The sequence below is a fragment of the Periophthalmus magnuspinnatus genome, chromosome 24, assembly GCF_009829125.3.
Source record: "Periophthalmus magnuspinnatus isolate fPerMag1 chromosome 24, fPerMag1.2.pri, whole genome shotgun sequence".
Classification (NCBI taxonomy): Eukaryota; Metazoa; Chordata; class Actinopteri; order Gobiiformes; family Gobiidae; genus Periophthalmus; species Periophthalmus magnuspinnatus.
The window spans coordinates 27,075,941-27,197,836 of record NC_047149.1 but is presented as its reverse complement, the minus strand read 5'-3'; the positions used below and the strand labels follow the sequence as shown (position 1 = coordinate 27,197,836).

At 42.9% G+C, this 121,896-nt stretch overlaps 4 protein-coding genes across 4 annotated transcripts; 1 reads left to right on the top strand and 3 right to left on the bottom strand.

Moving 5' to 3' along the window:
• Positions 1 to 16,572: 16,572 nt before the first annotated feature.
• vrtn (vertebrae development associated) lies at positions 16,573 to 19,306 on the bottom strand. The gene is made up of 2 exons (XM_033990677.2): positions 18,995 to 19,306; positions 16,573 to 18,336 (listed from the first exon to the last, which is right to left on the bottom strand). The coding sequence occupies exons 1-2, from the start codon at positions 19,304 to 19,306 to the stop codon at positions 16,573 to 16,575; spliced, it is 2,076 nt and encodes a 691-aa protein (XP_033846568.2).
• A 6,278-nt stretch (positions 19,307 to 25,584) lies between these two features.
• LOC129457393 (uncharacterized) lies at positions 25,585 to 35,344 on the bottom strand. The gene is made up of 6 exons (XM_055232072.1): positions 35,268 to 35,344; positions 32,781 to 33,320; positions 31,867 to 31,917; positions 30,288 to 30,392; positions 29,082 to 29,122; positions 25,585 to 26,821 (listed from the first exon to the last, which is right to left on the bottom strand). The coding sequence occupies exons 1-6, from the start codon at positions 35,323 to 35,325 to the stop codon at positions 26,687 to 26,689; spliced, it is 930 nt and encodes a 309-aa protein (XP_055088047.1). The 5' UTR covers positions 35,326 to 35,344; the 3' UTR covers positions 25,585 to 26,686.
• A 5,057-nt stretch (positions 35,345 to 40,401) lies between these two features.
• On the bottom strand, positions 40,402 to 49,176 carry LOC117393115 (mitochondrial basic amino acids transporter-like). The gene is made up of 4 exons (XM_033991300.2): positions 48,814 to 49,176; positions 43,854 to 43,897; positions 43,047 to 43,130; positions 40,402 to 42,212 (listed from the first exon to the last, which is right to left on the bottom strand). The coding sequence occupies exons 1-4, from the start codon at positions 48,839 to 48,841 to the stop codon at positions 41,421 to 41,423; spliced, it is 948 nt and encodes a 315-aa protein (XP_033847191.1). The 5' UTR covers positions 48,842 to 49,176; the 3' UTR covers positions 40,402 to 41,420.
• Positions 49,177 to 54,639: 5,463 nt separating this feature from the next.
• Positions 54,640 to 63,395, top strand: slc25a47a (solute carrier family 25 member 47a). Its single transcript, XM_033991037.2, has 6 exons — positions 54,640 to 54,696; positions 56,569 to 56,612; positions 58,488 to 58,559; positions 60,113 to 60,286; positions 60,847 to 61,105; positions 62,980 to 63,395. The coding sequence occupies exons 1-6, from the start codon at positions 54,660 to 54,662 to the stop codon at positions 63,291 to 63,293; spliced, it is 900 nt and encodes a 299-aa protein (XP_033846928.1). The 5' UTR covers positions 54,640 to 54,659; the 3' UTR covers positions 63,294 to 63,395.
• The last annotated feature ends 58,501 nt before the right edge of the window (positions 63,396 to 121,896 follow it).

The window sequence follows — 121,896 nt, the reverse complement described above, 5'->3', positions numbered from 1 at the left end:
TGTTGTTACTTCTTCAAAAACAGACCTGGAGTTGTGTTTTGTTTCATTCACATGTTTGAGTCACTTTATTATTCGTCTGTAACATCTACAAAGATCAAAACGCGACGTTCCACCTTGTGATGTCATCAAGTGGTAGTTTTCAGCTCCTTTTACCTTTCGTTCAGTCGAGATAAGTGACATCTCCAGAGTTTAAATGATCCAAATGATTCTATAAATGAAGGTGTGTGGAGTTTAAAAACACAGTGGAGCACTTCCTGTATCACCACATGATGACATCACAAGGTGGAACAGAGTGTTTTCAGTCTAAATCTGCAGGTTTGTGTGTTAAACATGTGAGAATGAAACAAAACACAACTCCAGGTCTGTGTGTGACGAGGAAACATCAGAACAGGTCAGAGAACAGAGTCATATGTTCCCTTTAAAGCTGGAATGTTCCACAGTATGGCATTAAACACACTGTATCTTTAGCATTCATACACATAACCACACCTTTGGCAGAAACAGATAAGCCACGTCTCGTTTACGTCGAGCGTTTGAGTTTCAGACAAAAACAGCCTACGTGACCACACGAGGGCGCCGAACGTCCAACTTATTGTGACGTGGATCAGCAGCAAATTAAAACGACAAAGACACAAAACAAAAGCACGTGTGAACAGGCGCAGGTCGGCGTGGAACATGTGCAAAGAAAAGTGTATTTTTAAACCCTCGTCCGTCAGCACAGCTCAGGTTCAAGGCGTCTGCAAACAGTTTGAGCCGATTCTGACAGAGGAAGAAACGCGAGGCTCACGGCGAGGCTCACGGCGAGGCTCATGGCGAGGCTCACGGCGAGGCTCACGGCGAGGCTCACGGCGAGGCTCACGGCGAGGCTCACGGCGAGGCTCACGGCGAGGCTCACGGCGAGAGTCAAAATACAGCACATGTACAAATAACAGATGGAAACACAAATGAGAAAGTAACAGTCGGACCTCGGTGCTGTTTCCAACGAACGACCGGGGACGGACCTCACACTAAACAACAAAATTTAAAATAATTAAAATAATTTTAAATACATTTATTTAGAATTTTTATTTTTTATTTTGATGTGGTTTATTAGTTTATTTTCTTTCTTTTTTTGTTATTTTGAGGTTTATTTGTTTGTTTGTTTGTTATTTTGAGTAGGTTTTTTTTATATTTATATATTTTTTATTTTGGGTTTATTGTTTTTTTTGGGGTTTTTTTAACTGTCTCCTCTCTCTGTCTCTGCTGCTTCAGACTCATTCTGGTCTTAAATGTTCGTATTAACCCTCTACATGATCCTGGGGTTTTTATTTCACTATTGTGTCTGTAAATCAAGATCTGAACATTAATAACAGACAAATCAGGCGTGTTCTTTCCCCGAGGTCGCTCCTGTTAGCGTTAGCAACAGGTTTGATTGACAGCGTTGCTAAGCGTCCGCTCTCTGCTAAACCAGCAGTGTGGACGGGAAGGGGCGTTACCTTCAACAGCCTCGCTCTGGATTGGCTCTTTCGTTGCTATGATACTCGTGGTCAGAATCCTAAACATGAAACTCGTCTCCAGATTCGCCGCTGTTTCTGCTTTAGCCTCGATGAGCTTCATTTGGAGCTGAAGCTGTGGTGACGTTTCACTTTAACAAATCAAATGGTTTCGTGTTTGTTTTTAGCCCGTGCAGTTGAACGCCTCTCCAGTCTGCATTTATTCAGAACAAATAGTTTAAATTGGACTAGATAAGTTCTTTGTTCCTCCTGCAGCGTCTACGGCTCCACACAAACCACTGCATCATCACCGGGGAGAGTGTTTTTCATTTTGTGGTGTTTTATTTCAACAGAATGGACAGAAATCTCCACAGGACAATAAGAGAAAGAGAAAGAGACAGAGAGACAGAGAGAGGGGGAATGAGGATGTATATATGCACGGGCTGACACTGTCCCCTCGGCTGTGCCCTCGCTCCTCTGGGACGCTCTATCTGCAGTCGGCCCGTACAGCCTGAAAACAACACTGGAGAGACGGGCACAGACACGGGACGCTTTAAAATGGGGGGGAGGACAAAACAGGAAATACAGCTCTGAAAAACTACACGGGAGAAGAAAGATGCTTAAAGTGACAGGAGTGAGAGTCCAGCTCATGAGCACAAAGGCAGAGGGAAAGAGACTGACCTTGTGGCGAGACGTTCTATAGGGGAGTGGCTTTTCTCCAAGGGGAGTGGCTTCTGTCCGAGGGGAGTGGCTTTTCTTCACACTCTTCCTCAGACTCTTCTTCTCTTCCTCAGACTCTTCTTCTCTTCCTCAGACTCTTCTTCTCTTCCTCAGACTCCTCTTCCTCAGACTCTTCTTCTCTTCCTCAGACTCTTCTTCTCTTCCTCAGACTCTTCTTCTCTTCCTCAGACTCTTCTTCTCTTCCTCAGACTCTTCTTCTCTTCCTCAGACTCTTCCTCAGACTCTTCTTCTCTTCCTCAGACTCTTCTTCTCTTCCTCAGACTCTTCCTCAGACTCCTCTTCTCTTCCTCAGACTCTTCTTCTCTTCCTCAGACTCTTCTTCTCTTCCTCAGACTCTTCTTCTCTTCCTCAGACTCTTCCTCAGACTCTTCTTCTCTTCCTCAGACTCTTCTTCTCTTCCTCAGACTCCTCTTCCTCAGACGCTTCTTCTCTTCCTCAGACTCTTCTTCTCTTCCTCAGACTCTTCTTCTCTTCCTCAGACTCTTCTTCTCTTCCTCAGACTCTTCTTCTCTTCCTCAGACTCTTCTTCTCTTCCTCAGACTCTTCTTCTCTTCCTCAGACTCTTCTTCTCTTCCTCAGACTCTTCTTCTCTTCCTCAGACTCTTCTTCTCTTCCTCAGACTCTTCTTCTCTTCCTCAGACTCCTCTTCCTCAGACTCCTCTTCCTCTCACTTTCACTTCAGTTTCCTTGGATCCTTTTCTCTAAAACTCTGTGACTCTGAGACTGTGCGTTTGAAGTTATTTGGGGTAAAAACAGTCGACGTTTGGACTGACAGGGGGTAATTACTGCTTTCTATTCGTGTTTGTGTCATGAACAGTTGCATTCTGGGGGATGACAGGTTGCTGCGGGTAACTGAGCAAATAAATAAAAACAAAGGTACAGACGGAGGTGGAAACAGGCGCCGGGTTTGATGATGAGGAAAGTTCCTGGGAGCAAAGCGCGACCTGAATATTAAAAACCCATAATACTTTTGTTAAAGTGGCACTGTGGAACATTTCAGGGGCTTGTCTTTATGTTCAAGTTATTACTTTGCTTAGAATGTTCCACAGTATGACATTAAACAAATCCATCTGCTCTTTAATTCATCCTAGTTTTTTATTGTTCAAAAAATATCTTGAAAAACACGCGGCTCTCCACAGATCTGACCTGTAACTTGGGCTTTTTCAGGTGGAGGCTGCACAGGCTGCTCGTCTTCACCTAGATGTTATTACTTTGCTTAAAATGTTCCACAGTATGGCATTAAACTTATTTATCTTGCTTTAATTCAGTAGTTTTTTGGTAAAAACATGGATTGCAGAGTGGGCTCGCCCCTCCACAGATCTGACCTGTGGTGGTGTCACTTCAATACCATATAGTGGAACATACCAGGGACAGTGTGACATCTCCATGGAGACAAGCAAGTTCCATAGTGTTCTGCAGTGTTGAGCGACGAGTCAAACACAGAGGAAGAAAATCAAAATATAAACATGAAAAAAAAAAAAGCAGATTATTCTAAATTCAACACATATTTATATTTTGCTGTTTTGAAGTGTTTCAAAAGGGCTTTTCCCAGTTTGTAAAGTTTGTTAAGACCACAGACAGTTTATATACATGGACAGAGCTAACCTGTTAGCCACCGCATTCCAAACAGGAAGTGACCCTGGGCATCACTTCCTGCTCCATCGACTCTGGCTCCAGTTCATTTTGTGTAAAAACTGGTCATTCTGGTCTTAAATGTTTGTATTAACCCTCTACATGATCCTGGGGTTTTTATTTCACTATTGTGTCTGTAAATCAAGATCTGAACATTAATAACAGACAAATCAGGTCCTTCTTTCCCCGAGGTCGCTCCTGTTAGCGTTAGCATTAGCGTTAGCACCAGGTTTGATTGATCGTCCCGTTAAAGCCTCGACACTCGCTCCAGCTCTTTTCACAGAGCAGCACAGATTTATTGTAAAAGCAGCACCAAAAACACTCACACTCTCACACAGCAGAGCGGGTGCAGTGTCTTGCTTAAAGACACAACCACAGGACTTCAGAGAGCATCGATCCTCTGACGTTTGAGCGGTGAGAGCGCCGCCGCTGTGACCGCAGCCCCTCCCCTCCAGCGTCCTCCGCACTGACACGATGAGCTCTTTGTTTTCATTAAGTCCAAATGAAATGTTTCCCCGGAGACGCCGTGGACTTCATTCCGTCCTGAGGTATTATGTTTGGAGACCGGCGCGGCGTCTCCCCGGGGCCCTTCTTCACCGAGAGGAGAGAGTCGGCCATCTTGGTCTGTCAGCGCAATATTGACTCCAGCGCGACTCATTACTGAACAGAAGAGTAACCCCACACTGCGGAACGTTTACCTGGATTTAACGGTGCACTAAGGAACTTTTGTGGTTTTAGCACAGACTGTTTATATAAATGGACGTAGCTAACCTGCTAGCCACCGCGGCGTTCCAAACAGGAAGTGATCACGTGCTTCTGGCTCCATCGACTCAACAAGTATCGACAGGTTTGACTGACAGCATTGCTAAGTGCCAGCCTCCAGCCTCCGTTTTCAGCAGCCTCGCTCCTGATTGGCTCTTTGGTTGCTATGATACTCATGGTTGGAATTCCAAATAAAGAACTTGTGCTCCAGATTCTCCTCTCCACCTGCTCCGGCCTCGAGGAGCTTCATTTGAGCTGAAGTCACTTCTTTATTCAGTTTATTCATTTCAAATAATAAATAAATAAATACATGGACAATTTTGCTTCAAACAGCAGATGTGATAAAACAGGACAATAACTTTGACACAAATGTAAAAGTCAAAGACAAAACTGATCCTAACAAAAACTAAATGAATGTGCAGAGTGTTAGTGATGTTCATGTTAGTTCATGTTAGCTCATGTTAGTTCATGTTAGTTCATGTTAGCTCATGTTAGTTCATGTTAGCTCATGTTAGTTCATGTTAGTTCATGTTAGCTCATGTTAGTTCATGTTAGTTCATGTTAGCTCATGTTAGTTCATGTTAGCTCATGTTAGTTCATGTTAGTTCATGTTAGCTCATGTTAGTTCATGTTAGCTCATATTAGCTCATGTTAGTTCATGTTAGCTCATGTTAGCTCATGTTAGTTCATGTTAGCTCATGTTAGTTAATTTTAGTTTATCTTAGTTCATGTTAGCTCATGTTAGTTCATGTTAGCTCATATTAGCTCATGTTAGCTCATGTTAGTTCATGTTAGCTCATGTTAGTTCATGTTAGTTCATGTTAGCTCATGTTAGTTCATGTTAGCTCATGTTAGTTCATGTTAGTTCATGTTAGTTCATGTTAGCTCATGTTAGTTCATGTTAGTTCATGTTAGTTCATGTTAGCTCATGTTAGCTCATGTTAGCTCATGTTAGCTCATGTTAGTTCATGTTAGTTCATGTTAGCTCATGTTAGTTCATGTTAGTTCATGTTAGCTCATGTTAGTTCATGTTAGCTCATGTTAGCTCATGTTAGTTCATGTTAGTTCATGTTGCTGATGTGGGAGCTCATGTTTTTGCAGAACGTGGCGCTGTGTGTCGTCCGTCTTGATCCGTCCGTGTGATATTGACTCTTGTGCTCATTACAAACACCATCGTCACCGCTCACTCAATAAAAGTGTCCCATCACGTCCCCAGGTCCCTGCGCTCGTCCTCCTCTTCAGAAATAAGACTTTCTGTGAGGCGGAGGCAACGAGGAGGAATTAAAGACCTGTACTGGAATCTTCTCCATGTATCTGAGCAAAATGAGAATCAAGAAGTGCGTGGTTAGCATGCTAGTCACAGATGAAGGAACAACAGTAGAACATGTCAATTTGATCAAGTTTTGTATAAAAGATTAAACTAAAATGGAACTTAAAGGAGTATTTACATCTGTGGAGTATTAAACAGCATTAGAGCATTTAAGTGTGAGTGTAATCAGCGGGGGCGGGGCTGGGGGCGGGGCTGGGGCTGGGGCTGTGTGATAAAAAGAAGGTTCATTTTGATGTTTTTATTTTTAGAACATGGCCAAACACGAGTTGGCGGCTGCTGTTCTTAATGACTGTAATCACAGAAGTGAAATCAGTCGAGTGTTTGTGGCTAATTACACAGCGTCGCACGAGGCTAAGGCTATAATCATGCTAACGGCTAACGGCTAACGTGTTTATGTTACACTGTGTGGGAATATTCCAGAGACGTCACAGTTATAATGTTATAGTATTATTTTTAAATCACTGTGGGATGTGTGTTGAGGCTGATCACTGTTAAAGACGCACTGTGGAACTTTTCTAGTGGAGGTATATGTATATGTATATGTATATTTGTTTCCATGGAGATGCTAAGATGCTAATGTGTCTGTATGTTATATTGTGTGGAAATGTACGTTGTGGTATTATATTTAAATCACGTTGTGGGTTGTTGATCCTAAGCTGTTAAAGACGCACTGTGGAACTTTTCTAGCGGAGGTTTTACTCACATTTGTCGCCATGGAGACGCTACGACTCATTTGAATTCAAAGTTCCAGTGTTTTTGTTTATCTTTAGGACACTGTGGGCTGTTGATGCTAGTGACCTGTAAAGCCGCACTGTGGAACTTCTCGAGTGTCGTTGAATGTTCCTGAGTACAGCATTAAACTCGTCTAAGTGCGATTATGAGGAGGGTCGCCTTTCCACAGCCCTGACCTGTAACTAGGCTTTAGCGTCACCTGTTTGTCCGGTTAATGTCGTTTTGCAGAAAAATCCAGGCGAAGCGCTAACGTCTCCATGGCAACAAGCTGATGGCGGATCGTACAGCAGAAAAGTTACGTAGTGCTGCTTTAAAAACATGAAAAACAGAATTAATTTAAAAGTGTCCAGTCTGGTCCAAAGCTCCTCCCCACTGACCTGAGCTTTATAATGATTCACCATGATGAGTCTATAAGCACCGGAATGTATGTCTGCTTACAACTAGCATGCTAACCGCGCACTTTACAGACACAATAGTGAGATAAAAAAAAAACAGGATCGTGTAGAGCGGGTTAATACAAACATATAAGCCCAAAATGAGAGAGAGGGGACTCAGTTTTTCAATAGAAACTGAATTGGAGCCAGAGTCGATGGAGCAGGAAGTGCACACATGATCACTTCCTGTTTGTAACGCGGCGCTAGCAGGTTAGCCATGTCCATTTATATAAACAGTCTATCGGTGAGACACATTTTGCTCCAATACTTAGAAAAACTCGGGTACCGTCGCTTTAATGGCGCTAACTGCTAGCGTAACATTTGAAACTGGGACTAATTTGGTCTAAAATGGCGGCGCGCTGAAAGGTCACGTTTGTTAGAATAAATGAGAGGAAAAACGTTTCTGTCGGAGACTAAAACGAGCCACAAACTCATCGCATGATTTATGGAGTTTCATTTCGCACTTTTGGTTTAAAACGTCTGGGTGACCTTTGACCTTTGGCTGCGCTGGGCTGCACGGCGATCTACGGGTCGGTTAAATCGTGTGAGTTTTATGGAAGAGAATTAGTTTCATCAGATTTAGAATTTTAAATGTGGAAAAAAACAGTTTGAATAATGTTTTTAATTATTTTTATGCTGAGTTTCAGTTGATGGAATTTTAAATGTACGTTTTTAAAGCGTCCGTACGACTCTGTTCTCTGTTCTAATGTTGTTTCCTCGTCACAAACAGACCTGGAGTTGTGTTTTGTTTTCCACCTTGTGATGTCATCAGGTGGTGATACAGGAAGTGCTCCGCTGTGTTTTTAAACTCCACACACCTTCATTTATAGAATCATTTGGATCATTTCAGTCCTGGAGTTGTCTCTTATCTCGACTGAACTAAAGGTAAAAGGAGGAGGAGTTAACTTGAAAACTCCCACTTGATGACATCACAAGGTGGAACGTCGCGTTTTGAGCTTTGTAGATGTTACAGACTAATAATAAAGTGCGACTCAAACATGTGAATGAAACAAAACACAACTCACACATCTTTTTTAGGAAAGAAGGAGCAGGAAGTGCGCCCATGATCACTTCCTGTTTGGAACGCGCGGCGGCGGCTAGCAGGTTAGCTACGTCCATCTCTATAAACAGTCTGTGGTTAATATTGAAACTCAAACCATTGAAATGTTGATATTTTGTGTCGTGTTCTGTATCTGTCCAGGGGCCTCTTTAGGAGCTGATTAGCATTAGCTAGTGGCACATTTAGATTAGCTAGCGGCGCGTTTAGATTAGCTAGCGGCGCGTTTTCATTTCTCCCAAAGCGCAAATGTGTGAAGCTCCAGATCTGCTGATGGCTCTAATTAAACAGCTCAGAAAAAGACTTTAGTGAGACACAAAACGCATTTAAATCCACTGTAACGATTTATTAAAAGACCATGGCTTTCGTCCACATGGGGGCGCTCCTCTGTCAGATCACTTTCATTTTAGGACGGCAGCAGAACAAAACGTCACACTCTGTCATCTGTTTTATGCTCCACTAAAAGGAAACTGCTCTCATTAAAATCACAAACCGTTCATATAAATACACTCTCTTTCCACTAGTAATGCCAGCAGGCCATGTTACAGGTCAGGTCTGTGGAGAGGCGACTCCGTTAACAGTAAGAATGCAGGTTTTTCAAGGTGTTTTTTAGTGAATGAAATACCTGTATGTAATAAAAACAAGATAGAACCTTTCGGGCAGTTAAATAGCATCTCCATGGAGACGAGCAGGTGGAGGATCCCCCGCGGAAAAGTTACATGGTACAACTTTAAATCAGACCTTTTTAAACTGTATTTGGACTGATTCATGTTTGAGTTTAATCTTTAATCCACTATTTTCAAGACGCCATTTTGCCGATCTGCCCCCGTTTAACCTCCACCTGTGACACGCCCACTGTGACACGCCCCCTGTGACACGCCCACTGTGACACGCCCCCTGTGACACGCCCACTGTGACGTCCGCTCTTCCTTCTCCAGTTTTATTTTCTTAATCGTTGATACTCGTAGGATTCTGCAGCGTCGCGTCGTCATTTTGGTCCAAATGTATAAAAATGTGCTGCTCTAGTGTGATGTGCATCTGTCCATAGGGGGCGCTACAGCATGAGGCGCTTTAGTGTGATGTGCATCTGTCCATAGGGGGCGCTACAGCATGAGGCGCTTTAGTGTGATGTGCATCTGTCCATAGGGGGCGCTACAGCATGAGGCGCTTTAGTGTGATGTGCATCTGTCCATAGGGGGCGCTACAGCATGAGGCGCTTTAGTGTGATGTGCATCTGTCCATAGGGGGCGCTACAGCATCTCTTTATTGTCATGATGTTTATGGCGGCGTCAGCTCCAATTGGACTTGTTTCTTTTATGAACTGGTTTTAGATGAATTTTGTGATTTAAAATGTGTCTTTGTTTTATCGGACTTTAATATTATTCTCATTTTTATCTCACGTTGTCATAAATCTCTTTGTGTAATGAGCCAAACTCTCATTTCCTGCAGCTCCGGAGTCGTCCTTCTCTCTTCCACATGTGTGATCCTGTTCTTCTGCGCAGAAACAACACCCGGCAATTAGCCCTTATCACTGCGGACAGCTCCAGACAATACCCCGCTCCCTAAATGAGTTCACGCATGGTCACGGCCCTGTTAGCTTTAGCCGCTAACGCCCACCCCATTAATACAGCGGGAGAGATTAGCGCGAGGTCTCGTATTAGCATAATGGGTCCGGGAGGCTGCTGGCGGGATTAGGACGCCGCCGTGTTCTCGAGGTTTGAACACGGCGTCTTATTGCTGTTATTAAAGATGAGCCGTTTAATAGGTACAGCGGCGTCGCCATGGAGACGGAAGTGCACCGTCAGGAATGTTCCATAGTGTGGCAGTAACTATCATCTCTTTTTTAAATGAATGAATGGATTTTATTTTAGTTGTTTACATTTTTCTTTTTTTGTTGAAAAAGACAAAACATTTTCTTCAATACTGTATTTTGCGGAGTATAAGTCGCACAGGAGTGTAAGTCGCTCTGGAGTATAAGTCGCACCAGAGTATAAGTCGCACAGGAGTATAAGTCGCTCCGGAGTATAAGTCGCACAGGAGTATAAGTCGCACAGGAGTATAAGTCGCACAGGAGTATAAGTCGCTCTGGAGTATAAGTCGCACCAGAGTATAAGTCGCACCGGAGTATAAGTCGCCAAAACCATTGATGTTTATATTCAGAACAGGATTGAAACCACCAACCTCCCGACCAGTGGACAAACGCTCTACCAACTGAGCCACTATCTCCATGGAGATAAATATGTTTCATGTCATTTTGGGGAACATTCCAGGCAAAGCAATAACATCACCATGGAGACAAGCGCACACTGTGGCTTTAAGAGTATTTTTGGATCAGTGAAGTCTTTAAATAGTACAATCGTGTGTCGTACCTGTGGTGAAGGGCAGGGTCCAGATGGTGGCGCTGTGGCAGACGGAGGAGACGCGTCTGATCTGAAACTCGGCAGGATCCGGGTTTGGGTTCGTCGCATTTTCACTCAGTCGTTTGGACTTTGAGCCGGAGCCTGAGCGAGTTTATCAAAGTGAACACAACATGGACGCAGCCAGAGGGGGCGTGGTCACTCGCTCTGACCTCACAGGTGTCCGTCGTCTTGACCTCGATGAAAAGAAATGAAAATCTAAGTTTGTGTAAATAAAAGGAGGATGTTAAAGGGTCTGTACCTGATTTTTGAGCAAAATGTGTCCCACCCCCGTCCAGATAAATGGTATAAACACATCTGGACATCAAAATAAGTAACTGTAATTATAAAGTGTTTTACTGTGAGATAATCAGGAAGTGTGTGGTTAGCATGCTAGTTGTTGTTAGCATCACTCTGCTCTTATAAACGCGTCATGGTGAATGTTTATGAGGCTCTGAAAGCAGAAGGTCAGTGAACAGAAGCTTTTTTTTCCTTCATATTTGCCATTATTTTTCTAAAGCTTCACTGTGTCACTTTTCTAGTAGAGGATCCGTCGCCTGCTTGTCTCCACGGAGATGTTACCAGCTGGATTGTTCCACAGTGTGGCATTAAACTCATTTTCCTGTTTTTGTTTTGTTTTGTCAGTTGCAGATGTTCATTTTTTTTTCACGTTAAAAAAACCTGGGCTCGCCTCTCCTCAGATCTGACATGTAACTCGTCCTGGAGGAGTCACCGGGCTCGTCCACGTGAGATACTGTTGTTTAAAAGCGTACTGTTTCCATGGAGACAAGCCCACCACAAAAGTTCCACGATGTAGCTTTAGCGTCTTTAATATCGGCTGTGCACAATTCCCAAAATGCAATTCTTTAAGAGAGAAAAATATGGCGGACACATCGACCGGCGGCGAACACAGACAAACTGTAGATCTGCAGCACGCCACAGACCGCCACGGACCGCCACGGACCGCCACGGACCGCCACGGACCGCCACGGACCGCCACGGACCGCCACGGACCGCCACGGACCGCCACGGACCGCCACGGACCGCCACGGACCGCCACGGACCGCCACGGACGCCATGGACCACCGAGCATCGATTTCATGTCAGAGAATATGATGAGCTCAAGGCGACAGAAGGAAAGAGACGAGGAAACAAGATTTGTGACATTAACTGTGGGAGCTGCTCTGTATGAGGAAGAGGAGGAGAGAAGATGAGGAGGAGAGCTGGAGGAGGAGGAGAGAAGATGAGGAGGAGAGCTGGAGGAGGAGGAGAGAAGATGAGGAGGAGGAGGAGGAGGAGGAGGAGGTGAGTGCCAGGTGTGATGCTAACTGTAGGCACTGCTTTGTCTGAGGCTGAGGAGGAGAAGAGGAGAGGGGGAGGACAGCTGGATTCACACATGTTTAACACTTTATTATTAGTCCGTCTACATCTCCAAAGCTCCAAACGCTCTGTTCCACCTTGTGATGTCATCAAGTGGTAGTTTTCACATTTTCCTTTTACCTTTAGTTCAGTCGAGATAAGAGACAACTCCAGGACTGAAATGATCCAGATGATTCTAGTGAAGGTGGAGTTTAAAAACACAGTGGAGCACTTCCTGTATCACCACATGATGACATCACAAGGTGGAACAGAGTGTTTTCAGTCTGAGAGATGCAGGTTTAACCCAGAGACACTGAGGAACGTGTTGAATTTTTGCTACAAATGTTTAATATTTGTAAAAACTTCACGTCTGTTTTCTCTCTAAACATATTTTTCTTTTAATATTTTTAATCTGTTTGAATTATTTGACTCAAATCTGATCTAATCTGAACATGAAGGACACGGTGTTTAATGTGTAATGTGCATTAAACCTGCGTTTGACCCGTCCTCCAGTGTCTCCGGGTTAAGTGCAGGTAGAATTTGGTTTTTTATTCAAATAGTTTTTAATTTGATGTGTCAAATTAAACTGAATGGTCGGGGCACGTGTTGCATTATGGGAGTGTTTTTCTCATTTTCAGAATCCCACGTGTCAGGTCTGGAAAAAGAGAAAAGCTACAAAATCTGACACTGCTCTACTGCCATCTAGTGGAGATAAAGAGTATCTGCAACAAAGGATCTGACACAGGGAGGGCATCTGACACACAGGTACGGGAGGATGGGAGGGCATCTGACACACAGGTACAGGAGGATGGGAGGGCATCTGACACACAGAGACTTAAGACAAATGGAGCCTGGACTGTGATGAGCTGTAAAGTTCATTGAAACAGCAGAACCTCGTTCACACATTCACACTGTAGTGTAAACACACAGGGGCCACAGGGGCCACAGGGGCCACAGGGGGGCACAGGGGCCACAGGGGGGCGCAGGGGCCGTGGGGGTCACTGTCTTGTCCAAGGACAGCTCCGGGGGTTTGAACTACCAACCCCCAAAACAACTGAAACAAAGGCTCAGACACACAACACCTCAGAATGAGAAGAATCTGGGACCAAACCAGGACCAAACCAGGATTAAACCAGGACTGAACCAGGACTAGACCAGGACTAAACCAGGACTAAACCAGGACTAGACCAGGACTAAACCAGGTCTGAAACAGCAGAGCCTCATTCACATATTCACACTGTAGTGTAAACACACAGGGGCCACAGGGGCCGTGGGGGTCACTGTCTTGTCCAAGGACAGCTCCGGGGGTTGAACTACCAACCCCCAAAATAACTGAAACAAAGGCTCAGTCACACAACACCTCAGAATGAGAAGAAACTGGGACTGAACCAGGACTAAAACAGGACTAAAACAGGACTAAACCAGGGCTATATCATAACCAGGGCTGGTCCAGTCTATAATCAGACTGAGCAGCTGCTGAGGGCCTTGAGGCCACCAGGGGGCCCCAAGAGCACCTACATTTATATTGAAAATTAGTCGGGCAGAGGTGAGGACAGATCTGTGTTTACAGCAAGGACCCGACATCATGGAAATGTAAGAAACACACAACTGAACACACACCTGGACACACAACTGGACACACACCTGGACACACAACTGGACACACACCTGGACACACACCTGGACACACAACTGGACACAGTAAAATACAACAGAAACAAACAAAAAGTATCTAGAAAAAGAATCTTGACCTTCATCTCTTTCCCTCATATGTTTCTGGAGGGGGCCCCAGAGACACATTCAGCTTAGGGGCCCCTGAGAGCTGGAGCCGTCCTCGATCAGGACTGAACCAGGTCCAAACCAGGTCTACATCAGGTCCAAACCAGGTCTACATCAGGACTGAACCAGGTCCAAACCAGGTCTACATCAGGTCCAAACCAGGTCCAAACCAGGTCTACATCAGGACTGAACCAGGTCCAAACCAGGTCTACATCAGGTCCAAACCAGGTCCAAACCAGGTCTACATCAGGACTGAACCAGGTCCAAACCAGGTCTACATCAGGACTGAACCAGGTCCAAACCAGGTCTACATCAGGTCCAAACCAGGTCCAAACCAGGTCTACATCAGGACTGAACCAGGTCCAAACCAGGTCTACATCAGGTCCAAACCAGGTCCAAACCAGGTCTACATCAGGACTGAACCAGGTCCAAACCAGGTCTACATCAGGACCATTTGAGTCATAAATCACAGAGTCGTTCACACTGTCCAGACTCGTGTGGAGCAGGTGAGTAAATCAAACGCACCTCTGTGTTTGACTTTGTTTCAGGACTTTAAAGTTTCGGGGGTTCGTTTTATCCAGATCTGCCCTGCCCCCCGACCACTATTCAGGTTTAGCTTATCTCTGACACGTAGCCTCATGCATACAGAGCGCCCCCTCCTGCCCCCGCACCCCCTCCTCCACACCCCCACCCCCTCCTCCACCTCCACACCTCTCCACTCGGGCGTTTGCATAATCACAATGACCAACACTGAGGAAAAACCCCAGGTCACTTCATTAAAGTCTGATACATTTAAAGCCGAGGGCCCAAACTTTATTTATCAGGGGCCACGTCTCAAACATATTCAAACCTGAGACACACTGATCCGTGCGGAGCTTCAGTTTGGACAGAGCCGCTGTGTGAAAAAGGCTGAAACACATTTATCTGAGTCTGAGTCACTGTGATGTTTGAGGATTTAGTGGGAGAAATAATTTAATTTGCTGTTAAATGTTCTGTTTATGATCAGTTGGGCCGGTTCAGCCTGAGGGCCGATAAAAAACTGATCTGAGGGCCGCATTTGGCCCACAGGCCATAGTTTGGACACCCCTGATTTAAAGCTACAGTCTGGAACTAAATGCAGGATGTGACCTGCAGGAAACTTTAAATTACAGGTGAAATAAGAGTCAGGTCTGTGGAGATGCGAGGACACATTAAGGACAGTTTTGTTTAGTTTTTTTCTAATTCTGTCAAACCAATAAAAACATTATTTTGTTTTGGTCCATTTTTTAGATACAATTTTGTTTGTGGCAGAGAAAGTGACTCAAACAAACAAAATAAAGCAACTGATGTCACGCTAACAGAGAACAGCTAATAGTGCTAATAATGCTAATAATGCTAATAATGCTAATAATGCTAATCATGCTAACAGGAGGCTGAGGTGACTCATTTTTAACATTATTTATATGAATATTCCAGGTTCACACAGGTCAAAGTTCAGTTTTAAATCAGTCCTGTTGAGCTTGTGTCTCTATGGTTCTCATCTCTGTGCATCATTCTGTTATAATTTACACATTTTACACATTTTAAATCACAATATTCATCTAGAAACACTTAAGTACAAACTGGTGTTTTTTCGTCGTGTGGTAAATGATCTAAATCACCACGGCCACAATTACAGCTGGAAAATACAAATAAAAAACTAAATTAACCTGATTAAAAATATAAATAAATAATAAATATAAAGGGAAATAAACCTTGAGGTAGTTTTAAAGACAATTAAAAACATCCTGAATGATCTTAAGTGTTAAAATTCTCCAAAATAAAGTTTATGTTCACGTCCTGTAGTTGTTGTTTTTTTATTGTAACTAAAAGTAAATATATAAACTTCCCACAGCTGAAAAATATATCTAAAAAACAATTAAAATTATCTGATTAATATAAAGGTAAAATCTGATATTAAAAACATTCTGAATTATTTTTATTTTATTTATAAAAGCATCACATCTGAATTGTCTTGTTAAAAATGTTAAAAATAAAGTTTATATTCAGTTTATGTAAAGCAGATTTCCCTATAAACACGAATCAAACACAAACTGTGACTTTCATTGTAAATAATCTAAAGTTCATATAAAGAGTCGAGACGGCGTTTTGTGTCAGCCAATAGTTTATTTAACACCAGCCCCTCGTGAACTGTTCAACAATAACAAAAATAAATACCAAAATCCCACAGCGTTTGGTAAATCTGCACAAAACAGAATCGAAGTTTCAAATGTATTCACAAAAATAGAGTTTTTCAAGTAACAAATCATACGAAAAACTAAAAGGGAAGAGTGCGAAAACCAGGGAACGTTTGGAGCGAAGGAACGATCAGTGCAAACGACGACGAAGCTAAAAACATTCAGCAAAACAAACTTTGGTGAAACAGTGAAACTCAAAATACTGTGAACTCATCCTGAAAAAAATCACATAAAACAGGAGATACAAGCATTAGCATTAGCATTAGCATTAGCATGACACTAAAAAAACACATGAAATTAAAATGACTTCAGTACAAAATATTAAAAACTCCGGCTGAACCTTTGACCTTTTCAGATGCGTTTACTCGACATGGGAATCGTTTTATTTAAGTTAATGATTCAACTGATGAACCAAAAACTGCAAACGACAATGAAACAAACAAACACCCTGAAACACGACGATTAGCAAAACGATGCTAACAAAAGGTCAGAGTTCAAAGTTCGTCTTAACCAATTTGGACTTTTCCTGCAGTGTCCCAAAGAAGGAACATCTGGGAAACGTAACGCGGTGATTTTGAGCGTGGGAAAAAAAACAACGGCGTTCGTAGGTCAAAGTTCATTATGTACACAGTGTCTTTCAGCTCGGACCGACGCTCGTCACCTCATCCGTGGATCAGCGAAACGCCGTGGTACAGAGCCCGCTTCCACATGTAGTAGGTGGACCGCGGCGTGAACGGGAAGAAGGAACGAAACTCCTTGAACGACGGGAACGATTTTTCTTCAAAACGTTGCTGCAGGAACAGTTTAGCTTTAGCCTTGAAGTTAGCCATAGCGACCACATCCAGGCCAAACATCTGCTCGTCGGCGGGCATCTGGGAGAGAACGGCGGGCGGAGGAAGTGCCGCGGCGAGCAGAGCCATGGGTGCCTTCTGGGGGTAAGGAGGGCTTTCCAAGTACGGCCCCACGGTTTGGTTGATGGGAGCGGTTTCCACTGGCGGCGTAGCGAGGTTTACCGTAGAGTTGGCCATTTCTTCTGCGCTGGGGGCGGACATGTTGGGCGCCATGGAGCTCGCTTTCCCGGCGTTTTTCCAGAGCCAGTAGAAGCAAAGAGACAATTTTGGGAATTTAAGTTTGAATTTGGCAGGAGAACACTTCGATCCCAGGATGTACCGTTTAGCGGTGTTCCGGATTTCTTTCTTGCTGATGTACGCCATTCGCAAACTCTTGTTCTTCCTCCTGCAAATTCTGCGCAGGGGCTGGATCGGATTGGCGTTGAAGATGGGAATAATGCGGGAAAATCGCTTCGGACTTTGGCTCTTATCGCCGTCGGAGCCGTCGTCGCTGCTCCCAACGCTGCCTTTGTAACCGCGGCCACACATCATGGCTTCTCTTCTCCAGTTGTAGTAGGTGGATCTTGAGATTCCCGGAAAATTCCTCTTGAAAATGCGGAACGGGAAGGACGTATTCATCGCGATGCAGTTCTGGAGGCATCGCTTAGCTTCCTGCATGTTAGCCACGTTCTGCGCCCGTTCCGAGTCCGGTTTGCCCATGCTAAGTCCGAACATGCTAGCTACGCTGTCGTGTTGCTCGATGTCGTCGTCTTTGGGATCGGGAGAGGACCACGCTTCCTGCTCTGTGCTTTCTCCAGGACTTATCTCACCAGACGAGGACGACACTGAAAAATGGCCCCCGGATTTGAGCAGCTCTTGCTTCCAGTTGTAGTAGGAGGATCTGGAAATTTCTGGGAAAAACTGCTTGAACTGGTGCAGCGGGATTAGCTTGCCTTCGTTGTAGCAGGCCTGGAGAAAATATTTGGCCTCGTATCGAGCCGTGGATTTCTTGCAGTGTTCCTGCGTCTGCCGCTTCCATCTGTAGAAGGTTCTTTTGGTGATGTTGTATTTATCTTTCATATTTGGGTAGGTCATTCGCGGTTCGTCGCGCATCTCGTCGCTTTTGGCCGGAGACGCGCTCGGATCGCTAATGGGGCTTCCGCACGCCATGCTGCTAGCTTGAACCAACGCCACAAAATGATCCGGTCTAAAGATGGACTCCGACTGCAGCTCGCCGGACCACATCACGTGCAGCGTTTGGATTTTGTGATCCTGAGGCCACGTTCTGGGACGAATGATGCGATGGAAGTACGGCCTGATTTTGTGGTTGAACATGGGGTAGATGGAGAATATGTTGTATTGTAGCACGGAAGCTAACGCGTACACGTGCCACATGTTAGCGTAGGAGCCGGGGAAGCAGGACGCCTTCACGTCGGCGTCGAAAATGGCCTCCAGGACGTTAGCGGGCAGGTTTAGCATGTCCTCGGACTCATCTGCGCAGAGGCTGAAGCGCACGGCCTGAAGCATCATTTTGGAGTCGATCATTCCGGAGAGGTAGTAGCGCTTCCATATGGCCATCTCCACGACGGTGCGGACCTGGGAACAACGACAGGAACGTTAAGAAGGAACGTTAAGGCCACAGTTTATGGTCACTATGTTTGTCTTCTATTAAATAAATAAATACACAAACAAAAAAACAAAGGTGAATTAAATGATATTGTTATTTAAAACTAGAGATCGGCCGATCGTTTTTTAGTGGCCGATGTTTAAAATCCAGAGGAACCGATGACCGATCTGATCTGATCCGATCTGTTCGGTCAAACGATAAACTCCATCTCTAATTAAAACCACAACAAAACAGACTCGAGTCACATCGTCTCTGAAGCAGAAACTTTAAACCTGCCAACGCCACTTTTTGATTGGCCGCTGAGACCGTGTGACCACAGCAGGTGCATTACTTTTTAAAGCTGTATTATGTCACTTTTCAGGTGGAGCGTTGGCTTCATGCTCGTCTCCATGGAATATTCTGCAGTGTGGCATTAAACTTATCCACCTCCAAAAACCAGGAGTCTTCCAAACATGGGCGGATACATTTAATGCCACAGTGTGGAACATTCCAGGCAGAGCTACAGTATCTCCATGGAGACAAGAATAAGCCAGACCTTTAACATTCTTTTTACTGTAAAACCCGTCGCACGTTAAACGTGTCAAACCTGTTTGCACAGTGTTTGAACATAACGCTCTTGTGGCTGACCTGCAGCTCCAGGCTGAGCGCGGTGCTCCCCGTCAGGAGGAGGCTCACGGCGTCGAACAGGAGGTTTCCTTCTCCTCTGCAGCTCAGGGGCAGGAGGCCCCCGGGGGCGTCGGACGGGTACAGCCCGTGGGCCAGCGCGTCCACCCCGGCCCACTCTGGGGACGGGCCGGACGGCCCGCGGGGCAGAGGGAACGAGCCCAGCACCGGCGCCACCTTCAGGGCGACCGAGGTCAGAGCGCCCAAACCCGTGAGCTCCGTCGCCTCCTGCAGCTCCCCCAGAACAGACACCACCACCTCCCTGCGCTCCAGCATCTCCACCCGACGGGACGGACTGTGGACCACGAGACGAGACGAGACTGAAACAAACACAGAGTCAAAGAGAAGAAACGACAATTTACACAGAATAAAAATAAAATAAGAAGAAACATGAACTTTGATTAAAACTGTTTATACAGAAAATAAAACGATGTTTTTATGAGATTTACTTTTTAGCCTCAGTGTTTTTTTAATCAAGTTCATAAAAACTGACACAGATTATTTTATATAAATAAACTCATTCACATTTTTACTGAATCGTTAAAAACATGAAAAAAACATGAATCTAATCACAGGAAAGTCCAGGCACTAAAGTACTCTAAAGTACTCTGAAGTACTGTACTTAAGTAAAGGACAGGTACTTAAAACTCTACTTAAGTAAAGTGCAGATACCTAAAATGTATATTAAAGTACTTTTACTTAAGTACATTTTACAGTAGTACTTTTTACTTTTACTTGAGTACATTTGAGAGCAGTATCTGTACTTTCTACTCCACTACATTTTTGAACAGGAAAAGTAAAAGTATTTGTATGATTGTGTTCTGCTCTGAGGTTTAATTTAACACATTTAAACTAAAATATACAAATAAAAAGAGAAAAAAAAAGATTCAGTTTTTCTGTTTCAGCTCAAATCTCAAATCAAATTCACATTTGAAACTTTATAAGACGAAACATCTGAGAAATACTTTTACTTTTTAGTCTTTAAGTACATTTTAAAACAAGTACTTTATACTTTTACTTGAGTAACTAAACTAAACTTCTTCTTCCTCAGGTGTTTTATGTTTTTGTCTTAAAATCAAACTGGTCCCAATCTGAGTCAAACACGTTCATTTCGTTCATTTCGTTCATTTCGTTCCTTTTGTCTTTGGTTCAATAAAAACTTTAAAAACCTGTGAGTCTCGTGATGAAGATGATGAAGATGATGATGTAATTAACTTAAATGATCAGGGCTCGTGCGGCTCGAGGCTTCAGGTCAATCACGTGACCTGCTCTATTTTATTTTAATTTAAATCTAAAGTGACACTGGGAGGATTAAACTTTAACATCCAGGGACATTATGTGTAAAACAAATAAACAATAAACAATAAATAAACAATAAATAAACACAATAAATAAACACAATGTCACATTTTACATTTTAAATCCTGCGCAGATCTGTCCGCACAAAACTCCCGCAGGACGCGCGGGTTTTACGCACAAACACCGAGTCTGACCCCTGACCCCAAACACAGACCCACAGACCCACAGGACTCACCTGACGCACCTGACGCACCTGACGCACCTGACGCACCGCGCGCGTCGAAACACGTTAAATCCCAAAAAGAGAAAGTTTAAAATGAGGTTTAAAATCCAGAGACGTTCAGTCCATGATGCTGTCCGCTCCTCGACTGTCTCTGCGGGGACTGTCTCTGCGGGGACTGTCTCTGCGGGACTGACTCCTCCGCGGGGAGGTCCTGAGGTCCCTGAGGCCGCGCCTCCAGGAATCAGACAAATCAAACACGTCAAACAGGTCAGAGACTCCACCAACCTCCACCCTCAGGTCTGCTTTTGTTTTACCATCAGAACAGAGGCCCCGCCCCCTGACCCCTCCTCACCCCTCCTCACCCCTCCTCACCCCTCCTCACCCCTCCTCACCCCTCCTCACCCCTCCTCACCCCTCCTCACCCCTCCTCACCCCTCCTCACCCCTCCTCACCCCACACCCCTCCTCACCCCACACCCCTCCTCCTCCTCCTCCTCCTCCTCCTCCTCAGGTCCAGGGTCAATTTCAATGTGAAATCAGCAGGTCACAAAAGACTCTGGTTCTAACAGGAACCAGAGAAGAGCCAGAGGAGGAGCTCTGTGCAGGGTCAGGGGTCAGGCTCTGTGCAGGGTCAGGGGTCAGGCTCTGTGCAGGGTCAGGGGTCAGGCTCTGTGCAGGGTCAGAGGTCAGGCTCTGTGCAGGGTCAGGCTCTGTGCAGGGTCAGAGGTCAGGCTCTGTGCAGGGTCAGAGGTCAGGCTCTGTGCAGAGGTCAGGCTCTGTGCAGAGGTCAGGGGTCAGGCTCAGTTTCAAGTTCATGGTCATCAGTATAAAGCTCCTTCATTAAACTCTGGACTCGTCAGACCGACCTCTGTCCAGACACAGACATGCCTCAGGTTTGACGATGAGACGACTCATGACGTGATAGTACTCTATTACATGTACTCGAGTAACTTTTCATACTGCAGTACTTCTTGGAGTAGTTCTCAGACAGAGTTTTACTCCTATATGAGTAATATTGAGTTTGAAGTAACAGTACTTTTACTTAGTAATACAGTAATACAGTGTAACAGTAACAGTACTCTTACCTCAGTACTCTTACCTCAGTACTCTTACCTCAGTACTCTTACCTCAGTACTCTTACCTCAGTACTCTTACCTCAGTACTCTTACCTCAGTACTCTTACCTCAGTACTCTCACCTCAGTACTCTTACCTCAGTACTCTTACCTCAGTACTCTTACCTCAGTACTCTCACCTCAGTACTCTTACCCTGACTTTGTACTTCTACTTGAGTAACATTATGTACTCGAGTAAGTATTTAAGTGTTTGGTCCAGATGAAAGCCCCAGTGCGGGACTTTTCAGCCAAATAATAAACTCAAATAAAAACTTCTGGATGTTTTTCCAGCTCTGAGTCTGAGCTCGCCTCTCCACAAACCTTCCTTCGTTCCTTTGGCTGTAATGTCCCACAGTTTGGCTTTACACTCGTCTGTCTCTATGGAGAATGTTTCTCAGTCTGAGTTTTACTCTTTATTTCCATAGAATCCTGCAGAAAGTCCCACACTGAGGCTTTAAACAAACTAAAGTCGCCCTCGTCTCTGCAGCACGAGCCGCGTCTGTGGAGCAAAGGAGCCGACGGAGGTGAAGTCCTCTGCTCCCTCTCTCCTTGTCTCTCTCTCTCTCTCCCCCTCCCTCTCTCCCTCCCTCTCTCTCTCCCCCTCCCTCTCTCCTTGTCTCTCTCTCTCCCCCTCCCTCTCTCTCTCAGTTCTTTTGCAGGGTCAGACTCGGGGCCTGTTGACCCCTGACCCCTGACCCCCGGCCCCCTGTGCTGCTGTACCTGAGGGTCACACATGACACTGACCCCTCTCTCCAGGGGCCCCCGGCATTTGGCCCCCGCTCCCCCAAACCAGACACGACGGTGCCTCGGGTTAGAATCTCCCCCGACGTCAAACCAAAAACAAAACAAATAAATGATGAACCAGTGTGACGTCATTAAAGCTGCACTCTGGAACTTTACTGGGACGAGGCACAAAGTCAAGCTGCAGGTCAGATCTGTGGAGAGGGGAGCCACTCACTGTAAAAAAACATGGTTCAAAAACAAAAACACCTGTCGATAAAAACATGTGTAAAGCCACAGTGTGGAACATGTGAAGTAATGAACTAGACCAGGACTAGACCAGGACTGGACCAGGACTAGACCAGGACTGGACCAGGACTAGACCAGGACTAGACCAGGACTAGACCAGGACTAGACCAGGACTAGACCAGGACTAGACCAGGTCTAAACCAGGACTAGACCAGGACTAGACCAGGACTAGACCAGGACTAAACCAGGACTAAACCAGGACTAATCCAGGACTAATCCAGGACTAGACCAGGACTAGACCAGGACTGGACCAGGACTAGACCAGGACTGGACCAGGACTAGACCAGGACTGGACCAGGACTGGACCAGGACTGGACCAGGACTGGACCAGGACTAGACCAGGACTGGACCAGGACTAGACCAGGACTGGACCAGGACTAGACCAGGACTAGACCAGGACTGGACCAGGACTAGACCAGGACTGGACCAGGACTAGACCAGGACTAGACCAGGACTAAACCAGGACTAGACCAGGACTAGACCAGGACTAAACCAGGACTAGACCAGGACTAGACCAGGACTAAACCAGGACTAGACCAGGACTAGACCAGGACTAGACCAGGACTAAACCAGGACTAGACCAGGACTAGACCAGGACTAGACCAGGACTAGACCAGGACTAGACCAGGACTAGACCAGGACTAAACCAGGACTAGACCAGGACTAAACCAGGACCCGTGTGAGCTCAGTCTGATTAAATTTTCCTGATGCTTTAAACACAGTTTTGTGTATTTTGTTACAGATACTAAATACTCACATGTAAATGTATTTTGTTAAGTATGTAAAGTATCCTGGTACACGTCCAGAGTACTGTGCTCTGAATACACAATACCTCAGACTTTGACTTAAGTACTTAACTCTGTTCCACACTGTAGTATCTGAACACTTTTAAACTCTTCATTGTTTTAACATTAGACTTTATGCTATGACGTAACAATCCTGAGCTCAATAAACACAGCAGAAGATTCATTTTGTGAATATTTCTCACAATAATCACAAAAGTGAAGTCAGACGTGAGAACTGAGAACATTTTACACCTGAAACAGACGCGAGAACGACTCACTGCAGAAGTACTGAAGTATCTGTACTGTAGAAAGTACACTTTACACTGTGTACTTTTACTTTAGTACTTTTCCCCTTTACTTGAGTGCATTTTACTCTAGTATCTGTACTTTTACTTGAGTGTGTTTTACTTCAGTATCTGTACTTTTCCTTTTTTATTTTTCACTCGTACTTTTACTGAAGTAACAGAATGTGTTTTTTCTTCTGAGACACTTCGTCTCTTTCCCCTGAAGTTGATTTCTTTGTCTTTAATGTTTAAACTGGTCAGAGACAAACCCGTCGTTCTTTTCACTCTGTCACATTTTAAATACAGAGCCTGTTTGTTTACACCTGAGACTTGTCTAAACAGTTAGCGGAGTTAGCGATAGCAACACCCCGCGGCTTTGCTCTTTGAACAGCCCGTCCTCAGATCTATACAAGTGTCTGTCAGTCCTCCTCCTCCTCCTCCTCTCCTCCTCCTCCTCCCCCTCTCCACCTCACACCAGCTTTAGGTGTGCAGATTAGCTTAGCCGCTACACTGTGTTTAAGATGCTAATGCGGTGCTCAGGGCTCGGAGACGCCGGTCTGGGGTGTGGCGTGCGTTTCAGACGTGTACTCAGAGTCTCAGGGGAAAGACAGAAGCTCCAACTGTGTTTCATTCTCACACGTTTAACACACAAACCTGCAGATTTAGACTGAAAACACTCTGTTCCACCTTGTGATGTCATCATGTGGTGATACAGGAAGTGCTCCACTGTGTTTTTAAACTCCACACACCTTCATTTATAGAATCATTTGGATCATTTCAGCTTCTGGAGTTGTCAATTTACTACTGAACTAAACGTAAAAGGTAGATGCTAACTTTGAAAAACTACCACTTGATGACATCACAAGGTGGAACAGAGCGTTTTGACACATTTATGAATTTGTCCTTAAATAAAACAAAATACTCAAACTGCAGAGGGCTCAGAGTACTACACTTTTACCACAGCTCTGTAGATATTTACTGCACAAATCTGTTTAAGTTCTAGTGGTATATTTTTATTTTATTTTACGTGTTTATAATTTGAGGTAAGGAGCGCCTGTCTGGAGGTTTTAGTGAAGAGTACCAAGATGGAGGCCAATGATTATTTACAGTTATTTACATTTTACAACGGCTGGAATTAGTTTTGAACCATTTTTTATAACATCAATGTCAAATAAAGATGCTAAAAGTGACAAAAATACAGTATATGAGTATTTGACATTTACTCAAAATAAAAAACAAAACAAAAAATACAAGTAAAAAAAAAAACAACTCAAAATGACAAAAAATAAATAAATTTAAAAAAACCCTCAAAATAACTAAAATAAAAAACAAAAAAGGCAAAAATCACCCGAAAAAAAACCCTCAAAATGACAAAAAAAGTTAAAAAATAAACAAAAAAAAACCCTAAAAAAAAAACTCAAAATGACAAAAAATAAATAAAAATTTAAAAAAATTACTCAAAATAACTAAAATACAAAAACAAAAAAGGCAAAAAAACACCCAAACAACCCTCAAAATGACAAAAAAAAGTTAAAAAATAAACTCAAAAAAAAAAAAAAAGAAAAGTCCTCCCCCAGATTTTTTCCTGTTTTCTGAATCGTTTTAGTTTAAGTGCAGCACAACACATTTAATTATTTGCTGTACATTTTTAGGGGCTGATGGGCGCCCTCTGGTGGCTGTGAGACCTTAAGCAGCTACTTAATCCACTCATTGACCTCCATGCGCCCCTCCCCTCACACTTGTGCCTCTGAATGCAAACGACCGGCGCTCTCTTTGTGGTGGCGTTTCCGGTTTAGCGAGAGTCACATTCACGCTGTAAAGTAGAAGATTTAAAGTGTTTATTTGTGTAAAATGTTCAAAGTTCATGTGATGAACGAGTCAACACCCGAGGATTTAAAAATACAACCTGAACGACGAAGGTGGAAAGAAGCGACGTCCAGGAAAGAAAACGCCTGATTTGTCTGTTATTAATGTTCATATCTTGATTTACAGACACAATAGTGAAATAAAAACCCCAGGATCATGTAGAGGGTTAATACGAACATTTAAGACCAGAATGAGTCTGAAGGACAGAGACAGAGAGAGGAGACAGAAAACAAAAAATAAACTCAGAATAAATAAAAAATATATATAATTAAATTACAAAAAAGTAAAAAACAAACAAACCCAAAATAACAAAAAATAAATAAAAACAAAAAAAATACTCAAAATAACTAAAAAAAACTAAAAAGCAAAAAAAACCTCAAAATTATAAAAAAAGTTAAAAAATAAACAAAACATAAAAAATTTACTCAAAATAACGAAAAATAAAATAAAAAATACAAAAAAAGAAAAGAAACAAACAAACCCAAAATAACAAAAAATAAATAAATAAATAAAAAAATTACTCAAAATTACAAAAAAAAGTAAAAAAAAAATAAACAAAACAAAAAAAAATTACTCAAAATAACTTAAAAAAAATCCCAAAAAGTTAAAAAACAAACCCAAAATAACATAAAAATAAATAAATAAAAACAAAAAAACTAAAAATAACTAAAAAACAAAAAAGCAAAAAAAAAACTCTCAAAATTACAAAAAAGTTAAAAAATAAACAAAACATTAAAAAAATGTTTTACTCAAAATAACTAAATAACAAAAACAAAAAAAAAAGCACAAAAAACCCTCAAAATGACAAAAAAAGAAGAAAAAAGAACTGAAAATAACTAAAAAAAAAAAAAAAGGAAAAAAAAACCCAACTCAAAATAGAAACCCCAGGATCATGTAGAGGGTTAATACGAACATTTAAGACCAGAATGACGAGTTTTTCAATGTAAAGTGAGTTGATGGAGCAGGAAGTGCGCCCGTGATCACTTCCTGTTTGGGACGCGGCGGCGCTAGCAGGTTAGCTCTGTCCGTTTACATAAACAGTCTGTGGTTGGGAGGGGCTAAGAGCAGCGCACACTGGCGTAGACCGTGGGCTCGTACACAGACGCTGACGCTCTGTGGGAGGAGTCTGGGAGGATCACGTCAGCGTAGACCACCTCCTCTGAATCACAGCCCGCCGCCTCGGACGCCAACGCCTGAAAACGCCACGAAACACAAACACACAGAGTCATTAAACGCACAGCTGCACCAGGCCCATATTAGGATCAGATATCGGCTTCTAAATATCGGTTCCGTCGATATCCTGGTTGGACACTCGTTTATCTCGGGGACGCGGTCTAAAAATAACCCGTAATCTGTGAAGTATCAGCGTCATTTTGTACAATTATTCTGTTTTTGTCTGTAAAACCCCTCACCACACACTTTATACACTTTTCTCACACAGGTGTTAACATTTTCTCTCTTTTCTCTTGTTTTATTCATTAACAGAGACTCAGGCCGATGTCACAGCTCCAGGTTTAGTATCAGAATCGGTATCGGATCTGAAAGAGCCGGATCGGCTAATGCTGTTAAAGTCCTGTACATGAGTGTTTCCTTCTCTCCTTTCCCTCCGTCATGTCTCTTCTACCTCCCTCCTTCCCTCTCCTCCTCACTCCTCTCTCCTCTCCCTCCTCTTGTCTTTCTCTCCTCCCTCTCTCTCTCCTCCCTCACTCCTCTGTCCTCCCTCCCTCCTCTCCTCCCTCTCTCCCTCCACTCCTTCCTCCCTCCTTCGCTCCTCTCCTTCCCTCTCTCCTCTCTCCTCTCCCTCCTCTTGTCTTTCTCTCCTCCCTCTCTCTCTCCTCCCTCACTCCTCTGTCCTCCCTCCCTCCTCTCCTCCCTCTCTCCCTCCACTCCTTCCTCCCTCCTTCGCTCCTCTCCTTCCCTCTCTCCTCTCTCCTCTCCCTCCTCTTGTCTTTCTCTCCTCCCTCTCTCTCTCCTCCCTCACTCCTCTGTCCTCCCTCCCTCCTCTCCTCCCTCTCTCCCTCCACTCCTTCCTCCCTCCTTCGCTCCTCTCCTTCCCTCTCTCCTCTCTTCTCTCCCTCCTCTTGTCTTCCTCTCCTCCCTTTCTCCTCCCTTCTCCCCTCTGTCCTTCCCTCCCTCTCCTCCTCTCTCTTCCCTCTTCTCTCTCCTCTCGTTCCCTCTCCTCCTCCTCCCTCTCGTTCTCTCTCCTCTCCTCCTCCTCCTCCCTCTCCTCCTACTCCCTCCCTCTCCTCCCTCCCTCTCCTCCTCCCTCCCTCTCCTCCTCCCTCTCCTCCTCCCTCCCCTCCTCCTCCTCTCTCTCCTCTCGTTCCTCTCGTTCTCTCTCCTCTCTCTCCTCCCTCTCCTCCTCCTCCCTCTCCTCCTCCTCCTCCTCCTCCTCTCTTCATTTTACTCGTGTCTAATTCTAAAGTTCTTTATTGATTTGCAGATGATGTCGTCCATGTTTTCTGTGATGCTAACTCGAGGCCCTGCTGTGTCTGAGATAATCAACAGCTCCTCGACATGTTTGGACCAGTTTGGTTTTATTTTAAAGTAAATAAAATATATAAAGCTTCAGTATCAGGATCGGTATCAGAAAGAGCCGGATCGGTTGATGCTCTGTTAATTAAAGATCCAGTACGTGACTTTTCCCCCCATGTTTTTGAGCTAAATGTGTCTCAGCCCAGACCAGACGTGTAATAATAAACCCGGCGTGTGCTGCCCGTGTCCGATAATCAGGAAGTGCGTGTTAGCATGCTAGTCGTTGTTGCTTTAGTGTGACAGCAGAAATCTTTAACTCCATAACGTAACTGAGGAGTAACTTTGGACACTGCAAACTGTTTAAAATGAACTTTAAGATTATTAAAAATCACCCACTGTGTTCCACCTTGTGATGTCATCATGTGGTGATACAGGAAGTGCTCCACTGTGTTTTTAAACTCCACCTTCACTAGAATCATCTGGATCATTTCAGTCCTGGAGTTGTCTCTTATCTACGACTGAACTAAAGGTAAAAGGAGCAGTTAACATGAAAACTACCACTTGATGACATCACAAGGTGGAACAGAGCATTTTGATCTTTGTAGATGTTACAGACTCATAATAAAGTGTGACTCAAACACAACTCCAGGTCTGTTTTTCAGGATTATAACATGGATTAAAGATACAGGAGTCAGTTTGTGTGATATAGTCAGTTATAATTTAAGTACTTCAATACTTTTACTTAAGTAGATTTTCCATGTGATTTTTGTGATTTTTTTAACTGGAGTATTTTTTGCTCTGGTATCTGTGACAATACTGAGTACTTCTTCCACCTGTTTGGCTGTAAAATGGTATATTTCAGATGTATTTTAGTATCACACAGACACAGGTACAGTCGTAGTAGTTTGTAGTAAAAATAGTAGTGTAGTAGTATAGTAGTATAGTAGTGTAGTAGTGTAGTAGTGTAGTAGTACTCACACAGTTGGCGGTTGTGGCCGACTCGTTTGGTGTTTGTGTATCTGAACATAAACACAATATGAGTTAGATTCAACGACACAAAGCTTCAGTGAAACGGATGAGCCAGAGTCGGTGGAACAGGAAGTGCGCCCATGATCACTTCCTGTTTGGAACACGGCGCTAACATGTTAGCTACATCCATTTATATCAGGGGCGTCAAACATTTTCACCGAGGGCCACATCAGCAAAATGGCTGCCATCAAAGAGCCAGATGAAAAATAAATAACTACTTTTTTACTTGTTAATTAACTGTTTCTTTATTTATGACTTATTCACGTTACAAATATTGTAAACACATGTGCCCTGATGTAAAAATATGTGTGTAACTGTATCTTGATAAAATGACATCAGACTCTTTAATTCACCCTGTCCAGGGCCACTTAAAATGAAGTGGAGGGCCACATTTGGCCCGGGGGCCTTGAGTCTTGTTTGTTTAAATTAACATCATAAATCACTGGAATAGTTTTTATATGAAAATACAAAAGTCTGAAGTGTCTTGCTCAAAACCACAGTTGGTGGTTAGTGGAGATTGAACCAGTGTTTCCTCCTCGTACATAACAGTCATAAAGAGCAGGTTTGGTCATGATGTGGTCATGATGTGGTCATGATGTGGTCATGATGTGGTCGTCTGTTTCTTCAGAGTTTTACAAAAGCTCTGACACAAGTTTCATATGTGCACAGTCCACAGACACGTCTCTGCTTCTGTCACAGGCGCCATTTTGAGGACTGCACGACTGGTCACTGTGACGGAAACAGGTTGTAATTTTGAATCAGTCTGATTCTGAGTCAGGGAGGCTCCTCCCTTCTCTCCTCTCCTCCCTCCTTCCTTCTCTTCTCCCTCCTCTCCTCTCTCCTCCTTCCTCCCCTCTCTCCTTCCTCCTCCCCCCTCTCCTCCCACCTCCCCTCTCTCCTCCCTCCTCCCCTCTCTCCTCCTTCTCTCTTTCGTCCTTTTCTGTGATTGAAAAAAATAAAAGATGCAAATTCAAAACGTTCCAGAAAAATCTTTTCATGTGCTTCAGTTTCCTGTTTTTTTACGGCGCCATTTTGAGGACTGTTCAAAGACATAATATTTGGTTTTACATTGTTAGTTGCCGTGGAAACAGGCCTAAGGTTCCATCATTCAGAAACTCAAAGAAAACACAAACATCATGAGAAAAACAAACTCACGTCCGGCTCGTCTCCTGTTCAGGACAAACGCTGCAGCCGCCACAATGACCACGCCCCCGAGCGCCCCGACCGCCGGACCCACCGCCGAGGGCCTCACAGCCCCGTCTGAGAGGAGGAGACGAGAGGAGACCAGAGGAAACGAGAGGAGACGAGAGGAGGAGACAAGAGAAGGAGATGAGACTTGAGTGAGGAGGAGTTCAGTCCTGGTCTAGTCCTGGTTCAGTCCTGGTTCAGTCCTGGTTCAGTCCTGGTTTAGTCCTGGTTTAGTCCTGGTTCAGTCCTGGTTCAGTCCTGGTTCAGTCCTGGTTTAGTCCTGGTTCAGTCCTGGTTCAGTCCTGGTTCAGTCCTGGTTCAGTCCTGGTTCAGTCCTGGTTCAGTCCTGGTTTAGTCCTGGTTCAGTCCTGGTTCAGTCCTGGTTCAGTCCTGGTTTAGTCCTGGTTTAGTCCTGGTTCAGTCCTGGTTCAGTCCTGGTTCAGTCCTGGTTCAGTCCTGGTTCAGTCCTGGTCTAGTCCTGGTCTAGTCCTGGTTCAGTCCTGGTTTAGTCCTGGTTCAGTCCTGGTTTAGTCCTGGTTTAGTCCTGGTTCAGTCCTGGTTCAGTCCTGGTTCAGTCCTGGTTCAGTCCTGGTTCAGTCCTGGTTCAGTCCTGGTTCAGTCCTGGTTCAGTCCTGGTTTAGTCCTGGTTCAGTCCTGGTCTAGTCCTGGTCTAGTCCTGGTTTAGTCCTGGTTTAGTCCTGGTTCAGTCCTGGTTCAGTCCTGGTTCAGTCCTGGTTCAGTCCTGGTTCAGTCCTGGTTTAGTCCTGGTTTAGTCCTGGTCTAGTCCTGGTCTAGTCCTGGTCTAGTCCTGGTCCAGTCCTGGTTCAGTCCTGGTTCAGTCCTGGTCTAGTCCTGGTCTAGTCCTGGTCTAGTCCTGGTCTAGTCCTGGTCTAGTCCTGGTCTAGTCCTGGTTTAGTCCTGGTTTAGTCCTGGTTTAGTCCTGGTTTAGTCCTGGTTTAGTCCTGGTTCAGTCCTGGTTTAGTCCTGGTCTAGTCCTGGTCTAGTCCTGGTCTAGTCCTGGTCTAGTCCTGGTTTAGTCCTGGTTTAGTCCTGTTCTAGTCCTGGTCTAGTCCTGGTCTAGTCCTGGTTTAGTCCTGGTTTAGTCCTGGTCTAGTCCTGGTCTAGTCCTGGTTTAGTCCTGGTTTAGTCCTGGTTTAGTCCTGGTCTAGTCCTGGTCTAGTCCTGGTTTAGTCCTGGTTTAGTCCTGGTCTAGTCCTGGTTTAGTCCTGGTTTAGTCCTGTTCTAGTCCTGGTCTAGTCCTGGTCTAGTCCTGGTTTAGTCCTGGTTTAGTCCTGGTCTAGTCCTGGTCTAGTCCTGGTTTAGTCCTGTTCTAGTCCTGGTCTAGTCCTGGTCTAGTCCTGGTCTAGTCCTGGTTTAGTCCTGGTTTAGTCCTGGTCTAGTCCTGGTCTAGTCCTGGTCTAGTCCTGGTTTAGTCCTGGTTTAGTCCTGGTTTAGTCCTGGTTCAGTCCTGGTTCAGTCCTGGTTCAGTCCTGGTTTAGTCCTGGTTCAGTCCTGGTTTAGTCCTGGTTCAGTCCTGGTCTAGTACCTCCTGGTTCTGGTTGCTGGATGACGGTTCCTCGTCCTTTTCCTCTTGGAGCTGCAGGAAACACAAACATTTGTGTCACTGGTGATTCTACGTGTTACACTTCACTTTTTTCACCACTAGGCGTCACTGTTGTGTTTGTAATACCTGTGAGAAAATGTACTCGACTCATTTTCTTTTACACATTTCATATTTAATTTCCTCTTATTTATTTCCCGTTCATTTTTAAAACCACAAAGGTGATTATTTTTCATTTGGAACAATAGTGTAAATGTTTAGTTTATCATAAGTTTCGTTTAAAATGTCGTGAAAACTACTTCCTGTTTTCCGGTTCAGCCTTTTACGCTAATGCTAAGTCTGACCCGACAGAGACTATTTAAGAAACAAATGAGACGTAGAACATAAAGTTTTGTCTTCAGTGGTTTGTTTACTCGCAGGACAAAGTGTTGTGTGTATTTTCCGTGCGTTGATGTGCAGTTTTGTGCGTTTATATTTTGTGCGTTTATGTTTTGTGCGTTTATGTTTTGTGCGTTTATGTGAGCTCATGTTATATTTGACGTGTTTGTTCTACGCTCTGAACTGTGAAGAAGTAAGACCACAGTAAACATCTCGTGTCTCTGTGTTTGCGGATAAACTGCACATGTTACGTTAGCGTAGCGTATCTGACTGACTTCATATCTTACGCTAAGTTCGTTGTTTATGTGTTACGTTAGCGTGTTGTTAGCGTGTCGTTGTCCATTTTGTTTTTATAACTTGTCTTTGAAGATAAAATGTTTGTTCTTGGTCTTGGATTTTGTAAAATAAATGTCCCCAAAAAGCAACTTATACATGTTTTTTTCTTCATTATTGTGCGTTTTTTTGCAGGTGCGACTTATACTCCAGAGCGACAGTTTGGACGATGTGGTCGTTTTACTCACGTGACAGTCTGACTTGGATCTTCTGGGACGTCCATCTTCGATCTCTGGCTTTAGCTAAACAATGAAACGTTACATTTTTGGGGCTTTGGAGCGAAACGGTCAAGCTAACGTCACACGGCGAGGTTTGCGTTAGCCGATATTCAGATCCTCCTTCGACTGGGTTCACGTTCTCGTCGACCCACGTCAGAGTGAAGAGGCGGTTCCAGTTTGTGACGCAGTTGGAGCGAAACAAAGAACTCATCAGGACGCACTGGAAAGACACGCTCTGTCCCGGATACGTCTCAATAACTCGAATCTGTGTGAAATGAACGCAGTTTAGTCCAGATTCACACGGGCTCCGCCTACAGAAGTTCGAGACGGTGAAGGGTGTGATTGGCAGGCTGCACTCTGGCTCCTCCCCCTCCGTGTCACGTGCCTCCATCTGTCCGTTTGTGATGAGCGCGAAGTCGACGCCGCTCTCAGGACGCCACAGGTGAAAGCAGAAGATGGTTTGACAGCGATGGACGATACGGGATCTGTCCGAGTCGACTGCTGCAGAGGCTGAGAAGAACAAGATGACACGTTAATAATAATAAAGAGATAAATAAATAAATAAATAGATAAAAAATAGATAAAAAATAAATAGATAAATAAATAGATTGAAAAAAGATTAAAAATAAATATAAATAAATAGATAAATAAATAAATAGATAAAAAATAGATAAAAAAATAAACAAATAAATAGATAAATAAATAAATAGATAAAAAAGATTTTTAAAAATAAATAAATATAAATAAATAGGTAAATAAATAAATAAATAAATAGATAAAAAATAGATAAATAAATAAATAGATAAATAAATAAATATAAATAAATAAATAGATAAATAAATAAATATAAATAAATAAATAGATAAATAAATAAATAGATAAAAATAAATAAATAGATAAATAAATAAATAGATAAAAATAAATAAATAGATAAATAAATAAATATATGATTTATGAGCGACTTTCAAAACATCCAACGAAACAAAACAGGTGAAAAACAGAAAAACAAGTGAAAAACACACGATACAAAAGGTCAGTGACAGTCGTGATTTGAAGAGGAGAAGACAGAGAGAGAAAGGAGGAGAAGGAGAGACAGACGGAGGAGGAGAGAGGAGCAGAGAGCTGGAGAGAGGAGAAGGAGAGGGAGGAAGGGAGGAGGAGAAGAGAGGGGACAGACAGTTGGAGAGAGGAGGTGAAGGAAAGAGAGGAAGAGAGAGGAAAAGAGAGGAGCGGGGGAGAGTGGTTAGAGAGAGTGGAGCAGAGAGCTGGAGAGAGGACGAGAAGGAGAGAGAGGAAGAGGAGAGAAAGGGGAGGAGGAAGAGAGAGGAGAACGAGAGACAGAGGGAGAAGGAACAGAAAGCGAGAGAAGTAGAGAGGAGGAGAGAGAGAAAAGAGCAGAGAGGAGGAGAGGGGACAGACAGCTGGAGAGAGGAGGTGAATGAGAGAGAGAGCGGAAAAGGGAGGAGGTGGAGAAAGAGAAAAGAGCAGAGAGGAGGAGAGGTGATGGACAGTTGGAGAGAGGAGGAGGAAGAGAGAGAGAGGAGGAGAGGGGGCAGAGAGCTAGAGAGAGGAGGAGGAGAAGGAGAGAGAAAGGGAGGAGGAGCAGAGAGTGAGAGAAGTAGAGAGGAGGAGAGGGGACAGAGAGCTGAAAAAGAAGGAGAGAGAGGAGGAAGATGAGGAGAGAGAGGAGGAGAGGAGGCAGACAGCTGGAGAGAAGAGGAGGAGCAGGGAGAGAGAGAGAGGAGCAGAGAAGAGAGAGGTGGAGGAGGTGGGAGATGCTGTGGAGGAGGTTCTGAGGAGTTTGATTTGTTTTATACAGACATCAGTTTGTTTCCTTAAAGCCACAGTTTGTAACTTTTCTGCCAAAAAGTAGAAAATAAAAATAAAAGCATGTTTTTTTTTTTATGGCACGGAAAAAAACTGAAGCGGCTTGTGGCTCTCCTCTCCACAGACCTGACCTCCTCCTCCTGCTTGTTTCCATGGAATATCCCACAGTATGACATTAAAATAATCTCCATGGAGAATGTTCCACCTTCCACATGGAGCCGTGAGCGCCCCCTCTGGATCTGGAGGCCTTTTTCCCACAGACTTTGAATATTAAAAAAATGATATTAAACCTTTGAAATCTCAGGACGGATCAGCTCTGTGGAGCGACTCACCACCGGAATTTTTTTTTTTAAATCTTAAAATCTGTTTCTGAAACTTGAAAAAGCTGCCCGGTTATTAAAAGATTTCAGTTTTAAATGTGCTTTTCGGATTTAAAACAGCCGTGTCATGGATATAAGTTAGCATGTAGCTGTTAGCATGTAGCTGTTAGCATGTAGCTGTTAGCATGTAGCCGGTTAGCCTTTAAACTCATAATATTTAAACTTTTTGGAAAACTCTACGAGGAAATGACCCAGTGAGTTTCTGTTGAGCTGGTGCGTTTTAAAATCAAACATTTAAAGTGTTACTCACAGACACTGATGCTGAGGAGGCGCAGGAGGAGCAGGAGGAGGCGCAGAGGAGCCGTCATGTTCAGGACTGAGACTCTTGGCTCTAGATTCTCGTCAAACTGTTGATCAACTTCCTGCGTCTCGTAACATCCTCTGAGTTTGTAAGTTTGTTCTAACGCGACATAAACGTTTCCCAACAGAGACACACGACCGTCCCCGTTTGGAAACATGTCCTCTGCGTTTGACCCGTCCATGTCTGACTCCAGTGAAGGACGGGTCAAATGTTAAGTGTGCAGAGGACATGTTTAACCCGTGTCCTTTGCATTTGACCCGTCCTTCACTGCTGTCCTCTGCATTTGACCCGTACTTCACTGAGGTTAAACGTGTCCTCTGTATTTGACCCATCCTACACTGGGGTTAAATGTGTCCTCTGTATTTGACCCGTCCTACACTGGGGTTAAATGTGTCCTCTGTATTTGACCCGTCCTACACTGGGGTTAAATGTGTCCTCTGCGTTTGACCCATCCTTCACTGGGGTTAAATGTGTCCTCTGTATTTGACCCCTCCTACACTGAGGTCAAACATGTCCTCTGCGTTTGACCCGTCCTTCACGTTGGACCCCAGTGAAGAACGGGTCAAAAGTTAAGTGTGCAGAGGACATGTTTAACCTGTGTCCTTTGCATTTGACCCGTCCTTCACTGGGGTCAAACGTGTCTTTCTGCATTTGACCTATCATTCACTGGGGTCAAACGTGAAGGACGGGTCAAATGTACAGAGGCCATGCTTAACCTGTGCTTCACTGGAGACAAACGTGTCCTCTGCATTTGACCCGTACTTCACTGCTGTCCTCTGCATTTGACCCGTCCATGGACACACAGGGAGGGCATCTGACACATATTTTGCAGAATAAAACAGGAGATTTTGTTGTTTTGGGAGAAAATTATGGAACTTAACACTGAACCCAACTCAGGATCTTTAGTCTGAACTGAGCTAGCATTAGCATTAGCGTTAGCATTAGCGTTAGCATTTTGTGCACGTTTTAAATCATAATTATGAATTTCGGTCACATGTTTTGTTACTGTTGTTAATCGCTATAGAAACGGACCTTATTTTGGTCATGAACGGCCAAAAAATGAATCTGAAAAATATGAACAGTTCAGGAGAAACTGGACCAGATCCAACCCGGACTAAACCAGGACCAACGGTGTAAATATAAATAAAAGTTTTACATTTGTCTTACAGTCTGTGTGAAACCTGCCATTACACACACACAGCAGCAGGGGGCGCCATTGTTACATTTACCCTCGGTCTCATTATTTAAACGGCTGATGGTTCTTTTGTCTCGTTTGAGCTGGAAAATTCCACAGTAGAAATAAAAACTCAAAACATCTGGTCCATCTGATTCATCCTGATCCCACAGTGATAAAAACACTTTACACACACACTGTGATGTTCCACGTTAAATGTTTTACTTTGTGTTGTATTTGTGTGTTTTATGTGTGTGACCCTCAGTGTCAGGAGGGTCATGATGTGTGTGTGTGTATGCTAGTCTATGAGTCTTATACTTGCGAAACATAGAGACACATCAGTATAAACATATCGATTAGTATCTGGTCTAGTCCCGGTCTAGTCCCGGTTCTAGGTCTAGTCCCGGTCTTGGTCCCGGTCTTGGTCCCGGTCTTGGTCCCGGTCTTGGTCCCGGTCTTGGTCCCGGTCTTGGTCCCGGTCTTGGTCCCGGTCTTGGTCCCGGTCTTGGTCCCGGTCTTGGTCCCGGTCTTGGTCCCGGTCTTGGTCCCGGTCTTGGTCCCGGTCTTGGTCCCGGTCTTGGTCCCCGTCTTGGTCCCCGTCTTGGTCCCCGTCTTGGTCCCCGTCTTGGTCCCCGTCTTGGTCCCCGTCTTGGTCCCCGGTCTTGGTCCCGGTCTAATCCTGGTTTAGTCTCTTAACATAATTCTAAATATTCAGGACAGGTTTATTTCTGTCAGTGTGACTTTTTCAGTATCGATTCCTGAGTATCTAGCACCGATAATAATTTTAGGATCGATTAGTATCTGATTTTCGATACTTTTCCCAGCCCTAATCTGCCCAGACAAACATGATGAAGTTATAACCAAAACAAACACAGAGAAAAGTTAGATAGAATATTTTATTTTTGACCCAGAAATCTAAAAAAAACTAAACATACAGGCCTTATTTTGGATCCAGGTCTATGTTACAAAAATATCTTGTTTCACAGTTTAAACGAGTCCAGTGTGACGCAGACGTTAGCACAGCAGCAGCTAGCAGCTAGCAGCTAGCACAGACTTCAAAATAGAGCCATGTGTTTGTATTTACATTATAAACACTATTGCACCTCAGCGTCATCGTTAAACGTCCCTTTAACCAAGACCCACGAGCAAAACATCAACACGAGGTCAAAGTACTGAATTCAGATCACAAATATTCAGATTGGAGCTTTAAATTGTCGTTTAAAGGCGCTGTACTAAAGTCTGTATAAAAAAGTGGAGTTTTACGTCACTAGGGATGTGCAAAAATATCAAAATATCAATATACTGCATCGTTTAATTTAATGATACAGTATCGATATCGTGGCCCGCTGTGTCGATATATATTTTTTTCTATATTTTACTAAATTGTTTTATCACAGCACTACAGTCGTTTATGCACTAAAGCTTTTATTTTCCACTGAATCGTACAAATCGATTTGGATTATACAGTATCGTATTGAATCGAAAGTGCACTGTATCGAGCAAAATCCTAATGACGTCACCCACGGCGTTCGGCTCCAAACGAAGCTCGTCGAGGCTAGCAGTTATAGCGGCTAATTCGGAGCAGAGTTACATATTTGGAATTTTGACCGCAAGTATCATAGCAACCAAAGAGCCAATCAGGAGCGAGGCTGTTGAAGGTAACGCCCCGTCCCGCCCACACCGCTGGTTTAACAGGGAGCGAGCCCTTAGCAACGCTGTCAATCAAACCTGTTGCTAACGCTAACAGGAGCGACCTCGGGGACAGAAGGACCTGATTTGTCTGTTTTTAATGTTCATATCTTGATTTACAGACACAATAGTGAAATAAAAACCCCAGGATCACTTGTATAAAGCGTTTTAGATAAACAGGAAGTGAAAGTTGTGAAAAGTGCTTATAAACTCATCGCGGTGAGTCATTAGGACGTTCTGAATGAGGATTAACTTTGAACCAAACTGCAAACTGCTCTGTTGTTTTGTTTTTTTTTCACGCTTTTTTCTGGGCCCCAAAATGAATGTTCTGAATTCAAATACTTTTACCTCAGTTTGATAAATACTTTTGCGGCGTGACCGTTCTCTTTCAGGTCCTCTGCTCGTGCCTTACATTCAGTGCTTCTTCCTTCTTAAACGTCCTCAAACCTGACAGCGGGACAGGACTTAAACATCTGCGTTTAAAACAAAAGAAAAAAAAACAGGATTGAGCTGTTCAAATACACAGATCTCACACACACACACACACACACACACACACACACGCAGCAGCAGCACATACACACACGCTCTCTGCTCGATACAACCATAAAACAACAGTAAAATATAATCAAAACCAAAGCAAACATCCAGTGAAAAACAGTTCTGATAAGCCATTGTGGTCTATGTAGGTCAGAACCAACCAGGGAGTGTATTTTTAGAGCGTTAGGTCGACGTGCTCTGGTGATTTTGGGAAGAACTATTTCTGGAGCGACGGGCAGATTATCAAGAACAGGACCCACAAACAAACTCACAATCAAATCAAATGTATTAAAAAATAAATACATTCAGGTAATGATCCGAGACTCTAACATTCAAAGCCCCATGTTAAAACAAAAGCAGAACAGTCACATGATCGAGCTGCGTGTGGTTGGATGCTCGTGTTCGTTCTGTTCTGTGGGGGGCGCTCACAAACAGAACCGGTGCTTTTGGGGTTAAACTCGGGTTGTTCCGATACGAGGCTCGTTTCGGGTTTGACGAGGCGCCGCTCCATGTTACCGCGGTGTAAATATATTCACCGACGAGACTTTAATGAGTTTGAGTCCATGTTATGACGGTGTCCATGCTCATGTGCATCATCAAAACAGGATTATTATCTCGATTCTGGACTTTTACGATTATTTCTATCCACAGACTGAGTGAGTGTGACGTCACCACAGCTTCAGCTTCAGCTCCACGTGAAGCTCATCGAGGCCGGAGCAGGTACCATAGCAACCAAAGAGCCAATCTGGAGCGAGGCTGTTGAAGCTACACACACCACTGGTTTATCAGGGAGTGGGCGCTTAGCAACGCTGTCAATCAAACCTGTCGCTAAGGCTAACAGGAGCGACATCAGGGAAAGAAGGACCTGATTTGTCTGTTATTAATGTTCATATCTTGATTTACAGACACAATAGTGAAATAAAAACCCCAGGATCATGTAGAGGGTTAATACGAACATTTAAGAGCAAAATAACAAAAAAAAACCAAACCTTTAAATAACAAAAAAAAAAAAATCTAAATAAACTCAAAATAATAATAAAAATAAATAAATAAATAAAATAAAAATAACCAAAAAAATGAACCCGAGGATAAAAAAAAATAAACTCAAAATAACAAAAAAACAAAACAAAAACAAAACTTAAAATAATAATAATAAAAATTAATAAATAAAAAAAAAAAAAACCCAAATAAATAAATTTAAAAAAACTCAAAATAACTAAAAAAACAAACAAACCCCAGGATCATGTAGAGGGTTAATACGAACATTTTCTGGTCTCGGTTCTGGTTCTGTTGGACCTCTGTGCGGCGTTTAAATCCTACTCATCTGATTGGTACCAGTTTGTTCATGTAAATCGGAGCTCCTCGCCGTGTTCGAGGGGAGTTTACGGTGTGCCACAGGGTTCAGTACTTGGTCCGACCCTGTTCACAGTTTACAGTATACGTCTCTGTTGGGTAATATCACAAAACATGGCATTAATCTGCACCGCTCTGACACACGGCCGTTTCAAATCAACGAAACCAGATCAGACAGATGGAGTAAACAGATTCAACTGCTCCGAGTAGAACATAAGGACCAGCTTCAGTTAAAACACTTAAATATCTGAAACATTTACAGCCCGTGAACGAGCTTTTCCACGTTCTGAGGTGAGACGCTGTTACCGCGGCCGGGCGTTAAACCTGCGGCTCCTCGTTATTTAATACTTATGTAAATGAAACGCAAACTGCAAAATCTGAAGTGAGTGATCAGAAGGAGCGTGATCACAAACACACGGGAGGATTTGGCGTTTTATTTTATTTTATTGGCGGTGCTCTGATGCTTGAAAACGCGACGCAGAAACGCAGGGCGGCGTAAACTCCACTCTACAGTCTGATAATAAGCGTGCACATGTGACCACCGCCACCGCTCCCTCCACATGAACTCACTCAAACACGTGCAAAGTTGTGTTTCTACCGATTCACGCGTCTCCGAGTAAAACCGTATCGTCCTGTTGAGTTTAAAGTCTCACATTTTTCAGTAATAAATATCTGAAAATCCATGTCACTGTGAAGGTGGCGTTTGTCGTACCGGGGACGGGCGAGCCTCTGTAAGGAAATATATATTTAACAACACGGAGTCGGAACAACCCGGTTTCCTTTGGGGAGGTCTGAGATGCTACATTTAGTCCTGGCTCATTCATTGGTTCATAAGTTTTAAATCAAACTCGTTCATCTCATAAGGCAGAAAACGTCTCCACATCTGTACAAGATAAAATGAACTGTCATATTTACACACACAGTTAAAATACTGATGTTTACAGTACAGGGCATCCCGTCCAGTCCAGGTGTGTTTGAAATGAATGGAACAAATATCTGAGGTTGAAACTATATCAATGGAGGTCAACAGGGGGCAGCACCTGTGATTCTGGAAGAAAAATCCTCTTCACGTTTCAGTTTATAAACCAGAGACCACAACACAATTATTAAAATAGATGCATTTATAACACAAGTTTCAGATGAGTATTAAAAATAAAAGTTTGTGTTTCATTGTCTGGAGTTACAGCCGTTACTTTAAACTCCCCTAGAAGAGCCCGCCCCCTGTTGGTCTCCATGAGGTACTGCAGAGACATGAAAACACTGCTGAATAAATAGTTTTGTTGGAGTAAAAACGCTGGGAATGCCTCAGGTCTCAGTAAAGTGCAGAGTGGAAGGGGGCGTGTCCATCACAGGCTGCTGGGCTGGATCTGAGAGGACGGGGCTTGTTGCACGGGAGGGGGCGCGGCCTGCGCGAGGGGGGCGGGCTCACAGTCTTTGGGACACTCCTCCCCTCCGCGCGCGTACATCAGCACCAGCGTTACGGTGGCGAAGGTGGCGGCGTTGACAGGAAATGCTCTGAGCAGCGTGGAGGTGAGTCCTCGCGTGAACACCATGTAGCCCTCCCTCTGCACGCTCTGCCGTACGCAGTCCGCGATACCGCTGTACCGCCTGTCCCCGCCCACGCCGTCTGCCTGCAGACGCGACTTTATCACATCCACCGGGTACGTGGAGAGCCACGAGGCGATGCCCGCCATGCCCCCCGCCAACAGCAGCTTGGGGATCATGTAGGGGTCCTCGGGCTCGCAGCCGAGCCCCCGCGTCAGCACGTCGTAGGCCCAGAAGTACACGCCGAACCCGGGCGTCTCCCGGAGCAGCGTGGTGACCATGCCGCGGTTCACGCCCCTCAGGCCCTCGCGCTGGTAGATCCGGCTCAGACAGTCCAGAGAGTTCTTGTACAGCTTCTTGGTGGACGACTTCTTCATCCCGGTGCCCTGCATCTGCATGCGCGTCTTGGCCAGCTCCATGGGGCAGCAGATCACGCACTGAATGGCGCCCGCCGCGGCTCCGGCCAGGAACTGGTTAGTGGGCGTGTCCTGACCCAGGTGCCGCATGGCGTTACCCTGGACGCCGAACACGATGGCGTTGATGAACGTGAGGCCCATCATGGGCGAGCCGATGCCTTTGTACAAGCCAAAGACCTGCAGGAGGGGCAGACGGGTGTGTCAGACGGGTGTGTCATGTTTAGAGTCAGTTCAAACACTCTGCTGCTTTAAACGTCCAGACTGAAGCCTCACACACACACACACACACAGGGAGAGTGCAGTGTTAGTGCTGGACCCTAGTGACCTCTGACCTCACTGACACAGGAGAGAATTTAGTCGCCTCGCCCCGGGTCGCCCCGCGTCGTCTCTGTGTCAGGTCCATTTCTCTGTGGATCAGTCACACGTGGCTCAGTGTAGCTCCTCCACACACAGTCACACACACCCCCACACACACACACAGTCACACACACACCGTCACACACACACACAGTCACACACACACCGTCACACACACACACACACAGTCACACACACACACACACAGTCACACACACGACAAAGTCCTGACCTTAATCTGCAGGTATTTTTTGCAGCAGCCGCCACAGAGACACAGAGAGACACACAGACACACACACACAGAGAGACACACACAGAGACACACACAGAGACACACACACACAGAGAGACACACACAGAGACACACACAGAGACACACAGACACACACACACAGAGACACACACACAGAGACACACACACACAGAGAGACACACACACAGAGTCCCAGACTACAGAACAGCGCCCTCTGTATTAAATACCAGGGAGGTCGTTTTCAGTGTCGGCTTAAACTGTTAAAGACTCGACAGGAGACACAGGAGTTTTTCTGTGGGTCGTGTTATTTGTTTTTTGTTGACATTGATCAGCTGAAGTCGTTTTAAATGTGCTACAGAAATAAAGTTGAATGGAGTGAAGACATTTAGACGTGTACATACTGACTCCTGACGGACGATGGACTGGAAGCAGTGGAAGGTTCCTCGATACAAAGGTCTGTCCACACTCTGGACCTGGAGACGGACCTGGAACAAACACGACCAGCGAGGTCCAACGTCACACAAATATGACTCTTGTGAGGTTTAAATCGAGTTATAACGACGTCACCTCCTCGAAAACAGACCTGGAGTCGTGTCTTTGTCTTTTTACACCAGTTTATGGATCAAAATGAGAGATCGACTGAACCGATATCTGATCCATATATTTGATACCAGTATTGAGACTCCATCGACCGATTAATCGACTCGGCAACTATATTTTCTTTCCTTTATTCTTTATTTATCAGGGACTGTGTACAAATTCATTAATCTAACAAAAGAAAATGTGCAGACACTGGACAGGTGAATGCACAGAAAAAAAAACACATTTCAACACGATTACATAAAAAAACTAACAGTTCATCATTGACATTAGCAGGAAAATACAATAAACGTCCCCCATGTCCGATACAGTACGTTTCCTACAGCCCAAACTAATTTAAAAAAACAATTATGTGCAGGTTTTTACAGAGAAACAGAACAAATTAACTAGACTGATGTGATTATCTAAAATGTACTTAAGATTATTCAAATGTACAGACAGTTTCAGAGTCAGGAGCCGATTCTCTGATGGTCTGAAAAGAAAAGGCCGAGTGGATAAGGAGTTTGAAGAAAGTTTAATAAATGTTTTTAACGTAGGTGGAGCTGCTTCATTAAGAAATAATAAAATCAAAAGACCCACGGCTCAAATACAGATTTAAAAACATTTACCTTCACTGTGTCGAACGGATGCCCGACCAGGACTCCAGCAGCTCCTGAAAACACGACACACACGAACAGATTATTACATGTACAAGTTTATAAATGAACTTTTATGTAACAAAACTATGACTTAATAATGACCAAATGTTTTTCAACACTGGACATTTTGTAATCACGATGTTGAACACACAATGAAACTTCCCCATTGTGGGACATTTCATTCATTCATTTTTTTCATTCATTCATTCTTTTTTTTATTTTTTTTTATTAGTTTTTATATTTATTTATTTTATTTTTTTGTATTTATTTTATTTATATTTATTTTATTTATTATATTTTTTATTTGTTTTATATTTATTTATTTTATTTTTATATTTTTATTTTTGTTTTTATATTTATTTTATTTTGTATTTATTTATTTATTTTATTTTATATTTATTTTATTTTTATATTTTTATATTTTTGTTTTTATTTATTTATTTTATTTTGTATTTATTTATTTATTTTATTTTTATTTTGTATTTATTTTATTTTTTTATTTTTGTTTTTATATTTTATTTTTATTTATTTATTTTATTTTTATATATATATATTTTTGTTTTTATATTTATTTATTTATTTTATTTTTATTTTATTTTTATTTTTTGTATCCATTTCGAGCTCATGTATCAGGTACACTTTAAGCACATTTCATAAACTTGCACAAACATATAAAGTGTCTTATCTTCTGTATGTCACTGATTCATCCCTAGTTTTAAAAATATATATATATATTAAAATGTTTCTTAGTTCATTCATCTGCACAATAGTTATAACAGATTTATAAAGTGTTAAGACGCATTACTGAAGTGTGGGGAGCGTAAACAAAACACTAATCCCTCTATAATCTGTCATGTGACCTGTTTGTAAGACACGAGCCAATCAGGACGCAGCCCCAGGTGTAAACCAGGAAGTGAATGGACACAAGTGTTGACTGACCTCACTGACCTCACTGACCTCACGACCCCAGAGCCACAGGCCGAGCGAAAATCAAAGAAGAGAAAACTGAACTTTACAGACACAACAGTGAAATAAAAACCCCAGGATCATGTAGAGCGAGTCAAAACGAACATTAAACACCAAAATCAACAGTTTTTCAATGTAAAGTGAACTGGAGCCAGAGTCGATGGAGCAGGAAGTGCGCACATGATCACTTCCTGTTTGTAACGCGGCGGTTAGCAGGTTAGCTACGTCCATTTATGTTTACGGTCGAGACATAAAGTTCTAGCACTGAGAAATAACAAAGACCAAACAAAACGAGGTCAAACCGGAATTTCACCTTCTAAAAACAAGCGCCGCCAGAAAAGTTACGTAGTGAGGCTTTAACGTGAAGTTTGTAGGAGTTTTTGAATCCCGAGGTAAAGTCCACTCACAGGAAAAATGCAGGTTTTTCTCTGGACCGATACGATACTTGATCCAGCTAATGTTTCAGTATCATATAATCGGATGTAATGAGTCCATTTACAAACGGATTTTGATCTAGAAATGTTTCATGTTGTAACTTTTATTCGTACACAGCGGTTCTGTAGTTTTGCGAATAAATAAATAACAGTTACACAATTGAATCTCTTGCGTAATAAGTTCACTGTAAGAAAAAAAGGAGTGATTTTTATCCCTGCACTGAGGTCAGTTCATGTTGTAGATTCTTAAAGTCAAAGTATCGGTATCAAAACAGAAAAAGCCAGATCCCTGAAGGTGAAGGTAGAAATGATTAATGCCGTACTGTGGGACAAACAAAGCAAGAACATCTCCACGACGACGATCAGGTGACGGAGCCTTTACCAGAAACGTTACACAACTTTAACACAAGCCAAAAAAAACAATAAAACAATCACACTCAGATTTCAGATTTAAACTCGTATGAATCATCTTCCTGTTTCTTCATCATCTGCTTGTCACCACGGAGATGGATAAGATTAATGCCATACTGCGGAACATTCTAGGAAAAACAATAACATCTACATATGACAGAAAAGTTACGTAATAGGCCTTTAACTTAAGCACCAACATCAAACTCAGGGAGAGGATTCATACGAGTTCAATCAAAAATCTGTTTCTTCATCTTCCGCTCATCTCCATGGAGACAAGTTCAATGCCACACTGTGGAACATTCCAGGCAAAGTACTGACATCTCCATAGATAAACAGGTGACACAGAAGTTACGTAATAGACCTTTAACTCAAGCAGTAAGGTCCCAGACGTATTTTGAACATAAACCGGGGCATGTGTTCCCTCTGAGCTCTCGAAGGCTCGTCTCCGCTGTCAGACGCTCCGAGGCCTGTGATTGGTCGAGCTCGGGGTGTGTACGGATCAGGTGCTAAAGCTAAAGCTACAGAACATGTCCCAATGGAAACAGCTCCGGTTTCACTGTGTTTATAAAGGGCGTTAGCGTTAGCATTAGCAGTGTTTACAAGTTTGATATAAGAAGAGTCGCCGCGTGTTAAGTGAAATATTACAAAAAAAACTGTTTCAGGTTTTTAAATTTTCTTTAACTTTATGTTGACAATAAAACAATACCTTAACCTTAAAGTTATAGTGCGGAACTTTACAAAAACATGTTTAACTGAGCCTTGTCCTGCTCGTTTCTATGGAAATGTTGTATAATATTCCACAGTATAACATTAAACTTATCTGTCTGCATGGAGATGTTCCACAGTATTGTTTTAACTTTTTGTTTCCATGGAGTCAAGCAGGTCATGTGCCACCAGAAAGTTACACACTGTAGCTTTAATTTAGAGTAAAGTCACGTGTTGATTTTACAACAGAGAGAAAAAGGAAAAAAATAAAATAAAAATACAAAAACTAAAAGGAAAATCTGAATCAGACACATTTTATTATTTTTACAAAAGTTCACTTTGTAAACTTTACGATAACTTTACGTAAATTTGGTCTGTTCCACATTCTGTTTATTTAAATGGACAGAGCTAAATTATATTGTATTTATTTTAATGTAATATACAACACAACATAATTTAAAAGGAGATTTGACATAAGTGACGACCACAGATTTAAGTCGTTTAGAGAAAAACTTCAGGACTTAAACATTAGATGAGACAGAATTTAGCACAAACTTAATATTTCATCAATTTGAGTCAATTCTGTTTGTCAGGAAAATATGGTACAAATCGATACTAAAACTAATATCAAAAGTGCTCATTTTTCACAGATAGATGATAAAAAAGTCCTTGAATCTGAACAAGTATAAAACACAAACACACACACCGACACCTACACACACACACACACACACACACACACACACACACACACACACACACGGGCCGCCGCTTTAACCCCGTCACTGCTGCTCCAGAACACCACCCTCCGCCTCTACAGTGTGTTTTTATTCTCCTCGTGGGATCAGAATCTTAACGTGTTTTAATTTTGTGACACATGTTTCGTCGTCACGGTGCAGCTGGTGTGTGTTAAAAAAAGGACGTTTCTCTGAAGTGATTCGTTCTTCTACAGAAACGGTTGCATCAGTTTCACCAGGAAATTATGTTTTTATTTAGATTCACCAGACTCAGCACAACCACAAAACTGAGTCTGCGGCCCGTTTCAGGAGCGTGCGGCCCGTTTCAGGAGCGTGCGGCCCGTTTCAGGAGCGTGCGGCCCGTTTCAGGAGCGTGCGGCCCGTTTCAGGAGCGTGCGGCCCGTTTCAGGAGTGTGCGTCTAGACTGCTAGTTTAGGTCACAACAAATGGGACAGATATAAGACTCAGGCCTCAGACTGACGGAGCTGAAACGGGCGTAGGCGTGAGTTTCATTTTGAGTTGTTCAGAGACTTGGAGGGGGGGCTGGGCAGGGCGGAGAGCAGGAGGAGAAGCACTCAGATATTTGGTTTATATTTTGTATTGTTGATCAGTGGTGGAAAGTAACAAAATAAAAGTAAAGTACTGTACTTAAGGAAATATTTTAAGTATCTGTACTTACTCAAGTACATTTTACAGTGTGTACTTTTTACTTTTACTTGAGTACATTTGAGAGCAGTATCTGTACTTTCTACTCCACTACATTTTTGAACTGGACTGAAAAGTAAAAGTATTTTTCATGATTGTGTTGGACCTGCTGAAAAGTCTGAGGGTTTATTTTTAAACCTAAAATATACAAATAAAAACAAAAAAAAACAAACAATCGATTCAGTTTTTTCTGTGACAAAATTCAGCTCAAATCTTTATCAAAATCCCCAAATTTGAATCTTTAAAGACTCAAAATCTGCACCAACTTTTGACTCTTTAAGTACATTTTTACACAGGTACTTTAATACTTTTACTTAAGTCGATTTTTTCATGTGATACTTTTACTTGAGTATTTTTTTGCTGTGGTATTTGTACTTTTACTTGAGTACTTCTTCCATTCTTGTTGCTGTTGGACTTTTTTTTTACTCTTTGTCCCGTTTTGACCCGGGTCACTCTGTGTTTAGTCCTGACCTCATTACAGCTCACACTTGTTTTGTATTTTCCAGGTCAGGGGCTAGTCCTGAATTACAAAAAAAAAAAAAAAACAACACACAAAACTTTAATCCTGGTTCAGGGCTGGTCCAAAATTTCACTTTTACTTTTGATTTCCCCAAAGCGTCTCATCTTTGCATCACTATCCCAAATTTAACTCAACTGAACAACAACTAAACAAAAATACCTGTCTGTATATAAGTCTCTGTGTTTAATATATTGCACTAAAGTTGTTTTTGTGTTAATTTGTGTTTGGTTTGTCTGTGGCGCGTGGTCAGGATTAAACAAAGCAGCACTGGGTTAATCATGAGCCAGAATTGCATCACTTTTTAACGCTCTAGTCTTCAGTGTTTTGGTTTCAGTTTTGCACAATCAAAAGGGCAAATCATGAGACGTTACTAAAACAAAAACCATAAAGATCTGAGCATGCGCACAAAAACTTTCATTCAAATTACAGACAGATTTATGGATCAAACTCACCTCCAATGCAGCCAGCGAGAAAATCCATCCTCCTCTTCCTCACAGCGCGGTGTCAATGAAAAACAGAGATAAACTGTCCCTGTAAAATCTTATAAACTTATTTGAGAGCCGTAAACCCCCGGGCACGCGCACAAACCCGTCTGTTGAATGATCTCGTGAACTTAATGACACCGTAACCTAGCAACAATTACACTACAGCAGCTAGCACCGGCTAAAGCCACGAGAACGAGCTAAAAGCGCGGAAAAACTCCACAAAACCCGTCCTCCCGCCGGACTGTGGCGTCGTTCTGTTAAAATTAAACTGATAAAACTTCAGGATCAGGTCCACGCGGCCGGACAAACCCGCTGTTTGCTGAATGTCGAGACCCGTCCCGCTGTCAGCGCCAAGGAGCTTTATTTCTGTAGCAGACAAGCTAACGTGCGCGAGGAGGAGCGCGAGGAGGAGCGTGAGGAGGAGCGTAAGGACGAGCGTAAAGAGGAGCGTAAGGACGCTAGAGGAACACGTGACACGGGGACGCGCGCAGCCAGGCCGCCATCTTAGGACTGTACAACTTAGACTGTTTTTGTTTGTTTTTTTAGAGATATAGAAGGTTTTTGTTTGTTTTGCTGTTAGGGATATAGAAGGAGGTTTTGGGGGATATGGAAGTTTTTTAAGCGACATAGAAGTTTTCTTTGGTTTGTTTTTAGAGATATAGAAGTTTGTTTTTTTAGGAATATACAAATTTTTTGTTTTATTGTTTGAGTTTTTTTTTTTTTTATAGAGATAGAGGTTTTTTTTTAGGGATATAGAAAGGTGTTTTTGTTTTGTTTTTTAGGGATGTAGAAGGTTTTTTTTAGGGATATAGATGTTTGTTTTTTTTAGAGATATAGAGGTTTTTTTTAGGTATATATAATTTTTTGTTTTGCTTTGTTTTTAGGGATATAGAAGGTTTTTTTTTAGGAATATACAAGTTTTTTTGTTTTGTTATTTGGGATATAGGTTTTTTATGGATATAGAAAGGTGTTTTTGTTTTGTTTTTATGGATATAGAAATTTGTTTTTTTTAGGGATATAGAAGTTTTTGGGGGATATAGAAGTTAGTTTTTTGGGGTTTTTTTTGGAGATATAGATGTTTTTATGGTTATAGAAGGTTTTCTTTTAGGGATATAGAAGTTTTGGGTTTTTTTAAGCGATATAGAAGTTTTTTTAGGTATATATAATTTTTTGTTTTGTTTTGTTTTTAGGGATATAGAAGGGTTTCGTTTTGGGGTTTTTTTTTGTTTTTTTTATAATAATAAAGGTTTACAACATTTGTGGAAAGTACAAAAGTTCCACAATTATTAGTCAGAACAGACAAAGTATTACATATGAATGCAGGCGAGGAAAAGATTAAATTAAATTAAATGAATAAGTACATAATAATTCCAAATGGTAAGAAAGGATAATAATAAATTATATAATCACATATATACATCTGTGCACAATACTAGAGTTTGTTCATAAGATTTAGATCATCTGTTACATTTTTAAGTTTTATAGCATCTTTCTTTTCCATAAAACTCACAGGTACTAAAGTAAAAGTACTTATACAGAGCCCTGGCCAATCAGAGCAGATGATACTGAGACGTGTGAGTTTGTGGTTTTATAAAGGAGCAGAGACGTGTGCTGATCTCAGTATTTATATGATTTAATTCACATGATTTAGATGGATTTTATTACACTTACACGGCTATAACTTCAGTTACGTACAAATGTAAGAACTGCTTTGGAAATCTACTCAAAAATTTGAAATATCCAGAAAAATGTGTCGGTTACAGTAAAGTGAGTGTTTGTAATGACGTTCCACCTGTTGTTCCACGTGTAGGTGGAGTAAAGACAAACAGGACAAAGATAAGGTCTGTTACATAACGGCGAGGTGGAGGCTCCTGTTCTGTTTGGGTCAAGCTCCAAAGAACGGCAGACGTCAGAAAATGTTTATAGTTTTGAAGAAAGATAAGAGATAGGATGGAGAATGGCGTAATATGGACTCTGTGAAATCTATGGGGAAAATGAATGGAAAATGTACTTCCGGGGTCGAAAACTAAATACACTTCCATCGAGTGGCATTATTTTAGGTGCCATTTTGAACAGAGGTTGTAACTCAGATTTTCTCTTCCTGCAGACCCAGGCACACAGTCCTCTGCACACAGCCTAAACATGGCCCCTGGGACGTGTGCACTCTAGTGTTTTAACCCTCTGGTCCCAGGGCTTACCGGCGCCAGGGGCGGAGTTCTAAACCAATCAGAGCCCGGGATTCACACCGACACCCCCCACGCACCCCAGCGCCGCTCCTGATTGGCCGCAGAAGGACGGGCTCCCCACAGAACAGAGCGTCACCGCAGCCTCGTGATGTTTTGCTTTGGGTTCCTGTCACTGAGGTTAAATAATCCAGATCAGATGTCACTTACTCTGAGGCTCAAGGCCGAAAGATGGAAGTGAAAGAGACAAGAGACGGAGTGTGGATCCAGTTATGAGCAGGATTAAGTCATGGATCGTGCTTTTACTGCTGTGGGTCTGGTCTACCACCTGTTTATCTGCACCAAGTTAGGCCTGTTTTTAACTACAATGTCCCACAGTGTGGCATTAACACTGTCTCCCTGGGAAAAAGCAGATGTGTCCACCAGGACAAGAAAACCTGTCTAGTCTAGTAGTAGTAGTGTCTGTAGGAGCAGGACTTTTGCTTTAGCGTAAATGGCCTGACCACATCAGGCCTGAGGACGAGGCTCCGTCTGTGTCAGAGCGACAGCCTCAGGGACATGAGAAAGGACGAGTCCATCAGCCCGTCCACAGGAGACACCTGTGTGTCCTCTCTGCTCGTCCACAGGAGACACCTGTGTGCGGCTCTACCTCTGCTCCAGGTTCACAGCCGTGGACACGTGGACAAGCCCAGGACACTTCAGTGACCCTCAGGGGCCCAACTTATTATTAGTGATGTGGCCTTGACATTTACACACAAGCAGTAGTCTCACTCCTACTACTACTACTACTACTACTACTACTACTACTACTACTACTACTGCTCTACTACTACTACTATTACTATCAATTCATTTTATTTTTGTAACGCCCAAAATCACAACAACAGTTGTCTCGAAGGGCGTTCATGTTTTGGTTGATGGGGGAAACCGGAGTACCCAGAGGAAACCCATCCAGACACGAGGAGAAACATGAAAAACTCCACACAGAAAGGCCTGGGCGACCCGGGGATCAACCAAACACACAAAAACACAACAACACACAAAAACACAACAACACACAAAAACACAACAACACACAAAAACAAAACAACACACAAAAACACAACAACACACAAAAACACACAACACACAAAAACACAACAACACACAAAAACACAACAACACACAAAAACACAACAACACACAAAAACACAACAACACACAAAAACAAAACAACACACAAAAACACAACAACACACAAAAACACAACAACACACAAAAACACAACAACACACAAAAACAAAACAACACACAAAAACACAACAACACACAAAAACACAACAACACACAAAAACACAACAACACACAAAAACACAACAACACACAAAAACACAACAACACACAAAAACACAACAACACACAAAAACACAACAACACACAAAAACACAACAACACACAAAAACACAACAACACAACAACAACACACACAACAACACACACAACCACAACAACACAACCACAACACCATAACACAACACACACAAAAACACAACAACACACAAAAACAAACAACACATAAAAACAAAACAACACACAAAAACACAACAACACACAAAAACACAACAACACACAAAAACAAAACAACACACAAAAACACAACAACACACAAAAACACACAACACACAAAAACACACAACACACAAAAACACAACAACACACAAAAACACAACAACACACAAAAACACACAACACACAAAAACACAACAACACACAAAAACACAACAACACACAAAAACACACAACACACAAAAACACAACAACACACAAAAACACAACAACACACAAAAACAAAACAACACACAAAAACAAAACAACACACAAAAACACAACAACACACAAAAACACACAACACACAAAAACACAACAACACACAAAAACACAACAACACACAAAAACACACAACACACAAAAACACAACAACACACAAAAACACAACAACACACAAAAACACACAACACACAAAAACACAACAACACACAAAAACACAACAACACACAAAAACAAAACAACACACAAAAACACAACACACAAAAACACACAACACACAAAAACACAACAACACACAAAAACACACAACACACAAAAACACAACAACACACAAAAACACAACAACACACAAAAACACACAACACACAAAAACACAACAACACACAAAAACACAACAACACACAAAAACACACAACACACAAAAACACAACAACACACAAAAACACAACAACACACAAAAACAAAACAACACACAAAAACAAAACAACACACAAAAACACAACAACACACAAAAACACACAACACACAAAAACACAACAACACACAAAAACACAACAACACACAAAAACACACAACACACAAAAACACAACAACACACAAAAACACAACAACACACAAAAACACACAACACACAAAAACACAACAACACACAAAAACACACAACACACAAAAACACAACAACACACAAAAACACACAACACACAAAAACACAACACACAAAAAAAAACAAAAAACAAAAAAAAAAAAACAAAACAAAAAACAAAAACACACAAAAAAACAAACACACAAAAAAAAACAGGAAAAGCAAACAACAAGAAAATCAGACACTACTACTACTACTGCTACTACTACTACTACTACTACTACTACTACTATTACGAGTGGGAAAAGCTGACATCAGTATCATGGCTCATATTTCTCACACAATCAAAGTGGATTGACCCTCTGTTGATGCCGTAGTTCATTGTTTTACGTCACATCATTTCATAATTTTGTATCATGTTTTACAAGAAACTTTTCATGTGTTTATTCAAATATCTTTTGGGATATTTTCTCCTCTTTGGAGCATAGAAACAATCTCAGTATTCACTCTTTTAATTATAATGATGTAAAAACTGGAGAAATACTAGAGGACAAATCAAAGACTTTACATTGAACAATATCATCTGTATAATTCCTCAGTCGTCCAGGTCTGATCATCACAAAAGAGAAATAAAATCTATTTTATCAACTGTTTTTGACCCTGTGGCACAGTATTTATATAGACTAACTGCTCAAATGTGACGTCTTGAATGTTTTATAAGTTTGTATGGTTTGATTACTTATTAAATAAATAAATAAACAAACAAACAAACAAATAAATAAATAAATAAAAAGAAAGACAGAAACGCACGTTATTTCGTGGAACCCGCACGTGATTTCAGGATAGTGTCACGTGACACTGCCGTATATAGGTTATAGATTATGTATATTATGAACATGTTTATTTGACAAAAGACGCAAAGGATGGAACGTAAATAAATAAATAAATAAATAAATAAATAAATAAATAAATAAATAAATAAATAAATAAATAAATAAATAAATAAATAAATAAATAAATAAAATGAAACTAGTTTAAAAATAGTTTACCAATTATCAATAAGGCATCTTTTTTATTATTTTTTTTTATTTACATTGATCACGTGTGACGGTAGGACGCACCTGACGTCACTCCGTTACGCACACGACGTCACGCTCCTGACGCTCCTGACGCAGCTCGTCTCTGGAGCAGGAGGTTCACTCCCTCAGACCGTCCCTCCTCACAGACCTGCTCCAAACAACATGCATCTGGTGGACTTTGTGTCCGGCTCTTTCGCAGGTAAATCTACACAACACAACTCACCTTTTTCACCTTTAATAACACTTTAATAACAGAGTAATAACAGTTTAATAACAGCGTTTACAGCGCGGTGAGATTTAAGTCTATGACAGTGACAGCAGGGGGAGGTTGTGTAACAGCGTCAGATGCTTTTAACACTAATATTTAGGATTAAAAACGTTTAAATGTGCCTTTTTAACATTAACACGATCATCGCTTGTTGTTGGTTGTTGTAGTTTAGGTTTTTATCACTAAACAGGAGACAGAGTGGGACAGTGAATTATATCAGCAAAAACACGACCTGGAATCAGATCAACACAAAACATGATCTGAACAGACAAAAATCAACACAAAAACATGTTTATACTGATAAAAATGCAGTTTAGTGACACGAGGTTTGAAGCTGGACTAAAGGGAAAAGGGGATGTGTGAGGTAATAGAGTCTCAGGTATGTGGAGGAGGAGCAGGAGCAGGAGGAGGCACAGAGGGAGCAGGAGGAGGAGAGCAGAAGGGACAGAGTCACAGGAAAGACAACACAAAAACTCTAAATATATTATAATAAACTTAGACTCTCAGTTATGTGGAGGAGGAGGAGACCAGGAGGCACAGAGGGAGGAGGAGAGAAAAGACCATGAGCAGGAGGAGGAGGAGGAGCAGGAGGAGAGCAGAAGGCAGAGAGTCACAGGAAATATAACACAAAACACTAACTGTATGATAATAAAGTTAGACTCTTAGGTATGTGGTGTTCAGCTGGAGGAGGAGGAGCAGACCAGGAGGAGGAGGAGGAGGAGGAGGAGGAGGAGACCTGGAGGAGGAGGAGGAGGAGGAGGATTATTCAAGTAAAGTTACTATAAAAGTTTGAAAAAGATATAATTTGACTTGAAAAAGAGGCGTGTGGTGAATGTGTTTGTCGTTTAAAACATTTATATAAACCTGTAAAAAAGTAAATAAATATTCATCATGAAACTAAAACTACAAAAGTCTCTGGTGTTTCACATTAAGTTTAAACATTTGACTTGACTCTGATCTGTTCTGATGTTTCCTCGTCACACACAGACCTGGAGCTGTGTTTTGTTTCATTCTCACATGTTTAACACACAAACCTGCAGATTTAGACTGAAAACACTCTGTTCCACCTTGTGATGTCATCATGTGGTGATACAGGAAGTGCTCCACTGTGTTTTTAAACTCCACACACCTTCATTTATAGAATCATTTGGATCATTTCAGTCCTGGAGTTGTCTCTTATCTCGACTGAACTAAAGGTAAAAGGAGCTGTTCACTTGAAAAACTACCACTTGATGACATCACAAGGTGGAACAGAGTGTTTTGATCTTTGTAGATGTAACAGACTAATAATAAAGTGACTCAAACATGTGTGAATGAAACAAAACACAACTCTAGGTCTGTTTTTGAGGAGGAACAGCGTTAGAACATGGATTAAAGATACAAGAGTCAGTTTTGTGTGATATCGAGCTGTGTTTTTATCGTCATCGTGGTATCGGGATCGGTATCGAGTATTGAAATTTGACTCTCGTGGCTCATTCCCATCGTCCTTACACACATGCACATGCACATCTTTCACTCTATACTCTACAGATCAAACCAGTGCATGTTCCACAGTGGGAGGAATTCCAGCCAGTTGTAGCGGGAATGAGGGAATATATTCTGGAATAATGGTGATTTATCCCCAGAGTTCCCAGAATCCATGCCAAGCCGCATGGGAGTGTGGACAAAAACAGGTGACCCTGTGTTCGTCCACTCTCTGCGCGTGTCTCTGGGGTAAGTGGGTGAATGTTTTTTTAGCTCATGTAGACGCAGACGCAGAGCCGGCCGTGGCGTGAGCTGACGTCTCGTTTTGTTTCTTCTCAGGAGCCTGTGGGATGGCGGTCGGATACCCGCTCGACACCGTGAAGGTACCGGAATGGAAAACTGTGGTTACTATGGTTACTAACAAAGAAATGTGCAGTTTTACACACGTGAGCTGTTTGGCTTTTGGAGAAACTATTTTAATGAATGTCACGATTAAAGCTGCACCATTTAACTTAATAATAATAATAACAACAATAACAATAATAATAATAACAATGATAATAATAATAACAATGATAATAATAATAATAATAACAACAATAATAATAATAATAATAATAATAATAATAATAATAATAATAATAATAATAACAATAACAATAATAATAATAATAATAATAATAACAATAATAATAACAATAATAACAATAATAATAATAACAATAATAATAATAATAATAATAATACATTTTATTTATAAGTCATTCTGGTGAAGGGTCCGTCACCTGCTTGTCTAATAAAAATGTTCTTGTTTTACCCATAATGTTCCATAGTGCAGTAAAGCTCATTCATTAAATTACACCTTCACCAGAGGACACTTAATGCTAATGCTAATGCTAATGCTAACTTCTATTAAAACGTTAAACGTAACAACAAAATTAAACAACCCAACTATTTCAGTCAGTGGTGTTTTATTTATTTATCTCTAAACCATGGACTGTTTATATAAATGGACATAGCTAACCTGCTAGCCGCCACGCTAAATCAGTGGTGTGGGCGGAAAGCGGCGTTACCTTCAACAGCCTGGCTCCTGATTGGCTCTTTGGTTGCTAATGCTAACTTCTATTAAAACGTTAAATGTAAAATAACAGCAAGATTGAACGATCCAATTATTGATCATTCATGCACATTATTTCCGTCAGTGGCGTTTTTTAAATATTCATTAGGCTCAGACGTTAGCATTAGCATTAGCATTAGCATTGACTCATAAAAACACAACAATCCTCCAGTGAAGTTTTCCTCACATTTATAAAGTGTTTAACATGTGGTCAGTGACATCGACCTGCAGCTCTCTGTCCACTGTCTGACCTTAACCCCCTGACCTCTGACCTCTGACCCCTGACCCATGCGCAGCTTCCTGTCCACTGCCTGATCCGTCTATATTTACAGATTTTAATGCAAACTTGTAGACATTAGAATAGAGATCATTTTTGTTTGATATATGCGTTGATAACCAGAAGAAAAAAGCTAAAATTATAAAAAATTTAAATTAAATAATCACAAAAAAAGAGTTAAATCTGCGATACCTGAAGGAGGAAGCAGAGATTTAAACATGTCCCAGTGTTTCCCTTTAACACGGGAGACTACGCCACACGGTCTCACTTTATTCTGCAGTGACATCAGGCTGGGGGGATACTGCGTGTGTGTCTGTGGAGGAATGTTCAGCAGTTGCCACGGTGACGCGACGCACACGCCGGCAAACGCAAACCTGACGTTTTTAGATTGTTTGAAAACTCGAGACAAAATCCCAAAAGCTGCTGAGTGAATGTGTTTCCAAACTGAAACTGAAACGTGAGGCTTTGGCGAGTCTGAAACGTGGATCTGTGTTTCAGTTTCTTCCTGTGTTCATGTTTCAGTGGATCTGTGTTTTTAAGTTTCTTCCTGTGTTCATGTTTCAGTGGATCTGTGTTTTTAAGTTTCTTCCTGTGTTCATGTTTCAGTGGATCTGTGTTTTTAAGTTTCTTCCTGTGTTCATGTTTCAGTGGATCTGTGTTTTTAAGTTTCTTCCTGTGTTCATGTTTCAGTGGATCTGTGTTTTTAAGTTTCTTCCTGAGTTCATGTTTCAGTGGATCTGTGTTTTTAAGTTTCTTCCTGTGTTCATGTTTCAGTGGATCTGTGTTTTTAAGTTTCTTCCTGTGTTCATGTTTCAGTGGATCTGTGTTTTTCAGCTTCAGTTCATGTTTCTGTGTGTTTTTCAGGTGCGGCTTCAGACACAGAAACAGTTCACTGGGATCTGGCAGTGTGCGACCACAACCTTTTTAAAGGAGGGGGTGAGTCAGAGGAGGGGTCAGGGGGAGGGGTCAGGGGAGAGGGGAGGGGGGAGGGGTCAAGGGAGGGGTCAGGGGAGGGGTCAAATAACTGTTTAAAGCTCCACTATGGAACTTTTGGTGGAGGTTCCGCACCCTTTGCTTGTCTCCTTGGAGATGTTCAAGACGAGACAAGAACTAGACCGGGACTGGATCAGGACTAAACCTGGACTAAACCAGGACTAAACTAGGATGAAACCAGGACTAAACCAGGACTAAACTAGGACTAAACCAGGACTAAACCAGGACCAAACCAGGACTAAACCAGGACTAAACCAGGACTAAACCAGGACCAAACCAGGACTAAACCAGGACTAAACCAGGACTAAACCAGGACCAAACCAGGACTAAACCAGGACCAAACCAGGACTAAACCAGGACCAAACCAGGACTAAACCAGGACTAAACCAGGACCAAACCAGGACTAAACCAGGACCAAACCAGGACTAAACCAGGACTAAACCAGGACCAAACCAGGACTAAACCAGGACCAAACCAGGACCAAACCAGGACTAAACCAGGACCAAACCAGGACTAAACCAGGACTAAACCAGGACTAAACCAGGACTAAACCAGGTCTAAACTAGGACTAAACCAGGACTAAACCAGGTCTAAACTAGGACCAAACCAGGACTAAACCAGGACTAGACCAGGGGTGAGTCTCGGGGGGAGGTTCCAGGATGTTCTGTGTCTAAACTTGTCACACTTGTTTAGAGTTTCACTGTAAAAACATCCAGAGTGACACGTCTGTGGATCATTTCTGTGTCAGAGATGAGAACTATAAAGACACAAGCACAGGAGTTAGAACAACTGTCCATGTGTAATTAAGTATGAATTAAGTATGAAAATGTCACTATAAACCATAATATTGAAACTATTTTATGTCACAGACACAATAAACATAGACTTTTGTGTCATTAAAAACATGTCTGAAGAGGTTTTGAGTCATCTAGAGATCTCTCCTAGGCCCTATTCAAACCCTCCTTACAGTCAGCAGTACGAGTTTGTACGAGGCTCCGCCCACAAGTCGACATCACCCACGCTCCACACGACAATCCTCCATAAAAACACAAAAACATGACACAAACTGTGCACTATGACGCGACAAACCTGGTGTGATGTGCAGGAGTTTCATTCGTGCGATGCAGCTGATTGTGATCGTGCTCTGAAGGGGGAGGGGCTTAGCACAGAGAGCAAAGAGAGGAGGAGACTCAGAGCAAAACTGAAACTTATAAAACATGTTAATATGTTGTTTTTGGGTGAATTTAACATTTTAAAAACAATAAAAGGAAACAGAGATTTGAATATGTTACAGACTAAACCAGGACTAGACCAGGACTAGACCAGGACTAGACCAGGACTAGACCAGGACTAAACCAGTACTAGACCAGGACTAAACCAGGACTAGACCAGGACTAAACCAAATCTACATATAAACTCAAACTGGGTCCATTCTAATATTTAAAGTTGTGATTCGTCAGTGTAGGCTCCATTTTGAGGACTTCCTCTCGTTGCAGGTGTCTGGGTTTTTTAAAGGGATGGCTCTGCCCGTCACCACCATCGCTATGACGTCATCCGTGACATTCGGCGTCTACAGGAACTTTCTGCACTGCCTGAGCCAACTGAGAGGGGGCGGAGCCAACACCAGGCTGGACGTGGCGCTGGCGGGGATGGCAGGAGGCATCGCACAGGTAAACACACAAACACACAAACACACAGACAGACAAACACACAAACACACAGACAGACAAACAAACAAACAGACACACAAACAAACAGACACACACACAGTGACAGTGGGTGAGTCGTGTTGTGGAACAGTTCGTGTAAATATAAATGTTTGTATGTATAAATTCAGTGATTATTTTCACAGTTGTTTAGTGAAATGATCTGAGCTTCTTCAGCTCATTCACACGTGTGTTTGTTTTTACTGGTGTTTATTAAAGTGCATCGTCCCTTTTCAATAAATAAATAAATAAATAAATAAATAAACTGTCGTCCTAAATGACTCAGACTCCCATCTCTTTCCCTCCCTCCCTCTTTCTCTCTCTCTCTCGCCTTCTCTTTCCTTCCTCCTCTCTCTCCCTCCCTCCCTCCCTCCTCCTCTCCCTCCCTCCTCCTCTCCCTCCCTCTGTCTCCCTCCCTCTCTCCGTCCCTCCTCCTTCTCCCTCCTTCCATCCTCATCTCTTTCCTTCCCTCCTCTCCCTCCTTCCTCCTTTCTCTCTCTCTCTGTCCTCCCCCCCTCCCTCAGACGTCCGTCATGGCGCCGGGTGACCTGGTGAAGGTTCGTCTTCAGTGTCAGACTGAGTCCAAACGTGGGGGTCCGGTCCGTCCCAGATACCGGGGTCCTGTCCACTGTCTGGTCAGTATCATGAGGGAGGAGGGGGTCAGGGGCCTGTACAGGGGGGCCCTGCCCTTAATGCTCCGGGACGGACCCTCCTACGCCACGTACTTCACCGTTTACTCGTCCATCTGCGACGCCATGACCCACACGGACAAGACCAGACCAGGTATGACACCGACTGACCTCTGACCTCTGACCTCTGACCTCGGACCTCTGCTGTGTCCTGCAGGTTGAGCTTTAATCCATGTTCTACTCCTCAAAATCAGACCTGGAGTTGTGTTTTGTTTCATTCTCACATGTTTGACTCACACTTTTTTTATTAGTCTGTCACATCTACAAAGATCAAAACGCGACGTTCCACCTTGTGATGTCATCAAGTGGTAGTTTCCACGTTAACTCCTCCTTTTACCTTTAGTTCAGTCGAGATAAGAGACAACTCCAGGACTGAAATGATCCAAATGATTCTATAAATGAAGGTGTGTGGAGTTTAAAAACACAGAGGAGCACTTCCTGTATCACCACATGATGACATCACAAGGTGGAACGGGACTAGACCGGGACTGAGCTAGAGATTTTTTATCATGTTATAGTTATTTTCTTGTCTTTCACCATCTCGAAGTTGTTTTTGGAGTGATTCCAGCATCTTTAATTGCTTATTTTCAATTTGCAAACACTCTGTTCCACCTTGTGATGTCATCATGTGGTGATACAGGAAGTGCTCCACTGTGTTTTTAAACTCCACACATCTTCATTTATAGAATCATTTGGAACATTTCAGTCCTGGAGTTGCCACTTATCTCGACTGAACTAAAGGTAAAAGGAGCTGAAAACTACCACTTGATGACATCACAAGGTGGAACGTCGCATTTTGATCTTTGTAGATGTTACAGACGAATAATAAAGTGTTAAACATGTGTGAATGAAACAAAAACACAACTCCAGGTCTGATTTTGACATGGATTAAAGTTCACAGTCCATTTTGTGTCATGTAGAAGCTTTAATCACAAAAACATTCGACTGAAACTAGAATGAAATAAAAGTCGTGTTTTGTTTCTCAAGACGATTTATCTCATCGGAAATCAGTCTGAGATTTCACTGTGTGTGGCCAGATTGGAATGAACCCAAACTGGCTCTGGGGGCGTGTCCTCGTGTGTGTGGGCGTGTCCTCGTGTAGGGGGCGTGTCCTCGTGTGGGGGGCGTGTCCTCGTGTGTGTGGGCGTGTCCTCGTGTGTGTGGGCGTGTCCTCGTGGGACAGTGTTATCTGTGAACGAGGCGAATCAAACCTGGACAAGATCTGAAATGAAACCAGTGAAAATCAAGAATCAAAACTGACCTGATGAAGATTTATATTGTCGCTTAAGTCGTTTTAAGAAACAGATATAAAAGTTTACACTGTGACGATTCCTGCTCTGTCTCAGATGACATCACAACATTATCGACCAATGAAATTCAAAGACGATGTCACACAAAAACTGAACTTTACTCCACAGCAAAAGCAAAAGTTAAATCAGTGAACTGGAGAAATGTGTAAAAATAAACCCTCAGACTTTTCAGCAGGTCTCACACTAGAAGAAAAATATTTGTACTTTTCAGTTCTGTTCAAAAACGTAGTGGAGAAAGTACAGATACTGCTCTCAAAAGTAAAAAGTATCCACAAAAGTATGGATAATAGTTAGCATGTAGCTGGTTAGTATGTAGTAATTCACACATAGCTGTTAGCACTATGGTTAGCACATAGCTATTGTCACGTAGCTGGTTAGCATGTAGCTGGTTAGCACATAGCTGTTGGTGCATAGCTGTTAGCACGCAGTTTGTTAGCATGTAGCTGTTAGCACAAAGCTGAATATGGTGCGATTCCAACTCCCACAGATGAACACGGCTGTTGTGTCCTTGAGCAAGACACTTACCCCCCTCCCCCCCAGTGTGTGTGCGTGCATGTGTCTGTGTTTGTGTGTGTGTGTTTGTGTGTGGTTCCTTGACGTAAAGTGCTGTATAAAACCGTGACCTTTCACCTTTCTGATGTGACCTGCGTTCTTTCAGGCTGGGGCGTGGTCATGCTGGCGGGGGGCGTGGCCGGCGCCGCGGCCTGGGCGGTCGGGACCCCCATGGACGTGATCAAAGCTCGGATCCAGATGGACGGAGCCAGAGACGTGAAGCAGTACCGCGGCCTGCTCCACTGCATCACCCAGACCGTCCACACAGAGGGCGCTAGAGTGTTCTACCGCAGCCTGTGGATCAACTGTCTGCGAGCGTTTCCCTCCAACATGGTGGTGTTCATGACCTATGAACTCCTGACCGACTTCCTGCGGGTGAGGACGGAGACGGAGGACATGCCGTACGTGGTGATGGACTAAACCGACACGCGCACAGTTAAGTTTTCTGATTTACATGAAAACAAACTAAACATTTTATCTTATCAATGGTGAAAGTCCTCAAAATGGCGGCTATAAACAGGAAGCTGAAACAGTGGCGTCGTCATGGTGACATATCTAACTGAACTTTATTTACATGCGAGCTAAGGTCATGTTTTTGGCTCATAACAGGGAAATTTCAGTGTTGCAGCAGTAAAGTTGAGTTCTAAATAATTAATAATGTAAAAAGTCTAATTTAAACCAAAACTAAACAAGTTTTACTGAAATACTTTTAGATTTTAAAGTATAAACTACTCGGGTGAGGTTTCTCCCAAATGTTTTCTGACAATTTATCCAAGCGTGTGGAAGGAAACACGGAAAGAGTTATTCAAAATGAAATTCTATCTTATGAACGGTGAAAGTCCTCAAAATGGCGGCTATAAACAGGAAGCTGAAACAGTTGCGTCGTCATGGTGACATATCAAACTGAATTTTATTTACGTGCTAAAGTCATGTATTTTAGCTCATAAGGAAATTTCAGCGTGTTTTTAATCATTTATAATTTAAAAACTCAGATTTGAACCAAAACTAAATGTGTTTTACTTAAAAACTTTTAGATTTTAAAGTATAAACGACCGGGGTGACGTTTCTCCCAAATGTTTTCTGACAATTTATCCAAAAGAAACACTTGAAGAGTTATTCAAAACAAAATAATCTCTTATGAACGGTGAAAGTCCTCAAAATGGCGGCTACAGGGGCTGAAACGGCTGCGTCGTCATGGTGACATCTCTAACCGAACTTTATTTACATGTACATTTTCTTATTTATCCACACTTGTTGCCAGGACAATAAACAAAACAAAAATATTCCCTAATATAAATGGTACAGATGAGTGAGATTCAGTTTCCACATTTTAACTTATTATCTTATTTTATTTTATATTTTTATTGCCATTTTACTGCTGTTTTTTTGGCTCTTTTTGTCCAGTTCAAATTTAAAAACATGGGGGAAAAGTCCTCAAAATGGCGGCTGTAAACAGAAGCGGAAACCCATGAATAGATCGAATAATGTTTTGTTTTTTGTTTTGTTTTTTTTAAATTTTAGGATGGGATAAGAGATTCCAGTAATGTTTAGATAAAATTCCTTCAAAAATTCTTGATGATTAAAAAAAAATAGGCCTAAAACCAAAAATAAATGTATTTCGCTAAAAAAATCTAAAATTATGTCTTGGCCTTATGAGTAAAAAATGAACTCCCTCGTGTTGATTTATCCCAGTTTTGATTTGATTTTAACTTCTCAAATATGTTTCTATATCAAAACCATCAAAACACAAGACGATGCTTTTAATAATTCACATTTTACTGAAGAAATAGTGAATATCTCAGTTCGTGTCGTGCTCCGTGTTTGAAAGTTTCTGGTCGTAAAGGGACAAATGTGACTCTTGTGTTTGAGAATAATCCTGCAGCTGCCGCGATGTCTTCCATTCACCACACGGGGGCGTCAGAGGACTGTTCACACCGCTGAGGTTTTGTGTGGGACTTTATTCAGACGCACTAAAACTGTCCGTGTGCTGCCGTAGACGATATTCCACAAAAACGACTTGAATTTTGTGATTTTAAACGGGGACGTGTCGATATCGATGTGTTTATGTTTAAATCTGCTCTGCCAATCATCGTTTACTCACTGTCGGAGTCAGTCGAGTCAAAAAAAAAGATTGTATTGTCCTGCATTAGAGGCTTGAGCGCTCAGGAAATTGCCGTTTTCACCTACCCCCTATCCCCGCCCACAAATGTCAACGAGCCAAATCAGACACGTTTGTTCTTCTGTTTGTTCCCTTCATAATTTAAAGTGGATTTTTGTGAAGAAGTAATGGATCGTAGTCATTTTAGGTTTAAAATGATGGATTTCAGCGTTGAACCTGGAATGAGTCATGTGATGCTCATTCTGCTTTCTGATTGGATAATAATCATCTTGAACCAAAACAACAAATTTTAGCAAACACTGTCCAGCGTGTCCAGTGTTTTTGTAGTTAAGAATAAACTCAGCATTACTAGGGATGCACTGATACTGGAAAATGAGCTGGATCGGTATCGGTTCAGTCGATATCGGATCTGTCGATATCCTGGTTTGGTCTTTATCCGGATGTAAAAACTTTATTTACAGTCTGATTTTCCACCAAAACGTCTCAAAAGGTTGAAACTAGTGCTGTCCTTTCACTGTTATCAGTTAGTATCGGTATGGGCAGTTTCCTAAAGTATCAATATCGGTATCAGCAGATTCTTAAAGTATCGATATCGGTATCAGAACTGAAAAAGCTGGATCGGTGCTTCCTTTTTCATTATTATCTGTAAAAGTTGTATCTGATGTGAACATGTTTATCTTGTATTTATTACTAGGGATGCACTGATACTGGATAATGAGCCCGATCGGTATCGGTTCAGTCGATATCGGATGAGTCGATATCCAGGCTGGGCTGTAATCGGACGTAATGACTTTATTTACAGGCTCATTTTGCACCAAGACGCTTCATAAAGTTGAAACTAGCGCCGTCCCTTCACTAGTATTGGTCAGTTTCGTATCGACAGCTTCCTAAAATATCGATATCGGTATTAACAGATTCTTAAAGTATCGATATCAGTATCAGAGCTGAAAAAGCTGGATCGGTGCTTCCTTTTTCATTATTATCTGACGTGAACATGTTTATCTTGTATTTTCTTTGTATCTTGGACACAGTGACGTCACTTTATGAAATATAAAATCTAAAAAATGTTCCATACTGGGGCTTTAACCCAAAGGGCAGTTAAACAGGAGGAGGTGTGGTCAGCAGCAGGTCATTTAAACTGAATATAGATGAATGTAAATGTGTTTATCTGTTTATGTCAAATATTAAATCTTCCTCGAGTGTTTGGTTCGGGCCTTTTCTGTAAACGCTGCACTGAAACAAATCTACTTCACCATAATATCTTTGCGTTTAGTTTAATGTTTGTTTCTCTTGCATTTATAAAAAACATAAATATATTTAAAAGTGCAATTTTCTGCCGTTGAAAGAGAGAAATGTGTCATATGTTACGTCGTTTTACTGAAGCGCACAAATGGTCAAAGCCACTCAAACGTACTGTCGCTTTGTTAAAGGAGCACTGCGTAACTTTTCTGCTCGTCTCCGTTTAGATGTTGCCGCGTAGCTCTGGAATATTCCACCGTACGGCTTTACGCACATCATCACTAGCATTTATTTGACTACAAACCCGAAATTACCTTCAAAAACCTTCGTTCTGACTGTAAGCCGGCTCGCCTTTCCACAGATCTGACCTGTATCTTGACCCGGTGGTGTCACTTGCTTGTCTCCGTGGCTACAGAAAAGTTACATGATGCTCCTTTTGCTATGTGCCTTGTCGTTCCTGCTGCGTGTACAGTTTTATGTGGTAATTACATGTATTTAAATGTGAACTACTGAGACCTGGGACTGGATCTAATCTGTAATAAACATGATTATATTTATTTAACAGATTTAACTCATTTATTCATGTGTTTTATCAGATTTTAAGTTTATATATTTATGTACTGTCACTTTAAAAGGTCTTTGCTGTGTTTGTGTCAAATGTGTAAAGTGGTGCTCCCTCTGGAAAAACAAACTGAGAATTTAAACTTTTTTTGTCCTAAAATGGGAAAATTGTGAGGGTTTATTTTTTATTTTATTTTATTATTATTATTATTTTTCTGTGAGAATTATTGTACTGGGAGAAAGTATAAAAATATGAATTACAAAATTTAAAAATATATTATTATTATTGTTGTTGTCAGTGTAAACAAATAAAACTGATTATTTCTTTAATTATTTACACACAGGGTTCAATGCATAATTCAATATCATTATTCAGACTTTTTTTTGTATTAATTATAATTCTTTTTTTTTAACATGAACTTATCATATTTGTTTATTTTTAATTTATTTATTCGTTTTTTGGGTGACTTTTATTCTTTATTTTTATTTTACTATTCTATTTTTTTTTTTTTTTTTTTTTACATTTGTTTATTTGAAATTTTAGTTTTTTGGGGTTTTTTGTGATTTATTTTTATTTATTTTATTTTTTTACATTTGTTTATTTGAAATTTTAGTTTATTTGTTTTTTTTGTGTGATTTTTTTATTTATTTTTTAACAATTTTTAAATATTGTAAATTATTATTATTTTACACGTTATCTGCCGTCTCCATGGTGACATAAACGCCCAAATCCCTGGCGTCCTTCCATTTTGTTTTTGATCATGTGATATTTCCTCATGTTTGTCTCTTCTGCTCGTGTTTTTTGTGCATGATTCTTACATGTCAAAGTTCCGCACACGAGCTTTAATGAGCTCTGTACATTCACACGCTGAGGTAAAGTTTAAATTCTGCCTTAAACTCTTTAAATCTCTGACGGTTCAAATCTGTAAAAGTTTAAATGAGATTTTTGTTTCTCTGGACGTGGAAAAACACAAGGAATAAATATTTTTGGTATCGATTCTGTTTCTTTAAATCATTTTTATGTTTTTGTATCGTTGGGTTTTCGATTATACCCCGTAGAAGTAAATACCTCCTCTTTAACACGAGAAAAGTGACATAGTGCAGCTTTTTTTAACCAGGACAGAGGTAAAGATCCAAATATGTGAGAAAGTACAGAAGATACTTCAACATAAGTAAGTATTTGGGAAAAGTACTATACAAGTAACTGTAACTTATAGAGTAACTGTAACTTAGAGTAATTGTAGAGTAACTGTAATTTATAAAGTAACTGTAACTTATAGAGTAACTTATAGAATAACTAGTACTAGAGGAAGTAGTGGTAGTAGTAGTTCTAGTAGTAGTTTTAGCAGTAGTAGTAGCAGTATTAGTAAGAGTACTGTTACTCTGTACAGTATGTTACTCGAGTAAAAGTACTGTTACTTATATACAAATCAGAATACTTTTATTGCCATCGTTTGTGAACTTATTTTGGTGATAAAGTGAAACATAAAACATAAAACACTGAATAAACACAAATACAAATAAAGGCACGAAGTTAAAAATGATATGATTAAAAAATCAAATCAAATACTTAGAAAATATAAACAACAGCATCATCAGAACAACAGACATGACTTATTAAAGTGACCGGTGTTATAAAGTGTCCATAAGTCCAAAGTGTCATCCGCAAACTTAACCAGTTTGACGGAGTCGTGGCTGGAGGTGCAGCAGGTGGTGTACAGGGAGAAGAGCAGGGGAGAAAGTACACAGCCCTGTGGAGCTCCTGTGCTGATAGTCCGAGTGTCCGAGACATTCTTCCCCAGCCGCACGCGCTGTCTCCTGTCCGTTAGGAAGTCAGTGATCCACCTGCAGGTGGAGTCAGGCACGTTGAGCTGAGCTTGTCCTGGAGCAGAGCAGGGAGGATGAGCAGAGCTGAAGTCCACAAACAGGATCCTGGCGTAGGTTCCCGGGGAGTCCAGATGCTGGAGGATGAAGTGAAGGGCCAGGTTAATGGCGTCGTCCACAGACCGATTGGCTCTGTAGGCAAACTGCAGAGGGTCCAGGAGGGGGGAGGTGGAGGACTTGAGGTGGTGCAGGACCAGGCGCTCAAATGACTTCATGACTACAGACGTCAGCGCCACAGGTCTGTAGTCATTAAGTCCAGTGATCCTGGGCTTCTTGGGGACGGGGACGGGGACGATGGTGGACAGTTTGAACCAGGCTGGGACGTGACTCCAGGGACGTGTTAAAAATGTCCGTGAAGACAGGAGCCAGTTCCTCAGCACAGTGTCTCAGGAGAGACGCCGTCTGGACCCGCGGCCTCACGGAGAGTCTGCTTCATGAAAAGTTTAGTCAGTATATGAGTAAATATTACTCAAGTAGAAGTAACAGTCTGAAAGTAACTCGGATAAGTACAGTTTTCAGTTCCTGCAGAGGCTGTACTCGAGTACATGAGTACACAGTACTCTCTCTCTGTACAACACAGATTTTCCAGGACTCAAAACGTGAACCCTCTGGCTGAAGGGCGGAGCGTGTTTCACATTAAAAACGTGTGAAGATTTACACTCGGCATAAAGTGAAATGGAACCTACAGACTCAGCTCATTAAACCTCATGAAAGCCCCAGAGGGAGGCTTTAATGCCTTTGGAACACGGGGGTCACATGGGGTCATACAGGGTCACACAGGGGTCACACACATTATACACACCTGTAGTACTTGTGGTAATAATGGGAGTTGTATTAGTAGCAGTAGCAGTAGTACAAATACAGTTTTAGTAGTAGACACAGTAGTATTGTTGTAGTACACGTGGGAGCCAGGGCAGTGAAAATCTGAGGGTCGATGGTTGAATCTCAGCTCTGACCAGTGCACAGTGCCATTGTGTCCTTGGGCAAGACACTTTCCTTTGTGCGACTGTGGAGCATGAGGCAACTCCAAATGAAGCTCATCTGGAGACGAGGTACATATTTGGAATTTTGACCACGAGTGTCATAGCAACCAAACCAGGAGCTTAGCAACGCTGTCAATCAAACCTGTTGCTAACGCTAACAGGACGCGCCTGATTTGTCTGTTATTAATGTGAAATAAAACCCCAGGATCATGTAGAGGGTTAATACGAACATTTAAGACCAAAATGAGTCTGAAGCAGCAGAGACAGAGAGAGGACAGAGAAAACAAAAAAATAAACTAAAAATAAAAAATAAATAAATCTAAATAAACTAAAAAAATAAGCTCAAAATAATAATAAAAAAATTAAATAACAAAAAAAATCTAAATAAACTCAAAATAATAATAATAAAAATAAATAAAAATAACAAAAAAAAAGAACCCCAGGATAAAAAAACAAACTCAAAATAACAAAAAAAATAAGCTCAAAATAACAAAAAAAACAACCAAAAAGTTAAAATAATAATAATAAAAAATAAAATAAAAAAGCAAATAAATAAAAAAATAAACTAAAAATAACCAAAAAAAAAACTTAAAATAATAATAAAAAATAAAAATAAAAAATAAACTCAAAATAACTAAAAAAAAAACCAAACCCCAGGATCATGTAGAGGGTTAATACGAACATTTAAGACCAGAATGAGTCTGAAGCAGCAGAGACAGAGAGAGGAGAGAGAGGTGCGGCAATGTTTCAATAGAAAGTGAATTGGAGCCAGAACGTGACAACTAGCATGTTAGCTATGTCCATATATATAAACATCTATGGTTTTGTAAAGTCTTAGGGTTTTACTTAAGCCGTTACTGAGCCAATCTTAATCTTAGTTAATTCAGTTAAAGATGTACTGTGTAACTTTCCTGGTATAAAGGGTCACCTGATGACCTCATGACCTCCACAGCGCTGCCCTGAGCTGCTCCTCCTTTTTGCTCTGTGTTTCATCTGAGGTAAATCTGCTGCTCGTGTCGCGCCTTTTAACCAGAACAAACAAACCAGAACAAACCCCAAAAACGCCATCGCTCCGGCGCTAACGCTCACGCTCAGATTAGCATCGCGGCGCTAATGACCGCACAGTGTTTTTGATGTGGAGGCCCGGGTTCGGCGCGTGACTGGACTTACTCTTAATAACCTCGTTTCTTTCGTCGAGTTCTAGGAATATGTTACAAACCTCCTTTTGTTGCTGCTTTTAATTAAATCCCCGCATTTTATGCAACGACGCCGCGTGATTATGAAAGAGACGGACAGAGAGAGAGCGGCCCAGAGCGAGGGACGACACACACATATATACACACACACACACACAGAGACACACACACCCACACACACCCACACACCCACTCACACGCACACACACTCTCACACACACACCTATACACTCACACACACACACATATACAGACACACACACCCCCTCACACACACTCACACCCCCCACACACACACGTCCTCACACACACCCACACCCTCACACACATGTCCTCACATACACACACACACACGTCCTCACACACACACATGTACACACACATCCTCACATACACACACACACGTCCTCACATACACACACACACGTCCTCACACACATGTCCTCACATACACACACACACACGTCCTCACACACACACATATACACACGTCCTCACATACACACACACACGTCCTCACATACACACATACACGTCCTCACATACACACACACTCACACACCCCCACACACTCACCCCCTCACACACTCGCCCCCTCACACACTCACCCCCTCACCCCCTCACACACTCACACACTCGCCCCCTCACGCACTCACACACTCACACACTCACCCCCTCACACACTCACACACTCACCCCCTCACACACTCACACACTCACCCCCTCACACACTCACCCCCTCACACACTCACACACTCACCCCCTCACACACTCACCCCCTCACACACTCACCCCCTCACACACTCACACACTCACCCCCTCACACACTCACCCCCTCACACACTCACCCCCTCACACACTCACCCCCTCACACACTCACCCCCTCACGCACTCACCCCCTCACCCCCTCGCCCCCTCACACACTCACTCCCTCACACACTCACCCCCTCACACACTCACCCCCTCACACACTCGCCCCCTCACACACTTACACACTCACCCCCTCACACACTCACCCCCTCACACCCACACACACACACGTCCTCACACACACACACACATGTACACCCCCCCCCCCCACACACACACACACACTCAGGGTCTGACTCGTGTCGAGATGTTGGAAGTTGTGCTTCGTGGGATCAGTCCGGAATGTTCTGAGATGGAAACAGGAATCATTTATTTGTACAGAGAAAAATCAAAGAGACGAGTTTCTGAACATTTCACTTTGTTCTGGGGTTAAAGTTCACGGGACTCGGGTGTCAGAGGGTCTTTGGGGGTCAAAGGTCAGAGAGCTGCAGTTTGTGAAAGTTTTAACTCTTTTAATCTCTTTGATGGAGTTTGGGTTTAACTGTTAATCGCTACGGCAACAGAGCTGATCTGTCTCCTGAACCTGAGCGAGGTCATCACACACTGAGGAGGCACCTCCTCCAGGAGGAACTGTAGGACTGTAGCACCTCCTCTGAGAGAGAGAGAGGAGAGGAGAGGGGGGAGAGAGAGGAGAGAGAGGGGAGAGGAGAGAGAGAGAGGAGAGGGGGAGAGAGAGGAGAGGGAGAGAGAGGGGAGAGGAGAGGGGGGAGTGAGGAGAGAGAGGGGAGAGGAGAGGGGGAGAGAGAGGGGGAGAGAACACCTCCTCCTCCAATCTGACAGAGAGAGAGACAGAGGGGAGAGGAGAGAGAAAAGAAAGAGAACGCCTCCTGCTGCTGGGTAATTCTGACAGAGGACAGGAGGAGGAGGAGATGAGGGGAGAGAATGAGATGCATCCAGAAAAGAAAAGAGACTGAGAGGAGGAGAGAAAGAGGGGGGGTGAAAGGAGCAGAGGGAGAGGAGAGAGTGAGGAGAGGGCAAGAGAGGACAGAGGACAAACTGTACCAGAAGAGAAGAAACAGAGGAGAGAGGGAGAGAAAGAAGAGAGGAGAAACAGAGAGAGGAAAGAGGGAGGGAGAGAAGAGAGGAGAAAAGCAAATGCTCCAGGAATAGGGACAAAAGGAGGACGGACAAAACAGAAGAGAGGGAGAGAGAGAGAAGAGAGGGAGAGGAGAGGATGAGGAAAAGGAATGGGAGGACTGGGAGAGGGAGGGATGAAGGAAAGAAGAAGAGGAGAGAGAGGAAGGGGCAGGTGGTTCAGGGAGAGAGGAAGAAGAGATGGAGAGAAAGAGAATAGAGAGATGAATCCAGGAAAGAAGAGAGGAGAATGAGAGAGTGAGGGAGAGAGGGGGAGAGGAGAAGAGAGAAGAAAGGGGTAGAAAAGAAAACAGAGGAGGAGAGAGAGGAGAGGGAGGAAGGGAGCAGATAAAAAGGGAGAAAACGAGAGGAGGAGAGAGGACGTGACAGGTGTTAGGCCAAGTTACAGGTCAGATCTGCGGAGAGGCGACACCTTTCATAGTCATTTTCACTTTAGTCTCAGATTGTGTTACACGGAGCTTCAGACAGAGCAGTGCCTACAGTTAGCATCAGGCCCCCAGGGAACAGTGATGACATCAGCAAAGCGTCAGTATCACTCACCAGAAAAGTTCCAGAGTGCATCTTTAAGGATACAGGCCGTGTGTGTGAGGCGCCCCCTGGTGTCGAGGAGGTTTGATTATAAACGTTTAGATAAAGACGCACTATGGACGTTTTTTCTGGTGACTGATCTGCCTCTGTTTAGTGTCATGGAGATGTCAGTGCTCTGCCTGAAATGTTCCACACTATGGCATTAAGCATAACTCTGTCTATGGAGATAAACAGGCGACATCAGCAGTCCAAGTTAGAGTCATATCTGTGGAGAGGTGGGTTAGGGGTTAGGGAGTAGGAGTTAGGGTTACGGTTAGGAGGATAGGCGGTCAGTGGTTAGGAGTCAGGGGTCAGGGGTCAGGGGTCAGGGGTCACTGGCTTTGCTGCTGCTTAATTTTTCTAAATATTAATCTATGAAATGATTTTTTCTGATTGTGACCCCTGTTTTCCAAGAGACGTCTGTTCATCTGCAAAAGAACCACAGATGAAAACTAAATAAATAAATAAATAAATAAATAAATAAATAAATAAATAAATAAATACATAAATACATTCACAGAGTTTAGACCTGAACCATAAAGGAGTAAACCAGGACTTAAATTAGTATAAACTATATTTAAAGATGACCATAAAACAAACAGAGATTTATGTAACTCTCTGATTATTATTATTATTATTATTATTATTATTATTATTATTATTATTATTATTATTATTATTATTATTATTATTGCAGTTACACACAGTACCACATGTGGCCACTAGAGGACGTCAGAGAGCTTCAAACTGCAACTTTAAAAACTCATCTTCACCTGAAGTGTCCTGTCCTCCCCGTCCCCACAGGACAACGGGACAACAGGACAATAATACAACAGGACAACAGTACTCACAGTACTCTGACAGTACTCTAAACATGTACTGTATTCTGAACATGTACTGTACTATGTGTGTTCTGGATACTCTGAATACTTTTACACAGTCTTGTTATATTAAAGTGTAAAATCATGATGTATAAAGACAAACACATTTATTTTTGTTTCTTCAGTTTTTTGTTTTTTTGTCAGAAACAGAAAAATCTCCTGCCTCTCCACAGAGAGTTTAATATTAAATATTTAATATTTAATATTTAATTTTTCTCTCACTGATTCTGTCGTTCCGTTTGTTTGATTTGATAAAAGTAACTGTAATCTGATTCCTCCTAATGACAGAGATTACAGTTACTCTAAATGAGTACATCTCTATGGAGACGAGCAGCGTGACGACCCTCCTGAATGTTACATACTGTACCTTTAAATCTGTGTTTTGTTCTTATTTATTGTTTATCTATTTGTTTATTTATTTAAAAAGTGAAGTCTCTAAACCAAAAGTGAAATATTGTAAAATGTAAAAATACTGGATTCATTCAAACTGAAACACTGAAACAACTGGGACTATTATTTGGACACATATTAAACACTATGGACAACTTCAGCGTCTGGGTCAAACCGGGTCAAACCGGGTCAAACCGGGTCAAACCGGGTCAAACCGGGTCAAAAAAACCGGGCTAAACCAGGTCTTGAGTTTGTATCTGAGCAGTAAATCCACAAAACTCTGTGTAAACACAGACACGACACATGTCCAACACATTAAACAAGAAACCAACGAGACATGAGGACGTGAGGACATGAGGACAAGAGGATGAGGACATGAGGCCATGAGGACACGAGGACACAAGGACATAAGGGTGAGGACATGAGGACATGTCAACGTGAGGACTTGAGGACAGAACAGACAGACTCACTCACCTGAACCTGCATGGACTGAACCAGGTCAAGGCTGTGGTCAGGACTGGGAGTACCTCACTGGGAGTACTTCACTGGGAGTACCTCAGTGGGAGTACCTCAGTGGGAGTACCTCACTGGGAGTACTTCACTGGGAGTACCTCAGTGGGAGTACCTCACTGGGAGTACCTCACTGGGAGTACTTCACTGGGAGTACTTCACTGGGAGTACTTCACTGGGAGTACCTCAGTGGGAGTACCTCACTGGGAGTACTTCACTGGGAGTACCTCACTGGGAGTACTTCACTGGGAGTACCTCACTGGGAGTACTTCACTGGGAGTACCTCAGTGGGAGTACCTCACTGGGAGTACTTCACTGGGAGTACTTCACTGGGAGTACCTCAGTGGGAGTACCTCACTGGGAGTACTTCACTGGGAGTACCTCACTGGGAGTACCTCACTGGGAGTACCTCACTGGGAGTACCTCACTGGGAGGACCAGCCAACCTGAAACATCCATTTTATCCAAAGAACTCCAGAGCGAGCACAAACTCTACAAAGGTCGGCACAGTCTGGGGACTTGAACCCGTGACCTCCTGGCTGTGAGGTGAGCTGGTTTGTTGTTGTCCTCGTTTCAACGCTGACCTCACTCGTGTTTGACCTTTGACCCTTGTGAAACGCTGTGGTCAGGAGCGTTTTCCTGTTAAAAACGTGAGTCTGGTCCAGTTTGTATTTAGGTCATTACCTCAGGTCACTGTTTAACCCAGTTTACAGGTCAGATCTGTGGAGGGGCGAGGCCGAGGTGGATGAAGTACTCCAGTTTGGTACTTAAGTAAAAGTAAAAGTAAAACGTAAAAGGACAGATGCAGAGGAAAAAAGTTACTCAAGTAAAAGTATCACAAAATCACAAAAATCTACCTAAGTGAAAGTTTTTAAGCATCTTCACACAAACCTGCAACTGAAAACACTCTGTTCCACCTTGTGATGTCATCATGTGGTGATACAGGAAGTGCTCCACTGTGTTTTTAAACTCCACACACCTTCATTTATAGAATCATTTGGATCATTTCAGCTCCTGGAAATGCCACTTATCTCGACTGAACTAAAGGTAAAAGGAGCTGTTCACTTAAAACTCCCACTTGATGACATCACAAGGTGGAACGTCACATTTTGATCTTTGTCGATGTTACAGACGAATAATAAAGTGACTCAAACATGTGAATGAAACAAAACACAACTCCAGTGTGTTTTTGAGGAGGGAACAGCGTCAGAACACGGCTCTTTTTGTGTAATACAGGACTTTTTAAAAGCCTGAGCTCTTTCAGGCTCAGCAGGTCAGAGGTCAAAGGTCACGTCAGGGGGCGGTGCTCAGGTGTTGCACAAGGCGCAGTCTGGAGGCGTCTGGACGTTTGAACGATTTAAACCGGGCACAGATCCAGCTCTGAGTGTGAGGACATCTACAGCTGCTTTATATAGAACACACAGCCCGACGAGCTGGAGGTCAGAGGTCAGAGGTCACAATCCTCAGGGAGAGTTTGATGTAATTGTCAGGTTAAAGGTCCTTAATCCATGTTGTGTTCAGTCCAGTTGTGTTTTGTTTCATTCACACATATTCCTGGTTTATTAGTCTGCAAAACCCTCTGTTCCACCTTGTGATGTCATCAAGTGGTAGTTTTAAAGTGAACTCCTCCTTTTACCTTTAGTTCAGTCGAGATAAGAGACAACTCCAGGACTGAAATGATCCAAATGATTCTATAAATGAAGGTGTGTGGAGTTTAAAAACACAGTGGAGCACTTCCTGTATCACCACATGATGACATCACAAGGTGGAACACAGTGTTTTCAGTTTGAGAGAAGAAGAACTCAGTGTTTTATTTGCGCTTTAATATCTCTGTGATTCCGGGGCCGATCCACACGAGACTAAAACTGTCCCAAAGTTCATCGTCTTCTCTGTGAGTTTAAATAAATAAAAGTTTAAATAAATAAAAGTCGTGAGTTTGTGAAGCCGAGCACAGAAAAGTTTGTCAAAATGTCACGAAAACAAAACCCTGAACAACACGAATCGACCCCTGTCTCCATCTGAAATCATGACGTAACTGATTCTAGGAAGTGAACACGACCTTTTGACCCTTTGCAGCTGATGTTATCAATATTCCCTGGAAGTGTGGGGACGCTAACTGGAGGCACTGCTCTGTCTGAGGCTTTGTTAGACTTTAATCCGAGTTTTGATTTAACACAATGTGACTTATCTGAACTGCAACAGGTGACACTGATCTGTGCTGTTTAACACGTCCCTCTCAAATAACATTACAGTCACAAGCTAGCATTAGCATTAGCATTAGCATTAACATTAGCATTAGCATTAGCCAACAGTTTTTCAGTGAGTGACTTTTACATTTTTGATCACCGGCTCCTGAGCACGTGCTCTTTAAGTCACTTTTGGATTTGTTTTTGAGTTTTCAGATGATCTTAAAACTTTCTTGGCTTTACCTGCTGACCATCCTGCCATACACATACATGTAGAACACCCCCAGCATGATGTCACTGCAAAGTGTCAGTTAAAATCCACGTACAAGGAAACACACTCATTCATGTCATAACTGTTCCCTCATTAAACACCTGCAGATGTATTTTATGTTTATTTTTCATTCACACTTATTTGATGAATCTTATGTAGTAAATCTCACGGTCACAAAACAGTATGAATTTTCCCAGGATTGTTATGTCAGAGGTAGAAGCCCCTCAGAGTTTTGAAGTTCATAAATCTCTGCTGTGAAAGTGTCAGTGCTGTGTGTTCACGTCCACATGTCACACTGTTTGTTATTAGCCAAGGCTCATTCTCTCCTGTAGTAATTCCCTCTGCTGCCAGTAGATGGAGCCGTACACCAAACTAAAGTGAAACTAAACGCCGACTTTTTTGTTTTGCTACTGAACTATGTGTTTGGTGTTTTAATAGCATTGTCTACTGTTCCTAATGCTTTTTCTTGAGCAATTTTAGTGCAAACATGGTAAAAAAAAAAAAAAAATTAAAAAAATGAGTATGCGCTGGTCCAGTGGCAATTTCAAGTACTATGTGACATCACACAGGACTGCACTGATTACAACCAGGTGTCCCCCCCCATACACACACACACACACTCTCCCCTTTGACATGTGATTGTGGGCGGAGTCTAAGTGTTTCGTCTAACGTCAATATTATAAAACATGAGCTGCCAAAGCAAAGAAACTCAAGAACATTTTTAAAAGCCAAAGACAATACATACAAGTCATAATATTTGTTTTTAGAGTGTGCTGATCCTCCCTTCCACTTCACCTGAGCAGAGCGCGTCCTCCGCCCGGCTCAGCCCCACCCTGCTTAGCCCCGCCCTGCTTAGCCCCGCCCTGCTTAGCCCCGCCCACTCTCAGACAACCTGTTTCGCTTAAAGGTCTGATGTTACACAAAACGCACTGTGAGGTTTAATCCATGTTATAACACTGTTTCCTCCTCTAAATCAGACCTGGAGTTGTGTTTTGTTTCATTCACATGTTTGAGTCACACTTTATTATTAGTCTGTTACATCTACAAAGATCAAAACGCTCTGTTCCACCTTGTGATGTCATCAAGTGGTAGTTTTCATGTTAACTCCTCCTTTTACCTTTAGTTCAGTCGAGATAAGAGACAACTCCAGGACTGAAATGATCCAAATGATTCTATAAATGAAGGTGTGTGGAGTTTAAAAACACAGTGGAGCACTTCCTGTATCACCACATGATGACATCACAAGGAGGAACTTTGATTTCATGAAGCAGGTCACATTCAACAGATGATAGACCATGGGACTTTTTGTTAGTTTTATTGTAAAATAATAAATGCAACACGCAAATATGATGTCGACACACAGTCTATAGTATTGTGGGGTTCTGCATGTATGTCTCTTGCCGAATGTTCAGCAGTTTCCACGGTGACACAAAGCAAACATTAGCAACACGGCCAAAAAATAAATACAAATAAGAAAATGGATTCAAGCAGTCCATTTTCAGGAGTGTGTGATCAATCTGAGCGTTCATGATCGTGTTTACGACAGGCACGGTTGGCTAATGCTAATGCTAATGCAATGCTAATGCTAATGCTAGCTTGTGACGTAATGTCTGAGATCGACTTGTTTAACAGCACAGATCAACTCACCTGTAGCAGTTCAGATAAATCAGATCTTGTGCTAAGACAAAACTCAGATTAAACTCTAAGTTGAGTAACAGAGCTTCAGACAGAGCAGTGCCTCCAGTTAGCATCACATCCCCAGGGCATGTTGACATCAGCTGCAGAGTATGACTTTAATCCTATGGATTTATTGTCTAAATAAGATGTTGTTCAGTGTGATTAGTTTTTTCCAGACAAACTTTGTGACATTTGAACACACCCTGATCTGACGCTTGTCCTCGTTTGACCCAAGTGTGACCTGAGATGACCCAGTTATGCTCGTCCCGAGGTTAGCTAGCACGTAGCACAAGCGCAAACAAAAGGCTAAATGTGGCCAAGACATATTCAGATGAAAATCTGCTAAAAGTTTAATCAACCTCCTCACACCAGAGTGAGACCTGCTTCAGCCGCTTTAATAACGACTCCACAGCCCGTGGACGCCGCACACGTCACACACGCCACACACGCCGCACACGCCACACACGCCACACACGTCACTCGCTCTGCCAGATATCTGAGGGATTAAAGCTGCACTATGTAACTTTTCTGGTCTGTCATCTATGTGTTTCATGAAATGTGCTTTGCCTAAAGTCATTTTTCCAAAGAAACAAGAAGGACGAGGACGTGGAGATACTGAAACGTCCCCTGTGTCAGATGCCCTCCCTGTGTGTCAGATGCCCTCCCTGTGTGTCAGATGCCCTCCCTGTGTGTCAGATGCCCTCCCTTTGTGTCAAAATCACATTATTAAAACACATCGTTAACTTAATCATTTTACCAATAAAAACATCCAAAATGACGAGTCTATTTTTGCTGAAAAGTTCCATGGAGGGGCTTTAAATCATCTCTTCCTTTTTCGCCGTAGGAGACGTGTTGTTGACGGAGAGTTCAGCTCAGGTCGGGTCCTCCTTCTGTCCACATCCTGCACCTGGTGATGTCATCAGGTGTTTAAATATTCTCTCTAATCTCCAAATGTTGACTTTAGGTTGAGCCTCTTTCAAAATACCCGCAGCTTTAACTGTTGTTTGGCCGATCCTAATGTTCCGATTTAATGACTAAACATAACAGAGGCTGTATTTGTGGGAAATTCAGTGGGGAAATTCCATGGTTGCAACACAAAGTTCAAGAAGAAGAAATGACTAATAAAGGGATATCTTATCTTATCTTCTTCAAACCAGGGAAATAAACATAAATCTATTCAGTCTAAAACAATAAATAAACAGTGTGACGAGTTAAGATCACAGACTGTTTGTATACATGGACAGAGCTCACCTGGCGCCGCGCGTTCCAAACAGGAAGTGATCAGGACGCACTTCCTGCTCCATCCAACTGTGTCCTCTCTGATCTGGGAACGCCTCGGGGTCCCACCGGAGGAGCTGGAGGACGTGTCTGGGGTGAGGGAAGTCTGGGAGTCTCTGCTTAGACCGAGCCGCCGTGACCCGGCCCCGGATAAGAGGAAGAACATGAATGGATGGATATAAAGAAGTGACTAAGTGAGTGTGACGTCGCCCACAGCTTCAGTCAGAGGAAGCTCAGAGATCCACATTTGGAAATCTGACCGCGAGTATCATAGCAACCAAAGAGCCAATCAGCAGAGAGGCTGTTGAAGGTAACGCCCCTTCCCGCCCACACCGCTGGTTTAGCAGGGAGTGGGCGCTTAGCAGCGCTATCAATCAAACCTGTTGCTAATGCTAACAGGAGGCGCCTGATTTGTCTGTTATTAATGTAAAATAAAAACCCCAGGATCATGTAGAGGGTTAATACGAACATTTAAGACCAGAATGAGTCTGAGCAGCAGAGACAGAGAGAGGACACAGAAAACAAAAAAATAACAAAGTAAATAAAAAAAAACAAAGAAACCCTCAAAATTACAAAAAAATGTAAAAAAATAAATAAAATAAAATTACAAAAAATAAAAAAAATAAAAAATTAACTCAAAAAAACAAACAAAAAACTCCCTCCAAACAACAACAACAACAATAATAATAATAATAAATAAATAAACTTTAAAAAAAAGAACTCAAAATAACAAAAAAAAAGAAAAGAAAAACATGGAAAAAATAAACTCAAAATAAAAACCCCAGGATCATGTCGAGGGTTAATATGAACATTTAAGACCAAAACGACGAGGAATCGATGGAGCAGGAACCACTTCCTGTTTGTAGCGCGGCGCTAGCAGGTTAGCTCTGTCCTTTTATATAAACAGTCTATGTGTGGAACATTCCAGGCAGCAGAAAAGTTCCTCACTGCACCTTTAATCATTCCGATATTTGGCAGGAGGAGCAGAGACGACATGCTGTAAAGCTTTTGTTCATTCTTTCATCAGGGGGAAGTGAAGCTCAAGCTCCACGAAACATCTCCTTACCCAGAATCCCCTGTGTTCTCCGCTCTTACATAAGCCGTGTGGTTCTGTGGTGTGTTCTGGTGTCACATCTGCTCCGAGTCTGGGCTCACGCGGCACTTTTTCCTGGTAAGTCCGTTTAACGCGTTACATTTAATCCCAACGTACTGGTAAATTAGGGACGCTGTCAGTGACGGAGCCTCCCACATGTGGAGCAAATAAAAGCCCAGGATGAGGAGGGCGCAGCGGACACAAGGAGGACCTGACCTGAGCTGAACCCTTCGCAACTACTGCTCTGCCTCCTGCCCACAAAAGGTGCAAAAACAACGTGATTTAAAGAGTTTGACTGAAACTATCGACTGTGTATGTGAATGGCCTCCGCTGCGCCGCGTCACAAACAGGAAGTAAAACAACATACGAACATTAATAACAGACAAATCAGGTCCTTCTTCCCCCGAGGTCGCTCCTGTTAGCATTAGCAACAGGTTTGATTGACAGCGTTTCTAAGCGGTGTGGCCGTTACCCTCGACATCCTCGCTCCTGATTGGCTCTTTGGTTGCTATGATACTCACGGTCTCTGCTCCAGATTATCTCGCCTCGATGAGCTTCATTTGGCGCTGGACGCTGTGGTGATGTCACACGTCACACAGTCTGTGCTTCCAGTTTGGTGTTGATCGTAAACTTTCCGTTGTTCTTTTGCAGGTGTTTTATTGCCAAAAAATCGTTGGTTTAATGGACTCTTCTGCTCGTCTCCATGGCGATGGGCCCTCTGCTCTGTAAAGACGTTATGGCTGATGTTAAAACTTCTAGGAACTCCATAAGGGCTGACGGAATCTGGGTTAAACGAAACGCGTTTTGGGGAATGAGTTCGAAGCTGTTAACCAACTTTTATTGTCCCATAACGGAATAATTAACAAAAGCTTTACAACATGTCAGCTCTGCTCTCGCTGCCAAATGTCTGAAGGATTAAAGCTGCACTGTGTAACTTTTCTGGTGCCTGGAGTGTTCCACAGTTCGGTGTTAAACTTTAACTTGTTAAATTCTATTACAGGTGTTTTTTTGCCACACTGCGGAACATTCCAGACTGTTCCAAACACAACACCTCCAGACCAGAGCGCGCTGGTCTGTGGTCACGGCTCGTACCTCCCAACGCGACGGTCTTGGGTTCGATCCAATTTCCCAAACGGTTTAACCTCTGCTACACTATAAAGACGTTATGGCTGATGTAAAAACTTCTAGGAACTTTATAAATCCTGACAGAATCGGGTTTAAACGAAACGTGTTTTGGGGAATGAGTTTTCACACCAACTTTTATTGTCCCCTAATGAAAAACCACATGCTCCGAGTGTTTGTTCTCCACACGTTTGAACGATTCAGTCTGTCTCCTTGTAAAGAGCTCAGAACGCACTGTTCCAACTGCTGATGTCATCAAGTGGTGCCCCTCGTCTCCAGGAACAGCCCCTCATGGTTTTTAAAGTGTTAACACGATAATCTTTGCCTGGCAGATCCAGACTCTGTGTTTTCTACAGATGGACATCAACCTGGTCCTCGTCTTCTGCTGCGTCTCGGTCAAACGTGATCGTCCAATCAGATCCTTTTATTTCAGTGACACATGTGAAACGAAGGAGCTCATTGGTCGCCTGTGATTCACCTCAGATGACAGAGTTCAGCAGAAACACGCACCATGTGATCAGTTCTGACCAATCAGAGCGATAGCTGCAAGAGCGGAGCTAGCGCAGGCTCAGAGCGGGGCTAGGCTAACACTTTTAGACACTTTGAGGATTTCACATTTTTAAAAGTTAATGTTGTGGAAAATAGAGAAGAATCCTGCAAAATCAGCCCCTGTGAAAGCCGGATGCCCTGTCAGAACACACCTTCCGCTCTATGGGAGCTGCAGTACCGCCCCGGGACAGAGGGGGCGTGTCTTATACAGGTCTGACTATAGATCCATGATTTAAACTATAGAAAGTGTAAAGAAGTGACTGAGTGACCCGGGAGAAGAGGAAGAACATGGATGGATGGATGTAAAGAAGTGGACTAAGTGAGTGTGACGTCACCCGACTGCGAGTATCATAGCAACCAAAGAGCCAATCAGGAGCGAGGCTGCTGATGCCCCTCCCCCCCGCACCGCTGGTTTGAGGGAGCGAGCGCTTAACAGACACAATAGTGAAATAAAAATATCACTATGTTTTATTTTGACAAATGAAGTGAAGCAGCAGAATCCTGAGGAGCTGACGTGAGGTGTGAGCGATAAAAATAACTCTTGTAAAACACAGAAATAGGAAGAAAAAAAAAACTTGAGAAATAGACGGTAAAAAGTCTTTGTACGTTTGTGTGACTCTGACTCATGGTTTGAATAGTTTTGATTTAATAACTTTGCAGAGACTTTCTGCTTTTTTTTCAGCTTTAAAGCTAAAGTCAGAGGAAAACACCAATCACAAATACTACGAAAAAGAGCAACAGTTTTTCAATAGAAAGTGAATTGGAGCCGGAGTCGATGGAGCAGGAAGTACGCACATGATCACTTCCTGTTTGGAACGTGGCGGTGGCGGCAGGTTAGCTCTGTCCATTTATATAAACAGTGTGTGGTTTGAACACACACCAAACATCAGATCTAAGCACTGGGTTATCTGATTACTCTGGTTATCTGACTACTCTGGTTATCTGACTACTCTGGTTATCTGATTACTCTGGTTATCTAATTACTCTGGTTATCTGACTACTCTGGTTATCTGACTACTCTGGTTATCTGATTACTCTGGTTATCTAATTACTCTGGTTATCTGATTACTCTGGTTATCTGATTACTCTGGTTATCTAATTACTCTGGTTATCTGATTACTCTGGTTATCTGATTGCTCTGGTTATCTAATTACTCCGGTTATCTGATTATTCTGGTTGTCTGATTACTCCGGTTATCTGATTACTCCGGTTATCTGATTGCTCTGGTTATCTGATTACTCTGGTTATCTGATCACTCTGGTTATCTGATTACTCATGTTATCTAATTACTCTGGTTATCTGATTACTCTGGTTATCTGACTACTCTGGTTATCTGATTACTCTGGTTATCTGATCACTCTGGTTATCTGATTACTCATGTTATCTAATTACTCTGGTTATCTGATTACTCTGGTTATCTGATTACTCTGGTTGTCTGATTACTCTGGTTATCTGATTGCTCTGGTTATCTGATTACTCTGGTTATCTGATTTCCCCTGGCCCAGTTTAAACCCTGTGTTACGTTCGTGGACATTTGTCCAGGGGTCATGGCCGCGGCCGTGTCCCCGTTTGGCCCGGTCGTATGTGTGTCCCGTTCAAACGGCCTCTGCTCATTAGGCTGCACATACAGAGGGGTCAAAGGTTAACGAGAGGCATTCTTCTGCACACTTCATTAACACAGAACAGACATGTGTTCGAAGGAGCTTGTTTTGAAGCACATGACCCGCAGTTACATGAGGTGAAGATCTCCGACCGTTTGGACCGACGCTGCCGTTTGGACACACAATTCAACAGGGTTTTGTCTTTATTTTTGCAACTTTAGACATTTTAATTACGCATAGAAGACATCGCATACAGTGGGGCAAAAAAGTATTTATTCAGCCTCCAGTTGTTCAAGTTCTCCCACTTAAAAAGACGAGACGCCTGTAATTTTCATCATAGTTTCACTTCAACTATGAGACAGAATGAGGGAAAGAGTCACATTGTCTGAATTTATTTGCAAATGATGGTGTAAAATAAGTATTTGGTCAATAACAGAAGTTCATCTCATACTTAGTTTTATTCCCTTTGTTGCAGTGACAGGTCGTTTTCTGTCTCCAGAGGTTTTCTCTGTTGCTGTAGTTTGGTCCGTTCCTCCTGCAGATCTCCTCTAGAGCAGTGATGTTTTGGGCAACACGGACTTTCAACTCCCTCCAAAGATTTTCTATGAGGTTGAGATCTGGAGACTGGGCCACTCCAGGACCTTGAAATCCTTCTTACGAAACCACTCCTTCTTTGCCCGGGCGGTGTGTTTGGATCATTGTCACGCTGAAAGACCCAGACACGTTTCATCTTCAGTTCCCTCGCTGATGGAAGGAGGTTTTCACTCAAACTCTCACGATACTTGGCCCCGTTCATTCTTTCCTTTACACGGATCAGTCGTCCTGGTCCCTTTGCAGAAAAACAGCCCCAGAGCATGATGTTTCCACCCTCATGATTCACAGTAGGTCTGGTGTTCTTTGGATGAAACTCTGCATTCTTTCTCCTCCAAACACGACAAGTTGAGTTTGTACCAAAAAGTTGTATTTTGGTTTGATCTGACCATGTGACATTGTCCCAATCCTCTTCTGGATCATCCAAATGCTTCTGTCAAACTTCAGACGGGCCTGGACATGTCTCGTCTTAATCAGGGGACACGTCTGGCACTGCAGGATTTGAGTCCCTGGTGGTGTAGTGTGTTACTGATGGTCCCTTTGTTACTTTGGTCCCAGTTCTCTGCAGGTCATTCACTCGGTCGTGTGGTTCTGGGGTTTTTGCTCTTTGTTCTTGTGTCATTTTGACCCCACGGGGTCAGATCTTGGTGGAGCCCCAGGTCTTGGTCTTGTTCCATTTTGTAATACTTGCTCCACAGTTGATTTGTTGACTCCAGCTCTTACCTGTTGCAGATTGAGTGTTCGGGGCCTGGTGTCTACAGTTTTGTTTGTGGTTCCTTTGCTCTTTGGTCTGGTCCATAGTGGAGTTTGAGTCTGACTGTTTGAGGTTGTGGACAGAATTTACCAATTAATTCTTTAAAAATCCCACAATGTGATTTCCTGGATTCTTTCCCTCATTCTGTCTCATAGTTGAAGTGAAACTATGATGAAAATTACAGGCGTCTCTGGAACAACTGGAGGCTGAATAAATACTTTTTTGCCTCACTGTACATGAAATACTGCTGTACTTCATGTCAGAAGAATCATTTTGATGTTTGTACATTTGATGTTCTCACTTTTCTGCCAAACACTCAGACCACATCGTTAGCAAAATTAAAGGTCATGTACGGGATTTGTTCCCATATATTTGAGCAGCTCCTGTGCTTCTGCAACTGATTATAAAGCGTTTTACTGTTCGGTCATGAGGAAGAGCGCTGTTAGCATGCTAGTTGTTGTTGTTGCTAGCTTTTTTGGTCCTCTCTGGTCTCTGAGAGTTGTGCTTCTAAACTCATCGTGGTGAGTAATGAGGATGTTCACACTGCAAAAGGTCAGTGAGAGACTCTGGACCGAACTGTTTTCATGTTTTTAAGACACAAAATAAATCTGTGCATCATGTTTATATTTTAAATTTAAATGTTTTAAATGAGTAAATAAAAGTAAAGTTTAAAGTCTGAGACGTGTGAAACTAGTTTTAATTTAAATATTGAGACGACTAAACCAGGACTAAACCAGGACTAAACCAGGACTAAACCAGGACTAGACCAGGACTAAACAAGGACTAAACCAGGTCTAAACCAGGACTAAACAAGGACTAAACCAGGACTAAACCAGGACTAAACCAGGACTAAACCAGGACTAAACAAGGACTAAACCAGGTCTAAACCAGGACTAAACAAGGACTAAACCAGGACTAAACCAGGACTAAACAAGGACTAAACCAGGACTAAACCAGGACTAAACAAGGACTAAACCAGGTCTAAACCAGGACTAAACAAGGACTAAACCAGGACTAAACCAGGACTAAACCAGGTATAAACCAGGTATAAACCAGGACTAAACCAGGACTAAACAAGGACTAAACAAGGACTAAACCAGGACTAAACCAGGACTAAACCAGGTATAAACCAGGTATAAACCAGGACTAAACCAGGACTAAACAAGGACTAAACCAGGTGAGAAAGACTTTAAAGTTTATTCTGTACTTTTTGTGTGGTGTTTGTGTGTGATTGTGTGGATGTTGTTGGCGTCAGTGTTGCATGATCATGATCACTGGGACTCGGGGTCGTTCTCGGGTCAGATCTGTGATGTGGCGGTTAAAGTTAAAGGGGCCGCGGCGCCGCACACGCGATAGAGACACAAAGGTTTACACGCCGCTCCGAGCTCATGCAGAGTGTAGCGTGTTTAAGACAGAACAATAACATTCTGTCAAGCCCGTCCCAAAGCGGATTTTTCAACCGTGAAACGAGCCTGTATTTTAGTGTCACTCATTACCAGCTCTGAAAACACGTTAAAGTGCACGTATGATTTGAGACGTTTCTCCGTGTTTCAGTCGTTTCTTCTCTTTGAGCCTCTGAAGTTTTATGTGGACTGATTCATGTTTGAGTTTAATGTTTAATCCACTATTTTCCAGACGCCATTTTGTCGATTTACCCCCGTTTAACCTCCACCTGCGACACGCCCCCTGTGACACGCCCCCTGTGACACGCCCCCTGTGACACGCCCCCTGTGACGTCCGCTCTTCCTTCTCCAGTTTTATTTTCTTAATCGTTGATACTCGTAGGATTCTGCAGCGTCGCGTCGTCATTTTGGTCCAAATGTATAAAAATGTGCTGCTCTAGTGTGATGTGCATCTGTCCATAGGGGGCGCTACAGCATGAGGCGCTTTAGTGTGATGTGCATCTGTCCATAGGGGGCGCTACAGCATGAGGCGCTTTAGTGTGATGTGCATCTGTCCATAGGGGGCGCTACAGCATGAGGCGCTTTAGTGTGACGACGTTTACGGCGCCGTCAGCTCCACTGGACACCACAGTTTTCTTGTTTCTTTTATTTCGTGGTTTTAGTTGAATATTGTGATTTAAAATGTGTAAAACAAAATGATCCACAGACATGAGAACCATAGAGACTCAAGCACAATAGGGATTTAAATTGTCCCCGTGACGACTGTTTTTTGGAGTTCATCATATTATGTTATGTTAACATCCATATTAATGAGTTTGGGCCTCCGCAAACTATTAAAAATGAACTAGTGCCGCTTTAAGACAGTAAAATCATGTACTGTACCTTTAAATTGTAGATTGTGCCTCTTTAAACGGCCCACAATGCACTGCTCTCTGACCTCTGTTGTTGTTTCCTCGTCACAAACAGACCCGGAGTTGTGTTTTTTTTGTTTCATTCACACACGTTTAACTCACAAACTCTGCAGATTTAGGCTGAGTTCTTCTCTCAAACTGAAAACACTCAGTTCCACCTTGTGATGTCATCATGTGGTGATACAGGAAGTGCTCTGCTGTGTTTTTAAACTCCACACACCTTCATTTCTAGAATCATTTGGATCATTTCAGTCCTGGAGTTGTCACTTATCTCGACTGAACTAAAGGTAAAAGGAGGAGTTCACTTTAAAACTACCACTTGATGACATCACGAGGTGGAACAGAGCACTAATAATAAAGTGTGACTCAAACATGTGTAAATAAACAACTCCAGGTCTCTTTTTGAGGAGGGAACAGCGTTAGAACATGACTTAAAGTTCACTGGAGTCAGTTCTGTGTAATCTGGGACCTCCACGGAGCTGGAAGGGCCCTCAGCCAATCAGATCACTCCCCCATAAAGAGCACTTCTGGGTTGTTTTTTTTCACGGCTGTGGTCGTTTACTCAGAAAACACGAAATCAGAAATCACTGAAATGTTATCGCCCCAAATGAGAACAGCATGTCTGGCTCATACTTGTTTCCTTCGAACGGGCCAATCGCAGCTACCATTTGTCACTGTTGGACCGGCCCCAGAGCGTGGGACGGTCCGGCTTTTTCCCATGATTCTTAGCAACAATTTTCCTGATTGGGTGAAAAAAATGTGACCCTCTCAGCAGCTTCTGTGTTAAATATTACCTCAGAAAAATGCTGTAAAAGGCAGAGCTTTGGCCAAACACTGCGTAATGTACAGCCCTCGAGATCTCTCCTATTCAAACCCTCTGTACAGTTAGAGGTACGAGTCTGTACGAAGCTCCGCCCACAAGTCGACATCACCCATGATCAAACACAAACAATCCTCCATGAATAAACAAAAACATGACACAAACTGTGCACTATGACGCGACAAACCTGGTGTGATGTGCAGGAGTTTCATTCGTGCGATGCAGCTGATTGTGCTAGTGCTCTGAAGGGGGAGGGACTTAGCACAGAGAGCAAAGGGAGGAGGGAGTCAGAGCATCAGAAACAAAAGTCAAATTTATTAATTAAAAAAAACAATAAAAGGAAACATGGAGATCTAAATGTGTGATGTGTTACAGTTAATACCCCGTAGAAGTAAATACCTCCTCTTTAATACCCCGTAGAAGTAAATACCTTCTCTTTAATACCCCACAGAAGTAAATACCTCCTCTTTAATACCCCGTAGAAGTAAATACCTCCTCTTTAATACCCCGTAGAAGTAAATACCTTCTCTTTAATACCCCACAGAAGTAAATACCTCCTCTTTAATACCCCATAGAAGTAAATACCTCCTCTTTAATACCCCGTAGAAGTAAATACCTCCTCTTTAATACCCCGTAGAAGTAAGTACCTTCTCTTTAATACCCCACAGAAGTAAATACCTCCTCTTTAATACCCCATAGAAGTAAATACCTTCTCTTTAATACCCCACAGAAGTAAATACCTCCTCTTTAATACCCCGTAGAAGTAAATACCTCCTCTTTAATACCCCGTAGAAGTAAATACCTTCTCTTTAATACCCCACAGAAGTAAATACCTCCTCTTTAATACCCCATAGAAGTAAATACCTCCTCTTTAATACCCCGTAGAAGTAAATACCTCCTCTTTAATACCCCGTAGGAGTAAGTACCTTCTCTTTAATACCCCACAGAAGTAAATACCTCCTCTTTAATACCCCATAGAAGTAAATACCTCCTCTTTAATACCCCATAGAAGTAAATACCTCCTCTTTAATACCCCATAGAAGTAAATACCTTCTCTTTAATGCCCCATTGAAGTAAATACCTCCTCTTTAATACCCCCGTAGAAGTAAATACCTCCTCTTTAATACCCCATAGAAGTAAATACCTCCTCTTTAATACCCCATTGAAGTAAATACCTCCTCTTTAATACCCCATTGAAGTAAATACCTCCTCTTTAATACCCCACAGAAGTAAATACCTCCTCTTTAATACCCCGTAGAAGTAAATACCTCCTCTTTAATACCCCATAGAAGTAAATACCTCCTCTTTTATACCCCATTGAAGTAAATGCCTCCTCTTTAATACCCCGTAGAAGTAAATACCTCCTCTTTAATACCCCCGTAGAAGTAAATACCTCCTCTTTAATACCCCATTGAAGTAAATACCCATTCTCTTTAAGGATTATGTGGCTTGTTAAAAATGTAAAAAGGTTCAAAGACGATGTAAATTTGTGGAAAAGCTGTTTGTTTAATCGTGTTCTCAGAAACACAAACGCTCTAATCACGGCTCCAGATGAGAACAGCGTGTTTGGCCCGTGTTTCGCTTGTGTTTCGTTTGTGTTTCGCTTGTATGTTTCAGATCCCCAGGGCCTAATCAAAGTCTGCCCCACATCTGCGCTTCATGCTCCATTAAACATGTTTCCAGACAGAGCTCATGTTCTGGGTCAAGAGCTGCTCCAAAGTTTTCTTATTTTAATTTTAATATTCCCCATGTGTGCAGCACCAGGGAAACGCTCGGCACTGAAGACCAAAGAGCAAAAGAACCACAAACAAAACTGTAGACACCAGGCCCCGAACACTCAATCTGCAACAGGTAAGAAGGAAATCAACTGTGGAGCAAGTATTAGAAAATGGAAGACAAGACCAAGACCTTGGGCTCCACCAAGATCTGACCCCGTGGGGTCAAAATGACACAAGAACCACACGGGGCGACCGAGTGAATGACCTGCAGAGAGCTGGGACCAAAGTAACAAAGGGGCCATCAGTAACACACTACACCACCAGGGACTCAAATCCTGCAGTGCCAGACGTGTCCCCTGATTAAGACGGGACATGTCCAGGCCCGTCTGAAGTTTGACAGAAGCATTTGGATGATCCAGAAGAGGATTGGGACAATGTCACATGGTCAGATCAAACCAAAATACAACTTTTTGGTAAAAACTCAACTTGTTGTGTTTGGAGTAGAAAGAATGCAGAGTCTCATCTAAAGAACATCAGACCTACTGTGAATCAGGAGGGTGGAAACATCATGCTTTGGGGCAGTTTTTCTGCAAAGGGACCAGGACGACTGATCCGTGTAAAGAAAAGGGCCATGACATTCTTTTAAAAAATCCTACAGTGTGATTTCCTGGATTCTTTCTGTCTCATAGTTGAAGTGAAACTATGATGAAAATTACAGGCGTCTCTCGTCTTTTTAAGTGGGAGAACTTGAACTGTTGATGACTGGATGAATACTTTTTTGCCCCACTGTATATTTCCATTTAAAACTCAGTGGGGGAATCAAAACTATGAATGCCACATGTGGGAATAAGGTAAAACAAAAAACAAACAAACAAAAAAAGACTCAACTCAAAAGTTTTATACTGTATTTTAAAAATGCTAAATATCTTTTACCCTTTGCCCTGAACACTGCGGCTCTTCTGATCTGTCGACCCTGAGGCTGCTCAGGTGTGACCCTGACAGAAGGACGAGGATCTGCAGCACAAACGGTCAACACTGAGCATTTGAGTCTAAGATATAAAATAAATACATAATCCCACGTACGTGTCTTACTTCATATATTTGACACTCTTTGTGTTTCGGGCACGTTCCAAAAGCAGGACAGGAGTGTGGCCCATAAAACCCAGGATTAAATCATTAGAACGAGCCGACGATACGAGATAAATCCACAGAAATAACAAGAGTACACAAGAGTACACAAGAGTACACAAGAGTACACAAGCTTAGGACAAAGAGTGATGGGAACGTGTACTTTAGAGGAACACGGCTGATTAGACAAGGACTTTGAAGTGTGGACTAAACCAGGACTAAACCAGGACTAAACCAGGACTAAAACAGGACTGAACCAGGACTGAACCAGGACATTGTGCAATGTCCCGGGAGCACGCCCAACTGAGCTCAACAAGCTGCTGCACACGATGTTTTCTTGTGTTAACGGTTTTGGATTACTGGGTTTTAAAATCCTACATCACACAAACTGACTCTTGTATCTTTAATCCATGTAAAGCTGTTAGTGCATCAAAAACAGACCTGGAGTTGTGTTTTGTTTCATTCACACATGTTTGAGTCGCACTTTATTATTAGTCTGTTACATCTACAAAGATCAAAATGTTGCTCTGTTTCACCTTGTGATGTCATCAAGTGGTAGTTTTCAAGTGAACAGCTCCTTTTACCTTTAGTTCAGTCGAGATTTGGCTATTCCACGACTGAAATTACTGAAATGATCCAAATGATTCTATAAATGAAGGTGTGTGGAGTTTAAAAACACAGTGGAGCACTTCCTGTATCACCACATGATGACATCACAAGGTGGAACAGAGTGGGTTTTTTTCTGTTTGAGAGAAGAAGAAAAAAAAACAACACAACTCCAGGTCTGTTTGTGAGAAGGAAACAACATTAGAACAGAGATTAAAAATTGCGTAATATGGGCCCTTTAAGTGTCTTGCTCAAGGACACATCAACAGCTGGAATCGCATGGCCGACCTGCGGGTCAGTGGATTCGACTCAACGAACCAACAACCTTCAGATCAGTCGCTTTCGTCTGTTACGAGTTTAAATTGCAGATAAACCTGTTGAGCTTTGTGCGTTTTCATTTAAGAATCCCACCCAAACACAGGGAGAACATGCAAATCCCTCACAGAAACTCAAAAAAACGTGAGCTCTGGGACTTGAACCCGTGGCGTTTTTATTCGCACTAACGAGATGGAGCTGTGTGAAGGAGCACGTAACCGACGAGACGACAGCCAAACAGCCAAGACTAATTGCAATTAATGAGAAACTAAAACTCACAATCAGGGAAGAAGCTGGAGGGACTTTTGCTTTTGCTTCCTGTTGTTCTGACGCCCGGAGTCTCAGGCCAAATGCGGAGTAATAAAAACGCGAGTGTGACGACGGCGGCGCATTTTAATCAGACGAAAATGTGCCTCCTCCTTGAACCCGCGCCGTGTGTGTCTGAGCTTTTATGTGTTTGCCAGTTTCAAAAGCGTAAAATGCCTTTATAAAGCCATCTGCTGCGGGGGAAGCTTTAAGACGCCGTTTACACAGAGTTTAGAGACGCCGTTATCGCCGTAAAGGACGATAAAAGAACAGAGACGACGCTGTGGAGAGGAGGAGGGGAGCGAGAGGATGAGGAGGCTCGGGGTTTTGCTGCTGCGGTGGAGGAATGTGTAATGGAAAGGGTTAGGGTGGATGTTAGAGTAGGTCAGTTAGGGTTATGGTTTAGGGGTAGGGCTTAGGGCTTTGTAGGGTTAAGAGTTGGGGTTAGAGTTTAGGGTTAGGGTTTAGGAGTAAGGACTAGGGTCAGATGGTCGGGTTAAGAGTTGGGGTTGGAGTAGGATTTAGGGTTAGGGGTTACGGTTAGAGTAGGGTTAGTGTTTAGAGTTAGGGACTACAGTAGGGTTAAGGGGTTAGAGTTTAGGGTTTTGTAGTTTAAGGCTAAGGTGGGGTTGGGGTCAGGGGTTAGGATTTAGGGTCAGAGTTTATGTTTTGGGTTATGGGGTCATGGTAGGGTTAGTGTTTAGGGTTAGGGGTTAAATTCGGGTTTATGACTAAAGTAGGGTTAGGGGGTTAGAGTTTAAGTTTTGGGTTAGGGTTGGGGTACGATTTAGGGTTAGTGTTTAGGGTTGGGGACTACGGTAGGGTTAAGGGGTTAGGGTTTAGGGTTTGTCTTGGAGTTTAAGGTTAAGGTGGGGTTGGGGTCAGGGGTTAGGATTTAGGGTCAGAGTTATGGGGTCATGGTAGGGTTAGGGTTTGGGGTTAGGGGGTTAAGTTAGAGTTTAGGGTTAGGTTAAGGTTTAGGGTTTAGGGTTTAGGGTTTATGGTGCAGTGCTTGGATGGTGCAGACTTTTGTTGTGTCCTTAGGCAAGACACTTCACCCGCCCAGCTTAAAGTATGAACGTCGTGTGTGAGAGAGAGATCGGCAGCAATCAGAGGTTTTTGACGGGTTTCCTCGCCAGTGCACCGTGTAGAGTCCAAAAAGCTCTACTCTGGGATTTCACACAAACACTTGTCTCTGTGTGTGTCCCCGCCTCGTTCCATCAGACGCACAGTCGGCGCGACCATTTCCCCCGTAAGGTTATGTCTCTGAGGTTTTTGCAGAGTTGTGCTAAAATCAATAAATAGTACTTCTTTGTGTGTCAATGGTAGTGCTAATGCTAATGCTAATGCTAATGCTAACTTCTATTAAAACGTTAAATGTAACATAACAACAAAATTAAATCTGTTGTCAGAACAACCCAATTATTTTCAGGTGTAGATTATTTCAGTCAGTGGCATTTTAAAAAACTTATTAGGCTCTGAAACTAGCATTAGCATTAGCATTAGCATTAGCTCCGACACACAAAGACTCGACTCACTTTTGTAAACACAGAAGAGTCCGATGAAGTTTTCCTCACATTTGCAAAGAGTTTAACATGTCAGTGACGTCCACCTGCAGCTCCCTGTCCACCGGCTGACCCTAACCCTCTAACCTCTGACCCTTGACCCCTAAACCACCTGCAGCTCCCCGTCCACTCCCTGACCATAAAAATCTCACAGACGTTACATTACAGTGAAAATGTAATCAGACTTAACCCTGATGGAACGAGCTGATACCGAGCCGATACCGAGCCGAACCCGTCGTGCACAGAGATGATTCCTTCCTGATCTGAAGGACTTTGTGACGTCTCGTTTTGGACCTTTCCTCATTTTAAAGATTATTTTCATTTGAATTTGAATTGCCGTGACCACAGGGGGCGGAGCCATAAGTCAAACCCACGAACCTGCGGTTTTCAGAGTCTAGAATGTGATGATGTCATCCCCCCAGATGAGACTGTGGGGTCAGAAACTCCAACTCCCTTTAACTGCAGAGGGTTAGGAAGTAACTGAATACAAGTACTCAGAATACACACTCATGTTGTGACTCGAGTAACTGTATTGTGGTAGTTACTCTTTCATTTGGAGGTATCAGATTACAGTTACTTTCATAAATGAGTAGAAACACATGGTCATATTTCATCGTTTCGTTTTGGCTTCGAGCTGCACAGAGTCAGTGAGAGAACACGGCTCTTGTGGCGAGGCGTGTGTGATGTTTGTCAGACTTAAGCGACGGCGGAACAAACAAAATCAATGTGTTTGTGATTATAACTCATGTTTTTTCACTGTAATAAAACGCGACTCTGTGTAAAAGTATTCTCAGTATTCAGAGTCGTGTGATCGGCCCCGGCTGCAGGAGACGTTACAGTTGGACTCTTCAGTTTTCTGTGGATCCATCCGTCTCTCAGAATAAAACCTGCAGCCTCTTTTCAGCTCGTGTTTTGCAGAACACGTCAGACTTGAGTAAATATTTTGTTTCATTTCAAATCTGTGTGAGTCTGGACGAACCGCACGCGTTTCCAAACCGAGCTAAAGTCTCCACGGCACCACCTGTCCCCCCCCTCACCTCCTCCTCCTCTTCTGGCTCCTCCATTTCATCTCTTTTTAAGCTCTTGTCTTTTTGTTTTTTTTGCGTTCCTGTCCTCCGCTGCCCTCTCTTTCTCTCTCCGTGTCCTCGCCTCACCTCTGGCTTTGTTCCCTCGCTCGGCTAAATGATTTCCCCATTACAGCGAAGACAAAGGCCGTTAATGTGAAGGCAGGGACACGGCTCCGCAGGTGCCTCGCCGTTTGGACACATGTCGTCCGTTCACATGTTCCGTCGGACGCTCACATCCCACGGCTAGCTACAGCGCTACGTAGCTTAGAAACAAAACGGCGGTGTGAGCTTGTGTTAGCTGTGCGCACTGCAAAAAAAGAGTTCAGGTTACATTTAGTCTGATCTGTTTCAGCGTCGTGTCGTGTGTCTCATCTGTCTCCGTATTAAAGGGGAGGTGTTTAGAAATATAAATATAAATAAAAGGTCACACAGATCCCCATTTTCACTTTTAGTCTTTTGAAAATGCTACACTGCAACATGTTTGTGAAGTTTCAGTTTTGTTCTTGCTCTCCGTGCTAAGTCCCTCCCCCTTCAGAGCACTATCACAATCAGCTGCATCTCACCAATGAAACTCCTGCACATCACACCAGGTTTGAGAAGTTGTAGTGTATTGTGTTGGGAAATGGCCAGATGGGGCATAGTTCAGCTTGTGGGCGGAGCTTTGGACAACATATTTTGAACGATGTTGTTTAGACGGTTTGATATCGTTTGGATGTTGTTCTGACGTGTTTCGATATTGTTTCGATGTTGACATGGTTCGATGACTTGGTACAAGCCAAAACCCTTTTGATTATTCACAATTTGCAGTTTTTCCGTGCTAATGCTAACATCTATAAGACACTATTGACCTTATTCGGCCTCGCCCATTTTTGCCGTAAATGCGACTAAAACATCGAGTCTTTGTGGTGGTATTTCCGGTTAAAAGGAGAATTTGGGAAAAGTTTTGCTGCAGAAATATGACACATGTTCATTTGTACAATCGAGTGACGATGGCGGCGCCAGCGGAAACTTCTAGAATGAGCTGAATATGTTGAGTGACATGTTCTAGAGCGTGAACGCTGCACGTCCGTTCTGTACGTTGTTGGTTTTGTTTGAATATAACAGTCTGGTTCCACGGCCTCCACCTCAGGCCAGAACCAAACACAGCCGTCCAATCAGATCTGTTTATTTCAGTTTATTTACTTCAGTTATTTTGTTTATTTACTTTTTTAAAAAGTATATACTTTTTTGTTTATTTACTTTTTAAAACCTTTTTTTTAATAGATTTACTTTTTAAAAACGTTATTAGTTTATTTACTTTTTTATTTATTTACTTTTTAAAATAAATAAAAAACTTTTACAAATATTTACTATTTTTGTTTATTTACTTTTATTTATTTTTATTTTGTTTAATTACTCGATTTATTTTGTTTATTTACTCCATCGCACCTTGAGCCAGAACCAAACGCAGCCGTCCAATCAGATTTGTTTATTTCAGTGACACATGTGAAACTAAGCAGCTCATTGGTCACCACCATTTTGAACAAAATCAAAACTCCTTCAGATGAAGAGTTTAGTGCTTTTCTCATGTTTTTCTCTTTTTCTCTCGTAAGCGGCCATGTTTGTTTTGATACGGACGACCATGCATTTTACTGATTGGCTGATCCACCTGTCAATCACTCCCATGTGACCTCACGCACTCACATCTCGTAAAGGGCTGAAGAGGTTTGTTTCGTGGGTGAGTGTGACGTCACCCACAGCGTTCGACTCCAAATGAAGCTCATCGAGGCCGGAGCGGTTACAGCGACTAATAACATGTTTGAAATTCCGACCATGAGTATCAAAGCAACCAAAGAGCCAATCTGACGCTGTCAATCAAACCTGTTGCTAACGCTAACAGGAGCGACCTCGGGGAAGAAGGACCTGATTTGTCTGTTATTAATGTTCAGATCTTGATTTACAGACACAATAGTGAAATAAAAACCCCAGGATCATGTAGAGGGTTAATACGAACATTTAAGACCAGAATGAGTCTGAAGCAGCAGAGACAGAGAGGGGGCGCTGCTGAGTCGATGGAGGAGCTAGCACGTTAGCGATGTCCATTTATCTACAGTTTGTGTGAATCTCAGGCTCAAACACAATAAACCTGATTCAGCCTTTAACAGAGGAATGACATAAACACAGCGTCCTGTTGTAGAATTGCTCTCTCAGCTGGGCAGCCCCCCCTGTTTGTTGTTGTTGTTGTTGTCGTTGTTGTCGTCCTCTCTGTCTCCTCTTGGTTTAAGAGCTTTTTGGACCGCTCAGCTTCTGTCCCAGCCAGGACCCGGGGACATGACCCAGGATAATTCCCTTGTTGTTTCCTGCTTGTTTAGTTGTTGACGTTGATGTCCGTTTTGTTGCTAGCGGCTCGTTGGAGTGTCATCACAAACGCGCCGGTCCGGTCACCTCCTCTGACCCCTGCACAAACAAACCCGAGCGGGGACGAGGTCCTCACGGGGACGAGGTCCTCACGGGGACGAGGTCCTCACGGGGACGAGGTCCTCACGGGGGAGCGCCCGCGTGTAACCCGGGTGTTTTTCCGCTCCCCTTGGCCTTGGTGCACTGTCTCTTTAAATGGGGCGCCACACCACGGCTCGCGAGTGTTGTGGGTCTCGGGAGTGTCTGAGCTGCTGCAGATGCCTCCTGCTGTATGACGATGTGCTGAGAATGACTATTAAGCGGAACTGGCCAGGTTCCAGTATTGGATGGCGAGCTAGAAGGCCCCGAGCCTGGACATATTGAGTGCGCCCGTCCGCCGGTGCGGTAGGAGGCGCTGCAGCCACACCCACACACACCCACTTGCACACACGCACACTAACAACCTCCGCTGGTGGATTGTTTGAACTTTGCGAGTTTTGCACAGACTGAAACCCAGGTTCACCAAACTTGACGATCTGAACTCTTTGTGCGCCTAAGTGGATCTATGAACTCTTCTTTCACAGCAACGTGGATTTATGAACAATACTGCTTGCGCCCCTGACCTAAACAACTCTATAAATACATTGGACCCATTTTATTTTTGTTTTACATCACACACCTTGTAAATTATTGTACATAATGTCTTTGTCGATGGCACTTCTGTAAATAATCACAGCTGAGCTCAACTTGCACATCTGAGTCTGGTTTTCATTTAACACACCATCTTCCTCCGAGCGAACCTACATCTTCTGATACTAGCCCATTTCATTTTTCATATTGCTGCATTATACATGCTACATAAAAGTGGCGAGCTAGCCAGGAGGAATTGGGCTGTGTTTAATGTACATTGTGCCTGTTGTTATTTGTGATTTTAAACTCTCCGGTGTCGATTATACCGAAGTTCTTAAATCAATGATGACTCAGATTGGACTGTTCATCGCAGATCTTCATCCGACTGCTCCAGGTGAAGAAGAACGGGCCAATGCAGAGCCCAATGCACTGCCACCAGAGACGGAGCCATCTGCATCTGGGCCTAAGCTCAAACTTTCCAGTAGCGATATAAATCCGCCGGGGATCCAGCGATATGTGGTGGAACACATTATGAAGAACGAGGAGGGAGTAGTATATCAGCGGCTCAGAGCATTCTCAGGACGACTGCCCAGACCTAACCATGAGTCTGACTATGAGACCTGGAGGACAGGCGTGGACCTGATGATGAGCGATCCATCTGTGTCAGATCTCCAGCGCTCCAGGAGGATAGTGGAGAGTCTTCTTCCTCCTGCAGCAGATGTGGTGAAGCACCTGAGGTTTGATACAATGCCTGCAGAGTATTTGGATACTCTTGATTCTGCATACGGAACTGTTCAGGACGGAGACGAACTGTTTGCGAAGTTCATGGACACGGTTCAGGATGCTGGTGAGAAGGCTTCCGCTTATCTCCAACGGCTCCAGGTTGCCCTGAACTCTGCTCTGAAGAGGGGAGGAGTCATCGAGTCTGATATAAACCGACATTTGTTAAACCAGTTCTGTCGAGGATGCTGGGATAACGCCCTGATAGCTGAGCTCCAGCTTAAGCAGAAGAAGACTCAACCACCTCCTTTCGCACAGTTGCTACTCCTGTTACGCACAGAGGAGGATCGGGAAGCTGCTAAAACTGTGCGGATGAAGCAACATCTTGGGCCTGCACGCCAGAAAGCCACCGCCCACGCACAGCTGACTCGTCCTGACGCTGAAGGTGGAGACACTGTTGCTGCATTGACCAACTTTACTCAGCAACTGGCCGCTCAACTAGCTGATGTCCAGCGCCAGCTTGCAAAGTTAACATCTAGCCAGCCAAATGCTGCCTTCAAGCCTTCGCCATGCAGTAAGCAAGTCAAAGGGAAAGTCACTGTCCAGCCATCACGTCGACCTGCCTTCCCCCAGCCAAAGCCTCGTTACTGCTTCCGGTGTGGCGAAGATGGACATATCCGGCCTCAATGTGAAAATGAGCCAAATTCCGCTCTCGTTGCTCATAAGAGGAAACAGTTTGCCAGAAAACAAAACCCCTCCACCAGCCATTTAAACTAAGTCCGGTTCCTGTTGTGGGGCAGACAGGAGCCAAGGGGGATCAAATCCGTCCCAAGAAAGAGAAGACGACGACCGTTAAGTGTGCTGAGGCGTTACAGTCCAAGAAGAAGACTCCTATCCGTCTTCCAAAAGGACTGGTGGGCTCAAAGTGCTCCTCCGTCATCCATGTTGCAGGACAAAGTCACCATTGTCTCCTGGATACGGGCTCACAGGTGACTACAGTTCCAGTCTCATTTTATAATCAGATCCTTAGTGAACAACCAGTTAAGCCACTTTATAACTTACTTCAGGTGGAGGGGGCAGCCGGTCAGGCAGTGCCGTACCTGGGCTACGTCGAAATGATGATCACATTTCCTAAAGATTTTCTTGGAGCAGAGTTCAACATTCCAACCCTAGCTCTGGTTGTGCCGGATGCCCATTCTGATTGTCCTTCGCCAGTTTTGATCGGCATGAACACACTAGAATTACTATACGAGCAGTATCTCGCCAGTGATGTTCCCGACTTCCAGCCAGCTGCCCAAGGCTACTGTGCAGTCTTGAAGCTCCTGCAACTGAACCATCAGCAGAGCCAAGTGGGTTGTGTCGGAGCTGTGAGGTTGCAGAGCCAGACTCCAATTTTAGTCTCCGTTGGTCAAACTATCGTTTTGGAGGGCTTTGCCAAGATAGACATTCCATCTGCAGGCCAGTGGGCCGTGATTGAGCACCCCACCTCATCGCTACCTGGTGGACTGTGTGTTCAAAGTTGCCTTATTACGCTCCCAACCCGTGCCCCATACAAGGTCCCAGTTGTCATCCGGAATGAGTCTGACCACAATGCTATCATTCCCCCTATGAGTGTCATCGCAGACATTGCCACCTCTCCGACCATACTTACCCAGCAAACTGTAACCCACATGTCAACTCAAACAAAATCCCAGAGCAACACTTTAGACTTCAATTTTGGCAATTCCCCAATCCCAGCTGACTGGAAAGGGCGAATAACAGCTAAGCTCAACCAGATGCCTGAAGTGTTTTCTCTCCATGATCTGGATTTTGGCTGTACGGACCAAGTAAGGCATAGCATCAAGCTCCACGATGAAACACCTTTCAAGCAACGACCCAGGCCAATCCATCCTCGTGACATTGAAGCTGTTCGAAGCCATCTGCGAGACCTGCTCGAAGCTGGTGTTATCCGGGAGTCAGAGTCACCCTTTGCTTCCCCGATCGTGGTGGTCCGTAAGCGGAATGGAGATGTGAGGCTCTGCATTGATTATCGGAAGCTGAATTTACAAACGGTGAAAGACGCTTATGCCCTTCCGCACCTTGAGGAGTCCTTTTCTGCTCTAACTGGCTCCAAATGGTTTACAGTTTTAGATCTGAAGTCAGGGTATTACCAGATCCAAATGGACGAAGAAGACAAGACTAAAACCGCCTTTGTTACCCCGCTGGGTTTCTGGGAGTGGAATCGAATGCCGCAGGGGGTAACGAATGCCCCCAGTACCTTCCAGAGACTCATGGAGAAGTGTATGGGAGATTTAAATCTCAAAGAAGTCCTTGTGTTCCTCGACGATTTAATCATCTTCTCTGACACCTTAGAGGAACATGAAAAGCGGCTACTGCGAGTTCTCAACCGTCTCAAGGATTTTGGATTAAAGTTGTCACCCGAGAAATGTAAATTCTTGCAGACCAGTGTGCGTTACCTCGGTCATGTGGTGTCTGAGAAGGGTGTTGAAACTGACCCCGAGAAGATATCCTCACTCAAATCCTGGCCAGTTCCCCGAAACCTCAAGGAGTTGCGGTCCTTCCTTGGTTTCGCAGGATACTATCGGAGGTTCATCAAAGATTATGCTAAAATAGTAAAACCACTAAACACCCTTACTCGTGGCTATGCACCAGTCCGCCGGTCCGCCAAAAACAAAAATCCTGCGGTGAAGTATCCGGACCCGAAGCAGTCTTTTGGAGAGAAGTGGACTTCAGAGTGTTCCGCTGCTTTTAACATCGTGATTGAGAAGCTAACATCTGCTCCCGTGCTGGGGTTTGCTAATCCACAGTTGCCTTACATCCTGCACACGGATGCCAGCACAACCGGGTTGGGAGCCGTCCTCTATCAAGAACAAGATGGTCAGCTCCGAGTTATTGCCTATGCAAGTAGAGGCTTGTCGCAAAGTGAGTCTCGATATCCCGCTCACAAACTCGAGTTCCTCGCTTTAAAATGGAGTGTTACGGAAAAGTTCCATGACTACCTCTATGGAGCAACCTTCACCGTCGTCACGGACAACAATCCTCTCACTTATGTTCTTACATCTGCAAAGCTCGACGCCACCAGCCATCGATGGCTAGCTGCATTGTCCACATACTCATTCAAAATGCAATATCGAGCAGGCAAACACAATTATGATGCTGATGCTCTGTCTAGACGTTGCCATGCCGAAGTTCCTGATGACCTCCACTCAAGACAAGAGTGGGATGCTATTCACCACCTTGCAGAACAACTGTCCAATTCAAGTGAGGCTGCAGAGATTGCTCCTGATATTGTCAATGCCATCTGTCAGAGCAGTCTCATAAGGGCGTCCCAAAAGTCCGAGTCCCTTAAGTCCGACGTCACTCTGGTTGAGACTCTGACAGTCTCTGCTGAAGCCATTCCAGCAGGTTTTGCTGAAGAAGAGATGCACGGCTTACCTGTACTTCCCTCTTTGACACACAATGAGCTGAGGGAAGAACAGAGTGCCGATCCTGCGCTTCGGGAAGTAATCTACCACCTTAAGACCGGAGAAAAGATTCCTCCCACTCTTCGAGAAGAACTTCCTGAGCTTCCCTTGTTGCTACGAGAGTTGAGTCGGTTGGAGCTGGAGGATGGAGTCCTCTACAGGAGGAGACAGGAACAAGATAAAGTTGTTCTTCAGCTCGTTTTGCCTCCAGTCTTGCGTTCTACGGTCCTGAAGAGTCTCCACAATGATATGGGGCATATGGGCATAGAGCGGACGCTCGACCTGGTGCGGCAGCGATTCTTCTGGCCGAAGATGGCAGCCGATGTGGACAACTGCATCAAGACCTGTGGCCGGTGTGTACGCCGTAAAACTCCACCTGAAAGAGCCGCTCCTTTAGTGAACATTCAAACTACACGTCCATTGGAGCTACTATGTATGGATTTTCTATCATTGGAGCCGGATAGTAGCAATACAAAAGACATCCTAGTACTAACAGACCACTTTACAAAATTTGCTGTTGCTATTCCAACCACTAACCAGAAAGCAAAGACTGTGGCCAAGTGTTTATGGACTGATTTTATGGTCTATTACGGCATCCCTGAACGCTTGCATTCTGATCAAGGGCCAGATTTTGAATCAAGATTAATCAAAGAGCTCTGTGAGGTGGCTGGGATCCAGAAAACCCGTACAACTCCATACCATCCCAGGGGAAACCCTGTCGAGCGCTTCAATCGAACTCTTTTAGGCATGCTGGGAACGCTTGAGAACAAACAGAAGTCAAAGTGGAAGGATTATGTCAAGCCGCTCGTGCACGCCTATAATTGCACGAGAAACGAGGTCACGGGGTTCACACCATATGAGCTCCTGTTTGGTCGATCGCCCCGACTTCCCGTTGACTTGGCATTTGGCTTGCCGGTGCGAGAACCATTAACTTCCTCACACTCCCAGTATGTGAAGAGCCTAAAAGATCGCCTTCAAGAGAGTTACAAGCTGGCCTCCAAGAATGCCCAGAAATCCGGTCTAAAGAACAAAAAACGGTTTGATCAGCATGTAAAACCTGCAAGCTTATCGGTCGGTGACCGTGTCCTCGTCCGGAATGTCAGGATCAGGGGAAAACACAAATTGGAAGACAAGTGGGAACAGGATGTCTATGTTGTGGTGCAACGTGCCGGAGATCTCCCAGTCTATGTAGTAAGACCAGAGACTAGGGATGGACCTACCCGTACACTGCACCGTGACCTTCTTTTGCCGTGTGGGTTTCTGCCAACCTGCATTGACGCCACAGAACCTGCTCCTGTTCGCCGTCCGCATACCCGTAGCCAGAGTCGACAAGCCAACCTTGCTGATCCAACTCTTCTGGATGGGGAGGAAGAAGATGCAGAGTCTGTCGTCCTGGAGTGTTCTCCTCGACTCCCGATGACATTCAGTGTGGAAAGAGCCAGTGAACCTGAACAAATGCCAGAGACTAGTTCTCCTGAAAGTCTAACAACTGTTACTTCTACTGGTGACACCTTACCTGAAAGTGAAGGAGCCCAGTCAGCCACCATTGAAGATCCATCCCCAAGCTGCCGTGAACCCGAGGGCCCTGAGTTAGCAGTTGGAGATGTAAACCTACCTGAACCTGCCAACTTACCTGAAGAAGAAGGAATACTCACCAATGTACCTGATAAACATCCACCTGATGCTGAAGTGCCTGTGGAAATTGGGACCCCTGAGACGGTCCAATCTGAGTCATCAGAGGGCGATGTAGGACCTAGGCGTTCAAGTCGTCATCGCCAGCCGCCTCAACGTCTCCAGTATTCAGCATTAGGGAACCCGCTTATATCAGTCGTTCAAACCCTTTTTCATAGTTTATCTAACGTTTATGCTGAGGCGCTTAGTCATGTACCTGCAGCAGACTCTATACTCTGAAAGTAAAGTCTGTAGTTCCCATGCAACGGGGACGAGCATGATTTAAAGGGGGGAGGGTGTAACCCGGGTGTTTTTCCGCTCCCCTTGGCCTTGGTGCACTGTCTCTTTAAATGGGGCGCCACACCACGGCTCGCGAGTGTTGTGGGTCTCGGGAGTGTCTGAGCTGCTGCAGATGCCTCCTGCTGTATGACGATGTGCTGAGAATGACTATTAAGCGGAACTGGCCAGGTTCCAGTATTGGATGGCGAGCTAGAAGGCCCCGAGCCTGGACATATTGAGTGCGCCCGTCCGCCGGTGCGGTAGGAGGCGCTGCAGCCACACCCACACACACCCACTTGCACACACGCACACTAACAACCTCCGCTGGTGGATTGTTTGAACTTTGCGAGTTTTGCACAGACTGAAACCCAGGTTCACCAAACTTGACGATCTGAACTCTTTGTGCGCCTAAGTGGATCTATGAACTCTTCTTTCACAGCAACGTGGATTTATGAACAATACTGCTTGCGCCCCTGACCTAAACAACTCTATAAATACATTGGACCCATTTTATTTTTGTTTTACATCACACACCTTGTAAATTATTGTACATAATGTCTTTGTCGATGGCACTTCTGTAAATAATCACAGCTGAGCTCAACTTGCACATCTGAGTCTGGTTTTCATTTAACACACCATCTTCCTCCGAGCGAACCTACATCTTCTGATACTAGCCCATTTCATTTTTCATATTGCTGCATTATACATGCTACACGCGTCCTCTGGGAAAAATGCTGCAAAAATGTTTTCTAAAGAGTAAATATTTGATTTGATCAGAGCAAAACTTCCCCAGAACATTAGCTGTAAATATTAGCACCACTGACTGTTTTGGTCTGATGATGTCATAGTCTCAGATGGGACACAGTTTTCCGTGTTGATTACATCGTACTTTAAAATTCATTTTAACAGCAGCAGATACAGTCGTCAAAAATACTGAAAACCAGATGCTAAAACTAGAATCGAAACTAGATACTTGTTTATCACAGGTATCGATACTAAAAGGTCACATTGACAGAAAGTAATCTTTACTGAGTATGTTAAACCAGGACTAAACCAGGACTAAACCAGGACTAAACCAGGACTAAACCAGGACTAAACCAGGACTAGACAAGGACTAAACCAGGACTAAACCAGGACTAGACCAGGACTAAACCAGGACTAAACCAGGACTAGATCAGGACTGAACCAGGACTGAACCAGAACTAAACCAGGACTAAACCAGGACTAGACCAGGACTAGACAAGGACTAAACCAGGACTAAACCAGGACTAAACCAGGACTAAACCAGGACTAAACCAGGACTAGACCAGGACTAAACCAGAACTAAACCAGGACTAAACCAGGACTAAACCAGGACTAAACCAGGACTAGACCAGGACTAAACCAGGACTAGATCAGGACTAGACAAGGACTAAACCAGAACTAAACCAGGACTAAACCAGGACTAAACCAGGACTAAACCAGGACTAGACCAGGACTAAACCAGGACTAGATCAGGACTGAACCAGGACTGAACCAGGACTGAACCAGGACTAAACCAGGACTAAACCAGGACTAGACCAGGACTAGACAAGGACTAAACCAGGACTAAACCAGGACTAGACCAGGACTAAACCAGGACTAAACCAGGACTAGATCAGGACTGAACCAGGACTGAACCAGGACTGAACCAGGACTAAACCAGGACTAAACCAGGACTAAACCAGGACTAGACCAGGACTAAACCAGGACTAAACCAGGACTAGACCAGGACTAGACCAGGACTAGACCAGGACTAGACCAGATACTAATTGATCCTCATTGTTCAAACTAAAAAAGTCTCACTGACATAAATGAGTCTTTCCTGAATCTGTTTATACTGAAGTGTGTGTCACAAGAATAACACACACAGACTAATACACACACACACACACACAAACAAACACACACACAGACAAACACACACACACACACACACACACACACTCTTGGCTTAGTCTTTGTTTAGTCCAGGTTTAGTCCTTGTAAATGTACTTGAGTAAATGTACCTGAGTAAAAGTACTCGAGTACTCCTTCATATCTTGGATACTTTTGTTACTGATTTGAGAGAAAGAACTGGCTCAGATTGTGGCTCAGATTGTGGCTCAGATTGTGGCTCAGATTGTGGCTCAGATTGTGGCTCAGATTGTGGCTCAGATTGTGGCTCAGATTGTGGCTCAGATTGTGGCTCTGTTTGGAGTTTGGCTCTTTACATTCAGGCTCCCTCGCACATGGCAGCGCTCCAGAACTAGCACAGACCATTAGCATTTGACCTTTAGCCTTTAACCTTTAGCCTGTAGCTTCTGGTCCTGGTTTAGTCCTGGTTTAGTCCTGGTCTAGTCCTGGTTTAGTCCTGGTTTAGTCCTGGTTTAGTCCTGGTCTAGTCCTGGTCTAGTCCTGGTTCAGTTTGTGTTTCACTGTCATGGCGTCAGAGAGGTTCAGGTGAGGTCACTCTCACTATCTCCCTCTCTCTCCTCATCCTCTCTTTCTATCTCCCTCATTCTCTCTTTCTCCATTCACCCCTTCCTCTTTGTCCTCCTCTCTCTCCTCCTCCTTTCTCTCCATCCTGTCTTTCTCCCCCTCTGCCTTCCTCTTTCTCTCCATCTCTCTCCTCTCGTCCTCACTGTGCTCCCCCTCTCTCTCCTCAGTACTCGGTAAAGTTCTCCTCCCTCCCCTCTCTCTTTCTCTCGTTTTTCTCCTCAGAGCACGTTGTTCTTTGGAGGAGGTTGAGTCTGAGATTCCAGGAGGAAATATTTGTTTTGTTGACTCAGATCTGAGGCTGATCTGTTATTAAAGTACCAACCTGAAACACAGATACTGCAGTTTAACTAGTATTTTTAAAAGTACTAGTATTTTTAGTGCTAGTACTCATTTGTCTGTTTGTGTTGGTTAAATAATTCTCTCGTTCATCTCAGAGGCGACGCTGCTGCTGTGATTTTAGTTCAAGTGTTGTCGTTCTCACGCGCGTCGCCGTCCCCAGGGGGCGCTACACATTTGTACCTGCTCTGGGCTCAAATATAAACGTGACGACGGATCAGAGTCAGAACAATGTCCCTGGTTCAACTCTGAGTCAGAGTCTGTGACGGAGCAGCTGTCGTCTGACACCACACCAGGTGCATCCTGGGAAATGTGGTCCAATCATGTACAGCCATGACTCACATGAATGTATGAGAAAAAGAGAGGGATGGAGAGAGGGAGGGAGAGGGAGAGAGAGGGGAGAGAGAGGGAGGGAAAAAGAGAGGGAGAGAGGGTAAAGAGAAAGGAAGGGAAAGAATGAGAGAGATAGAAAGAGGGGGGAAGGGAAAGAGAGAGAGGTATAGAGAGAGGAAGGGAAAGAGGGAAGGAAAGAGAGAGGGATAGAGACAGAAAGGGGAGAGAGAGGGAAAGAGAGTGTCCCAGAGCGCCCCCTGTCCTTAGAGACTCCTTGGCAAGGAAAACAGTACTGTTGTGTCCTTGGGCAAGACACTTCCCCCACCTGTGAATGTGTCAACACGACTGTGATCTGAGGTTAGTTTGGGTGAGTACGATTAATACTACTATTTAGACCTGGTTTAGTCCTGGTTTAGTCCTGGTTTAGTCCTGGTTTAGACCTGGTTTAGTCCTGGTTTAGTCCTGGTTTAGTCCTGGTTTAGACCTGGTTTAGTCCTGGTTTAGTCCTGGTTTAGTCCTGGTTTAGTCCTGGTCTAGTCCTGGTTTAGTCCTGGTTTAGTCCTGGTCTAGTCCTGGTTTAGTCCTGGTTTAGTCCTGGTCTAGTCCTGGTTTAGTCCTGGTTTAGTCCTGGTTTAGTCCTGGTTTAGTCCTGGTCTAGTCCTGGTCTAGTCCTGGTTTAGTCCTGGTTTAGTCCTGGTTTAGTCCTGGTCTAGTCCTGGTCTAGTCCTGGTTTAGTCCTGGTCTAGTCCTGGTTTAGTCCTGGTTTAGTCCTGGTTTAGTCCTGGTTTAGTCCTGGTCTAGTCCTGGTTTAGTCCTGGTTTAGTTTGATCAGAATCCTCTCTCTGTAAAATCATGACATTCAGATTTGTGCTTTTAAGAGACAAAACACAGACAGTTGTCCTGAACAGGAGCAGGTGCAGTGGACGCCCTCAGTCCAGACTTTACACACACTTTACACACACTTTACACACACTTTACACACACTTTACACACACTTTACACACACTTTACACACACTTTACACACACAGACTTTATATACAAAGTGTATTTGTACTGCACGTTTGGTACACACACACACACACACACACACACACATATATTTATCATCATAATGTCTTAATTGTATTTATTTTACACACATATGTAGGTGTGTGTATATATGTATGTTGTATGTTTGTGTGTTTGTTGTGTTTGTCCCTGAAGTCAAAGTTCCAGTTCAGAAATTAAGTCAGAAATACAACATGCAAATAATCCACACAAGTCACACAACCAGTTTGTGCGATGGTGATGTTTTAGGGTGAGGTGTGAACTTCAATTCAACTCTGCAAAACACACACAAAACACACACAAAAAACACACACAACATCTACAAAACACACACAAAACACACAGAAAAACACACACAACATCTACAAAACACACACAACACGTTCACGAAACACAGAAAACACATGGAAAAAACAAACATGCAACATCAACAAAACAAACACAAAACATAGAAAACACTGACAAAACACACACAAAAACTCACAAAACAAAACACATAAAACACACAGAAAACACTGACAAAACACTCAAAAACATCCACAAAACAGACACATCTGAGGACTTGAGTTCAGAGTAATAATAAAACACAAACAAAACATCTCCATGTCCAACGATAAAACAGGTGACACCAAGAGGCTGAGTTACAGGTCAGATCAGTGGAGACGCAAGCCCAGTCATGGTTTGTGTGTTATGAATGTGAGAATGAAACAAAACACAACTCCAGGTCTGTGTGTGAGGAGGAAACGACATTAGAACAGATCAGAAAATGGCGTGATTCTCTATAAAATGGAGTAAAATGGATAAATCAGTGGAATAATCCAGTTCCGTGTTGTGTAACGGGGAGCGCGTCTTTTCGTGCTGCGTGACAACGCACTGGAGGAGTCACGGCGTTGGACAAACAGTGGAACGAATCTTGTATAAACACTGAGCGAGGAGTCACTGGCTCTTTGTGTTGTGGAGAGCGGCGGAGGTTACTATCGGCGTTTGGGCGTGGCCTGAGCAGCTGGCAGCGGTACAAGTAGAACACGCTCTGTGTCTTTATTTCCGTATTTATATAAAGGCTCACCTCAGATGAACTCTGTATTACTCCATTCTGAGAAAGTCACGTGACCAGTGTTGTAATGTTCTAACAGTAGAAGAAGAGTGAGTCTTAAACTGGACGCACGGAAACGCCAAAGTGACATAATGATAATAAACATGTCCTAATTACAGAGGTCATTACATAACTCATGTAACTGGACCTCACCTGAGGTCACAGAGGTCAATACGACTCACACTACTACTGTGTCCTGGTTCAGTCCTGGTTTAGTCCTGGTTTAGTCCTGGTTCAGTCCTGGTTCAAATCCCACTCTCGACATAAACATTGGTTGAGCGTCAGATCCACAGACCCACAGGTTGGAGGTGTGATTCTCCCACAGATGAATGTGTCATTGTGTCTTTGGGCAAGACACTTAACCCCTAGTGTCTGTGTACAGGACTAAACCAGGACTAAACCAGGACTAAACCAGGACTGAACCAGGACTAAACCAGGACTGAACCAGGACTAAACCAGGACTAAACCAGGACTGAACCAGGACTAAACCAGGACTGAACCAGGACTAAACCAGGACTAAACCAGGACTAAACCAGGACTAAACCAGGACTAAACCAGGACTAAACCAGAACTAAACCAGGTCTAATAGTCATAGTATTAATGACATTCTCTTGACATGTCCTCAGATCACAGTCATACCCGCACATTCACACACGTGAGGAAGTGTCTTGCCCAATGACACATAAGAATGAACCGGCTCGAGCAGGAGTTAATAATTCTCTTCCAATAAAAAAATCTGTAAATGAAGTCGGCTAATTGTGCCTTGAAGTATTTTACAAGCTCATAGTTCTCAGGTGTGTCACAGTCTGTGCGTAAAAAACATAAAACTTAAAAAAACAAAATACAATGATTTAAAAATCCTTTTCCACCTGTATTGAACTGGATAAACAAAGACATGATATTTAATGTTCAAACTCATAATCTTTATTGTTTTTTCATTTTCAATTTGATGTCTGCAACAGATTCCACTAAATCTGGGACAGGGGCAACAAAAGAATGAGAACACTGAGGAATTCTTAAAATCCACCTTTTTGGAACATTCCACAGGTGAACGTGTTCATTGGAAACAGGTGAGTGTCATGATCGGGTATAAAAGGAGCATCCCCAAAGGGTCATTCACGATGGGGCGAGGGTCACCACTTTGAACAACTGCATCAGCAAATAGTCCCACAGTCTGAGAACAAACTATCTCAATGAACAACTGCAAGGAATTTAGGGATTTCATCATCTACAGTTCATAATATCATCAAAAGATTCAGAGAATCTGGAGAAATCTCTACACGTGAGCGGCAAAACCAACACTGAATGACCGTGACCTTTGACCCCTCAGGCACTACTGTATTAAACACACATGAATGTGTAAAGGACATTCCCACATGGGCTCAGGACACTTCAGTTCACACAGTCCATCTCCACATCTCCAAGTTAAAACTGTACCATGAAAAGAGAAAGACAAATATCAACAACTCCCAGAAACACCAGCGGCTTTTCTGAGCTCGAGCTTCATCTGAGACGGACACGAAGAGGAAAGTGACCTGTGGTCAGACCAGTCCACATTTCAAATTGTTTTTGGAAACTATGGATGTGTCACATGACATGAACATCTGGATCAGCACAAAGTTCAAAAATAACTGTGAGGGTCTGGGGGCGGGGGGGGGTCCATGGTCTGGAGGGGGGGGGGGGTGTTAGTGCCTCTGTGATGGTCTGGGGGGTGTTAGTGCTGGGGTCTGGGGGGGGGGGGTTGTGTCCATGGGGAACATCTGTGGAGGCTCCATCGATGCTCAAAGGTACATTCAGGTTTTGGACACATACACTTCCATCCAAGCAACGTCTTTTTCAGGGACGTCCTGCTTATTTCAGCGAGACAAAGTCAAACCACATTGTGCCGTGTTACACCAGCGAGTCTTCGTATGAACAGAGTTCAGATCTAGACTGTCCTGTCTGTCCAGACCTGTCCCACTGAAAACGTGTGGTGCATTTTGAAGCACAAAATATGACACAGAGACCCCGGACTGATGAGTGACTGAAGTTGTACATTCAGAATGAGAGGATTCGTCCTGCAAAGCTTCAGTTACTGTCCTCAGTTCCTAAACGCTTATTGATTGTTGTTAAAAGGAAAAGTGATGTGACACAGTGGTAAACATGCCCCTGTCTCAGATTTATTGGAAAGTGTTGCAGACATCAAATTGAAAATGAGTGAATATTTGCATAAAGTTTATCAGTTTGAACATTAAATATCATGTCTGTGTTTATTCAGTTTAATATGTTGAAAAGGATTTACACATCATTGTATTCTGTATTTTTTTTTACACAGCGTCTAAACTAAACCAGGACTGAACCAGGACTAAACCAGGACTGAACTAAGACCAACAGATGGTTCATGTGGCTCATGTGGGAGATGTTCTTTGGTGCTGGTCCATGGAGAGACTTGTTCACACTGAGCTGCTTTAAAGTCTCTGAGCCACAGGAGCCACAGGAGCCACAGGAGCCACAGGAGCCACAGGAGCCACAGGAGCCACAGGAGCCACAGGACACATGTGCTCGTACTTCCTGGTTCTAGTCCTGACCCGAGCAGCAGTGTTCTGGATGTTCTGGATGTTCTGGATGTTCTGGATGTTCTGGATGTTCTGGATGTTCTGGATGTTCTGTTCTGTGGCTCGTTTGGAGAGTCCAGTGATCAGGACGTTACAGTCGTCTAATCTACTGGACACAAACGCAGGATAAGTCTGAGTCTGGGTTTGACAGTTTATCTTTGATTTTTGATGTTTTTAGATGTAAAAAGCTGCAGATGTTACTGATTTGATGTGGCTGTTAAAGTTCTAGTCTGAGTCCATTTTTACCTCTAGATTTCTGTCCTGAGTTGAAGGTTTTAGAGAGAGAGACTGGAGGTGACACTGACACTTTCTCTCTGTCTCTGACTTGAGTCTTGTCTGAGTTTATCTGGACAAAGTTGTTTTTCCTCCACACACTGATCTGTTGATGCAGTGAATCCACTGGTCCAGATTCACCTGCTGCAGTGAGACATAGATCTGACTCGTCTGCAGAGTTGTGTGTGACACATTATTGTTGTGTATTAACTGGACTAACAGCAGCATGTAGAGACTGAACAACAGGGGCCCCAGGACTGACCCCTGGGGCACCCCACAGGTCAGGGACATTTTATCTGAGACACATTTTACAATTTCAACAAAGTCCTCCCTGTTTTCTAGATAAGACTTGAACCAGTTTAGTGCAGTACCACAGATGCCCTCCCAGTCCTCTAGTGTAAGAGGATCCCATGATCCACAGAGTCAAACACTCAGATCTAACAGGATCAACACTGAGACGCTGCATCAGTGTCAGGAGGACGTCATGTGTCCTTGATCAGAGCATCTCAGTCTGTGGGTCTAAAACCTGAAAACATCAAAGGAGTTGTTCATTTGGAGAAAGTTACGTTAACCAGTCTCCTGGAGTTGAATCCTACTTCCCTCTCTGGTTCCCGTCTCCTCCTGTTGTGGCGGCGTGCTCTCGCTGCGGTTTGGATGTCGCCTTTCCCGGTGGGTTCTTGTTCCCTGGCTCGGCGCTGGTTCCTGCTGTGGCTCTTGGGCGTCCTCTGGTACCTGGTGGAGGTGTGATTCCGGCGGGTGTGCTCCAGGGTGTGCCCGTCTGTGCGCGTGCTGGCCGTTTGGTGTCTATGGTGCTGGCGGCGGCTGCGTGCGGCCTGTGTCTGCTCCGTCCGTGGAGATGGCATCAGTGCCCAGACCGATCGTTGACCCAGCGGATCCGTTACATCGTGAACGGACGATGGCTGATTTCTCTGCTTATGTCCAGGCGGATCCACAAAAACTCCTGACCGGTGAGTGCGCCGTAACACCGTTAGCACACGAGGACTCCCAAGATACACGCCAACACAAACCGCACGTTACGCACAAGGATTTGAAGTTAAGTAATCCTGTAATGAAAAGGCATCGCACCACGAAACTATTCCAAACACTTAAGCTAAAATTGTGTGGGACCCAAAGTGTAAACCCAGTGGATTATTCAGACGACACTTAAACATTCGCCGCACGTCCTCTAAACGAGAACAACTGGAACATTTACTAGGAGACTCAAACTTTGACTATAATAAATATGCCAGAGTATAAAGCCTTCAGAAAAGATCGGGCTAAAGGGAGGAGTGTCCTGTTGTTTGAAAGAAACAGCCTCAGATCTAAGAAGAGTCAATTCCCCAGTGAAGTTCAACTAGAATGTATAAGTGTAACTCCTGAAATGTCATTAACAATAATATGTATTTATAGAAAACCATCTGCAACAATTGAATTTTACGATCGTTAGAAACTTCTTTTAAGTCACTGTAACATGGAGGAGCTGATTATTATGACATAAACATTAACTGGCAACACAAAAAAGGTAGAAAGAATCTTAAGAAATTATGGATAATGCTAATCTTAAACAAATTATTGAGAAACCCACTAGAATAACAACCAACTCTTTAACCCAAATAGATTTATTATTCACAAATGACCCAGATAGAATTAAGACCTATAATCTAATCACAGGAATGTCAGACCATAATGTGATTTTGGTCCAACGAAAACGATCAAAAACTACGGTTCAAAATCCTCACACAAAAGGCTGGTGTGAATTCATTCCTTCAAATCAAATTGAAAATCTTGATGCAGTTCTTAAAGTTCTTAAAGTTCTTAAAGTTACTGACTGGAATGAAGTTCTCATGGTCAATGATGTAGAAGATAGTTGTGACTTATTTGGTCAGAAATTAAAGACAATTATTGGACAATTTATAAAAAAAGGAAAACGAACAAAACATTTTTTTTTTTTTTTTTACCTTAGACAGTGAATGTAAAAAAAAATGATGAAAGAAACAAACTGCTTCAAAAAGCTCTAAAGTCTCACTTGAGGACAGACAGGCAAAGATTTACCTCTGCAAGAAATAAAGTTACAAGTACAATGCGTAAAATAAAAGCTAATTTATTTGTAAATATCATAAATGAGGCAAAAGGTAATAATAAAATGATTTGCAAAAATATTAATACATTAACGGGGAAGCAAAAGAAAAATGTAACTTTTGATAATATTAAAATTAAAATAAATGACATTGTTTTATAAGATCCTTTTACCATTGCCACAGAAATGAATTCTTATTTTATTCAAGCTATTGATGAAATCCTAATAAATTTACGCCACCTGAATGCAAACACTGTCCTGTTAATCCCAACCATGAAATATTTAATAAAGAAGAAATATCAGAAAGTGAAGTACTCAGTATAATTCATTCTTTAAGTCATTCTAAGGCAAAGGATTATCATGGGTTTGGCACATTTTTTAAAACTCTATAGAGATTCTCTAGTTTCACCCATTAAACATCTAGTAAACCTGTCTATCCAACAAAGTATCGTGCCGTCATCGTGGAAATCAGCTGTGGTTACGCCTGTTTTTAAGACGGGAAACACACATGAAGTGGCTAATTACCGACCAATCAGCATTCTCCCTGTAATTTCTAAAGTTGCAGAGAAACGTGTGTCGAGAAACGTGTTTCTGAACATTTGCAGCGCACCCTCACATCCAGTGCACTTTGGATTTAGAAATAATCACTCAGAATCAGCAAATTGTCTTTTTATTGAGAAAGTTAAAGGTCTTCTTGACAACAGTGATTGTGTAGGTGCTGTTTTTTTAGATCTCAGAAGGCAAATTTTTTTCACAAACAACCTTGAAATGGGTTGAATCATATTTATGTAATTAATAGAAAACAGTGTCTCACTTTCTGGAATTAAATCGCCATTCCTTTTGTGTCCAGCAGGGGTCCCCCAAGGCAGTATTCTGGGGCCTATTTTATTTATATGTATATTAATGATTTACCAAATGTGTGTTTCAATGTCAATGTCCAATTATCTGCAGATGATGCTGTGATTTTTACCCAAAACTACTCAAGAAGTTTCTGTATGTATGACATTTACCAAAAAACAAACGAATTGCAGCGCTCCAGTGTTTTTTTTGGATGGAGCAGAACTAGATCTTGTCAGAGAATTCAAGTATTTAGTTTTGACTTTGGATCCGACTTTGACATTTAAGAAACACATAAAACAAATGACAAACACAATCAATTTTAATGTGTGAAATTTTAGACACGTAAGGCCTTTTATGACACAGCACGCAGCTAAACTTTTTTTACATTCAATGATTTTTTTCTCATTTTGAATGTTGCATAACCACCTGGTCACTTGCTGCACAACACAAAAACCAATCGAATCCTTCTTTAAAAAAGCCATAAAAATCATTGACAAAAACCCAGCTCCTTTCACCATTGTATTGTTTTAGAAAAATATAACTGGTTGAATTTTGTTAATTTTATACAGTTTAAAAATGCTTGTTTTATATTTAAAGTTCTACACGGACTTGCTCCTCCTCCGCTGAAAGACTTTATCAAATTAAAGACTGTGACTGGGATGAACCAGGGCCACATGTCGAGGAGACTGTGATGTTCCACACAGACGCACTAAATGTGGACAAACCGTGCTCTGTTAAAGGGACTCATATTTGGAATAGTCGTCCTCTGACAATGAGAGAAAGTTCATCTCTGTCCACGTTCAAACTGTGGCTGAAGGAAAACCAGGTCTGTGAGCACCTTGAGCTGCTTTTATTGTATTTTTGTAATGTCTATGTTGTATTTGTTGTATTTGTTGTCTCTGTACCTGCCGAGGGACAACAGATGGAAATGAGTATTTTTTTTGCTATAATCTGACATATTTACACTGTTTACAGATGTTCATTAATATGCACTGTCCCTATCAAATAAATAAATAAATAAAGTTAATAAGCTGTTGGTAAAATACTTTTTCCAGGACTAAAACAGCAGATTTGAGATTGGTCAGTATTTGTTCAATATTGTGGCATCAAGACTGTTCTTCTTTAGGACAGACTTGATAACCGCAGTTTTCAAAGCTCTGGGAATGTTCTGGATTGAAGTGACATATTAACGGATTGGAGTGAGTGACAGCAAACTGTTTAGCTCAGACTTTAGAGGTTTAGTGGGAAACACATGGAGGCAGCATGTAGATGAACTCTGGTGACGATTTCTGGGACAGTTTTGTCAGTTACAGGAGCAGAGTGAGTCCGCTCTAAGTGTCCAGGTGGTGCTGAGGTGGTATTTGTGTCGTGGAATTTATGGCATTTTCAATTCCCTGAACCTTGTGGCACTCAGATCTAACAGGATCAAGACTGAGACTGCATCAGTGTTCAGGCTTAGACCAGGACTGAACCAGGACTGAACCAGGACTAAACCAGGACACAGTAGTAGTGTGAGTATTGACCTCTGTGACCTCAGGTGAGGTCCAGTTACATGAGTTATGTAATGACCTCTGTAATTAGGACATGTTTATTATCATTATGTCACTTTGGCGTTTCCGTGCGTCCAGTTTAAGACTCACTCTTCTTCTACTGTTAGAACATTACAACACTGGTCACGTGACTTTCTCAGAATGGAGTAATACAGAGTTCATCTGAGGTGAGCCTTTATATAAATACGGAAATAAAGACACAGAGCGTGTTCTACTTGTACCGCTGCCAGCTGCTCAGGCCACGCCCAAACGCCGATCGTAACCTCCGCCGCTCTCCACAACACAAAGAGCCAGTGACTCCTCGCTCAGTGTTTATACAAGATTCGTTCCACTGTTTGTCCAACGCCGTGACTCCTCCAGTGCGTTGTCACGCAGCACGAAAAGACGCGCTCCCCGTTACACAACACGGAACTGGATTATTCCACTGATTTATCCATTTTACTCCATTTTATAGAGAATCACGCCATTTTCTGATCTGTTCTAATGTCGTTTCCTCCTCACACACAGACCTGGAGTTGTGTTTTGTTTCATTCTCACATGTTTAACACACAAACCTGCAGATTTACGCTGAGCTCTTCTCTCAAACTGAAAAAACTCTGTTCCACCTTGTGATGTCATCATGTGGTGATACAGGAAGTGCTCCACTGTGTTTTTAAACTCCACACACCTTCACTAGAATCATTTGGATCATTTCATCTTCTGGAGTTGCCGATCTACGACTGAACTAAAGGTAAAAGGAGCTGTTAACTCTAACTACCACTTGATGACATCACAAGGTAGAACGGAGCATTTTGATCTTTGCAGATGTTACAGACTAATAATAAAGTGTGAGTCAAACGTGTGAATGAAACAAAACACAACTCCAGGTCTGTTTGTGGCGAGGAAACAATATTATAACAGAGATCAGGAAATGTCGTAATAAGTAGGTTAAGATGTTTCATTTTCTCTGTAAAACTCCAGGTCTGTTTTGTCCCACAGAAACATAGAGAAAGTGTCAGCGTCACCTCCAGTCTCTCTCTCTACAACCTTCAAATCAGGACAGAAATCTAGAGGTAAAAATGGACTCAGACGTGAACTTTAACAGACACATCAAATCAGTAACATCTGCAGCTTTTTACATCTAAAAACATCAAAAATCAAAGGTAAACTGTCAAAACCAGACTCAGACTTATCCTGCGTTTGTGTCCAGTAGATTAGACGACTGTAACGTCCTGATCACTGGACTCTACAAACGAGAGACAGAACAGAACATCCAGAACATCCAGAACATCAGAACATCCAGAACATCCAGAACATCCAGAACATCCAGAACATCCAGAACACTGCTGCTCGGGTCAGGACTAGAACCAGGAAGTACTTCACACATGTGTCCTGTGGCTCCTGTGGCTCCTGTGGCTCCTGTGGCTCCTGTGGCTCCTGTGGCTCCTGTGGCTCAGAGACTTTAAAGCAGCTCAGTGTGAACAAGTCTCTCCATGGACCAGCACCAAAGAACATCTCCCACATGAGCCACATGAACCATCTCACATGAGGAGGACTTTCAGTATAAACATGTGATCATGTGACCTTCTTGGGGCGTGTTTACACCTGCAGACACGTATCAGCGAATCAGTGGATTTTAAAGTAACAAAATTGGGAAGACATCGAATTCATGTTAGAGACAGAAATCAGATTACTCTCATCAGATGGAACTGTACAGGACGTTTCGGTAATCGGATAACGCTAGAAATCAGATCATGGTCAGATTTGTGTGTGCGTGTAAGCGTGGCTAGTGATGCTAACAGATGAACGCAACAAAAGATATAAAAACATGCTTCATAAAGATACAATATTTATGTTTAGGTTCATTTTTGTTTATATCAGATCTGCACCCACAAAATTCTGAATTGCTGAAATCACACGTCTCTACCAATAATGTTTATATCGAGACTGGAGTTTAAACCGCCAACCTTCAGATCAGTACAACAAACACAATACTTGGACTTGGGAAAAACTTGAAATGAAAATTGGAATGGACACATTTTTTTCTATCGTTTTGTTCCCCGAGGTCGCTCCTGCCGGCGTTAGTAACAGGTTTGATTGACAGCGTTGCTAAGCTCCTTTTAGTGCAGAGCAGGAGGGGCGTTACCTTCGACAGTCTCGCTCCTGATTGGCTCTTTGGTTCCTATGATACTCGTGGTCAGAATTCCAAACATCTCCAAATTAGCCGCTATAACTGCTAGCCTCGATGAGTCATTGGAGCTGAAGCTGTGGTGACGTCGCACTCAGTCACGTCTTTACTCTGTGGTTATTTCTGTCCTCCTGATCACTGATTAGCGCCACCCATTGTTTTGGAGTTAAGGTTTGTATTTACTTTGTCGTACTTTAATCCTGTTAGCATCAGTTACCTGAGGATAGATTTAAGAGGCCGGAGCGTATTAGCGGAGGCGCATTAGCGTAGGCGCGGTGCCCAGTCGCTTAAGAGTATCGAGTAAATGATCGTATCATGTCTGCACTTACAAAGAACTAACTCCACTTTATAAAATCTATTTATACTGGCCTAGAAACGAGCAGCACTCTGTTAGCTAACAGGTTACACCACAAATTGCTCTGAGTCATGGAGAGTTCACGGTGACACAGTCGTATAGGTATGCCTCGCAGTAAGAAGGTCACTGGTTTGATTCCCAAAACAGGATCTCATTATAAATTAACTTTTTAACCATGTTATATTATTGTCCTCTCGTGAAATACATACTTAGAGTTGTATTTTTCATTCATTCACACATTTATCCATTAATCCAGAGTTGTCTTCACTGAGCCTTGCATTTTGCCAGTTTTGTTGCATCATAGATATTATTATCAGTGTTTTTATCTTCGGCCTTCTCCTGGCGCTTTCACTTTGAGTTTATTTATCTGAATACCACAAAATCAGGGATGTCACTTTAGAAACACATTCATATTTAAGGAGCTGTACCAGATTTTTACTCGTTTAAAAACTAGATCATTTTTAAACAGTTTGGTCCAAAGTTATTCTTCACTGATCTGATGTGTTCAGAACATCCTAATGACTCACCATGATGAGTTTATACGCACTTTTCACAACAACAAAAAAACGTAGCAACAGTGGCTCAGTTGGTAGAGTGTTTGTCCACTGATCTGAGGGTTGGTGGTTCAACTCCCACTGTGTCCTTGGGCAAGACACGTGACCGAGTGTGTGAGCGGTTCCTTGATGTAAAACGCTTTGAGCTTTGAAGGTGCAAAAGTGCAGAATAAAAATTGAACTATTTACCAAAATATATGACGGTAAAGCTAACAATAACTAGCATGTCAACCTGCACTTCCTGATTATCGGAGAAAAAAACACTTTCTAATTAAATGCAGACAAATTATTTTGACCTGAGCTGTTTATACACAGGATCTGTACAGGGTGGGTCAAATGCAGCTCAAATACAGGTGAAAAAGCAGGTGCAGGACCTTTAAGGCGGGTCCCTGGAAAGGACCTGCTGTCAGAGCGTTACCCCCACCCAACCCCACCCAACCCCACCCAACCCCACCCAACCCTGACTCCTGTTTTTACGACCTGCAGTTGTTTTTGACCCATTTTCCTGCAGGGGCCTTCAACTTTTTTTTTTTAGAGAACTTGGCTAAATATAACAATTTGAACTACTTTGAACGCCAAAAAAAAAGCAGCTGTGCTCTGGGTGGCATGGACTCATTTAAAACCAGATAATACTAAAACAGGTTTGAAACAGGTCTACATCAGAACTAAACCAGGTCTAAAACAGGTCTACATCAGGACTAAACCAGGTCTAAAACAGGTCTACATCAGGACTAAACCAGGTCTAAACCAGGTCTAAACCAGGTCTAAAACAGGTCTACATCAGAACTAAACCAAGTCTAAACCAGGTCTATATCAAGACTAAAACAAGTCTAAACCAGGACTATATCAGGACTAAACCAGGTCTAAACCAGGTCTAAACCAGGTCTACATCAGGACTAAAACAATTC

Coding starts and splice junctions, on each gene's coding strand:
- LOC129457393 (XM_055232072.1), bottom strand. CDS start 35,325: ATGACGGCTCCTCTGCGCCTCCTCCTGCTCCTCCTGCGCCTCCTCAGC. Junction 31,918..32,780: donor GATCCAAGTCAGACTGTCAC/GTGAGTAAAACG, acceptor TGTTTCCTGCAG/CTCCAAGAGGAAAAGGACGA. Junction 26,822..29,081: donor CGGCCACAACCGCCAACTGT/GTGAGTACTACT, acceptor TGGCGTTTTCAG/GCGTTGGCGTCCGAGGCGGC.
- LOC117393115 (XM_033991300.2), bottom strand. CDS start 48,841: ATGGATTTTCTCGCTGGCTGCATTGGAG. Junction 43,898..48,813: donor TCTCGCTGGCTGCATTGGAG/GTGAGTTTGATC, acceptor TCGTGTTTTCAG/GAGCTGCTGGAGTCCTGGTC. Junction 42,213..43,046: donor CCATCGTCCGTCAGGAGTCA/GTATGTACACGT, acceptor CCCCTCCTGCAG/GTCTTTGGCTTGTACAAAGG.
- vrtn (XM_033990677.2), bottom strand. CDS start 19,306: ATGCTGGAGCGCAGGGAGGTGGTGGTGTCTGTTCTGGGGGAGCTGCAG. Junction 18,337..18,994: donor CGCTCAGCCTGGAGCTGCAG/GTCAGCCACAAG, acceptor CGTTGTTCCCAG/GTCCGCACCGTCGTGGAGAT.
- slc25a47a (XM_033991037.2), top strand. CDS start 54,660: ATGCATCTGGTGGACTTTGTGTCCGGCTCTTTCGCAG. Junction 60,287..60,846: donor TGGCAGGAGGCATCGCACAG/GTAAACACACAA, acceptor CCCCTCCCTCAG/ACGTCCGTCATGGCGCCGGG. Junction 61,106..62,979: donor CACGGACAAGACCAGACCAG/GTATGACACCGA, acceptor GCGTTCTTTCAG/GCTGGGGCGTGGTCATGCTG.